Source organism: Xiphophorus maculatus, chromosome 4 (assembly GCF_002775205.1).
Source record: "Xiphophorus maculatus strain JP 163 A chromosome 4, X_maculatus-5.0-male, whole genome shotgun sequence".
Classification (NCBI taxonomy): domain Eukaryota; kingdom Metazoa; phylum Chordata; class Actinopteri; order Cyprinodontiformes; family Poeciliidae; genus Xiphophorus; species Xiphophorus maculatus.
The window spans coordinates 24,908,744-25,050,515 of NC_036446.1; the positions used below are offsets into that span (position 1 = coordinate 24,908,744).

The 141,772-nt window shown below is 39.9% G+C and overlaps 10 protein-coding genes across 14 annotated transcripts; 5 read left to right on the forward strand and 5 right to left on the reverse strand.

Annotated features, from left to right (window-relative positions):
* Window positions 1–4,507: 4,507 nt before the first annotated feature.
* On the reverse strand, window positions 4,508–17,884 carry slc30a4 (solute carrier family 30 member 4). Its single transcript, XM_014469021.2, has 8 exons — window positions 17,755–17,884; window positions 16,885–17,428; window positions 13,514–13,660; window positions 11,007–11,160; window positions 10,534–10,795; window positions 7,975–8,080; window positions 7,746–7,880; window positions 4,508–5,645 (listed from the first exon to the last, which is right to left on the reverse strand). Exons 2-8 carry the CDS (start codon window positions 17,306–17,308, stop codon window positions 5,491–5,493), a joined length of 1,383 nt encoding a protein of 460 aa, XP_014324507.1. The 5' UTR covers window positions 17,309–17,428; window positions 17,755–17,884; the 3' UTR covers window positions 4,508–5,490.
* A 597-nt stretch (window positions 17,885–18,481) lies between these two features.
* On the forward strand, window positions 18,482–24,332 carry bloc1s6 (biogenesis of lysosomal organelles complex 1 subunit 6). The gene is made up of 6 exons (XM_005799753.3): window positions 18,482–18,620; window positions 18,800–18,917; window positions 20,572–20,737; window positions 22,254–22,341; window positions 22,450–22,536; window positions 22,615–24,332. The coding sequence occupies exons 2-6, from the start codon at window positions 18,863–18,865 to the stop codon at window positions 22,732–22,734; spliced, it is 516 nt and encodes a 171-aa protein (XP_005799810.1). The 5' UTR covers window positions 18,482–18,620; window positions 18,800–18,862; the 3' UTR covers window positions 22,735–24,332.
* An 8,812-nt stretch (window positions 24,333–33,144) lies between these two features.
* Window positions 33,145–35,448, reverse strand: LOC102234091 (nicotinamide riboside kinase 2-like). The gene is made up of 8 exons (XM_005799754.2): window positions 35,178–35,448; window positions 34,686–34,776; window positions 34,433–34,481; window positions 34,019–34,208; window positions 33,868–33,939; window positions 33,670–33,776; window positions 33,501–33,592; window positions 33,145–33,425 (listed from the first exon to the last, which is right to left on the reverse strand). The coding sequence occupies exons 1-7, from the start codon at window positions 35,201–35,203 to the stop codon at window positions 33,507–33,509; spliced, it is 621 nt and encodes a 206-aa protein (XP_005799811.1). The 5' UTR covers window positions 35,204–35,448; the 3' UTR covers window positions 33,145–33,425; window positions 33,501–33,506.
* A 5,993-nt stretch (window positions 35,449–41,441) lies between these two features.
* On the forward strand, window positions 41,442–44,192 carry LOC102223114. The gene is made up of 4 exons (XM_023331920.1): window positions 41,442–41,544; window positions 41,946–42,123; window positions 42,213–42,433; window positions 42,685–44,192. The coding sequence occupies exons 1-4, from the start codon at window positions 41,446–41,448 to the stop codon at window positions 42,988–42,990; spliced, it is 804 nt and encodes a 267-aa protein (XP_023187688.1). The 5' UTR covers window positions 41,442–41,445; the 3' UTR covers window positions 42,991–44,192.
* Window positions 44,193–44,406: 214 nt separating this feature from the next.
* On the reverse strand, window positions 44,407–54,198 carry LOC102234351 (EGF-like repeat and discoidin I-like domain-containing protein 3). 2 transcript variants are annotated; one of them, XM_023332802.1, is made up of 10 exons: window positions 53,941–54,198; window positions 50,956–51,081; window positions 50,741–50,872; window positions 47,231–47,344; window positions 46,935–47,116; window positions 46,704–46,859; window positions 46,461–46,605; window positions 45,876–46,060; window positions 45,607–45,762; window positions 44,407–45,208 (listed from the first exon to the last, which is right to left on the reverse strand). In XM_023332802.1, the coding sequence occupies exons 1-10, from the start codon at window positions 54,008–54,010 to the stop codon at window positions 45,065–45,067; spliced, it is 1,410 nt and encodes a 469-aa protein (XP_023188570.1). In that variant the 5' UTR covers window positions 54,011–54,198; the 3' UTR covers window positions 44,407–45,064. The 2 variants fall into 2 exon arrangements, with proteins under 2 accessions (XP_023188570.1, XP_005799812.1); XM_005799755.3 differs by having other exon boundaries at window positions 45,876–46,078; window positions 53,941–54,194.
* A 3,037-nt stretch (window positions 54,199–57,235) lies between these two features.
* Window positions 57,236–72,789, forward strand: LOC102234606 (monoacylglycerol lipase ABHD2-A-like). Its single transcript, XM_005799756.3, has 12 exons — window positions 57,236–57,464; window positions 59,146–59,242; window positions 59,653–59,687; window positions 59,872–60,087; window positions 63,286–63,461; window positions 65,185–65,352; window positions 65,803–65,986; window positions 66,489–66,581; window positions 66,855–66,956; window positions 67,039–67,108; window positions 67,200–67,284; window positions 69,401–72,789. The coding sequence occupies exons 4-12, from the start codon at window positions 59,879–59,881 to the stop codon at window positions 69,607–69,609; spliced, it is 1,296 nt and encodes a 431-aa protein (XP_005799813.1). The 5' UTR covers window positions 57,236–57,464; window positions 59,146–59,242; window positions 59,653–59,687; window positions 59,872–59,878; the 3' UTR covers window positions 69,610–72,789.
* Window positions 72,790–73,371: 582 nt separating this feature from the next.
* Window positions 73,372–79,669, reverse strand: LOC102223374 (retinaldehyde-binding protein 1-like). Its single transcript, XM_005799796.2, has 8 exons — window positions 79,627–79,669; window positions 78,785–78,825; window positions 78,420–78,548; window positions 78,139–78,343; window positions 75,577–75,755; window positions 75,332–75,490; window positions 74,219–74,329; window positions 73,372–74,126 (listed from the first exon to the last, which is right to left on the reverse strand). Exons 2-8 carry the CDS (start codon window positions 78,791–78,793, stop codon window positions 73,980–73,982), a joined length of 939 nt encoding a protein of 312 aa, XP_005799853.1. The 5' UTR covers window positions 78,794–78,825; window positions 79,627–79,669; the 3' UTR covers window positions 73,372–73,979.
* A 3,897-nt stretch (window positions 79,670–83,566) lies between these two features.
* On the reverse strand, window positions 83,567–90,955 carry LOC102234866 (zinc transporter ZIP1-like). The gene is made up of 4 exons (XM_005799757.2): window positions 90,677–90,955; window positions 88,210–88,340; window positions 87,628–87,936; window positions 83,567–85,101 (listed from the first exon to the last, which is right to left on the reverse strand). The coding sequence occupies exons 1-4, from the start codon at window positions 90,789–90,791 to the stop codon at window positions 84,748–84,750; spliced, it is 909 nt and encodes a 302-aa protein (XP_005799814.1). The 5' UTR covers window positions 90,792–90,955; the 3' UTR covers window positions 83,567–84,747.
* Window positions 90,956–93,069: 2,114 nt separating this feature from the next.
* Window positions 93,070–97,250, forward strand: tmem208 (transmembrane protein 208). Its single transcript, XM_005799758.3, has 6 exons — window positions 93,070–93,284; window positions 94,847–94,942; window positions 96,084–96,143; window positions 96,237–96,373; window positions 96,455–96,539; window positions 96,626–97,250. The coding sequence occupies exons 1-6, from the start codon at window positions 93,279–93,281 to the stop codon at window positions 96,761–96,763; spliced, it is 522 nt and encodes a 173-aa protein (XP_005799815.1). The 5' UTR covers window positions 93,070–93,278; the 3' UTR covers window positions 96,764–97,250.
* A 16,704-nt stretch (window positions 97,251–113,954) lies between these two features.
* LOC102223630 (mothers against decapentaplegic homolog 6-like) lies at window positions 113,955–137,585 on the forward strand. Of its 4 annotated transcripts, none has more exons than XM_023332983.1 (4): window positions 113,955–115,420; window positions 117,814–117,867; window positions 118,312–118,389; window positions 136,558–137,585. In XM_023332983.1, the coding sequence occupies exons 1-4, from the start codon at window positions 114,631–114,633 to the stop codon at window positions 137,217–137,219; spliced, it is 1,584 nt and encodes a 527-aa protein (XP_023188751.1). In that variant the 5' UTR covers window positions 113,955–114,630; the 3' UTR covers window positions 137,220–137,585. The 4 variants fall into 4 exon arrangements, with proteins under 4 accessions (XP_023188751.1, XP_014324501.1, XP_023188753.1 ...); XM_014469015.2 differs by having other exon boundaries at window positions 113,955–115,360; XM_023332985.1 differs by lacking the exon at window positions 118,312–118,389.
* Window positions 137,586–141,772: the final 4,187 nt, after the last annotated feature.

A 141,772-nucleotide genomic window follows, 5' to 3' on the forward strand; every position in this document is an offset into this window, starting at 1 on the left:
AAAAAACTACTTCAAAAATAAGTTTATGCATTTAGATTTTATTCTGATAGTTTACAGTTCCTTTTAAATAACATGAAATTAACAAAGCAAATTTCTTATTACTTAAATCTAGCGAGTTGTCTGTGCACGATTCAAGTGTTAACCTCTCCATTGAAGATTGAAATATACCACCGGACCAATGTTATGTCTATTGTGACCTCTTTAAAAAATTATATTACATATATGATATGTGGATAAATCAGAGTTTTTTTCCTACTTTTAAAAGAAAATAATGCAAAAAATGTCGTTTTGCCAGCGATGTCTGTACTGCTTAGTTAGTGACAGCAACAAGGTGGGAAAGAATCAACTCTCTGACGCGTCTGAATGATTATGTTGAAAAAGTGAGAATGGCTATTTGCTCCGATTGGTTTGTTTTCAAGATCAATACCAAATACAAGAACTAAACACTGACTGTTAATTTGATTCTTCTGTCACAGATCTCCATATTTCATTCAGACGACAGTGGTTAGCAGGAAATGGTGCCAGTAAGGCAGGCTGTAAAGTAATAACCGCCACCCAGGAAGAAAAGCTAAGCAACTAATCTGCTTAGTTTATGGCTGGATGGGCAAACAGAGCTCGCATTATGTTTCAGAGAGGCAGTCCTCCCAACGCTCATATCAGAGCGAATAATCAGAAAGTGTCTGTGCTAGAAAGTGGACCTTGGCTGTGTCTGGCATCCACAGCCTGTAGTCCAGCTGGATATCCATGACGCTGAGCGGGTGTCTCATGACTTATTAAACAAAAGGAGACCATGCAAAGAGAAAAAGGTGGAGCTTTTATTTCCTGCTCTGCAACCAGGAAGTGTTTCTCCTTTTCTGATTCCACTTGCATTAGAGGTGCTGCTGTCTTAGTGTCTCCCCCACACAAATTGTCCACCTTTTTTTGCCCTGTCATGCTGCCTCATGAGTGATGGCTTTGGGTAGACAAGCTCAGACTTGCCCAGGCATCTGCATGGCTGCAAGGCTACGACGGCTCCTAAAGCGAAAACAAGCCTCAGACACAGAGAGCTTTACTGCTGTCACAGTTTCATCTATCAAGCTATGTTCGACAGACAAGTTATTTACGGAAACAATGAGACAGGAAGAGCTCGGCGCTGCAGTCGTGTGCCTTGAAATATGTGTACGTGACATTACTGCACACACACACACACACGCCCACACACACACACACACACACACACACACACGACACCACAGGTCATGTGACCAGCGAGTGAAAAACATTTACTTTAGCTGTAATTGAATATCAAACATGAAACTTCCTTTACCTCACCTGTTTGTTCACGTCATATTATTGAGCGTTATTTTGTGCCGCTCGATGGAGCCTACTCAGACAGAATAAAAGCCAGTTGTGTGTTAGACGAGGCAGAAAGGCAGAGGAGACTGTTTGAAAATTTTATAGCACTTATGTTGCCTGGAAGCTGACACTGTCTTGTCAATTATAAACTTTTTTATATATTTGAAATTTACACATTAACTTTGATTGGTGGGTAATGTTGCAGCTATCAACGGATAATTCTTTCATGTAGTCTGATGTACTCTTCAAGTATATTCATATTACTTAGAGGAATCACAAAGTTTCTCTAATTCATAGGCCTTTCGATACTTGACCACCTGCACTTGCACTGACCAGCCACACACCTTTAAAAATACGAGGTTGAAGACACTTTTTTTCCTTCAGGACTGCCTTACATTTCCATGGAACAGTATCAGCAAACCTTCCTCAGAGACCTTGGCCCTCGTTGACAGGAGAACATCAAGCCGTTGCTACAAATTTCGCCGCCACAGATCCATGATGCAAAGGTCTTGTTCTACCACTTCCCAAAGGTGCTTCATATAACTAGGACATGCTGACCTTGAAATGTCATCGTAGCAATTTCAATTGTAGCCTCGGTTTCCTGTTAAAAGCAAAGAGGTGTGGCACCTGCTGCTGAAATCCACCTGCTTCAAAGTTGACATGAGTTCAGAGATTATATTTTGCATACCTTGGTTGATGCCTCATCTCAAACCATTCTCATTCTACTGATGAAAATAATATAATCTTCTACTGCTGCTGAAAGAGGGTTTGGCATGAAAATGTATATAGTCCCACCAGTTTCTCAAATACTTAGACCAGGTCGTCTGCTGTAAACATCCATGTCGTTGAATTTCCTACCCTATACTCCACACTGATGCTCAGATTGACCTCCGTGTTTTTAGTCCCTGCCATCTGATTGGCTGATTTGTTTGTGTTAATGAGCACGTACACGTACGCCTGTTAATGAGAACAGGTGTACCTAATAAAGAGCCGGTGAATGTATATTTTATTACTCGCTCAAAGCCGATTTTGCTTCCTGCACTTAATCGCATTTCGGCTTCAAGCATTGTCATTTATAAAACCAGCACATGGGCGACCCCTAGTGTTGGAAAAATTAACCACACGTTTAAAAAAAAACAAAAAAAAAAACAATCAAATGCTTTCATCCAAACCTGATCAGATTTGCTGTAGTCACTTTTGAGTAGAATATGAGTACAATACATAAACAACCACAGTTTATACAAAATGCAGTTTTGTAAGACATTTTACAGACTTTTTATGAACATTTTTTATGGATGTAAAACAGTTCATGTCCCCTCAACCAACTAATGGTTGTGCTATCCTTTGCAATAACCGTTTAATCTCTGAGCCTCAAACTTTCAGATATGTCTTTCATTGAGGCCCACTTTTCTTAACAACATTGTTTGATATTAACCACAACCACCCACTTCTCTGGGTTGGAGGGGAGGAGGGTGTCCTGTCCCAGGTGGAGGAGTTTAAGTATCTTGGGATCTAGTTCACGAATGAGGGAAAGATGGAGTGGGAGAGATGGATTGGCACAGCGTCTGCAATGAAGTGGGTGCTGCACCGGTCTGTCGTGGTGAAGAGAGAGCTGAGTCAAAAAGCGAAGCTCTCAATTTACCGGTCGATCTAAGTTCCTGCTCTATGGTCATGACCAAAAGAACGAGGTCACGGATACAAGCGGCTTGCACTGACCAGCCACACAACTTTAAAAATACGAGTTAGAAGACACTTTTTCTTCAGTACTTACTGCCTTACATTTCCATAGAACAGTATCAGCAAACTGATACTGTTCTATGGTTTTCTCCACAGGGTGTCTGGGCTCTACCTTAGAGATAGGGTGAGAAGCTCGGTCATCCGGGAGGGACTCAGAGTAGAGCCGCTGCTCCTTCATGTCGAGAGGAGCCATTTGAGGTGGCTCGGGCATCTGGTTAGGATGCCACCTGGACGTCTCTCTGGTGAGGTGTTCCGGGCAGGACCCAACAGGAGGAGACCCAGGACACGCTGGAGAGACGATGTTTCTCAGTTGGGCTGGGAACGCCTTGGGATTCCCCCAGAGGAGCTGAAACAAGTGGCTGGGGAGAGGGAAGTCTGGGCCTCCCTGCTTAAGCTGCTACCCCCGCGACCCGACTCCGAATAAGCGGAGGGATGGATGAATGAATGGATGAATGCAGGGCCGGCCCAAGCCTCCATGGGGCCCTAAGTGAAATGTGGTTTTGGGGCCCTCTAGTTCTGGTAATAATGTGGACTGGCTGCAATCAGCAGTCTGATCATTAGATCATTCACACACCTGCTATAAACTTATTGCATCTCTGACAGTGCTGTTTACATTATATACATAATAGGATACATTTATTGGCCAACTGATTTATCAACTAGTTGATTTCTGGGCGCCAATTTCCTTAATTTTGGGGGATCGTGATCGGCCGATACTTACACATGAAGCCCATCTTATCCACTGATCTTATCTTCGTCAGCAAAGGTTTAAAATCGGCCTCTGTCCTCTTCTGCTCTGCAGTGAGAGGTTTGCCTGACAGACCGGCCCGCCAGGTCAGGTCTTCACGTTTACAGTTAACAATATTCAATTTAATTTTCTATTAGCAGCTTTACAAATCTTTTACATTACTTATTACATTACATTACCAAGGTACATGGTGACCTTCCCACTCTAATACATTTTATTTATTTAGGGATAATAGCTCTCATTGCTATTTTCTTGCTTTGTATCCCTTTCTAGATTGATAATGACTTTCTAGTTTATGTGTTCCTCAATAAATTTAGTCTGAGGTATGATGTGTAGCTTATTGAGATATTTGAGCCTACTTCATGTTGTCAAACAGGTTCTATATACATAATTTCTTATTCCTACAGGTCCGGCCTTTCTCAGGCTTGGGTGTCATCTCTGCAGACCCCACACATACAGGACACTATCTGTTCACACTTCAGCCACACAATACCGTTTGCATAAACTGGCTGTCACTGATGGATATAGATCATTTCATTTTTAATTTTTTGTGTCCTCTGCCTCTCTGTATATAAATACACATATTAAATGTGTAGATGTTAAGAGAGTGTAGAGTCAACTCCCTTGCTTGAGTGCACAAACCTGAACAATGAAGCTGATTCTGTTAGATTTGACATTCTGAAACACTTGGCTGCTGCTTTACTTTATTATAACACAGTACAACAAACACAACTGAAAACTTTATTAAACCAAAACTGTGGTCCAGGTTTTCATACTATTTTTGGGGGGAGTGGAGATTTAGGTTTCCCCCTCTTACATCGTCTCAACTCTTCAGAAAACGCCATTAATAACAAATTCAGCGCATGTCATTGCTTTTGCTCTGAACACTAAAACTGATCTGCACTTATATCCTCATGCTGTCTGTCAATGATATCAGTCTTATTGATCATTAGCACTCTTAATACTGTATAGTCAGTAAATTATTACGTTATGCAAGTGGAGCAACCATGATGTTACTTTTGAAATATTTGGAATATTCACCATTGATTTTCTTTACAGAGAGAAATCTGCCTGGTAACAGACTTCAGGTGGACACATTTGATGAGGTGTAATGTTGACAAAATAGAAATGATAAAAAAGTGAGGGGCTGGTACACAAGTCTCATAACCCATGAAAAGGTTTAGCTTGCATGCAGTGATTCCAAAATCAAATCAAAATTGCTGATTTCCACTCTATTACATTAAAATCATAGCATCCAGCTTCAACACATTAGAATAAAGAAACACCTTTTAATAACCAAACATCATTTGAAAACAAAGCAAAATACTTTAATACAAATAAAAATCACCCGTTGCAGTAGGCTTTAATGGTGAATTAAGGTCAAGTTTTCAGATTATTCTCAGCATAAGAGATCATTTTCCACCCAATGAGAGCAATGCAAGCATAGGGCATTAGGTCCCCCAGAGGCTGCAGTTCTCCTCCAATTAGAAATGTGCATCCGTTGTCATTCCACTGACTGCACTTAGGCACCGCCATTTTTCCCCGTCCTTGTCTTTATACTTCAGCTCTTGCAATGGCACCGAGCAGCGCCAACACATCCCAGCCCCTCCGTGTGCGCTCATCCCTGTCTCCACTGGAACGGACCGCGTATGTCAATGAAACAGAGACTCTCAGACGCTGGGCTGCTGACACTGTGCACAGTTCCGTACTGTCCTCTGTCTGTGACTCTGGACCTGTACCGTGCATCTGGTGAGGCCGTAGGTGTGAAGCAGCAGGTGGCGTGCCTTCGCCTGGACGTCTTCCCAGTTGTTGGCACTAGAGGGAGCTGTGAACACAGGGGTGTATATGATCACAGTTGGCTCAGATGTGGATTTTATGTTTCAAGAAAGGGATTTTAAAATAGTCCGTCTTCTGCAGAGAAAAATATCTCATACTAGATTACCAAGTTAAGTGAAAATCTTTAGAGTCCAAGAGGTTAGATAAGTCAACGTTGCATTCCAAGCTAATTATAGTTTCATTTTTGAGAACAGAGTATAAGGAGTCTCACACAGATTCATTCCCTCACTTTATTTCTAGCTTATCCAGACCAAATGACAAGAATAGTCATGCCACAGTTTGTTTTAACATATAAAAGATTTCCCTCCTAAACAACATATCTAACAATAGCTGACTCCACCGAATACCTTCGCAACAAAAACAACTGTTACCACTGGAGGTATTCTGATGAGTCAGTTGTTGTACAATAATGTTGCACAGAGAGATAAGCTGGAACAAACCAAAAGCCTGTTCTTGTTAAAGTTTCATTCTGGTCGATCCAGCATGTGCCGTCTGTACAACAAGAATCATTTTCACTCATAAGGCTGACATCTACTTGAGTAAGCAAGACGGGGCTAAAAACGTTCTGCTGCACGATGGGAGAAATAGAGCATTTACTGTCTTTTTTTTTAAGGATAATAGTGGAAAACTAAATTACTTTAAAGTTGAATCAGGATCTACCAAAGCAAGACTAGAGGATTATGAATGGTTATGTTCCCAAGTACCTCATGTACAAAGACCTGAGTGTGTTTCCAAGTCAAAAGCAGCTTGTACTTAAATCGAGAACAAAGTGAACACAGACAAATCCAGATGTATGAAATGTTGTGAATCCAAATTAATTTTCTTTTATACAGTGTCATAAAAATTTCCCCAAACTCCAAAGGTTTTCAAATTTCTGTCACACTTAAAAGATTTGAGAATATAATAGAGCATCAAACATATTTATTAGGGGGGAATATATTTTCACAAGACTGTATATCTTAACCAGAGTGGAAGTGAGGGAACACAAGACCATCCACAGCCGTACACACAGATCCAAAAGGATTGGCTTTGGTACAGCAACTCATTTACTATAATGGCCAAAGTCATTAATGCTTCGAATATTTTCTTCACCACTTTGCGTGTGCTTTAATATCCACAGCATACACATATATGTGCACTTGTAGCTGCGTACAATAAAAGTTTTCACACCATCACCAGTCAAACCAGTCAAGTTTTGTCAATAGAAACAAAATTATGAATAAGGCAGCCAGTGAGTTGGTGCAGAGATGAAGGAACAGCGCCCTCTGCCGTCCAATCTGCAGCTAATGGGAAAACTATGAAGTGTTCATCTAAAATACATTCAAATGCAAATTGTAAAGCGCTTTAAGTGTTGGAGAGTACGTGTCTTTCATCCATGAACCTGCTCGTTGTTGGATGAGACAGTGGAGGGACTTTTCATGACATGAAATAAGGAACATCAGATGGTCTGTTAATGCCTGAAGTTTACAGGGTTTTCTAAAGCAGTGTTTCCCAACCCTGGTCCTCAAGGCACACTGCCCTGCATGTTCTAGGTACTTCCTTGCTTCCGTCCAGCTGATTTCAATTGATGACTGATTAACAGGCGTTTGTTGAACTGCAATCAGTTACACTAAAGCAGGGAAACCTCTAAAACATGTAGGACAGTGTGCCTTGAGGACCAGGGTTGGGAAACACTGTTCTAAAGTGTTACATCTGATAACAGCATGTATCAGCACACTAAGCACCATTCCTGTTGTAAAGACCAAACATACGTAGTTATTAAACCAAAGGCCAAAGATAAGAACAAACTCCAGAGGCCACACTGACACATGGCACAAAGCCTTTTGTCCTTTCAGGTCACCGACACTTCATCTACTGCCAAATCAGCAACCAATCTACATCAAGCCAATAAAGGAAAAATGTTAATAAATTTACATCAGATTCTGATTATACTCAGTACATGTGCTGAGGAGATCTTTCCATTCTAGGTTACGTTTTCAATTTAAACAAAGGACTTTGATCTGGCATGCTGAAAAGTAACGTATGTTAAACTGGAGCTGAATTGTCTGAAATCTTTCCATTTCATCCCATCTTTATTGTAGATACTCACTGAGCTGCAAGTGCACCAGCGCTGCGGTCTTGTCAGCCGTCAAAGCCCAGACATTCAGCTCGTCGACAGACTGGACGTCCTCCAGCTTCAGGAGGTCCTCTTTGATTCGCTGAGTGTCCAAATGTCTGGGAACACCTGGAGGACGGGAAAATGGTCACCAGAGCTCCCGCTGTAACATATTCATAAAAGCTAACCAAAGTAAGCTCAGGGAAAATGAACCTGGACTGACCTTCCAGTACAATGACTATCGTGTCTCGAATGATGCGGACTGTGGTGAAGAGGACCAGAACTGAGAAAATGTAGGTGCAGATGGGGTCCGCCAGCTTCAGCTCCGGCTGTGAAGTCAAGACATTTGCGTTGAGTAAAATCAGTTGTTTTGCAACTCGCTGTTAGCAATCTTTACATGCAGGTAAAGCTCAGCAAGAATGTCATCAAAAACTGAATTTAAATAATTTATTAATTTAAGAAAAACTTCCTTAACATACAGTGATATAGTTGTACCGCTGGTATCTGTTAATTTTGATGATTATGGAGAATAGCAAATTAAATCCACTCAATTTTCTGAGAAACTGACATTTCTGAAAGTTTGAATGAGTGGCATTTAGGACTTTAAGAGGTTTTTAGGACTGGCGTAAATTCAAGGCCTACACAAATTACCATAAAACGATCTAAGAACTTCAAAGCTTATGTGTTACATGTTTTTTGACAAGTGCCATGCAACTCTTGGACTTAGCTTGCCGGTAATACAACAGGTTTCAAACTGATTATTGAAGAAACCTTTACTTGGTGTGAAAATCCGTTTTCCTGATACACCGATGTAAACTTTTCTGTGATAAAATACCTGGCAGAGGATGTTATAAAAACCTTATATTTATTCATTTACTAGGAATGTCAAATTCAAATTTATGTACGATTCAACATAAAAAAAATGTCTAGCCTGAACATCAAACTGAATATTTTGTTTTTCAGAAACAAAGAGACATGTTTTAAAGATGTTTTACGTCAAAGTATTAACTTTTTAATATTTTTTCATAATTCAGAACAAGGTTTTGACTGCTTGAGTTTAAAACATGGCATCAAAAATCTAATTATTATTTGTATCAAATATAAATATTAAATTATTATATCTATTATGTAGAGCAGCAAAAGCAGTGCAAAGGTCTTTTGTGACTTGAATGTCTGTTTTATTATTATTCCGAGAAACATTTGTTACTTAGCCTTAGTCATTTCTAATAATAGCTGTTTTATTGAACGTTGTTTTATAGTCATATTTATATAGGCCTCTATAAAACACTATAAAGCTCCATGTTGTTTTTCAACCCTCATGTAATGATACGGGCCAAACTGACCCATTTTAAAGTTCAAAATGTTTTAAGAATAGCTGAAAGTTTTTTTCCTGCGTGAAACTTTTTCTTTTTGTCTTAATAGGTATAATCTACATATAAAATGAAAATGGTTCATTTTACACATTAGCATCAAAATTATTTTAGCTATTTTATTCTTTAGGTTTACAAGCCATCTGATGACGAGCATGACTTGTGTGAAATGTGCAAAGTTCATTTGCACATTTCACACTGTGATGACATGTCCCTCATATGCCGTGGAGATGACAAAACTAAAGCATCTAGGTCATTTCCATCTATTAATTTTTGTGGCATTTCTGATTTTATTCATTGCGTGGTGTTTCCTATCACAACACGGTGACATTATTTGTGGGCTGTGAAGATGCACAAACATACATGCACTGTGTTTATGTTCCTGATGTCTTACTTTGTTGTTTGATTCATTTCTGGTTCAAAAACAGTAGTTGAATAAAGTTTACTTTCAATACAAATCTTCATGACTCATTGGTCTTGATTTTTAATCAGCAGGTCAATTTGACCGAGAACAGAATAGGTGTCTCCAGTTCAAATATAGAGATCACTCCTTGAAAAAAAATTCAAAATTGAATATAAAAGAAAATTTATTTTAAAAAATTATATATATATATATCAATTTCAAGATAATCATTGCTTTTTGTGTGTAGGTTTTTTTCAGTGGACATAAAAAATATAAAGTTTTTTGTTTTTTTTAGAAAAAAAACGAGTAAATTGTCATCATTGATCCTTTATCTGTGAGAAATAAAAAAAACACCAGTGCACAAATATTGACTGAAATGGTCAGTATTGGAGTTAATAATCAGATACAAAAATGTTTTGAAGAATCCTTTTTGGTTTCTGAACAACATTCGACGGGTCAAATTGATCCGGAAACATTACTGATGTTCCTCAGAAATAAACATAACATGAGGGTAAAGATTTTTTTTGGCACTAGTTGCCTTTGTTGAACAGTACATGGGAGGAGAGCGAAAAGGAAGACTGATACGAGGGGTTACATTTCATGTGGAGGTTAGGCCGTCACATTTCACATTTGCTCTGTGCATGAATCGTGCTTAATTAAACTAATGCACTAAAACCTGTTTTAGTTTACAATAAAAGCAGGAAGATGCATGCAGGCGTGGTATGACTTGTTTGGTTTTAGGTTCATCAACCACAACGCTGCTTGAATGCTGTTTGAGCAATATGTAAACAGGGACAGATGGATTAACAAAGAGGCTACAAACTAGGGCAACGCGCTGTTGCTTCATGAATGATGGATTGCACCATAATGTTGAAAACAGGCTAATTTCTGTGTGCTCAGTACTGTTACCCTAACTTTGCTATAAGAAAAGAAGTGAAAAAAATCTGCAAAAGATTTTACATTATCTGAACTATGACTTCAGGAGGAATATTGGAACTGGTGATTTCACCTTGAAGCGGACGACATAAGCAGCTATGAGCACGCCGACGCTCTGGAGGAGATCTCCCAAAGCGTGGATGAAGGCCGCTCTAACGGCGAGGCTGCCGCTGGGCCTCTGCTGACCCGAACCGGCCGGGTGTGAACCTGAGGGAGCAGCCGAACCGTGGGAATGACCATGACCATGATCATGGCCATGACCGTGACCATGACTGTGACCATGACCGTGACCATGAGAGTGGAGATGGCCGCCTTGGTTTAACAGAAAACCCATTCTGAAAAGATAAAAAGACATTAAATCACACATCTGACCAAATCACTAAAGCGCCGCAGTCAATCCTGTAGACTTCAGGTAACATTAACTTACAGATCAACACCTGAAGTCTGTGCAGTAAAGGCAGCAGCACTTTGGACTGAACTTACACATTTTTTCTGTATCTTATAGGTTTCTTTTTTTTTTTTTTTTGTAAAAATGGCCATGCTTACATAAGATTAACCGCCACCCCTACAGCTGCAGTGATGAGCATGACATCCCCGTCTATGTCAAAGTCCTGATGCACAGTCCTCAGGACGGCCTCGTACAGCAGGAAGCCCGTCAGGATGTAGATGAGCAGCACACTGAGGACCGCCGACACCACCTCTACAACAACCACACACAATCAGACGTCAGCTCAGAGACACACGCTTACTAAAACCATATTACACTTGTCTTTTAACAATGTTACAGTAACGGGTAAAAAAAAAAAAAAGCAGAAATCCAGCTGCAACTTTCTCTTGCAACTCAATCTCACACAATGACTTTTGATCTGCAACTGTACCATCCAGCTTAATTTGTACGTTTAATAATAATAATAATTTTCTAAAAATATATAAATTTTTTCTGAATTTTTCCATATTTTTCTCACGTTTCTCATCATTTTTATTTTTTCCTTCGAGGAAATTAAACAGAAAACTGCTGTTGTACCACAAAAAAAAAAAAAAAAAAAATTAATTATGGTGTAGTAATGTGAAACACATAAAAAAATCTCACCTTTACAATACTTCTGAAGAAATAATCGTGTTTTAAATTACTAAAACATTAAAAAGATATATCTGATGCAAAAACAATAAGTGCCTTATAATTTTATTTTATTTTTTTTCTGCAAGAACCGAGTTCTAAAATGAAGAAGCGATGTAATGAACTAAGATCCAGTTTAATGAGAGGCAGACAGAAAATCAAGTTGGACTCTTTTATCTTCAGCAGCTTCTTCATTTGTAGCTGCTGGTTTCATTTTCCTGTTTTGTTTAAATCGTATTGACTGTGTTAACAAAGACATAAATATAAAGGCAAGTCTTTCAAAGAAGTTTCTGAAGCATTTTCTCTCATTTTAAAATGTTTTTGTGCCTTTAAGAATTTATTTTACTGCTGACAATTGAAATTAGGAGGCTATGATTATGAGTTCGTGTGAGAAATGAATTTTTATAACTATTTTCCCAATAGGCCTGTCACGATAGCAAATTTTGCTCAATGATTAATTGTCTCAAAAATTATTGCGATTTTTACACTGATTTAATGTAAATGACGTAATAATTCATGCAATTTCCTGCCAAAGATAGATACACTTTATTTTCAAAAGAACACTTAACACTGGAGCTGATAAACAAAATAAACAAAACAACCAAAAACAAAAATAAAATGGATTCTCAGTCTCCATTAACAAAAAACTCACTTGAAAAAAAAAAACTAAACATAAAGTAAAAGTGGAAATAAATACTGCATTCAACCAAAAGATTATGAAGTCTGTATATTATGTTGCCCTTCAGTAATAATTAGATTTAAACAGAGAAGATGGGCACATCGACTACCTGATGCAATAATTCACACTACATGGTTTTTTCCCCTTACAACAATCTTAAAAAGTTGGTCTTTCTAAGATTGTGAGGTGTGTTATGGTAGATCATCGTTGCCGCTCCGATCTAAATCAGGGGTTTTTCTTCGACTGGGATCTTAAGGCAGCCTGTTGAATGTGACAGGTAGCCAATCAGAAAGCGCGGATTCCCCTCCGTGCTTTCTGAGGGGACATTATGGAGGGGAATCCCAAACAGCTGACACGGCGCAACCCGAAGTCCAGCGGACATTGGAGATGATATGTGGAAACAACATTAATGTTTATTCAACATTCAAATAATATAGAAATGACAAGAGGAGGAGTTGGAGCGAAATTGCTACTGCAGTTGATAAACCCGGTAACTTTTCAGCTGTTCTTCGTTAACGTGACATAAATAGGTTATAATGATTTTCATTCAGTCAGGACTTTACGCTGACACTAGCCACATGCACTGCAGGTAGATTGTAGTAAAGCATTGATTAATGCCTGGTTTTAAAATTAGTTCACTGGACTTGTAGCCATTATTTTGTGCCCATTGTTGGACACCACAGGGCAGGACCGAACCAATCGAACCGTTATACCTAGGATTTCTGTCGGGTAATGTGTGATCTGTCAGGTTTTGAAAATGAGCGACAATCAGCCGACAGCTTTAAGATCGTGTCTTGTGAGCTGAGCTTTACACTAAGGATATGAGGAAGGGAGGAGTCAGTGGAGAGCACCGGAGTTGAGCCTTTTTTCATTCAGTGTCATCAACAGAAAGAGAAAAAGGCCGGAAGAGACGATAATGCCGATAATTAAAATGACGTCGATAGTTTTAATTTATCGTACGATTAATTGATTTACCGTTTATCGCGATGGCCTATTTCCCAATATTAATAAAATCTTGATAGTGTTTATACAGCCCCAATCATTCAGCCAGTGTGTTGGCCTCCATATAGATGCAATAAAAGGGATTGGATTCTTATCTCCTCTGAGCACACTTGTAAATACACTTCTCCAAATGATTACTCAGCAGGAAAAGCAACATGAAATGCCACAGCGGGAACAGCTACAAAGCGAAAGTGACAGAAAAAAAAAAAAAAAAAAAAACCAAAGCAGAGCAGCTTAGCTGCCTCTGCAACTCACCAAGGCGATGTAGTCCAAAGGTGAATCTCTTGGTGGGCGGCTTGGTGGAGAGCCACAGGGCCAGCAGAGAAAACAAGATACCAATCACATCTGCTAGCAAGTGCACAGCATCAGTCATTATTGCTAAACTGTTGGACACGTAACCACCTGGGGAAAAAATGGAGGAAAATCAGAGCAATTAGAGTGAAAAATGCTTACGACTGGCCATCTAAAAATCATTTGTAAATGCTAACTTGAAACTTGGAAATCCCAGCTAACTGAGATTGGTGCTGTTCAGTGTAATGGGAAATATTTTAAAGATTTTCACACTAAACAGTGAAAATAGGGCAAAAACTAATAAAATAATGCTGAATAGATTAAATCTAACAAATGAGAAACATTGGCGATACTGTTAAATGCTAGTTAGGTTGAATTTAGTAAAGAAGCACTGGATGATAATAAGAAGGTGGTGGCCAGTAGGGGATAAAAGAAAGGATTTACACAGAGACAAGACACAATAGAAAGGAAAGGAAACATAAAGAACGAGAGGGAGAATGGACAAAAGAAGTAAGGTCAAGAAGAAAGAAGAAGAGCAAAGAAGGACAGGTAAAAGAAGATGAGGAAGAAAGGAAATAAGGTCAGAAGGGGTTAGGACTGAAGTGTTGAGGACAGAAAGGAAAGTAGAAGGACACAACAAAGGACAGCTAACGGGACAAAAGGAAATTTGAAGGAAGTATAAAAATGGAGCGAGGACAGGGAGGGAGTTCCTGCATGGGTACCTGTCAAATACACACTCTGTACTGAAGTTAAAACAAGACTGCCACTAGAATAGAATAGAATTCAACTTTATTGTCATTGCACTGTCACAAGTACAAGCAACGAGATGTAGTTTGCATCTATCCAGAAGTGCTCTATGAGATATAAATATTTATTTACGGATGTACAAGACTATGTATGTATGGACTATAAGGGGTTATAGCAAAGAGATATAGATATTGTGTATAAATATAAATATGGGATCTATATGCACAGATTATACAGATTATATAGAATATACAAGAATGTTAGGGAATGGATTATATACTGTGTGTATATAATATAATACAAGATAAATAATGGCAGATAAAATGTACAGGTTGTATGTGTGTGTGAAGAAAACAGTCCGTGATGTGTGTGTGTGTGAGGATAGTCCATGTGTTATTGTTGTATGAGAGGATAGGGGAGTACAGTCCTTATAGATTATGTTTTATGTTCAAAAGCGTGACAGTTGTGGGAAAGAAGCTGCTACTGCATGGTGAGACAATTTCAAATCTGATTTAAACAACAAATTAAAGTTCGAACTCCCGCATGAGACAGCTGTATGCTCTTCTTTCATAGAGGTTAATGTTTGATGAAGATACTGAAGGCGGCTTTCACAGCTAGTTTATTAGCTGGTGAAAAAAAAAACAAACACTAGATTAATTTCAAAGGTTGCTTACGGGAGATTTATCCCTTTAATGGTTTAGTCTTCCAGGAAGAAATCAGCATTTGACCAGCAGTAATAAATAAAAAAACTCCAGTAACTCCAGGCAGCCCCGTCATAATTACTGCATAACAGATTGATACAAATTATTTCAGCAGAGAGCAAGAAGAACAAGATAAATGTTACGGAGATAATGTTCTCTTCTTGCTGCATCTCTGCCCTCAGCCCTGTGGTTTAAAGGACATCTGTGGGCAAGGGGGAAAATATGGGGGACTCTTTAGATATTTAAAACTTTTTAGGGACACACTTGGAGACAAAGCAATATTTTTTTGCACAGTAACCAGCATTGTGTGAATATTGAAGAGTTCCAATATAATACTTTTGGTATGCTTATTATTCAGGCATTAGAAAACCCACTAGAGCCAAACATTTTCCATTTCAACCATTTAACTGCTACAACTAAAAGTTTGTGCAATCGTATCCAGTTCCCAGGAAGCCAAAATATAAATAAAAAGGAAGAATAACAGCGTTGTTTCTCTATTTTAAAAGCATCATCACAAGAGCAAAACTACTGAAATATCTAGCTTCTTGTACGCTGGTGCATTAGGCAAAAATAAAATGAATTACTGAGTGTTAAAAAAATGTAATGAACTTGACGGTCTTTGAAGTCAGAATATTTCCAGCATGTATGAAAAACTCTTCTACTTTGGCACAATTATTTAAAGGGGCAGTGTTATGTGTTTTCCAGGCACATAGTGCCATTTTATAGCACAACCAAATAACTATGTGAATTTCAGTTGTTAAAAAAGTGATATATATATATATATATATATACAGTACAGACCAAACGTTTGGACACACCTTCTAATTCAATGGGTTTTCTTTATTTTCATGACTATTTATAAGGCAAGAAATCCCACTTATTAACCTGACAGGGCAGGTTGACCTATGAAGTGAAAACTATTTCAGGTGACTACCTCTTGAAGCTCATCAAGAAAATGCAGAGTGTGTGCAAAGCAGTAATCACAGCAAAATGTTGCTACTTTGAAGAAACTAGAATATAAGGGGTATTTTCAGTTGTTTTACACTTTTTTGTTTAGTGCATATTTCCACATGTGTTATTCATAGTTTTGATGCCTTCAGTGTGAATCTACAATGTCAATAGTCATGAAAATAAAGGAAACTCATTGAATTAAAAGGTGTGTCCAAACGTTTGGTCTGTACTGTATATATATTAGCCCTTTAGCAATGTTTAGCAATGTTTAGCAATGTTTAGCAAACATCGCTAAACATTTCTACCAGCGCTGCGCTGAGAAGCTGAGCTCGTCTAATGAGCTCAGCTTCATCACCAGGTGTTTGCTAATTGCTGCTGGCTAGTCTGAAGGAGCTGAGTTGCAGAGGAAGGATTTCTCAAACACGCATGAAAGAATCAAGGCAACACTCCAGGTATGTTTTTGATGAGGGAATAACATTATAACATGATGTACAGCTCACACATGATGCCGGCTGAAGGGTTGATGGCTGCTTACATGTCACGTCCAGGCATATTAAGTCATATTATGTCTATGTAATTGGAAACAGTGAGAATAGATGATGCATCTGCTTCGCGAGGGAGTGTCTCATTTCACAGTGGGATATTTTAACTACTAAGGGATGAGTGGGAGGGGTAGGGCTTGGGGCAGCACTGGTGAATGTGATTCACAGTGGGGCCAGCTGCTACTCTTAAGGCAGTTCACTTTCAACTGGGTGCATTTTCATATCTAGAGTTTGTTTAGTTACAGAAATAAACTTGAAGGATTTGCATACAAAAAGGAGGTGGTTAAGCACGCATACAGAATTTGTTCAAGTATAAAAAGACAAAAAGATAATAATAATGTTTGGATCTTTTAGTCATTTACATTGAAAGCCACCTTCCCATTGCGGTTCTTACCTATAATTTCCCCCGTCATGAACAGCAAGTACAGTATAGCTGCAACGATGAGCCTCTTCATCACCCTCCTGTGTCTGATCCTCTCCCTCTTCTTGTTGCAGTTGTCACATGGGTCCATGTTCAAACCAGGGCTGCCCAGAGTGGACGAGGAGTCCAGCAGGGAGTCATCATCATCTTCTTCATCTCCTCCACCACCAGGCGGGACCACCACGGTGCTCACCGCCACCCCGTTTGACGGAGCCCCGGCCGAGTAGTCGGACATCTCTCCGGAGACGACCACCTTCAGCTTGTTGAACTTGGGGGCCTCGTCATCTTCCACCAGATCGTCGGAGAAGTCAAAGGGAGCCGAGTCGCTCAGGCTCCAGTCGCTGCGATCCCTCCTGAAGGCGGACCGCACCTTGCCGAAGAGCTTACCTCCTGACATGTTAAGTGATTACCGGGGCTCAGTGTGTCGATAGCTCTGTGTTTAAGTCCCTGTCCTCTTGGGCAATCATTCACATCTTTATAATGGAGCGCGATGGTAACGCTGGACGTCTACTCCGACCTGTCAACAAGGAAAGTGATGTCAAACACAGACAGAGAGGCGTTTCATGTTTGTACAACTGAGTAGTTCAAACAAACAAACTAAAAAAAAAAAAAGCAGTCGCTGTTTACTAAACTTCAATAAAAAATATATATATTTTTTAAAAATCTTCTTTGTGCCTTTAACGCCTTCACCTGAGCAGAGAAAGTTCACCTGCCCTCACAAAAGCAGCACCGGCCAAACAGTGACAAGCTAGCAAGCAGATGTTAGCTTTCCTGTCACTTTCAGACTGAAGGGCAGCTCTTGTAATGTGACAGTTTGTTAACAAACACTCGAGAAATACTTACTGGTAGAGAGTTTTCAGCAGGACCCACTTACTCCGCTGTCACGACAGTAACTGAGTAAACAACGCCAGAGCCGTGGCACCACCTTAGCTCCGCAAGGAAACACGGGGAACTTTGCTTCTGTTCGGTTGATGATAGTGGTGGGATTTCCGGCTCTTTCCTGGGATCCATATCAATTGGCTAGGTTCACCGGAAATAGTTATCTTGCAGAGTGGAATTCCCCATTAGAGGTTAGTTTCCTCACGATTGTGCTTCTTTAAAATTGCAACACAGCGCGTTTCTAGACTTTTAAGCCACTGAAAGTGTTTTTACACTTCAAGTCTGATGCTCAGAGTTCTCCAACTTCCGAAACAATTTAGGACAAATTTGCTTCCATATTGCGTAGAAAAACTACAGCTATTATTATTATTAATTATTATTATTATTATTATTATTATTATTATTATTATTATTATTATTATTATTATTATTATTATTATTCACAAATAAGATTTTTGGGGTATTTTGAACATGTTTTGCAGGGCAGGAATTTTTTTGGTTTAATTGATTTTAGGCAATGATTTCAGATGATTTCATTACCATAGATACAAAACTAGTTACACCTTTTCAGAAGAGAAAAATGAGTTAGAAAGGAAAGACCCATCACATGAGTCAGTTCCAATCGTTCCTGTAAACGAGTCGGCAAAGGGAGCCGGCTCCGTCGCGTTGGCACCTTCGGAACGTGATCACGTGATGACGCAGCGGTCACATGATGTTGTCTCATGCTACAACAAATCGAAAATATCCGGATTTGTCTTTTTTTTTTTACTGAGTGCCTAACACACAACCCAACCGAACCGACAGCTGCTGTCCAGCCGAACCCTAAACAGGTAACTCCCTGGCTAAGATAGTTTTCAGTGAAGCCTCTGGTTCAGTGATGACCAAGGATTGTCGTGTTCCTACTATTTAAAGAAGCTCAATGAGCTAGCTGCTCTTCCTCTGCACAGTCAGGAGACACTGCATTCCTCTGTGACTCATATGCAGGCGCTTAACTTGTTATTTCCATCAGATAGAGGCGTCGCATCCGACCGCTCGACGCTACTCGGTTGGCGGGTCAACCGAGTAGCTGCAGATGGAGGTAGAGGGGATGGAAGATGAAGGACCTTCGTCCCAGAATGAACTTCCAGGTACATGAATAGTGAAAACATGTCTCTGCACAATCTGTGTCTGTCCATTGTCAATCAATCAATCAATCAATCAATCAAATTTTATTTGTATAGCACATTTCAGCAGCAAGGCTTTTCAAAGTGCTTCACATCATATCAAACACAAAGCAACATAGAATCAACAATCAAAACACGACATTAAGTCAGGTTCCATCAATAAATTTGTAATTGATTACGTTTCAAATACAATCCTAAACAGGTGGGTTTTTAGTTGAGTTTGCGTCCATAAAAGGTTTACCTGTTACACTCCTACTGCTATTTTTATTCCCTCTCAGGCTCACAATCACACTGTTTAAAACGATGTAGACAGCATTTTGGATGGCCACTGCCTCTGCGCAGTGAAACACAATTGCAGCTTTATTTAAAAGCACAAAGCAGTTTGCTTGCACGAGTGGAGAGGAAAGCTTCAGGAAGACGGCGGGTATTTTGTCAGGTTTCCATGTGTTTCGTTTGTTTAAAGCAAGCACTGAGCTACATTCCACGGAAGATTACAACTACAAGAGACCTGCTTCAGAACAAACTAATACCTCTGTTGCCCAAATCCCTGCTCAGATTTGAGTTTCCTGTATTTCAGCGTCTGACATTTGCAAATAAACATTAAGTTAACCCTGATGTAGTTTGAAGGTAATAGATTTGCACTGATCTGATTGAGGCTACAGAATTGCAATGCTTTGTAAAAGTATTCAAAGTGCTCAGTTTTCTTCACATCCTTCCACATGTTTGTTTCTCTGCTCTTAACAGCTTGTGGCAAACTGTGAACAAGGATTCTTGGGACTTTCTTTCACCAAAAAACTACCTCTCTGTCTATTTTCCATTAAGATCAGACCAATTGAGTTCACCGCCAACAGCTGCTCTGTCAACAGCATCTCCCACCTGAGCTGTGGCTCTCTGAAGGTCCCCCAGAGTTACCACGGGGCAGCTGGATTTATATTAAAATCAAATCACGCACACAAGTGGAATTGATTTAATGTGTTAAGAGTAAAGAATTCTCAATAATAATAATAATAATAATGCATGCCATGCTTTTCAATTGTCCATTTGTCAAAAATATAGAACGTTATATATCGTTTCCTTCCGCTTTAGTTATACACCACTTTGTGTTGGTGCAGTACAACAAGTCATAGAGTTTGTGGTTATAAATATGGAAGTGATAAAGGAATATTTTATGCATTATATTGCAGATAAAAAAAACACCTCTCCACTTTTTGATAAAGAACAGACAAAGACAACTTTATCAGATCACACGTTCAGAACACTTGTGAATTGGTGTTATGGATCTCTTTTGTTGTGTCACGGATATGCCGCTCATGTAGAAAACGTTTCAATTGTGGTGGATAACGGAGAAGGAATCTTATTGGATAATTTTTTTTTTTTTTTTCCAAAAGAAGAACTCTAAATAAATGTTTTAAAATTGCTTTAGCATCAACTGCATAGCCTAATATTTAATTTCATAAAAAATGTGTTAAATTCTCCTGTTAAAACAAAATATTAGTAAAAGGTTTCCTTTCAGATTGTAGGAATGTCAGTGCTTTTGTGACCATCTAAAACTCACTAACTGTCTGTATGACTGTACGTCTTTATGATGATGTTTGAGCTCTCTGAACTTGCTCGACAGATCTCCGGGCAACGCAGCAGCAGCAGCAGCCGGCGGGTCTGCAAAGCTCCACGCCTGCAGAGAACGTCTGCGTGAACCAGAAAGCAGTGGACAAACTCACCGAGGGTTTCCTCTCCCACTACCTACCAGATCTACAGAACTCTAAACGAGCCCTGCAGGAGCTCACGTACGTCTCTGCATTTTCTGTGTTTCGACGTATGCGCTCCTGTTCGTAGTGCAGAGGAAAAAGTATTTGCCGCCTCACAGATTTCGTTTGTTATTTTCTTTACATATGTTTAAGTCATCCAACATTTTTAGCTAACGGGCAAAGACGACCCGAGTAAATTAAAACAACGCTTTTCAAATTCTGTCTTCATTTATTCAGGGATTGAAGCTGTCCAAAAAAAAAAAGGTGTACCTTTGGCTTTGCAACTTTTTTCTGCTACATGACACAGTAGACGCTTCTGGCTCTCGCACGTCAATACATTTGAGCCCATCCAGTCTGTTTTAAATAGAAATTGCAAGCAAGTGAGCTAAATCAGGAGCAAAAACAATCCGTTTTCATGACGCAGCAAGATTCTGCTGCTTTTATTCCTGGAAGGAAATCGAATTGAACAGGTGTCAGATGGACTAGCGTGCTCACACAGAAGAAATGAGAAAGGATGGATCAAAATTGTATTGTTAAGAGTAAAAAAAAAAAAGAAAAAAATGACCCCAAAGTGATAATTGTAGCAATGAAGCACTGCTGTAATGTGTCGAATGGCCTTCTGTGGACCTTCTGGATATTGAAGCCAAACAGAAGCTAGCCTGAGGAGTCAAAAGGGGAACAGATGTGAAAGGACAGCTAAAGAAAAATCTGTCAATGCTGCAGTGAAACAGAGCGAGAATATGCAAAACATGCTTTGATGTGCACAGCATTCAGTTGTCTTGATTGGCAATTTGCATAGATATCATGTTTCACAGGAAACAAACATGAGTCATTCAAAACATAAACAACAGGGCACATGGGTGGATCAGCTTTCTGTTATTGGTGCTTATTAGTTTCTGTGCAACGTGATGAAACTATAAATATAATATGTCACATTAAAACATGTTGATTTTCTATTCTATTTATTGCTCTAGATTTTTTCTAAAGAAAAACAAAGACTCAGTACTTTAGAGAGATCCATCTGCTGTAAATCCCCTTTTGACTCAACGCAGAAATTTTCATTTCTTCATTTTCAGCCATTTCTTGTTCTTTGGGGCTTTTTCCGCTTTAGCTGTTAATAGATGGTTTCACACTCTGAAACACGACATGTTCATGGTAGAGTCTATAATAGTTAGCTGAACACTTCCTGCTAAAGCATTCCCAAACCATGACACCTCTTACACCATGCTTTTCATTTCCCTCTAAAAGAACCTCATGGTTTGGGTTCAGTGAACTTGTCCTCGTTTCGTCGTACCCTATTTTCTGTACAGTGCAGCGGCTGATTTCAATTTATCTTTTTTTTTTTGTGACCTCCTTAAGTTGCGTGGCAGACATAGAAGTCTATTTTAATCTCACCCTACTGAACACTCTCACTAGCTCTCATCCAGTCATCAAAATTTGGCACATCTGGTCACTTTTTTATGCTTCTGCCAACTTTAATGACAAACTTCTCTTGCTTCTCCTCTGAAGGTTACATTTCTAAACGATTCTGTGTTTGTTTTCTATTTCCAACCAGACAAAATCAGCTGATACTGTTGGACACACTGGATCAAGAAGTCACCAAGTTCAGAGAGTGCAACACCTTGCTGGACCTCAACTCGCTGGTGTGTTTAGACTTCAAAAAAATATTCTCGCCTGCGTTACTCTCGCTTTGATCTTTTTCTGGACTCCGTGGATCAGAACGGAGGACTAACCCGGTCTGTCTTCTTCAGTTTACAGAAGCCAAAATTTACCAGAACAAGCTGGTGAGCATAAGAAAAGAGATGATCATGCTTCATGAAAAGACAACTAAACTAAAGGTACCTGTCGCAGCGAAACGAGATCTAAAAGGGCGTTGATGGCATGTTGGGTAAGTGTTTGGTGTTGTTGGATTTCAGAAAAGAGCCCTGAAGCTGCAGCAGCAGAAGCAGAAGGAGCTGCTGGAGAAGGAGCAGCAGCGTGAGCGGGAGCTGGAGAGGGAGAGGCAGCTTATCGCCAAACCGGCTAAAAGAACGTAGAGAACCCGACGACGTTAAAGAACCGCTCTATGGGGCTTGCATGTCTTACTCTGTTTACTACATATCTCCGATCAATGACACAAACCTGTAACCATTTTCCAAAGTGCTCATTGGATAATCGGACAGGCAGCGCGTGGTTTCAATACGTTTCAATACAGATCTTGTGAAAAACTGTTGAGGAACTTGGAGAAGCTCCTCTGCATCCTGCTTAGTCAGTTTTGCAATGGAGGGCTTTTATTTCCAAATTTATCTAGACTATATACACACCATATATGCGCATAAATTAAGTTGTTCTCATGGCAACCTGGTGACAACGTCGTGCCACTTTAAGCTGCGGTTCTCTAAAAGTGTGCTCTTAAGATTTTTGATTTTACTTTCCTCGTCATTTCCATTTTAAACGTGTTGCGGCCGACTTCCTCTTGTTCGGCCTTGTTTGTTACAGTTCCGGTTCGTTTAGACTCACTCTGAGTGTTCGGGCAGATTTAGCTGCGCATCTATTTGCTTTAGTTGTATGAAGTATCGATATAAACACTCATATGCCTGGCTTGCATAGCCTGTTCTCTAAATTTTCCCCCTTTTCTTTTAGAGACATTTGTGGATTCTTAAGTGAAAGTCCCTTCATATTCTCAAAAACCTAGAAGGAAATGAAAAGGAAATTCCTCAGGGAGATTTCTGTTATAAAATTTGTTTGGGGTGCCAACATTTAGGAGAATGGTGTTTTTTATTTCTTAATATATCGGTACATTACTGAAAGGTTGGATTTGTCAAAAAATTAAAAAAACTACATAATTGTGCTGCAATGAAACGTAGGTTTATGTTAATACTTTTACAGCTGTTTATCAGTATGGATTCATGTTTTGGCCTTTCTACATTTACTAAAAAGCCTCATTTCTATGGTATTTTGTGGAAAATATTTACACTCCCTGCTGAATTTACTGCTTCTCCAGCAGGAGAAACCATTTTGAACAGACCAGGAAGTTTAAATATAAAACGGTATTCACCGAGGTGATTGGAAAAGTTGTCCTCCGTTCAGTTCAGACCTCCTTAAATCTGCGGCGCACTTTGGAAAATGGTTTCCTTAATAAAACACTTAATGTGGTGGATAGTAAATAGAAGTAGTAAAAAGCTTGCAGAACCTTGATTTCGGTTGTTCCTGTCTGATTTAGCCAAGGACACCATAAACCAAAGACCTGAACTACGTCATCAAAATGCTGTTTGACTTCTGACGTTGCGCATGTTTGTAAAGCAGAACAAATCATCCTCTGACTCTTTGACAGATAATAATCTAGGAGAACTTCTGCATCTGCTGTGTTTTGTTAAAGTGTTGTTTAATATGCGTTGTAATTTGGGCCGTCAGCCCCGTTAGTGTTGCATGGAACAAAAGAAGTATGCTGTGTAAATCTTTTTTTCTTTCCTGCACTAATTCTGATTGCGGGTTGTGTACTATGATAATAGATGGTAAAATGTACCAAACTGTAAACGTCACTTCCAAATCTCCTTGATATATATAATTTTTTTTGTAAAGGCCTTCTATGCACTAGTTTTGTTTGAAATTCTAGGGTTTGTAGAGTTGATAATAAAAGCAACATAATCACTGGTTTGGTGAGATTTTTCTCTTATTGTTGAATAATTTACGGTGTTTGTCAATAATAGAAGTTAAATCATCAAAAATCTTTTTTCAGTTATTTGTTCTGAGAGAAGTAGCTCATGTTATAGTTTCATTAAACACAGATTGATATATTTTAAGCGTACATGTAATGAAACCCCAAAATTCAGTTTGCAGAAAATGACAGTGTTGCATACTTTAGACCGGCGTTTCCCAATTCCGGTCCTCAGGCCTCCCTGCTCTGCATTTTTTAGATGTGCCTCTATTCCAGAGCAGCTGATTCAAATGATTGCATGACCATCAAGTGCTGCAGAAACCTGTTGATCACCCATATATTCAATCCAGGTGTGTAGCAGAAGGGAAACACCTAAAACATGCAGGGCAGGGAGGCCTGAGGACCGGAATTGGGAAACGCCAAAGAACTGCACTAACTCTGTAGTTTATAGACCTAGTGGACCAACACCAGCGGATCACCCCCAATAATCACATTGTATGGAAAGTCAACGCTGGACCTCAAGCAGCTCCTTCAGACTGAGACTTTTATTTGTAAGCAGAATGAAAATTATGCTTTCGTCTGAAAATAACGTGTTAAATATAGCCGGGTCTTTTCTCCTCCGCCCAGGTAAGACACTTTTGACTGTGTTCTGGATGTGCATGTGTGATGATCCTTGAACCTCTGACTCCAGGTGAAATCTTCTTAATCTCCCCTCTTGAATTGGATTTATTTCATCATCCTTTTCCACTTTTGTGATCCATATTACTTGTGCACATTTTTTCTAGCAAACATCCGCAGTCAATTTTCCATTCACATGTTTAACTAAACAGTTTCCCCCATGGTCGTGTTTGCCATAACACAACCGAAACCTAATATTTCGGGAATATTAATTTTGCCGGTCTCAAGGAATATTTAAGTGTCTGAGAAGTTATTTTTTTGTTGTTTTTTTTAATAGGAGCTGTAATGATAATTTTAGCCCACTAGATGGCAGCAGAGAACAGCTCCCCTCATTAAACAAACGCGCTCGTTAAGCGGAAGCGAATATAGCACTGCCAGGCAACGCACGGTTATAACTTACCTTTGAGCGCTTTATCAAACTAACTTGTTTCTTATTGGGTGTTTTTTTTTTAACATGTAAACACAGGTAAAAATTGACCAGCCGCAAAACTGGAGTTTGTTGACAGAGAAAGTAGGTTACATTCCTCTCAGTCTCGGTCCTAACACCAACCCCGTGTGTGCCACACCCACTTCCCTTTCACATAAATCTCCCATTTTATCCTCAGCTACTACAGCAGGAAGTTGAGTCAAAGCCCACAAGACTCTTAACTGCCCCCGCTTGGTTTGTCTTGGACTGTAGCACAGGGTGGACATTAATGGTGAATTCTGAGGTCGGGGCAATTTGGCATCTCACTAACAAAAGGAATGAGTAAAAGACACAGATTTGAGGGTAACTTTACAAACCTTTTTTTTTATGTTGTTGAAACTAAAACATTACAGCGGTTTAGGAAACGTGAGATTTTGTGACAAAAACAATCAGTGGAAGTTAGCTACAGCTAGAGTATGTTACATGTAGAACTGCTGTGTTTTTAGTCTGTTTTATTTCAGAAATTTGGTGAATTGAGTTCATTAAATTTGGACTCTTAACATTTTGTCTAAATAACAACATGATACAATTTAAACATCACAGAAGCCAAATGAGCCCTCACCAGTCATCCAACTTGCATTGCACCAAATTTTGACATTTCTTCCCTGCCCCAGCTGGTGGTCATTGATTATTATGAAGGGAGGTTCCTATTGAAAATTTACACTAAACCTGGTGAAGTCCCTGCAGGTTCAAACACTGGGACCACCAGCGTTACCCTAGATATGGCTTTAGACGACCCAAATCTAGGCTCTTCTAAAGCCATAGAAGAGCCTAGATTTGTGGGTTCTTTGAGGTCCCTATGAACAAATATCACTGTGGTCTTGGTCAGGTCACTTCTGGCCTCAGTGTCATCTAGGATGAGCTAGAGATGGAGGTCTGATTTTTCCTCCTGGCGCTTTTACTCCAGGATAGGAATGAATCCAATCCAGAACCAATAGAGTTGTTCTGATAACTTTTGGGTCAGTCGAAATTAGAAGGTTCATAATCGGACCAAAAGAAACATTTTTTCTTCTCAATTTAAGTCTTCCTCAAACTTTCTTTACTCCTTACATTTTTCAAATAAAAGTCAATCAAAAAACAACAGTGAAATAACAGTGATTTGGAATTATTTTAATGCAACATTTGTATAAAAAAGAACAGTAAAAACAATCAGCTGGACAAAAGATTTGCTCAGTTTGGATTTAAAGCCAGCAAGATGCTTCAGTGACCTTGTGGGACTCATGTGTACCTTCCTCCTGCTCTAGTTTTGTAAATGTTTAGAGGCTGAGGAGATTCATAGCAGTAGTTTTGTAACAGAAGGATGTTTTACTTACCTTGTTTGGCAGATGACTTTCAGCTCCTAAGCAGTTTGTTTCATGATGTGCCAATGTGACATTTTGGCACCGCACTTATGTAACTGAACCACCTGAACAATAACTTGACAACCTTGCCCTTGTACTTACACAATGCGGTATGACCCAGACGAAATGGGCAAAGCCTGCAACTGCTGTTTCATGCATCTGTCCTCTCTGCACTTACTGATGCAACCCAATAACACCTTGATAATTGTCAAACAGAATCTGTTCTGTTAAACTAATCAGATTATTTCAAACGGACTCTGTTCGTCCAGCAGATGGAGGCATTAAAGCTTCTTGGGGGAGACGGCTCACAGGCACATTGTTTTCAGAGGCAAGGCCAGTGTTGTCTCTGAGCGCTTGGTAGGAGAGTTGTCTCTACTTTTAGAAAGTTACCCGTCAGGGAAAATACAGCCTCCCCTCACCAAAGCCGCAGGCGAGTCACAGAGACACGGAGCAGAAGAAACAGATGATGTTGTAGCCTTCCAGTCTGAGTAAACAGTGATTCAGATGGGTGAGGAGTGGGAGGCTGTGGTCTGCTGGAGACTGGCAGCTCCAGGCCTCTCCCAGACCCTCCACAACAGGATATGGTCCTCGGGGCCCACACTAAGAACAGATGCGTGGTATTATTATTTTGTCCAGGTTTTACTATTGGTTTGAGTGGTGGACGTTGAGCACGGTCTGTCACATGTGAAAGGTTTGGCCTGCAGTGCTGGAAAACACATCGCTGTGGTGTTTTTGTCCAAAGCGACGGTGAATTAGGTGATTTTTCCCTTCTCCACCATGCCTTATGTAACGGTTCAGATTCAGATCAGGATGAGTGGGTAGTGTGGCAATGAAGACGTTTGTAATTAGGCTTCTGTGACGCAGCAGATGGTACAGAACAGCTATTTAAACACTTCACCACGTAACCAAAGCAACTTTCCAAAGCAGTAATTTTACATTTGAATTCAGAAAGATATTTTCTCCCTCACTTACGGAATAACCGAATAACCTACAGCTATTGGAAAAACTAAACCTTGCAACTTCCATATTGATAAAGGAAGTAGCAGCCATTTGCTGTATTGATCATCAGCAAATGAGATCACATCTATATAAGAAGATGTTTTGGAAACTTGGTGATTTGGAGCGCGCCAGTGTTGATTGCATAATGGTATTGAGAAAAGGCAGCCATGAACTCAGACATGCAATTTTTTTTCTGACATCATTCTTGGGAGGGTTGTAGGAGCATTTCCAAACGACTTGAAATCCATCATTTTAAAAATTATTATTCTCAAAAAGAAAAAAAAACAAACATTTGAAATGGCTGCACATCTTCCCAGGGGTGAATTTCCTGGTATATTCATCCCAAAGTTAGACCAAGCAGTGTACATACCACATGCCCCACCCTGAAAAAAACAAGAACAACAAAGACATGCATTTTGGGCTCCAAAATCAATTGTACAATTGAGAGCAAGCGTGGCTTTTTCTGATAGGCTGCCAGATGAAAAGCTCTGCAATGAAAACAATGCCGGGCTCTGGAAAACTACAGTAGTTGTGAATTAACCACAAGACATTAAAACTGTGTTTTTATATTTTTTTAAACCAAAGTAAAAATGTAAAACCATAAGACACATTTTACATGTTTTTAACATGCAACACATTTAAATGAAAAAAAAATAAATATTGCAATGGGGCATTAAAGTCCAGAACTTGCCATAATCTAAAAAAAATGTTTTTGGTGAATTTAAGTTATATTCACCAAAGAAATTGGCTTAAATTCCAACTGGGCGGTGGCCCATGCGTATGCCACTGTCCATAAGAAAGGGCAGCGGCATAAAATGGTCACTGCCCCTTTGGAAGTCCTAAGGTTTAACTTCTTGGCTGAAGTGTTGAACCGTTGTTTCAATGTTTTCATAAAAATCTATCTTCTCGTGATGCAAGAGATTTTGAGAAGTGCAGCAAGATATCCACATAACATGATGCTGCCACCGCTCCATGGGTGGTGTTCCAACAGCATCCTGACAAGGGTTCTACCTCTTTTTAAATTTAAAAAAAACAAATTTATATTTGTTTTAGGTTGGTTCCCATGAAATGAAGTGAACCCAGCTTGTGGAAGTCCCACGTTCCCCTTTTTTTAATCTTACCTGATTTCTTTAAAACATTTTTTTATAATGCCACAGAGTAGTGTGTTAGAGAGGTGTGCCTGGGATTCCCCTCCTGCGCCCCCGTTGTTCTGTCTTCGATTATCTCGAGTGTTGTGAATTGACAGGTTTTCAAACTCATCGCATCTTCATCTTGGTTTGGCCTGATTTCATGTCAGACAGTGCAAGAACAAAATGTTGCGTGGCCTTTTAGGCAGTAAATGTAAACCTCTGCTTTCAGCGTTGATCGGTCATTGCTTTTGTGAGATACAACAGCAAATATTGTGCAGCCAAAAAGCATAAAGTGCAAAGGTGGCCCCCGTGACTGTAAGGCGCACCGCAGTTCCTCTGCTGCCAGTTCTACATGCCATTATTGCTATTTTGAATCTGAATGAATACCTTCTTTCAGAAAGTCAAGGCTGCAACAACAACAACAGCACTGCAGCGTGGCCAGTTTAATATCTAACGCCATATTGGGGCTACGCAGCGTGCTGTTGTGTCTGCGCTGCGGTCAAAATCTCCCCAGACTGTGTCCGCTCAGAATAAACACAGACGGAGTGGGTGAACCGCAGCAGATGTTTTTACTCCAGCCTCGCACAGGTGAAGTGTTGAGACCTGCTCAGCTCACTGCCAAGGAGGTTCGCAGACACTCACACTTTCAAAACAAGTCCCTGCAGAAATGTTTATTTGTCACGAAACATTTTTATGGGTGGAAAAGAAAAAAGAGGCTCCTGTAAGACTGCTGTAAAAGGGATAAATATAGGATAAACTGGTAGGCTGCAAATGAGAAGTTGTGGCTGAGTGGGTGGTTTGACCGAATAAATGAGCTCTGTCCCTGTTGTTTTCTCTGGTTGGAATTATGTTAAAGGGTACACTGGGATACTGTTAGCAGGACAGAGATATTGTTTTGAGACAGACGGCCGCAGAGTTGCAGTCACCTCTGCTGCCAGGATGGTTAGTGGTTGCAGGGCTGTGTCCTGTCTGACCTGCGTGAGGTGGAGATGTGATAATCCAAACCGTAACTGTATGGAGTTAGAGGTCTGAGGCCAGGATTTATAGGGTTGTTTAGATGCTCTATTTGAGTGAGCCGCAGCGCAGACGGTTGCTTCCTCTGCTTTTTGGATAGACTGAGGGGAAGTGCATTGCAGATGGGCGCAAATCAGACACACGCACGCCCACACACACCCCCACAGGCAGGAGGAAAGACAGCAAACAAGATCCAGTCAGGGCCAGTACTCATCACCCACAGTGTGGTGGTTGGTGTGGACCAGAAAAATGCAGGGATTGTCATTGTCCACTCATGCAAAAAAAAAAAAAAAAAAGTTCCTTTATTAAGATTTGAATTTGAGCCCAATGAGTTTCATTCTTTTTGTAAACAAGCCACTTCATAGTTTAAAAAAAAAAAGAAACATTTTCAGGCGATAATTCGTGTGCAACGTCATCAGGAAGGTAAGACAAAGTAAAAGTGAATCATCAGGTTTCCTTTTCCCCTGCAGCAGTCACTGTTATATAACTACTAATCTCATGTGCCCAAGTCTAGACTGTCAAGCTTCCACACTTCAAGTAACACCCATTTTATAATGACTTAGCTGCTGCTTGAGGAAAATTAACCCTCCACCCCATAAATGTTCAGAGGTGGTGTTAATTCTGGAGTTGGCGCTTTACAAGTAGCTATTAAGCTTTGACTTATATGAGGATGTGGCTACAAATGAAATCTAAAACAGAGCAACAAAGAGAACAACAAGATATTAGCTTGAAGCACAAATTAAAACTTGCAGCTTTAAACTTTTCTCTCTTTTTTTTTTTTTGGTTCAAGCTCCAAAAGTGCAAGTTAGGCAGATATTTTGAGCTTGGAACCAAAGCAGGCTTTCCGAGAAAGATTCACCTATTCATTACGTGTGAGGCCATTTTGATGCAAAGCAAACATGGCTGCACACTTTTTCTTTGGGTTATGTAACCCTCTAATCTTCTGATGAGATTGAGGGCACTCTTTAATCAACATTTATTTATAAAGCGTTCACCGTATCCAAAGTGTGCTTCACAGTGAAAAGAAAACAGAAGTAAACAAAACACTCACTCAAAACCGGAAGGACAATAAAGCATATATTAAAGCCAATAAAAACATGTAAGAATAAGGAAGATGCATAATCAGCACGTACAAAATGTGCTGGAAAATACTGGAAACAAATTCCAGTATTTATACCTCAATCTTGGTATTTTGACTCCAAGAGTTAAGTTGATTTTACAAGCTGCAAGAAAGCTTTGTTTTGTGTTTTTTTTTTTTTTTTACAATAAGAAGTACTTTTTTATTCCAGACCTTTTTTTTTTTTTTTAAATAAACAAGTTCTTTCCAACAATGTACTATAAATCTGATGCTTGTGCACAATTAAAAAAAGAACAATGTGAACTTTAACCGTAAAAACTAAAGCCGCAGAGTTTGAAAAACCTAATGTTTGAGTTACTGCCAAAACTTTGGGACACCAGAGGACAAAAAAAAAAGAGCCAGGATAAATTTAGAAAAACTTACGTATGAAGTAAATGCGTACCTTACGATACACAGGATAGAAATATACGGTGATTGGAATTCTGTCTAAACACAAAAGTTTTTAAGAAAAGGCCCTGGGTTGCCAAATACAAATTTCGAAATGTTTATTTATCAGCACACTGTTCCCATCATTTTTATGTGTGGTATTATCCAGAAGTTATAAATTGATAAAAATAGTTGACGGGTGGTTGATGCCTTTGTGCTTCTGGCTTTAATACAAAAGTCCAGTGTGGTTTTTGCTGCTACTGAGTTACAGTCTGTCTCAAGTCGTGCTGCCAGAGAAACCATTTCTACTGTGCTGTGGTGTGTGAATAATACAGCGCGCGCGCTTGTGTGTGCTTGTTTGTCAGACGTCCACACATGCATGCAAAAATCTGAAGACTCAAAAGACATGTCAGACGGAAAGCTCTAAAAATATCAGCTTGCTTTAAACAGCATGGGGCTAGGATAAATAGAACCTTCACTGCACTGAGGAAATGACCTCAAATATAGGCCAGCGGACGCTTTCCAACAAACAGTATGCAGACCTCTGACCCACTTCCATACATGCCTGTCTGCATTACATAATGTGTTTTCATGGCAGCACCAGGAAAGGGAAAAGTGAAATGAATTTGACTCTGAGGGACACGCCCACTGTCCACATGGTTCTAGATTTCTGTGGAAGTTCAACTTAGATTTGCAACTTAGATTACTACATACCGTTAGACATAAGTCAAGAAAATTGGTGCAGCTGGCAAAGTATAACGCAATATCCTTAAAGTTTTAACTAAAATCTTCAAATAGCATTTTGTAGCGAAAAAATAACATAAAATCTTACACTGGCTATTATGTCAACCTAGTCAAAATTATTGAAACTTGGGGCGCGACCCATGTTTGGAGGCCTTGAGTCCTCGTCGCGGGTTCGACTCCCGGACCTGACGATATTTACTGCATGTCTTCCCCCCTCTCCTTTCCTGTCAGCCTACTTTCATATAAGGGACACAAAAGACCCCCTGGAGGGGTAAAAAAAATTATTGGAACTTTTGCAGAACTAAAGGGAGTCGTGTATTTGATCGTATCCTCAGGGACTACAGGACAAAACGAGCCTTTATGGGTAACTCTGGCAAGTGCACTGTCCCTTTTGAAATAAATGAAAACTTCCACTAATCCTATTCTGCACCATTTGAAGTCCAAGTAAATGAGTTTGCAAAAAGAAAAAGAAAGGTCTAAAGCCTCAAACTGGTCAATAATATCTGATAGGATTGATATGCTATTGGCAAGTGAAGCCTCATGATGGGTATCAGTTCAAAACCAAATAACTATGGTTTGTTACCCCCAGTAGAATTTGACTAGTCAATATCAGCAGCACACACATTTTACTCATTTCTGCAATTACATAATTTTTTAATCTGCTACAAGTGCAGTCAGGGAAATATGCCCCACCCGCCTTCGCCCCCCACGTCTGAATTCGAGTGTGCTCCACTTCTAGTCACGAGGCTGACTCATGACGTCACTTATCACCCGCACCAGCTGCGGCACAGAGCGAGATACATCATGTTCTCACGGTGACCTCACTGACCTCGGACCAGGCAACTTTTAGGGGCCTCGGATGAGAAATTTTGTAATTTCAGATCTTTGAGAACAAACCGTTTCAGGTAGAAGAAGAAAAAGAAACACTACAAAGTTTTGGCAGAAGAATCATTTATTGATGCATGCAGCATAGTGCAATCATCTCTTGAACATTTCCATTATCTCTCTTAGGAGTGTAGGCGACAACAAAGCAATAAATACAAAAAGATGAAAAGTCATGCCAACATTGTATGATGTAAAACTTTGTGTATAAAAAAAAAACAAAAAAAATAATCTTGACAGTTAAAAACTGCCAGGCAAAAAATAAAATTATTAAGGCAAGACGGTCGTCTGGTTGCGCTTTGAGTACATGATTTCCTTAGCCGATCAGTTGACCTGAAACAGAACAACAAATCAGCAACTCATGTGGATTATGCGACGTCACGTCAGACAGTAAAACAATTTTGGTACCTTTGTTTAGAGAGAGTTCTGGATTTTGTTCAGGATGTCACCATAGACGACGTTGTACAGCTGCTCCTTAGTCATGGTTCCATCTAGCTGCACTGTAAAGAAACACAGACAGTATTATATACTGGCACATCCACAGGCTGTCCAATCTTTTCAATGAAACCATACTTACAGACATCAACACCTGATTCTTCCATCATTTGTGTGTGTTTCTCATACATGGGCCAGACGTGGCCGTCGAACAGGCCAGGTGGGTCAGGCACCTTGTAGTTCCTTGAGCTGCACAGATAATAAAAAATAATAATAATTCAAAACAAGCTCAAAATGATAAAGAACAGACTAAAAAACCGGTTTATGGCGGAGAACTTACCACCTCCTCTTTTTGCATTCTTCATATGGGATGGACATAAAGTAACGCTGGTTAAACACGTCAATCAAAGGCCTGCAGACACAGAAGCCAATTAGTATTTCTAAGCAAAGGTCAAGCTAATTATTTTAGGCGCATTTAGTTGAGGACTTACTGATAGGTGTAAAGCAGAAAGCCCTCCACAATAAGGATGTGAGTCTCCTCGTCCTTGCTGTGATCAGACTTCGGCATAATCTCAGTGTCCAGGGTGTTATTAACGCCATGAGACTTTTCAAACTTCACTGGATTGTCCAGCCATGCGTAGATGGTGCTCATCATGGCGTCCATGTCCAGGGCAGTGATGACTAAACAGAAAGGCAGGTGGGAAGGAAAAGAGAGGTGTATGGAAAAATAGCAGAGTGAGTAAAGCCAATATTTGAGGTTTTTAATTTTTTTTTTTTTTGTTTTGGTTCTTTTTTTTAAAAAAAAATTGCATGCAGGTTACAAATGAGACAGCGTTACAGTTTTAAGCAAAAACACACAGAAGCGCCCACAAAAAGAACACCCTTTCATAAAAACCCAGGCTTACCATCATACTGCTTAAAGCCATCTTCACCAACTTCAATCTGATCTTGGGGCTGAAACATACATTGATAAGATGTACCCAGGTACATTCTGCTAGGCCTACACTATGCTATATGGAAGTTGAATAGTTTATACTGCATCTACGAATGCAAGTGGGCAAGGATAGACAAACCATTGACTTGCGTTACTCAGACTGATCCCTTAGGTTGACTAGAAGCTACAAAAATCCAATAGGCATTTGTGGGAACGGTACTCACCTTGAAGAAGTCATCCTGGTGTACCACACAGCAGTTGGGAAGGGCCTGGATCAGCCGCTTGGTGAGGGTGGTCTTCCCTCCGTTGGTAACGCTGCGTGCGATAGAGGTGAAAATAAGACATTTATATAAAATATAGCAAAGATGTATTTTGTAAAAAATTTTTTTTAAAGAGAATCATTTGCAGTATGTTGTAAAAAATAAAGCGTCCATGTCATAGAACTTCGTAAGCAAAAGCATCCCAGGAAATGGATGAGTCAATGAAGCGGCTGAGCCATCTGTTACTTTGTTATAACAGCTAGCTTCTGTTTACAAATGAAAAGAGAACAAAAAAAATCGTGCTTAACTGTTGGGTTAGCAATATATTTCACGAAAAATACATCCAACATAAAAACGTAAGTTCAGTATTTCATCGGATGCAATGACTTCGCAGTCCCACGTGCACCGTCCTTTTAAGGCCTCGCTAGCCTAGCCTAGCTTAGCATCTTGACTCACCCGCCAATGCCGATGATGTACTTCATGATGTGGGATGGTAAAAGCTTGAGTCAGTCGTTCAGAGTCGATAAAAACCGGGTCAGCGGCACAATGATTTGACGGGAAGAAAGCTTAAAAGAGAAAGGCTGCAGCAGGAAACGTCAACTACTCGATTCCTCCATGGTACTTGAGTTTAGAGAGTAGGGTAAGAGCTGAGACGAGCTGTCACTCGGACCGCGGTCTTCCACCGAGAGAGAACCTCCTTGTTCCGTTGCTTCCACACATACTGAAAAAGGTCTCGCGATTGGATATTTAAACACTTCCAGGTTTGCCGAGTAACCAATCACGAGCGAGTGTTCTCGTAGGTCACACTGGCTCCGCCCACCAAAAAACCACAGCTCGGGTTAAGGGAGGAAAAAGAAAACGGAATAACACAAATATAGATGAATACTTTAAAAGAAAAAAAAAAAAAAGGAAAAACAATAAGCTCGTGTTTTTTTTGACATCTTAATTCTTTCTGAAGTTTTCATTTATGTTTAGTAGATGCAGAAGAGGCTTGAGGAGCTGGGAAATAAGTTAAGTGCTTTTGAAAGAGAGGAATCCAGCCAGTCTCATTAAATGCTTCTGCAATGTCTTTCCAATAAGGCAAAAACATCTATAAAGACAATGTCTTCACTGTTTTTAGAAAGAAGGAAAAATAACAGATACACAAAGTTGACAGATAGTAACAGACTGTTACTAGGAAATTGTTACACTTACTTGAACAGATTAAAGACAGCGGACACCTTCGAAATGGTCAAACCTGATATGTGTAACTACTTAAAATAAATTAAACAGAAGTTATTGAGTGTTCACAGAGTATATCAACATATACAGTCATTGGAAGAAGTACATTATTTATTTATTTATTTATTTATTTATTTATTTGTTATTTTCTGGTGTTCTTGCATCAAGTCATAATAAATGTGATTCAATTCAGTTCAAAAATACATTATTAATCCCAAATATAAATTTTACCAGATTTTTTTACCTGACAAGATAGGTCCTCTATACATCTGTACATCATCTTAATCTAAGAAAGCGCCATTTTCCATTGTAGCTTTTTCTTGTAATGACAGTGTGTATGTTTAGTGAGTTTATACCATAGAGGACAGATTGAAATAAGTATTTTTAATCTGGGAAAGACCAGATCCTTTTATTGCATCTTGACATAACCAAGAATTGAAATAACATGTGAAATATCTTATAAATTATTTTCTTATCACATCCTTTGAATGAGCATGACTTGTAAGAAGGGGATTAGAAGTGGAGATATTTTCCTTCATCATTTATTAGCTTAAATAACACCTCTTAGAATACTGTGTTTTATTTTAATGGTTGCACTTAACAATTTGCAATCAAAATGAAGACAAAGTTCACCAAGATCCCAGACTTAAAATTCATTTGATTGCCCCAAAATGAGTTAATCAAGAGGACTTTAGATGTTATAGGGTGGTAATCATGCTCCTGAATGGTCTGATTTGGTTCTGGCTGACAAATCTCAAACTAAATCTGGTGCATCACATGAGCTGACCAAAGATAAGTGAATCAGTCTGCAGTAAACGTTTCCATCATCAGTAAGTCATAAGAAGCCTTTTCTTCTAAATCACAGTCTTCTTTCTAAACCACCATGACAGGATGAATATCGTCACCTTTGCCAATGTGACTGAGTGATTCTTGGTAGTTAGAGGTCAACAAGTGGAGTTAATTCAGATTTTCATGCATATGTTAAAGATGCAAATTTACAAGGCTGCGTATTTGTCTTTCAATGAATTTGCATAGCGCCCCTGCCACTCATGCTCCCAGACGCAACTCCTTGCAGCAAGTAATTTACCATACCGTACGCTGACCTTGATTTGACAGTTTATCCAACTTCCTGGAAGACTCACATGCTTCACGTTGGTTTTATCCTTTAAGCATTACCAGCGCTTTTTCATACACGTTTACTGTGTGCATTACTATTAATATTGACAGAAAATATTAATTAATATTAATATTCCAAATTTATCTGGGTGCCATTATCAAAATCCACTGCAAGGTTTGAAAACTGTGATGTTTTTTATCACATAATTTCATTTGTAAATACAATAGACATTAAAAAGTCAATGCATGATCCATTCTACTTCTGTTTCCAACCAGATCTTGCCAGCGGAGCCTCACAAAGGCATTCAGGCTTCAAGCTTTTTCCTAGTTTGTCTTATTGCAGCCACAAGCTCCGATGTTTTCATTTGGGATTCCATGCAATTGATCAACACAAAGTAGTAAACAGTTGTGAAGTGGGAAGAAAACTATTCAAATAGTTGCAATATTTTCACAAATATCTGAAAAGTGTGGCAGTATTTAGCCTCCTTTACATTGACACTCCTAAATAAAACCCAGTGCAAACAATTATCTTCAGAAGCTGCTGACTTAGGGAACAGATTCCACATGTATGTGTTATAACCTCAGTATTAATCCAGTGTAAAGGCATAACTGTGTACTGTTCAACCAATCATCTGCTGGCAAGACTGCAAACCTACCAAGACTTGGCAAGGGGAGCCGACAAGAAGTCCTTCGAGCAGGTGGCAGCATCATGCCGTGGACTAATCAGACTCGACAAGAAGACGGATAAAACTAAATGGAGGGAAATCCTGGAAGAAGACCTTTTAGAAACTTCAAAAGATGGAAACTACGTTTTAGAAACTGGTCTGGGAACATGAAGAGCGTTTCTTTTGTGCGTCACGGTTGTTACTGCGCTAATCTAATCGGTGAGGACATGATCTCTAAATGGCTAAACTGTGACGCAACTTTACGTGAGTTTTTCCCCGTTATTGATTTTCTGTCAGCGTTGTTGTATGCAGCGATGATAATAGCTGTCCCCTCCAAACCGTCTGTGAGTAAGACGGAAGTTGGGACCACAAATGTTTTCATTCCTAGAAAACCTTGAACTTATTAAACGAAATACCAATCATTTTATTGCTGAAATCGTACTCTGGATCAAGCAGGCAACGGTTTGGAAATAATGTGTAATAAACCGCAACACGTCTTTATGAGCATCATGTACAAGATGCCAGACACAAAACAAACAAGCGTCTCTGAACACATTCCTGTTGCTGTCGTGTTTGCTTCACCGGCATGCAGCTTACTGCTCTCTCTTTTGTAAGGAAACTTCCAGTCCCATGACACAGTTTCCTGAGGTTACACCAAAATGCTGCCTATATCCTGGGGTTTACACCCTCAGCAGCCCTCAACTATGAAGACGAAGGGGCCAAATGTGGGATTCAGCTCAGCCTGTAGGATTTCTTTTTACAGTTTTGCACACTTTCATTCTGACAATCTGGAGCAGACTGAGTCTGGAGCTTAGAGGTATATTGGTTTAATTATCCCAAAAGGTTTAAAAATGTATTTCATCTCTGACTACAAAGTTGGACACCAACTCCTCTGCAATAATTTGCATGAATCAAGGTTTTCTTTTTAGAGGTAGACCACCTAAAAAATATGTACAGTATCTAAAAGGTGTGTTGTGTTGGTATTTGGTAGCCTTTTGAATGTAAAGTTTCTGAGATAAAGTTGAATTTTATTTTTATTTTTTTTTGTTTTTTACAATTTATAGCATTTTATATTTTATTTTTTATTTTTATCTGATCTACAACTACTACTCAGTGGTAGTTGTAATTGTGTCTTGTCTCTATGCTGTAACTGCGAAGTAATTTCCCTGCTGGGATGAATAAAGTACGTCTATTCTATTCTATTCTATTCTATTCTATTATCAAACAAAGCAACGCTTAATTGTTGTTTGAATTGAATCTGAAAGAAAAAGGAGAAATATGAGAGTGCGTGTTATACTGCATCCAGGGGCTTGTTCAGCAGGTTTTCTCACACAATTCCTGTTCACGTTAGCATGATACACATTTGCCTCTCTGCGTTCAGTGTGGCAAGTCTCTGTGTCACTGTGATGGACTGGTGACCAGTCCAGGATGGACACCATCCCCCAAGAAGGTAGGCAGCATACTCCATCTCCAATACGCCCAACCCTGCATGGAGTATTAAATGTAGCTTTGCAGAAACATTCATGCTTACTTAAAATGCAGACACATTTTACATTCAGTAAAAATCAGCGCAAAACATCCCCAGCGGCATGTCAAATTGTTTTGAAACACGTGAAGCATCATGCTGCAGGCTCTAATATGTCTCAGCAAAATGGATAACGCCGTGCTTGTGTTTGATAAGGAAATGATTGCACGGGATGAACATCACCAACCATGTAAGACAAAAAATGTTTTATATGTACCCATTAAGTTGTTATAGGCTATTTCGCCTTTGATCTGCTTTGTGGACTTTCATTAATTGATTTTGTAAGAGTGAAATCATACACAGTGTATATGTTTCCCATTTCTGTGTTTCCCAAGAAATTGTGTGAGTTATGGACAAACGTCCATATAAATGAGATGACACACTTATACAGTTTCAATGTCTTTCACTATCTTTTCCTTGAACTCCAGGTCCTGTGAAGCCACAAGACATTTGTCCAAAGACGTTTCCTCAGTCCTCTCTCAATGGTTTGTTAAAGCTTCATGTGAGACTTTAACAAATCTTTCTGCTCTGTGCCAACAGAGCTACGTGTTTTCCAGCTGCTGTTATATAAGATGTAACTGCTATGTTTGAGAGTGGTACAGCTCTGTGAGTAATCAGCTTTGATTTGTTTTGAAGGGACACACTTTTTTTAAACTTGAAATACCAAATTAGTGTCATGCTGGACTCGCCCTGATATAAATGCCTCATAAACTTGAGGAATTTGGCATGTTATGTAAAATTACTTCGTTATAGCCCAAATTTAGCAGACTTGAAACTTAAAAAAAAAAAAAAAAAAAGCAAACTTGTGGTTTAGGTCAATTTAATTCAGTTCAGTTTATTTCAGTGGTGCTAATTCACAACAAACATAAATGAAATCACTTTTACAAGAAAAACAGATCCACAACATAGAACTATCCAATCTAATAACATGCAGTAGATAGATTAAAATCTATTTATTCCAGCTGGACAAAACCTGGCAGTCAAATTTACTAATTATGCCCGGAGGTAAAAAGTTTTCTATGTAGGGAAATCCAGCCGACTGCATTGAGATGTTGACTAATTAAACATGAATGTAACCTTTCACTTATAAAGACTGTAGAGTTTTAAAATGGGTGAGCCATCTTGAAGATTTCTACCTGCTTTAGACTTTCTTCAGCTTCTGTTTTTGTCTAATTCTTCTCCAACATCTGACCGCCATCTGCTGGCTGCTGTGTGAGGTTTTCCTTTTTATGATCACTCTCAATGTCAGTCTAATGGAGAACACATTGTTTAAAATAAGTTTGGAGGTTTTCTAAATAAAAATTGAAGAAACATGTGCTCTTAAAGTCTATTTTACACACAAGTAGGAAGGAAATGTAATATTTAGAACGTCATGAGAGCAACATTAAAACAGCAAATGAACCCAAAATATAAGCAGCAATCAGTCAAAATCTTGTAGCTCAATGAAAGGGAGAATAAGAGAGTTTTGGAAGGATATTTACACCAAAATAGGGATCATATCAATTAAATGGACGGACCTTGGAAAACAACTATATGGATTGAATATTGAATCAAAAGGCATTAAGCAAAAGCTTTTGTACAATGACAATGAAACTACGCAACCAAATATGTTGGCAAATACAAGCACAATTTTACAGATCAGTTAAGTAGGAAATATGAACAATTTGGCAACACAGTCAGCAAAAGGTTCAATTGACAGAATTCAAAGGAGAGGTGGTGATTTCAGAAATGCTGAAATCCCCTGCAGTGTACATGAAGGGATGCAAACAAAACCTATCCAGTAGCAAGAACATACTGAGAACAAATTGATCATGTAATATTGTGGTTGTGTAACAACCAAGAAAATAAACACAAGCAGCAGTACTCCATGGAGATTTACTGATAAAGACAACATGGGGTTCTTCTTCTAAAACAATGTTCATTCCGCTTATATGGTAAATTGCTGCTTCGTGTTGGACTGGATCGTGAACGCACCACCTGCGGGCATTAACACTTTTTATTGACAGTAACCTAACACACTTACAGCTTAAATACATGCAAACAAACATACGCGCACACTGTATTCTGCTCATAAGACCAGTTAGTCATAAGAACTAAATTTGTCAAGCCTTTGCTTAATTTGTAATTTGTTCGTTTTCTAACCTGCACTCCTGGCCAGAAGGTGGCGCTACTGCGCCGTTCAGCTACTTGCCGACCAATGTTGAATGAAAAGAGGAGGAGGAGGAAGAAGAAGAAGAACAGAAGCAGACGAGGACAACAACTTTTGGAAAAGATGGAAGACACTCAACCTCGACAAGTAATGAAATATGCTTGCAGTTATAGATTTGTACCTCAAGAACAGCATGCTTCACTCCGAGTTAGCCTCAGTCAGTGGCTAGATACATATTACTCCAATAAAGATGCATTTGTACCAAGTCGTGGTCGCTTATTGTACTGCTAGCTGCTCAACGTGTTACCTAACTACTGTAAATGTGGATTGTTCGTGTCTTTCTGAAGCTTTACTGCGTTTAATTTGCGCAGACCTCTGCCTCCTAAATAACATGCGTCCATGCGTGGAGTATGGGGTTCTGTGTTTTGCCGTCCAGGCATTTCGCATTTCATTCAAGGCACTTGTGGGTCACCAGGTTTTGCTAATTGCAAATGTAGACACATAATTTTGATTTGAAGTTTTTCCGCTTTTCGTTTTCTTTTTTTAAGCTTCATGTAACCATCCAGAGAGGAATGGCCTTCCCTATTCTGGAGAAATGCATGACCTGCTGCTTCCCAGGCCTGTATCACTGTCCCTTTTGCACACCGGCCTTCTTCAAGCCTGCGAAGCGCTCCAAAGTCATGCTGCATTTAGAGTATCACCTGAAAAGAGCCTGTCATGTTGGAGGTAATCTACTTTTCTTCTTTTCAAGGGAGTAAATGAACCGATTTTACAGTACTTTATCAACACTCTCCTTTGGCTGGTCTGTTTTTCAGAGTACACAATCCATAAATGCGGACTGGACTGCGCCAAACGACCACATTACCATTGTCTGTACTGCATAGCCATGCTGGGAAGCAAGCACGATTTCAACAAACACATCGAGTTCTGCCAAGAGATGCAAAACAACCAAGACGACCCACAGGATGGAGCTTCGTTAGTCAACAGAGCCAAAATACTGACTGATGGAGAGAAAGCTGTTTCCTCATTTTTCATGGTAAGAAAACTGATGGACATTTAACCTCGTCAGCAAACGCTCCGGCAACTTCTGATTAATCTGTTGGACTCCTAAGATGTTGCATTCAATGTTTGTCAGTATCACTTCATAAAAGAAAGTGGGGGGAAAAAAGAGTAATATGAAGGATGGTTGTAGGTAATTCCTGACTACAAAAGCGAATGCTGTTTAATAAAAAGGACTCATTAGGAAATTGTTACAGTTTTTTAATTTTGGTGTGAATGTCTCTGCAGGAGACCCATGACAGCGAGAGTGAAGACATGGCTCTGGATTCTCTGAGCAGAGCGGAGCAGGAAGGGCGCAGCAGCTTGTCGGGCACGGCGATCGGCGAAGATGCTGCGGAGAAAGAGGGAACGTTTGGTCAGCTGGCCGTGACCAAACGGGACAAAATGTTGCAAGTGAACTTGGAGAAACCTCAGGACTGTGACGAGTTCTACTTCATGAACCTGGTGAAAATGTTCAAAAAGTTGAGTCCCGCAAAGAAGACCGAGGTCAGGATGAAAATCGAGAGGGTTCTGTTTGAAGCAGAGTTCGTGTAGAAGTTTGACGTCGTTGATCTCGAGAATAAGACATGAGTTAGCTTCATCACTGCACATGATTGGAGTTATTGGATCTGTTATACTGGATATTTTTGCTCCTAACAGTGTTTTTTTATTGGCCCAGGCTACTCCCTCCTAAACATTTTGCTGTCAAAAAACCAGTTAGTCACTGGAGTACTTGCTGAGGTTCATTTTGGTAGCAAAACCTGCAAAATTTCCCCAGTCAAGGCAAAAACTCTTAACTACTTCCATGTGCAAACACTTTACGGCACTACATATGCTGCCAAAGCGAGATTTGCATTTCACAGCCTTTTCAAATTTTATATCACTTTAGGCCTATGAAAACATCAAGATTGTAATGCTTCGAATGGGAATAACTTCAAAATACACAAGGGCTTCGAAACCTGGCAGCATCAAGGGTGGAGGGAGATTTTCTTACACTAAGCACCTCTTTGCACTGCAAAGCAGTTAGAGATCATTCCTTTTTTTTCCAAGTGTAAAATGTCACATTGTGAGAGGTGAAAGCTGTCATAACAGGAGATATAAGTCCTGTACTGTTCACTGCAGAGAGATGGTCCTTAATTGAATATTTGTTCACCAGAGACTGAAGATTGACCCTCAGATACTCAGTTGCAGGACAAATCTATTACTGCTGTTCTTTTAACGGCTGCACCAGTTATTATCAAGCAGCTGTTTGTCCAATCTGAATGTTTCTCATTTAAAGTAACTTCCTATCATGACTCAACTCAGACCATGTTTAATGTTTTTATGTTGAACGGTAACCTTAGGTGTTTCTCTGTGTCACTGCTGCGTGTCAAAGATTGTATTGACTTAAAAAAGGTTAAACAATGGATTTATTCATGATTCTAAAAATCTTTTCATACCATAAAGATGTGTGAATTTATTTTTTACGTTTCATTTAATGTTTGTTTTTTTTTTTTTAGATTTGTATATATAGATTTGCTTTTTTTTTTGGAATTGCCTTACAAAATTAGAAAAATCTGCAGAACATCAAGTCTAACTCTTTATACACATATATATAGGGGTGATTAACTTTCTGCACAGTGAAACGTGCATTAAACACATGCAGGACTGACTTAATTTCTGTTAAGATTAGTTCATTTTGAGGTTGGTTTTGAGGCAATGAATGTAAAAGAAGATACAAGTGAAACTCCTAAAATAAATGGCTAACTTTCACTTGGCTACCGTGGTTTCAGAGTTGCTTTTTGGTGATGAGCCCCTTACACTGCGGAGATCCTAAGGAACTAGCCTCCACCACTCCATGGTGTTTTACTCTGGATCCCCTTCTTGACGCATCGCAATTCATTATCCCCAGGAAGGAATTGGATTCTTCAAATTGCCAGGCAATGACAGTCTGGTGACACATTTCAAAACACATGCACAGCACACACTGAAGAGATTTTGTTGTACATTTATTAACAGTCTTAGTTCCAGGCCAACAAGGAGTTAAAAAAAATAACAAAACTGAACAATATTTTTTTGTTGTCTTTGAATATTTTCAATATATTTCATGTTTGTTGTACAAATCAAATTAAAGCAGTGACAAACAGAAAATTATGTAAATGACATAAAAACCATCAATTGCGAAACCAGTCCAGCTATCTAATGTTGGATATTCTCTTTTTCTGGGGCAAAAATACCAAAATAATACTCGCACTGTGTTTCACAAGTCCTCACATATTTTTGCAAGTTTTGCATAAGTCGGAGATCGCCAAAATGGAGCCTAGCATTTGTTCTCTGGATACTGTTAAAAACCATGTTAAATCCTTTCAGGCTGTAAATTACCCAAATGAAAGACATTTATATATATATACATATACTTATATATATACACAGTCCATAGCTATTAAAATTAGAACTAATCAAATAAGTGCTTTGTAATTCATCAAAGGCTGGAATGACAATTAATGTAGCCATGTAAACATAAAAAAGTCACTAATGAGAAAGTGCTACAAGTGTTAATGTCCAAACTACTCGGGAGACGTTGTCTCCGCAGAGCGTCAAGATGAGATCCACGTTCCGAGAAAGAAATGGACGAGGAAAGATCAGCGGTTTAGTCATCGCAGCCCAGCAGCTCCATGCGTAGAGTGATGCGCTCGTGCCATTCCCAGGGAACGACTCGGACGTACTGAGCGTAGAACGGCGGCTCGAACACGTTCTTCTTGTGAGTGTTGTTGTCGATGTTTCCCTGGAAAATCTGCAGATAAGAGTTCAAACCGAACTTTTAAGCATGAAGCCAAAATAACTGCTCAGGTGTTGAGGTAAACACTTGAGGCAGCCTAAGTATTATGATCAACCTGAAACAGAAGTTTCATAAAAGTTAAATACTTATCAGACTGAGAAGCAACGTCTGTCTAAATTCACAACCAGAGAGGTGTTTTGGAAGACAAGATTGAAATTCAGAAATCAGAAAAGAACACCTATAATATTTATCTAAATTTAACTATATTTACAGTCATAGCAATAATTAAAAAGCTCAAAGCAGCTGAAACAGTATGCTTTTTCCCTATTTCTATATACATATTTGCCAGAGGTGCCAATATTAATTTACAGAACAAAAAGGAAAAACATTTCAAGTATTTTTGCATGTCTGACCTGATCACTGCCGGTGTTTCCGTCTTTAACGATACTCCAAGACTCTCCATCATTGCTGTAAGCAACTTTAAACTCTGAAACAAACTGCACCACCCCAAAGTCCTTCGCACCCTGAGTGATGATGCCTGTGAGCTGTTTTGTGTTACCGAGATCCACCTAAGGAGCGAGCAGAAGAAAAAAGAAAACACAGTAAGATTTTTCCGATTAAACTGGATTCAAAGACACCGATCATCAATCCAACATCGATCGCTGGATTTTTTTTATTTTACCTGGATCCACTCGGAGCGATTGTTTTGAGCGGGAGACCAGGCGTTCGTCTTCCCCGCCTTGTCGAGCCGGGCGAACTGAGGGTGCCACGTGAAGGTATCGATCCCCCACGTGCGGTAAGTGCTAGAGGCTGAAAGCTGATCATCTGAGATGAGTCGAGATTTCATTCCCAGGGGCTCGGAGCAACCTGCCGTGTTTGAATAAACTGTGAATCCAAAGCAAAACGAAAAGAAAGAAAAAGAAAGTGGGGTTGGGAAAACAAAGTGAAAGAGCAGAAAAGAGAGGGAAGAGAAAGTGAATACACCCAGAAGAAAAGAAGAATCAACTTTATCCAGCTTTTAAAAGACCCGCCGCAGATGATTTCAACCAATTTGACACCATGCCGTTATTTTTAAAAAAGCAGCAATCAAAAGAGGTAAAGAGAGAGTAGCAAAACATCATTCAGGTAATGAAAAGAACAAAATTACTAAAACTCGTTTACATTAACTCTGTTTTCCCGGAAAGCAGTTTTACACCATCTTCAAAGGGCCACATTTTACAAAGCAGATCAAATTATTGAAATATGTAGCCGTTTCCTGCTTGTTTACCATTTAACTCACAGCCCACCAGCTCCATGCGCAGGGTGCAGGCCTTGCGACAGACGACGGGGACGATGCGTATGTACTGCGCCACGATAGGAGGGTCAAAAAGGTTGGTCTTAGTGCTGTCGTTGTCAACATTCCCCACAAAAACCTGCAGCCCACAAACACAAGGAGGAATAGAAAGAATTGAGTTCACTGAAGGAAATGAGAAATGAAAGGTAGTTTTGTTAAACAAAGTCACCACCTGACCTTGTCTCTTCGCATGCCGTCTCCTTTGTAAGTGACGTAGCTGATTCCATCCAGGCTGCTGGCCACTTTGTAGGCCTTGATGTACTCTGCCGCGCCCAGGCGGCTGGCTCCCTGGGTGATGATGCCCGTCAGACGCATCTTCTTCTGCATGTTAATCTGAAGACAAAACAGTGATTACACTGAAGGCTCATTGTCTCATGCCTAAAAGCCTGCACCTTCGCTTGTCTCAACCTCAATCCAGGGGTTCCTGTCATGGCTGGCTGACGTCCAGGCATTAACAATGCCTTGGTTGTTGAGTCGGGCCAACTCGGGGCCCCAGCGCTGCAAACCCAGAACACCATAGTGCACAGAGGACGCAGAGATCTGGGACTCCGCAATGGCACCTCCTTCCATACCCAGCAGGGTAATACAACCTAGGATGAAAACATCAACTTAGCTTCACAAATTATATTTCTCTTCCTCAAAGCTTTATGCTTGATTAATTTTTTTTTTTTTTTTTATGCAGAAAGTGTAACTGGTGAGCATACGTAGCTGGCACTGCTTCCCGACATACGGTGATGGGCATTGGCAGGTGTAGTCCCCGTCGAGATCCCGACAGGTTCCTCCATTTCTACAGGGATCTTTGGCACAGTCATTCACATCTGGGGGGAAAAAACACAGCAAGAAAATATTCAACACAGAAAAACTGTGATAATTGTCAGAGATCTGATGCAGTGAGTTGTTAGGACACATCATCATCATCATCCCCCATAATTACAACTGGAATAAGTGATGTCGGGAGTCATTTCCAAAACTAACATGAAAGTAAATTGGTAAATGAGATGTTTAGGGGCTTTGAACCATCACACAGGAGTTCAGCCCCAGCTGAAACACAACATGTCTGTGGTTACATCCTGTGCAGTGCACCCTAATCTCCACAAGATGGCACTCTTACACGGCAAATAAGGCAACCAGAGGAGCAATGACGCCATGAAACTCTCTGTAGACACTTCATTATGGTGGCGCTGGAGGCTGTTGTTTACATCTTCTTCTTACCCGGTGGTGGGTAAACAAACAGGTGTTCTGGTCACATGTTTCAGGAAAGCAGCTCACAGGTCAGAACAACCCAAACAACCCTTGCTACAGACAGATGGGTCAGTGGCACACATGAGTGACTTCAGCCAAGACAGAAAGATTACGCTGACCTGGAAGCCTGAATGTCTGGACTGAGAACCCAGTCCAACCGAACCAGGTCGTTGTACCTCTTGTTGTTCACAAATGGATCTACTCCAAACTAAAACGACCCGCTGAATCACAGTCTACTGAATCTTTTAAATGATGCATGAAGGCATGTTTTATGAAGGTAAAGTTACTGTCTGCTTATGCTTCATGTCTTGAACTCTACTTCTATTGGTTGTTTATGCCGACCAAGGTTGGCAAGTAATTCTCACAAAAAGATATGTGAGTAACTGTGGTTGTTGGATCATTGGCTGAACTTGAGTCTTCCAACAGCACAAAACGCTAACTATTATTTTTGTTTTGATCATTTCCTAGTAACAGTAGTCATGGCAATGGAACAATAAACAATGCGTGAAGTACAAAGAGCTGGAACTGTTTATTTTCTTACTGTAAAAATGTATCCTAAGGCAAACCCCCCCACCCCCCCCAACAATGACAACAAAAAAACTGTGTAGTAAGAAATTGAAAAGGTTTATTCAACTGTTATTAATTCAAGCTGGAGAAATCCAGTCTGTTCTCTACAACATTGTCCAGCCTTTACTTTAAAGTTGATTGGTTATTAATAAACCCTACATTCTGTATGAGTCTTAATTTCTAGATGAATCAACACTGGAACTCACAAGATTGGGCTAATGTGGCCAATTAAACAGTGCGAAGACAGATGTTATCTTTAAAATAAAATTCCTTTGCTGAAAAAGTGAAAAGTATGTGGCAGTAACACTGCAAATTTGACATTTCTTTTTATCGCCATGGGGCAGTTCATTTGATCCTACGGGTTGGATGTTAACCAGGATGTAAAACTGCAAAGTCCTGGTCAACGTGTTTTGTAGCTCAGTGTGGTATTCTGGGAGAGCCCTGCAGAGGATAGTGAGGGGAGCTGAGGTCATCAGAGTGTCCCTGCCCTCTGTCTAGATCTATTTCAAAGAAACCTCGTCAGACACTCCTCACAACCCATCTACAAACTTTCTGAACCACTGCCAGGCAAATGTTACAGCAACACCAGAAAATAACAACTGTTTCTTCTATGCTCTTACTTATGCAATAGAATAAAAGTCCAATGACATATTTTATTCATGTTGCTGGCAAAGGTCTACCAATATGAAAACTTAATATTAACTGTAACTGCCCCCATTCACTGAGGATGGAGGATTTCAGAGGATTTCAAACTAAAGCAGACAACATGTTGATGTAATGTCAGGTGACTGTTTTGGTCTTATTCCTGTAAATGCTAAGAGGATTGGTCACAATTTAGAAACAAATACGTGAGTAGCTGCGACATCACTGGCTCAGGGCAGCTTACATGTATTACAAATGATCTGGGTGAGAAACAGACACCAAAATAGGTTAGCGTATGGTGCCTATTTATATCCCTTAAACCTATTCACGTTTCATTACAACAACACACCCTGGCAAGACCTTTAGGGTGTATTTCCCACAGGTTTGTACATCTAGTGTCTGACATTTCTGCCTGCTGCTCTTTCCAAAATAGCTCCAGATGAATTAGACTGAATGGGAGGCTATTCCAATAAACTGTACTATTGCAGCTCTGACTGTATGTTCAGGGTTGTTACTCTGCTCAAACTGAATCTCCCTCAACTCATTTGCAGCCTCTAACAAATGTACTTCTATTACTGTTCTGTATTTAGCTACATCCTTCTTCCCTGACCCTGCAGAAAAACCAATAAACACACCATGCTGAAGCCTTTACCATGTTATATGATGTGTTTAGATTGTTCTTTTACTTTAAAGCTTTGAGTGCTGTTTTGAATGATAGCTAGGGGAAAAGGGTTATTATTTTTATTTTCTTTTAGGAGTTCAACAGTCTTGCCCCACTCTGCCATAAAGTCCAGATTCATGGAAAACATGACTAACAGTTTTTCCTCTGCAGACTCTCCCAACTGAGCTGCGGATCCCTGCAGCTGCTTTCATCGTTATTATTTAACCTTTTTCTGGGTATTAGAATAAAGCGGATTACACTAAAAATGACCAAAAATGCTTAAGTTTCAAGTCCACGCTATGATTTTATCTATTCAGGTTAGATGGGACAGGTTTGACCAGTTCAAACAACAACGTTGCTTTGCAATCTCTTCGGTCAGACGAGCAGCCATTGTTGGTCAGATAGTGGGCTTTGTGGGAGGCTCATTCACTAAAGTATCTCATCAGTAAAGCAACAGAACCTCTGGAAAAAAATAAAGTATAAATAGTTCTACAGTTTTGAGTATTTTCTTGAGTTTTTCCTTCATGTGTTTTCCAAGTATCCCTTTTTTTGGCAAAAATAAAACACCTGTTTCTACTGTAATTGCATGCCAAGATGGTAATTGAAATTCTTCATGTGTTTGGGTCAAGCTTCAGCACAAATAGATGAAGTGTTGACCCTGAGAGGAGGACATCTGAATGCTAAGAGACTTAGAGTGGGCTTTCACTGATTAGCCAAACAAAAACACCACAGATTCCACTGAATGAGACCCTTTCATGCATCTCCTGAGCAGGCACATCTCTTTCACTGCTGACGTTGTGCTAGCACTCCGTGAAGATCTCATTGAACGCCAACGTGCAGCCTTCGTTTCATACTGCACCATTTTTTTTTTTTACACCAAAAGTTAATATTCATTTCACTTGCATAAGAAGTTTTTCTTTTTTTTATTACAAATGCTGTTCAGTGTTTTCCTAAAAAAAAAAAAAGAGGTTCCATGCCAGTACCAGGTAGTTAAAAAAAGAAACCCTTCAATTACCGGTATCTTAAATGAAAGCAAAAACCAACTCTGGAGTTGTAATGCCGATCTAAAGTAGCGAGCAAAGGAAAGGCAGCTGCAACTTACTAATCTGGCAGTGCGCTCCTTCAAAGCCGGGCTGGCACCTGCAGATGTATTCGTTGAAAACATCCCCTCGTCTGGTCGGAGCGATGACCTCGCAGGAGCCGTCGTTCCTACACGGGTTAGGACTGCACGGTCCTGGAGGAAGTAGAACGGGCAAAATCTCTCAAGTCTTTTGCCACACATATCTTCATGAGCAGAACTTGCCTTCTCTACTCTACCTGTCTCCGTCAGGTTACAGGTGTCCCCACCAAAGCCGTCGGCACAGATGCAGATGAAAGGATCCTCTCCTACTCCCGTCACGCACGTCGCTCCATTGTGGCAGGCGTTCACCTCGCAGTAGTCGCCTGAACTCGAGAAGGGGAACGGACAATCTGAGGATTAGTGCTGACAGAGAAAACATTTAGCAAACGATGATAAAGTAAAAAATGACAACATGTGCTGCTGCGAGTTTCTAGTTTTGGTGCATTTATTAAAGAGAAACAAATGTGACGTTTTACGACTTAATACTATAATTCTACTGCTTGCATGATGTTCTTGCTTTGAAGTTGCTATCTTCTAAGTTTGCTGTAACTTGTCCGCATAACCACAACAACAACAACAACAACAACAACAAAAAGCCTCAGGACCAGAACTTTGAATGCTAAGAAATTGTGTCTGACTCACTTAATAATACAGAAACATCTCAAATAAGCCACAAGTGTTTCTATTCTTAGAAATACTTTTTAAGCAACCTCACCTGATCTCAAATTGGCCAAAAGGGGAAAATTTGGCCATCGTCACATCCATGACGATGGATTGAGTAAAAGTTTTGACGTGCCAATTCTGATCGCAGCCCATTATGGTTAATTTATGTGAAACGCATAATGAAAGAGGACAATAAAAAAAGCACTGATAACATAATTTTCAACCTTTCTGTCATGGGGAGTGTTTAATTAAATACTATTAGCAGAGGCAACACAATGCCATGTGCAACAGAACAGTCACTGCAAAACAGGGTTATGCTGTTTTTTAAAACTAAAAGCAAAATGATTACAGAGTTGAAATCTTCAGCTGATTTCTGTCATCAGGCAATTTCTCGATTCATCTCTACATTTTTTTAACCTGTAAGTGTTTTGATTCTGACATCCTTTCACTGAAGTTCAGACTAAGTAATATACAAACAGTCAGAAACGTCTTTAGTCACAAAGTTTGTGCACACACACAGACACACACGCGCGCCTACACACAAGGAATTTGACTTGCAGTGATTGGTCACTTCATTTATATTTCCTTGAAATTACAAAACTGATACACAAACAAGGTTGTCCTGATCTGTGGCCTGATGTGCTTTTTGTTTTTGTTTTTTTGCAAAAAAAAAAAACAGTGGATGTGATTTTTCCGCTATTATGAAAAAATTGCATGTGCGCACTAAAAAGGCAAGAAAAACATTTCAAAGCTCGACACTCTGACAGAGTCTACAAGACACCCACAAAATGTGTAGACAGGTAAGGATAAATAATCATAACTTTTAAATATTTGTAAATACTTTAGTTCGCCACTGTGAACCCGTCAGAGACAACCGACTATGTTTATCCTCAGGATTAGGATCTAGTGGGATTAGTTGGGTTGGAGGAAGCATGCCGTTCTTCCAGGACTCTGAGCAGTTACACAACATTTCAGTGCAGCGGCTCAGGAGAAGCTGAGGATACACCTGTACAACATGTGGCTGACGAGCAAGTGTGCATTTGAGAACATGACGGCGAAAGAGGTCAATTCTTCGAGTAAGCCAAAGCACGCGGTGGCCGCAAAGCTGACTAGCACATTGTAATCCCTTCAGGTCAGCGGCACATCCGCAGGCTGGCCAGAAGTTAGGCGAGTGGACAGCTGGCGCCTGCTTGTTGCAGACAGGAGCACATATGGTGTTATTTCCTGCACAACCTCCAACACCAGAAAGCAGTCACAGAAACGTAAACACTACAAAATAAAATAGAAAAACAGGAAACATATTTTGGTTTGCGCATATCTTTGCCAATGGAAAGTGTCTTGGGTCACTCTTTATTTGTTTCTATTTAGCATACAAACGGTTAGATGTTCTTTCTAATGCTACTTCTGCAGTGCTCTTCAGGGTTTTTCTTGAACTTCTTTGGCTGCTGAATACAACAAATACCAATGTTGAACCTACACAACACCTTATCAATGGGCCGATTTAAATTAGACCTTCAAAATGCTTTGTTATTATCACATAAGGGAAATGTGTCCCCATTCTAACACCAAAAACAACACAGTTTGACAAAATAAAGCTGATTAGCGGAAACCTTTAACGTGTTGGTGCCATCTTTATGCTGTCGACATGACTTTGAGACCTCTCTTACTGTCAGATAGTTTTGTTTGTGTTTGGTCTACTCCATTTGTTCTCTTTCATGATTCATTGAAACCATACTGATCAATATGTCATTATGTTCAGATGTAGGGACTGGGCAAAAAAAAAAAAAAGAGTTTAAAGAAAAACCTCTCAATGTCAAAATAACAACAAAAAACTGAAGAAATACTTATTGTGGGCTTTTCTTGAAAGATCACAAGTTTAGTAGCAGAATGTGCAGACATAGGGGGATGACTCAATGTTTGCACAGCATTGTGTAGCCTGCAGTGTAATGCAACTGGCGCATAATACAAATCACGCATAATCCAGTGCAAGCCTTTATTTAACTAACCGGTTTCTTACAGAAAAAAAGAAAAGAAAAAAACCTCTGCACAAAATAGACCATAGTAATAACAGTGGCGCTTGTAATAACAGAGTTAAGTCACATTTAATGATCCTTCTTTCATGACAATAATAACCTGGTAGCTAAAGGAAGGATTTAACTTGTGTATCAATTATAATCTAGTCACATTCAGCAAAACAACTGAAAAAACGATTGTTTCTCATTCATTAATTCCATATACTAGTACCTTGGCTTATAGGCTACAAAACAGGAAGCAAACAGACTCATAAGCCGATTTTTAATTATCATCATTTTTACTCTACTGTATTTAAAAAATTACATCTCAACGGGAAAAGGAGAACATGTTACCATGGGGGGAAAAGAGCTCTGATGGAGTCTACATTTAGTTGCAGAAAGGTTCCTATGAGCCAACACCCAAAAGTTATAAAATCTTACGAGAAGTTTTGAAGACAGTAAATCTGATGTGAGACGTGCCGTTTCAGATTTATAGAGAAGACTTACCTCTGGCTGAACAAAGCAGCAGAAGGAAGGATCCTAAAGCCGCTGTAGTTATATTACCTGTAACTTTCATAATTGTTTTTCCCCCCCTTACTATGTTTGTTCCGAGTTTTGTTGGGTCACAGCTGCGCGTCACCCTGAATTCAACAAGCGCTGCTTTAAAGTGCTGTCGGAAATATCAGCATTCGGACGGACTAGCCACTCCAGAGAGAGAGAGAGAGCTGGGATCTTTTTGCTGATTGGCTAATTCCCGATAGAGTTGACGTCATTGCGACGTTGCACTGGGAGCTTGGAAGACGATGTTTTGCTAATTATTTTCAACGTTATTTCTGTTTAAGAAATTCTTAAAAAAAAAAAAAAGGGGGAATCCTAAAGAATGACAGAATAATTTCTCTGCAACATGTGATTATAAATTGCAATCACTGACATCATACTGACCCCCTTCACAGGTACATATTAATAATGGGGTTTTTTTTAAGAATGTGAGTTTAAAGATGAATGTGGCTTCGGTGCATTGTAACATTTATTTATGAAAATGGTGGACCTTCCACTGTTTCTTTCAGGTTTCCATTCAGATCCATCAAAGCGTAATGGGCAGCATCTGGATTAAAACGGACACCTCTGTTCTCATCCTTTACCCTCAGCAGAGAGCAGTCTCCTCTGACGGTCACTTAGGGGAAACCTGATCTTACCTTCTCAGTTTGAGACTGGGTTGAAACTTGAATTTTGATCAAACTTTCATTGAAATGACATACTTAATCACTACTTAGCAACAGAACAGTACAGAGTTAAAAACTGAGCCAATTCTTTTATTGCATTACTGCTTAGAAATAAAATTTGCGGCAAAAAATGTTTAAACTACACATATTTAGAAAATGTATTTTTTTTGTGTGTGTTCTCTTGACATAATAGGGGTGCAATTATTACAAAAATGATATAAGAAATGTATGAAAGAAGAAAAAAAAATCAAATGAAAAAAATGTGGTAGTTCTAAAATGATACATATTTAATTTCTTAATGAAAAAAAACATATTTAAGCTTTCAAAGTAAACATAAAACAAATATACATCTGTTTGAGTCCTAAGGGTCATATGAGTGAGTTTTTTTCTAGGGACACGCTGGAGAGTAAGAGTAAGTTTTCTCGATTCACTCATAATCTGCTACATGCTTTGATAAATATAACTTGCAACCAAAAATACACCCATGGTAATTTTAAGTTAATAAGGATTCTTTCTTTTTTTTACATTTATAAAAAGTGACTTGCCCAAAAAGAGATCTGAATTAAAATGGAGGTCTATAAAACTGGTTGTACTTTAAAACATGCACAACTCTATATCCCTGGTTTGTGAAATTACTTAACTACAAAGACTTTAAAAAATCCACATGCCAAGTTTAAATGGGTATGGAATTGTTTGTTTATGCCTATGGAAACACACACATGACACAAAATGGCAAATGGATATGACATGGAGGAATTGGGAAACTAAACCACTTTTTTCCTAATGGTTTCATGACTTTTCAACATCATTCACACACTGGCTTTGTCTTCTGTACCCACGTGTCACGATGGCAGTAGGGTTTTGGTTTTAGCGTGTATCCCAGAGGGCTAATGCCCCCAAAGACTATTCCTCTGAGACCTGTGCGTGAGTAGCACACATAGGCATTAGAAAGTCAGACGAATCGTCAGAAAGTGTACTAATAAATTATCATTCACCATCCCCGCCACCAACCTCCACACTTGTGGAAAATTTTGAAAAAGGGAAACAGTGAAGTACTTCCACCTAATCCCTGTGGGAAAACTCAGCTTTTGAGTGTTGCCAACAGAGCTGGAATAGAACAGAACCCAGCCTGTATTATTTCTAAGGCCTCTTCTTTCTTTAGTCAGGAGCACTAATTAGATGACTGCTAAAAAAAATCCATCCCAAAAATGCACTTGTATTTAAATCAGCTGGAAACAGAATAAGTAAACATAATCTTTAAATTAAGTAAAACTGTGCAAGTAGTACTTATTGACATTTTATATGTGCAGAGCCCTTAGCAAAATTTGATCTAGGAGCCGGGTTCTGGTTGAGACCGCACCCACCAGCTCAAACTCATTTATTGACATTTATTTGCAGGATAAGAGAGGATTGAATGAGACTGGAACACTGACATCAGAAGAAATCACTAAATTATCTACATTAAAATAAATAACTATCAAATGTTTCCCCCAAATTGCATCTATTTGTTTTAAAAGTATGCATTTTGAGATGTGTATTTTGGATGTGACGTTATGTGCTCAGGCTAGCCTTAATTAACCTACCTGAGGTCATTTATTGCTTGGTCTGTCATATGAATCATAGACAATGCAGCATTCCCACTGATTCGGAGCAAATCACCAATAATAAATTGTCCATTAGAATGCCAATTAATCCGGCATGCAGTAATGCCAATTAAGATTTTCCAACTGATTGTTGATGGGTTTATTTTATTTATTTATTTATTATTATTATTATTATTATTATTATTATTATTATTATTATTATTATTATTATTATTATTATTATTTAAAATGTCAATGAGAACAGATTTTTCAGAATTTATACTCCTTGCTGGGAAATTTATGTGTTATGTTCTTTTAGAAAAAAAAGTTGCTGATTCAATAAAAATAAAGTAAAATCTGAAACTTAAACTTCAACGTAAGCCACTTGTTCAACTCTGTCGCCATCATGTGGATGTTATGTCGAAGTTGCAACACTGACTTCTGTCAAATAAATAGACTTATTCCCCAAAATAAATATTAAGATGTTATATGATCTCAAAAATACACACAATTAAATTAAATAATAAAAAAAAGCAACATTAAACCTTATACAACTACAATACCGTGAGTGAAAAATAATAACCAAAGTAACATTTTGACGTTGCCGTGTAAGATGTACAGTGAAATCTACTCTAAACACCCACTGAGGACTCGCTCTTAATGTCACATTAACAAGAGTAACTGATAATAAACGCTACATATGCAAATTAGGCGAAGGTGCAAACTTATGTAACGGCGTCAAAACTCACGTTTCCCACACGTGCTGCAAATTGTATCGCACGTTTATCAAACGCAAAGAAAAAAATACTCGAAACACGAATTTAGATATTTTACCTTTAGCAGCAGCAGCATTTGTTACAGAAGAAATCCTTGCCAGCCTCTGACAAACTGACAAAAGTAACTCCAGTGTTTAGAAGGTATCTTTAAAAACCCGTAACATCAGTTGTGTTACGTCACCTGTACGCGTGAGCCAATGAGAGCTCGGATATGCAAATGAGCAGATTGTTCTAGGAAGTGGGCTGTCAGAGCTGTGGCGTTACGCTACTTCAGCTGGCGTGTCTAGCCCTGTTTTTCTTTTACCGTTTTGTTCTCCTTTCACCAGTGGGCATGGTACGCATCAGACTGCTGTGCTTCAGACACCACAAGCATATAAGAAGGCCGCTGACGGTTTAACAGCCTGCCGCCATAAGCAGCGAGGAGTCAACCCATTTCCCCCCCAGCGGAGGTGAGTGAAACAGAGGATGCTTTTGCTCCTGGTGGACTGCTAAGTGAGGCTGCTGTGTTTAACCTTTCATTATAAAACTTGATCATAGTCGGGATTTGTACCGTTAATTGCTGTGCACACGTTAAAACTACGGTTTAAGGAAAATGTAGAGCGGATCGGGCCGCGGTCACTAAGGGTGTGAAGTTGCTACGGGGGAAAAAACAAATACTTGGTGTGGTTGGGAAGCTAACACAACAGCATGGCTGGAAGGTGCAGCTAGACTTACTTATTTTCAACAAATTACTGATTTGCAGTTCTGTTAACTTTCTAACATATCTGCCGTGGTGTATGGATGATTAATGGGAAACCTGCTGGGTGATCCCACTATCAGAGTCGTGACAAACGAGGAAGAGCCGAGCAAAGAGCAGCTTCTCAGAAGCTGATGCAAAGTGCAATTTACGACTCATTAAACTTTATAACCCACACCACTTGTTCTTATTTTCTTATTAATTTATTTGTGTTTTATTATCCTCTAAAGCTGCTCTCCCTCTTCTCCCATTCAAATACTTCTTACATTTTTATGTAGCTGTTCCTCTATTCTTAAATATTTATTAATTAATTGGAATCTCTAAATAACTCCAAATAGTGTATGGCGTAATACAAATAGAATGCATAATAAGAAGTAAGCCATGAAAATCAAGATTGATTTATTATCAATATGAAAATACAACAATGTCACAACAAGCTCATCATGCATGCTCCAGTTAGACCTTTACTGGCCAGCACTGGTTTCTGGTGTTCCCTGAGGTCTGGCTTTTGTTCTTAAAGTTTTAAGGAATATAATCTCCAATGGGGGAAAATTTACTGCAGGTCCTTGGAGAGAGGTTGTAGTTTTCAGTATAACAGAAAGTTAAGGAATCGGTGAGGGGATTGCAAACTCCTTCCCATTTCTGTTTCAGTAAATTCAAATAAATAATAAAAAGTTCAGTGGGTTAATGCCTTTAATGATCAGAAATAGTGGCAGGCCTTGTTGAGATTCCCTTTTAAGGAATAAAAAACAATAAGTTTTTTCAGAATTTAATCTGCTGATTACCGATCAGAGAGTGTCATGGCCATGTCTGATATCACGCTGAGTGATTGTTGCATTTTGACAAGTTGTAGCTGTGTTAAATCTAATTGAAATTGATTCAGAACAGACATACTTTCAAAAATCGAGATTTAAAAATAGAGCATTCTTGTGCTTACTGTTGCCATATTACAGGTAAAACATATTATGGGTAATATTATCCTAAAATAAAAAAGGTGTCAAGTAAGGAAATCACTGTGGTAATGAATTTGAATGTACCTGAATTATTATCACTGAAAAAAAATGGAAATAAACTGTAAAGCAGTTTCTTAGTTTAGGTTTTCATGTGGTTATTTAATTAAACAAATTTCGTATTGGTTATGGTTATGGTTAATTCTGGCACCACCAGTGATTAGAGCTGAGTGTAAACCCATTACCTCTACGAGACCAAGGCTGACTGAGGTTATGTGAAGTGTTGTATGTAAGAAATGGGTTTAAGCTGACGTTGCTGCTCAAAAATGCACAAAATAAATACCATTAAATGGATCAAAAGTCAGAATGAACTTTGGCGTTTCTTGATTTTGCATAGGAGTTATTTATTTGTTTAGAAATAATTGAAATGAGTTTTCTTCCTAGGTATGACCGCATCACTGTGAGTTGAAGGGACGTCGACTCTTCAAACTTTTTCAACCTCCAAGTCAAATTTCACTGGAGAGAAATTTTAGTGTAAACTGTAAGTAAAGTAACTTTTTTCAGCATTGAATTTTTTTGTCCTCTTACTAAATTACTCTCAGCAACAATGATAGTGACTGCCAGTTCCTGTCACTGGTTTGTGTGCTGCACCGCAACTTCCTTCTCTTCTGTGGTATTTTTGTACTTTTTGCAGTTCCTGTTGTTTTCTTTTCCTATAAACAGCTCAGATGACTGTTTATACTTTGATCGTGTATTAAGGTAAACCACACAGGACGTTGGTGTCAATCTTCTGTCTTTGTGCTGCATGTTTTTTGGGCAGGGGGTTTGCCAAGTAGAGCCAGCTCCTTTGTCTTCTCTGTGACTAGTTGACGTTTTGGTGGAGATTAATGTAATCATAGTTGATTACTAAATCTTATCTTACTGAGATACCCTCACTGTGTTTTCTTGTAGATCTTTTCCTGACCGGCACAAGCACTTGTATCAAGGTTAGTCTGAGATAATTAACACATGTTTGATGGATTTCTTTTCTTAATCTTATCTCTAATTGATTCACTATAAGCTCCAGCCTCACTAGTAGATCATTTACTGTGTACGCAAATGACCTTCTTGCTGGATTTTACGCTACAGAGAATGATAAGCGTCATACATGCCTCCGTTTTGGTTTTTCAGCGTAATCATGAGCGCCCACGAGTCGGACCTGCACACCATCTCCCCGGAGATGCCGGCCATGTTTGACGGTGTGAAGCTGGCGGCCGTTGCCACGGTGCTCTACATCATCGTCCGCTGCTTGAATCTGAAGAGTTCCACCGCAGCACCGGACCTCACCTACCAGGACACGGCACTCAACCGCTTCCTGCTCAAGTCCTGCTCTCAGCTGTCCAAAGAGTGAGTGTTTTGAGTCGGTCAATGTGGGCGTTTCCAGGGAAACGGTGCTGCTTTTTGGCGATCTGGCGGTGTGGCGTAGGTAGCACTTTGCGTGGCGCCTGTCCCAACCATGTCTATGCTGCCTGTCTGCACCAGAGATGTTGCTCCAACATTATTTAATTTAAAGCATTGGGCCATGTTTTGGGGTTAATTCTGATAGTATATTGGGTTCATAAATAGACCAGCTCAATGCACTGTGTAGACATTTAAATTTATGACAAACTAAACTTATCTGATGCAAAGCGTTGGTCCGAGGAAATGTTTCTGCTCTTCCAGCAGACCTGGAATTTATTAAAAGCTTAACTTTCCATTGCTCAAATAAAACAAAATTTCTCTTCCTAACTTATTCCATCTGAATTTGCCCTGCTTTTTTAAAGCTCAGTGGGAACTTTGGCATCAACAAGGGGATCCTCTTTAAGCACACAGGAGTATCTGCTTATATAACCGACTGTTGCTCAGCTCTTTGCCGTTCTGCTATGGGGTCAGTGAGTCATAAGGCATCAGCATTGTTTACACTTGAGTCCAGTCTGTTATCATTTCCTCCTGAATGGCCATATTTTGCCTGAAACACAGTCTGTAGGTCCTTTGTTCAGAGAGTTTGCCAGTATCCTGAAACTTGTCCTTCTGGTTTATGTTACAAAGTCCCGTTTCTGTCTCATAATGCCCGTCCGTGTTGTTGTGTAACAGATCGATTCCCCAGAGAGAGGAATGAAGGGGTGATGTAAGGTTAACAGAGTCATCAGGATTTTTGTTTGCCTCTGTTTGAGAATGTATTTATCCAGACACACAATACAAATAATTATTTTATTAACTGCTGTGAGTTTTTCCTAAAGACTTTAAGGAATATTTGTTTTGTCTGATGCCTCACGGTGAGGAATAATTTATTTGAATTGGGGGATATCAACGATTTTGCAGATGGTTTTGTCTTTGACATTAAAGCAAAAATGTTGTCTAACGCAGCTAAAAGTGCACCTACAAGTTGTTGAATTAAAAAAAGGAAATGAACTTACTAGTTCCTTAGAGAAATCATGTGTACTAGTTTCACAATATAGCCATCATTGCAAGATCAATGTGTACAGGAGCACAAATGCAATATTTAGTAGGATATAATATTTCAAGTAACATTAATTAACTCTCTCCTTGCAAATAAATAATATATTCGGTCAGTCGGATAGACTCTCGCTGGCCTTGATGCCCATACCTGATATACAGCTGAATTGAATTTCCTTAAGCTCATGGAAAGTGTTTGTGAAATTATAGTGGAAACGTAAGAGAGGAGGTATTAAAACACACGTAATCACAAAACATATCATCATAGCAGCATTTATACTACATTTATACGTTGCTTTCTTTCCTAATATTACCTGAATGTTATTGAAGGTAAAAAAAAATATTCTGTAATTCAAGTCTTTCCTCTTTGATGTTTCTTTTTTCTTTTGTTTTTACTGAATTGGGGAAGTTTGCCTCTTGCTTAGCTTCAGATGTTTGTCTCCCAAAACCACAGTGACATATCTGTTACCCAACAGCTGTGAAGGACACTGGCTCATTCTCTGTATGTGAAGGTGACTCGTTCGGTTCTAGGAGGCCCATGCATCGAAACAGACTGATTCAGTCGGTCCTTCCTTTAAACTGAAAAATAGCCTTTCAATCTGGGCAGCTTGAGTCACAACGGGTTCATATCTGTGTTATTTCCACATTCCACACAGAATGTTTTCTACTGGTAATCTCTGCTAATCTGACTGCACATCTCTCTGTCAACGGGAGGGCAAACGAGGTCGTCTGTCCGTCCACAGTCTAGCTCAGAATCTTTCGGAAAGTGAAGATAATCTTTAACTGCAGTTGCAGAGCATTGGTGGCAGTAATTACATTATCAGCAGGCTGGGAGTGGTCCTGTCTTATGCAACATCTTTTCTGGGCCGAGTTATTGTCACAGTCAGAGTGGAACAAGTACAAGGTGGAAGGGCTTGTGTAACTGCTGATCTTACCAAACCCTTCACGCCATGCAGCCACCTGAGTTATGGTGGATATGCTGTATGCATTTTGACCAAAGTGCAGCGCTACTTTACCTTCACAGTGCTGTAACTCTATGCCTCGTCTCATCGCCTCTCAGATTGCTAACTGGCCTCTGTGACATTCAGAGCATCCGTTATGGACTTTTTGTGACAGATTAAGTGAGAACAGATCGCTTTTGACTCTTGTAGCAGATTGTCTGCAAGCAATTGTTTCCAAACGGATATGAATCTGTCTTTGATTAAACTTTTGAGACATTAAGGACCTGTTGGATAAATGGTTTTACATCAAATGATTAATACATAACATGTATAGCTGCATTAACATCATAATGATATGTTTCAAGTGTTTTTTCCTACTTAATTTGATGAATTTGGCTTATAGCTAATGGAAACTCCAAATTCAATTTCTCAACTACAGCATCAATTACACCAGGTTTGTGTTTCCTTTTAAAATAATATTAAATTAAATCTTATGTTATGTAAGGGTCTGCTCCACCATGGAAAAGACTGACGACAGTCATGCAGCAGGTGGTCACTGACTGAAAGTTGAGTGGAAGAACAAAAATGTGGTAGAAAATTAAACTGTTCTATTCAACAATTTGGGATAGATTCATTTGACATGTATCACTAAATCTAGTGTGCAATAAATATGAATACTTTGACTTCCTTTTTAAAAAAAAAAATACTGATATAAATCCTCTAATTTTATTGAAATTTATTGAGTTGTATGCTAAAGCGAACAGTGATTTGATAGCTAAAAGGGAAACATCTTTAAGGACTGAATGTGAAAATTGTAATAATTTTTGAAGTTGGAGTAAGATGGTGATTCATGAATATACACAAAACGCTAAAAGTAGTGTTATGTAAGTGTTTCACTCCTACAATAACACCTACGTGAGTGCCATTTAGCATGCCAAACACAACATAGCATAACATGGCAACAAACTAACATGAAACATGGATGATTGGCTTCAACAGCTGTCTGTAAGACTCTGCAATAGGAAAATGACTTGGGATCTTTTTTGAGGTTCATGTCTGTCATTACCCAGCATGCTGTCTTCTTGCTTCATTTGCAGCACATTAGGGAGGGCTCATGTTTCCATATCAGATCAAATTGTCCACTGTTTGTTGTTTTTTTTTTTTTCAGGTACATCCCGCCATTGCTGTGGGGTAAAAGCGGTCACCTCCAAACGGCGCTGTATGGTAAACTGGGTCGGGTGAGCTCGCCTCACCCTTGTGGAATCAGGAAGTATTTGCCCATGCAGGATGGAGCCACGGCAACCTTTGACCTCTTTGAGCCTCTGGGGGACCATCAAACAGGAGGTGATGCATTATCATCAAGATCTGATTTTAGGAAATAATATTTTTAAGTTTTTTTTTATCGATATTTGGCAAGAAAAAATAGGTGAACTCTTGAATTTGTTTGGGTGGGATTTTCTATAATAATTCAACATACAATGTGATTTTTTTTATAATTTATTTCTCAATGAGAGAAAAATACAGTGGTAATCCGAAATACTGATTATGACTTGTTAATGCTGAACACAGCCAAAGGGTTGATGCTACCAAGTCAACCTTTGGATGTAATAAATAGTTTATCCTCCCTTAGCAAAGATTATCACAAGCAAATACTTGTTGTAGCTGCAGATCAGAGATGTTCCTGGTTAGGCCTGTCACGGTAACAGTGTTTTTCTGGACGATAAATTGTGCCAGTAGTTATTGTGATAAACGAAAAATAATGTTGTTTTGAGACTATTTTCAAGTAATATAATGGTAATGGCATAATAATGCAAGAACGCCACATTCTCAAAGATCAATAAACTTTAAATTCGAATGACCATTTGACACTGGAGCTGGTAGACCTTTTAAATATCCAAAATAAATACACAAAACTACAACAATTAAAATTACACACACACTTTCTTGCATGCTCCAATGATTTATTTTAAATTAAACAGTGCCACAGTCACCTACTTTTTCTTGATTATAATTTGGGGTGCACCGATTGCAGTTTTCTGGCCAATCACAATCTTTAAAAAGACAGAACTTCCTATTTTGATTTTGGCCAATCCTCTACTTTTTTTTGTCTGAGAAGTCATTAAATATAACAACAAAGTCACAAAGTTGATAACAGTGGGTTGAAGTGGGATGCGAAGGTAAATAAGATTGATTTCACTTGTATCGGCCAATTACCCAAAATTAAGGAAATCATGGTAGATTTATCGGTACACCCCTAATTTTAAGCTTATTTGATGCTGGCACATGACAATGACACAAGAAAAGCTCAGAAATTTTACCTCATGCCAACGAACTGCAATCACATCTGTTTAAACTGTAATTCTACTGCTGCTACTTCTGTCTAGTTTTTTCATGCCACACCTATTGAGTGTTTGTCTATCCTGGACGATGGAACTGCACTGATCTTCCTGAGGTTTACCCTGTTTTGTTGTTCCTTTCAAAGTTACTCCTTAATTACAACTAGAGTGGTCAGCCCAACTGGGACAAAGACTTGCGTTGAGGAAATGTTGTAAATTATTTGAAGTATTGTGTTGTGGATAACTTGTAGTAACTTGTAGACTCCATCTAAGAAGAAGAAAACAAAACGATCTTGACGTGTGATACTAAGAACAATGAGATAAACTTATTTTATCAGAACCCACTCATGCAAATTGGATTTTCCTTCAGGGTTTTGAGTGTTATTCATCTTTAAATCCAACATAATCTCACTTTGATGAAGGCCGTGTTAATGGTGGCTTTGTTTCTTTGAGGGATTCATGTGCACCACGTCAATTTTCTGAGATTTCTCAGATACTACTAGGTATTTGTGAAAGTTTCTTCTTCATTTGGTCTAAATGTTATAGTCATTTGAAATAAAAGCTGTATTTGACAAACCAACCATACACTTGGACTGGCTGCAGAGTTTTGCTCTACTGATTTACAGTGATGACCTTTTGCTTGGAGGGCGCCACACTCTCCTTTCTTTTCATTGCTTACATTTCTCTCACTTGCACATATCTTTCTTCGACCCGTTTACCCATTTCACCAGACGACATCACCATGGTGATATGCCCTGGTATTGGTAACCATAGCGAGAAGCACTACATCCGGACCTTCGTGGACTACGCCCAGAAAGACGGATACAGGTGTGCCGTGCTGAACCACCTGGGTGCTCTTCCCAACATCGAGCTCACGTCTCCACGCATGTTCACTTATGGTGAGAACGAAGAGCTTCTTACAGTCTACTTATTTGTGATGTTAAACCCTGAGAGGAATCAGATTTTCTATTTTTTATTGTTTGGTCTTAACCACTCCTCTTATTTTGGGTCAGAAATTAAATTCTGAAGAACAATAACATTGCTTTATCATTTTTAGTCCTTTCTCATATCAAAGACTTGTTCGTATTTAGATATGTGCTACACTTCATGCCATTATTGGTACATTATTTGAAGCTAAAACATGTAACTCAAGAGCAGTATGTGAAAAAAGAAATAGATTCCTGCAAGTGCAGAAATAGAAATTAAATACATTTGTTCAGAGAATATAAGTGTGGTACCTTGAGCTAAGGGCACCTTGAGCTAGAAGTGCTGAGCAGAAAATAATGTGGTTCGCTGCTGAAGCGTGGCCGCATTTATTGATCAGTAACTCTATAGTCGCTCTCTTCCAGGGTGCACTTGGGAGTTTGCAGCAATGGTTGGCTACATTAAGAGGGCATATCCTCAGACCCAGCTGATCGTTGTGGGCTTCAGTCTGGGTGGGAACATCGTTTGCAAGTTCCTGGGTGAGAACAGGGTGAACCAGGAGCGAGTGCTGTGCTGCGTGAGCGTCTGTCAGGGCTACAGCGCTCTCAGGTGGGTCTCAGTCCTCTTGTCTGCTGACTAAATGAATTGTTTCATCAAAGCCATTTTGAAACACCAGTACTTCCACATTCCCAGGTCCAGGATGATTTCAAGAATAACACAGAAGCTTGCATAATATAGTCACATGTGCAGGCATGTAGTCAGCTGTTTAATCTGTCAAATCTCCGATCATCATCATGATCATCATAATTAGTACATTCTTTCATCCTGAAGTTCATCTCTGACACGTTTCTTGACTTGAGCTGTTTCTGTGGTCAACCATGCACACCAAAAGAACCACAGAACCGGAACAGTTCATGCTCTGCAGTTTCAGCTGCTTTTAGTGTGGATGGGTTCAGTGTTATCAAAACATACACTGTGAATATGCTCTAAGTACTGAGGACGCTGGGTATTTGTTCTTTGTGTGCTCACGTCTTGAAAAAGGACGTTTACATTTATTATTTTTCAATGCCTCTTCAGACCTAATTGCTACATATTTCTCATTTTCTCTTAGGGCTCAGGAAACATTCCTACAGTGGGATCAGTTCAGACGGTTCTACAATTTCCTCATGGCAGACAACATGAAGAAAATTATCCTGTCACACAGGTGTGGTAGCTGCAGTATATTCACTTTTCTCTGTACTGAAAAGTTATTTGCTGGTAATCTCATACCAGCAAATAACTGGTACTGTGTTGTTATGACATGAACTATTTAAGGTTTGTGCCTTTTTAAAACTCTGGTTAAGCCTTTTGGATACAACTCATTGTAATAATGCCAATTCCTAGTGGATGTGATTTAGAAATTTGATAGTAAGTAGAAGTACAAAATATATCCATCTTGACTCGCAATGAAATTGTTTTTTCACCTTTTAAACTACAGGCACAGTCTGTTTGGGGAAAGCTTACTGAAAAAGTTTGAAGCAGATCTCAATCGACTGTACATAGCAACATCCCTCACGCAGATTGACGACAACATCATGAGGTGTGGATAACAGCTTACTTCCTGTTCAGGGACGTTACTGGGTGTCTTGTTGTGACGCTCGTTTCTTTTCGTGTTTCAACAGAAAGTTCCACGGCTACAGCTCTCTCAAAGAGTACTATGAAAAGGAGAGCTGTGTACATTATATCCACAATGTAAGAACCGCTCCAGTAATTCCCTGATTTTCCCTTCTGTCTGTTTTTGTATTTGTGTTTTATGTGTGGAAATTTGTGCTATAACCTACAGGTGGATGTGCCACTGCTGCTGGTAAACGCTGCAGACGATCCTCTGGTTCATGACTCGCTGCTTGCTATCCCTCGCACATTAGCAGGTAACTTTCAGCTAACTATAGTCCACTACAACATAAGCTAAAGTCCATGAAGACATGGATGAACGGCCATGGATGTTCTGAATCTATTGGGTTGAGTTCTCACCTTAAACTGATTTAAAAACACCTTTATGATAAATTAAAGTAGAGACTGAGACAATTTTTCTCGTCCAACATCACTATCACTTACATACGGTACTGAACTTTGTGAAAAGCCTTCTTAAAAGAGTTGAAGTCGTTACGGCTGCAAGTCATCCAGTCAAGTAAATATATCTTCTATAATTGGTCTCAGTTACACTGGCAATGTGGAATATTGAAATCGATATAATAATTCATTATCTGCAGACAAATTATTTTCATTTCTAAGTACAAATTAGATTAGACCTTTCTCTAGTTAAGCAGTTGCGTGCTGAGGTTTATTTGGTAGCTCCAGACGAACAAATCATGGCAGTATCAAGGTGAACGACGGCGAAGTCACAAAGTGTGGCACTATGTTGTCCTCAAGCCATTTTAAATTCACAGAACGTGTTGGGCCTGTCTGACAGACGGCTGCTGTTGATTCCTTAAATAAGTTTTTAAAGAAACATTTTTGCAGCTCCACATTTGTTGGGAGGGCCAGGGTGGAGCATCCAGTCTAAGTAATGGTTTCTGATGTGTAGTCATTCTTGACGTAAAGACTGACTGGCTGTACTTTCCATCAACTTTCATTTTGTTTAGTCTGTTCTATATTTACCATTACCAAATTCTTGAGTATTTTAGAAATGGAAAATTCTCCATGCAGGAGTCCTGACATGGACTCCTGCATTTACCGAGAGGAGTTGCTCTTTAAACTCAGAGGCAAGTGGAATATCTGGTGTTTGCCCATAGATGTGAAAGTGTTTCTGACTCACAGCTAGCGGGTAGAGGTTGACCAGCAATACTGGTCGGGAACAACATGCCCATATGTTCAGTTCTTCTTTTTTTAAAACCGTGAGCTGTTCTCCAGAGCATGTTGTACCCACCTGTGACGCGGTGTCTGGTGAGCCGGTGTGTTGAAGGTCTTGGAGAGAGCGTGTGTTTGTCCACGAGTCGCTCAGCAACTGTCACGCTGAGTGGTGAAAGCCCAGTGGGATCTTAATCACTATTCATCCACAGCATGCTACCCCACTAACCCAGATAAGGTCAGAAGAATGAAAGAAAACCAGTCCAGCTCTTTTCATGAGACCACTCTGGCCGGTTGTCAACAGCTGCATCTCTCTGCAACTAACAGAAAGAGATTAATGGTTGTTTCAGAGTGTGCATAAGGGATACTTTAAATATATGTCTGAACATATAAAGCTAGCATGAAAACACTGTTTGGTATTGATAGAATGTAATAAAATCGAAATAACCACCTTAGGAGAAACTCCCTCTTTATGGAGAGCAACCTGCCACTAACATTTACATCATTTACCCCAAATTGTGAACATATCAAGAATAACCTTGATGGATTCATGGATTCTTATTAGAAAAAGACAAACACACAAACTTCTATGTGAGAAGCATGTACTTTTAAGATGTCTTCCATTTAAAACGCTAGTCTTACAATGGGATTATTCATGACAGAGTTTCTATCTAAGTCTTATGCAGAAGAGGACATTTTATTAATTTATTCCATTTTAAACGTTTAGTTGTAGAGTACCCTAACCTTTCTGTGTACTTGTATTAATTTGCTTAGTCCAATTTTTTATTTACTATCAAATGACTTCAATAAACTTGATTTAGTAATGTCAATAAACACCCTGCTCTTGTTAAAAAAAAAAAAAAAAAATCTACAGAAGTCTACACAACACAACTCTTGACCCATTTGTTTGTTGAAGATGGACAGGTAGAGGTGTCCAATGGTGTATTGTGAAAACCAAACAAACGTCCGAAATCGACAGCCTGCGAGACCTGTTAGTCAAGGCAAACCTTCTTAGCTGGTTTATTTAAAAAATTGCTTCAAGACAAAAAGTGTGCTGGCTGTTCTGTAATACAATTTCTATTCAAGCTGAACACAGGGCAAACATGGCTGCGCTTTCAGTCAGAGACATAGAATCGTCCCCGATGGTGGTGATGAAACACGTAGAGGTCTTAACGTCTTCTCTGTGTCGTCCTCTAGCAAAGAAGCCGAACGTGATCTTCGCCCTGACGCTTCACGGAGGCCACCTGGGCTTCTTCGAGGGCGACGTGCTTTTCCCTCAGCCCCTCACCTGGATGGACAAAGTGATCGTGGGCTACGCCAACGCCATGTGCCAGTGGGAGAAACAGAAAGCGCCCTGCCAAGCCACCCACCTCACCGGGAGCTCCTGCGTAGAGGCAAAAGCCTAAGCCTCTGTAACTCTCTCTCTCTTTCTCATTCTTGATTTAAACATCTCACACTTTGCAGCGCCACGGTTCCAACACGGCACTGAGGAGACACTTTAAACTGCTCTTTGTCTCTGCCTTCTCCTCTGGTGCTACTCACCACTTCCAGACACACACACACGCCTTTTACACCCATTTGAACCCACCATCACCTTACATGGTGTGGACAACAATAACAACCACAGAAAAAGAAACAAACTGCCTTCACTTCAGAGCTGGAACCTTTTGTCACTCTCCATACAAACAGCGGTGACGCTCGGGTTAATGGATGCATAGACCAAATATAATAAAAGATCAAAGTTTAGCTGACTTTAATTGGAAAGAAATGCCAGTATGACATAGGTGGGGGGTTTTAACCAATGAGAAACAAGCACATAAGAAGTCATAGAAAGTAAGGTCAGTGCGACTGCCGGTGCCTATTTACTGCACCCATAAGAAGCTCACTGCTTATCACCGCCAAGCCCATAGAGCCTAGTCTGCTGTATTTGTAGTGTGTGTGAGCTGGGAGATGTTAAGAGTACATCTGCATGTGTCTGGGTCACCAATGATGGGACGTAGAGTCTTTTTTGTTTTAAGCAAATTATCCTTTCATGGGCTGTTGTTTTTTTTTTCCGATGACCTATTGTTTGTTGCGCAGTAGAAAAAAAAAAAAAAATAGAATTACCCTGGGATTTTTCTGCATCACTTGCAGCTCATAACAGCCTCCGGCTGCTCATGTTTGTTGTTTAAAATCGAACTTTAGCGTTTTCTCTGCAAACATGACCGGGAGCAAACCACAAGATGAGAAGAAACCCACATTCCCTCACGCACATTCTACCACTTTAATTCAGTGTACTTTGCACCCCGAATGCCACGATGTTTTGCGGATGTGTGAGTATTGCGTTTAGTAACGGTTTAGCTGTCCTTTGACAAATATGAAGAGTTAAAGGGATGATAACAGGCGGTTACATGACTCACTTTGCTCCCCAGAAAGTGTCTCTTGAGCCCTCTTACTTCCTGTTACCTTTGATCAGCTGCAGGTTCAGCAGTCGGACTTGGTCCTCTGATTACGACCAAACGATGTAGAAAAACACAAACTGATCCAATGAGGTGCAGAAGTTTTGTTGTTGTTTTTTGTTTGTTTTTTTTACTTCTGTGAGCTGTGAGGTTTGGTGAGTAGGAGGGCTAAAGATACCCAGGCTGAACCAACCTTTTACTTTATTGGATTGCGATTGCCCTGTATGTATATTCAGGTGAAGGAGGCTGCTTGTCAGAAGGAAAATAGCTTTCAGTTCTTTTTGAGTATTTTTTTTTTCTTTCAGCCGACGTATTTAAGAGCTTATTGTATTTATTTATGTTTTCTTTCCACCACCATACTGTGTTTAAAGTGTTGGAAGCGCCACAGCACGATGTCAAAATCAAATTGTAAGTGCTGGGACGTGTGGATCTGTCACAACCAGGATCTGTGTTCAAAGTTAACACAAACCTTGTTGTAAGGGCTCAGGAAGCTTCTGTCAGCGCTTCATCCAGACTGGGAACCCTGTGGTTGAAAAGCTGCTGCTGAACACTGTGACGATGAGACACATGGGTGGTTTGAAATGATGATGTGAATGACAACAGTGCCTTTTGTTAAGCTGTAAGAATCAAAACCGGTCCATGCCGAACTTCATTTTATTTACTCAGGTAAACTAACTGAGCTGCTAGAATAACACGTATGGTTAAAAAAAAAAGTTTATATTTTGAGCCTTTAACTTTTTAATTCTCTGTAGACAGTGTGTAGTTTAGCTTTTTCTCTTCATTGCTTTAATAGTCTTGACTAAAATTGGCTGTGATTAAGCGCTAAGCTCATCTGTAAGTCTATACATTTCCACAAAGTATATATACTCAGAACAGATGTTATAAATTCCAGATAGTAATCTCACCACTATGATGATCAGACCCAACTTTCAGTGAGGAGAAAATTGAAAGAGAGATTGACCAGAATCGGAACGTATTCAACTAGACAAATCTCCAATATCTTTACTTTTTCTAATGTGTACTCAGCCACATCAGTTGTTCTTCGCCTCTAATGGCACTGTTGCCATCTGCTGTCAGGGAGATGTAACTACAACTCCCAGACTTTCATACCTGTCGTCTTCTCATCCACCCACAGTCTTGCTGCATGGTTTCACCTGTCCACAGCTCTCGTTTCTTACTAAGCAGACGTTATTTTGGGGTTCTTCAGGCTCACTGAAGGGTCGTCACCAGCACTAACCCAGATTCTGCACTAAAAGCCATTTGGTATTCTTTTTAAGGCCTCTCTCCAACTTTGCACAAAACTACATGCTTGGATGTATTATTTAGATCTTTTTGTGTATATTATTTTTCTTGTTTTGTATTTTGTATTTCCATTTTGTCACTTTTTCTTTTGTTAGTTGCTTGGTAAACGCAGCAGAGTTTGCGTCTTGTGTAAATGGGAGAATACTGTGTCATTTCAATACCTCTGATCGTCAATTACCAAAAATTTAAGAACAGAAAAAGGTGAATTAGATGGACTTTATTATTTTTTTTAAAGGGACCAGTAATATAAATATCATGGCAATAACCAGTCAGGGATGTTTTTTTCTTTTTTTGACACTATTGAGATTTTAAAAGGGGCAAAACTATTATACCAAACATGCCGTACACATCGGGGTAATTTTGTAATAAGTTGTGAAATCTAAAAAGTTCTGATGTAAGATATTTATCCTAACGCCAGTGCTTCAGGAGTCAGGATTCTGCACTCATATTTACTTGCTTGCAAACAAACACATCATTTATCCCCGATTGCTTTAAATATATAAAAACACAAACAATCGCTAGGCTGTATGATGGTTGCTCATTGTGTTCCTTTAAACACTTTTCCTTTCTTTCTTTATTAAAAAGTCAGTCAGCCTAAAACACATGGGTAAAAACATACAGGTATCTTTATGCAGCTTTAATTTAGTTTTTTTTTTTTTGAGTATGGTATAAGTAGTGTGGTGACAGCTTGAAGGGACCTGCACAGTCACACAACACGGTGTACTCTAAGACTGGACACTGGCTATTTTGTTTTGGTTTTTTAAAAAGAAAACCAGTGGAGTGTGTGATCTAATTGTGAGGAAACATGGTTATTGTGTTCTTAAATAAATTATTTTCTCAAATGAAGAAAGATTCTCCTTTCATTTTGTTTCCTCAGCATATTGTGTGAAATGAGGTCTAACACACTTAGCTTAATGTTTCAGAAAGAAGAAAATAAAAAACCCTAAGTCTGAGGAAAGTGGATCAAAGGACTGAGAAATAATTAAACCATGAGGTTTTTATAAAGCAGTGATCATTCATTGAAAAAAGTATTTTCAGAGTTGAATAATTGAGTTACTGATATGATTAATTGTGGAATGGTATAATTTATTACAGTGCTAATGAGAGCTATGGTTATCTTCTGTAAAAAAAGAGTAAAACTGTATTAAGCTTCACAAATATTTCTTTCTAAGAGCATAAAAAAAGTCCAGGAATTTGATTTTGAATTCCAGGAAACTAAACTCATTCAGATTCCACTTATCGTATCTTTAGGAGAAACGTATGCATTTCTGTATTTACTACATTTAGTAGAAGTACAGTAGTTCCAGTCAAAAAACTCATGGTAGAAATTTAGCCTGAGGTGACGCATGGGGAAGAAAAGTGGCTCATTAATGTGGGTGAGGATAGACTAAACATGGTTAATGGCAAAATAATAAAGAAAAAAAACTCTTTTGGTGTAAACTGGGTTTATTGCTACACTCAAGTTAAATGAAATATGAGGTTAGCAGATTTAAACAACCTAACATTTACAGAACTACTGACGTGTCTTGGAGCAAATATTTTTTTTCCAGCTCAATGCAAGAAAAAACAACAGAGGAGGAAAGAAGTTTGCTTAAGTGAAAACATGGCTGCTGATAAATGGAAATTTTCTGAAGGCACCACACTGATCTAAGGCAAATCCACTCCCTTGTTATTAGGAATAATATTCATAAAGTCCAACTGATTATTGTAAAGCACAAAAATCTGAAAGACGGCAACTTCTGCACTCAGGATTCATTTTACCCAGGGTTAGCCTTATGCATCTGACATTTAAGGCAGACAAAATCAAACCAAATTTATCTGATTGTTTGAACCATAACGCCACCATGCAGCGTTCCTTCCCCCACTCAACAACATATAATATCGGTGCCTTGCAGTATAAACAAAACGTAGGAATTATTCTCTATGATATCTAGGCGTCATTTCCCCTCTATTTATACATTAATCTTATCTGCAGACTGACCTCTGCTCCTTTTATGCTCTCATATGCTTCAGTTAAAAAACGTGGGAATGTTCTTTCAGAGAGCAGTGTCTTCGGAGCCAAAGAGTTGGGTTGCGATGCCTTGATAGTCGGCCACTGGGGCTTTTCCATCGAAATCTGACGGCAGGATGTCTGCATCAAATTCTTTAAAGTAGCCTTCCAGCTCTTCACCGTGAACAAAGACCTGTGGAGCATCAAGGGAAGTATTAAACAATCCTTAAACGAATTTAGTAAACCCACTGAATAAAGAGCAGGTTTGTGTGTCTTTGTTCGTACCCTTTCCAGCAGCTTGGCCTTCATGAAGGGTTTGACCACGTTGTAGGTCGTGGTGAAGTACCAGGGCTGGTGGATAACATGGACTGCCTTGAAGCGCGCAGGAAAGGAGTCCTGCAGAGAAACGCACAACGCAGGCAGACAGCTGACACACAGCTTTCAGGTCAAACTCTACGATGGCTTCGGCCCTTTAAAGGCTGACAGCAGCAGTCAAAGAGCAATATAGGCTTTGAAAATCATGCTTCTTATTGGATGGTTTGCACAAAATACCCAAATAAAAATAAACAGTATTATTTACTAATAACTTACATCTAAGACAAAATGTCAGTGCCTAATTGAAATGTACTTATTTCAGTAAATGTAAATGTAATTGAACTTAAAAAATGAAAAAAGTAATTAAATCATGAAAATCCACCAAAAACAAGTGACCTGCATCTCCAGAGTTTCTCATTGATATTCATATTTTCACCACATTTATTGACATTTGATATTTTTTCCACTGTATTTGAGAATGTTGCTTTATTTTACTCAACCAACTCATTTTGTTTCACTCCCACCCAAGTGATAATGCTGCAGATACTCATTTTCTTTGGTTCCACATTTGGCGAGACTAAATATCTTCAATGTTAGAATGTAAAAAAAAAAAAAAAAAAAGCCTCTCTCCCTTATGATGCATTGTTGATTTTTTTTTTTACAAGATACAAGTGTTTGTGATTTCCTACCAGATTGTAAACAGATACATATTTAGCTGCTAAATATGTCATTCTGGTAAATAAATGAGACATTTACGCTCTGATATGTGATTTCTCCCTTTGCAGAGATCTTACATGAAATGTTCAAGGACTGTAGGGGATTTCTTTTGTTCTTGGGAACAAAAGGTTGTTGTCAATCAGCGTGCGGCTGGAAGTATTTAGTATAAACCATCTTTTTTATTATTTCTAATATTTTGGAATTTGAACTCAAAGACTATTTTTGCTACTTGCTTCTTGTGGTACTTAAATTCTCCACCAGAGGGCCTCTTGGCTAAAGAGGGACATAAATTAGAAGCATGTGAATAAAAAGAGACACTTTTTTGTTCCATAGGATCATTCCTCCCCCCTCTAGGTGTGTTCTGACCTGCAGCATGTCCACCATCTTTTTGAGCTCAGCGGTCTTTATTCCCGAGGCATGCTGCATGGTGAAGCCTTTAAAGTTCTCAATCAGGACAAATCCGTTGATCTGAGTCTCCTCATTTTCAAGCAGCTTCTCCAGGATCACGCAATATGCTCTCAGCACCTGCAACACATTGCAAAGAGTTTGCTTCAAGCTCCTGAGTTCTTGCAGGAGGTTCCTGTGAGAGGGAGGTGTGTCCATGCAGCCACCTCATCAAAGGTGATCTCCTCCAGGTCCCAGCTGTCGATGTTGAAGAGCAGAACCACATGGCCATATTTGTCTCTGCTGGGCAGAACCACTGGGTAGCCTGCCTCGATGGTGCTGCGGACCGCCTCGGGGGTGAGGTTCTCAAACAACTCGGGATAATCCTTCCTGAAGCGCACATAGCCTGGAGGAGACACCCAGCACAGAAAGTACGGACCAAAGGTTTTCACCCCTGCTGCATCCTTATGTGTTTTATTTATTTATTAAATAAATGATCTTTTATAGAACTCTGACTGCCAAATTTTTAAAAAAAAAATTTGGCTTTTGAACTAATATACACCCTTTTTGTGCCATTGACTTCCATTCCATATAATTCTTTGTTTCCGGCTTCAAAATGCATTTTCAGCGGCACAAACATGCAGACGGAGTATAGATTACTTCACAAGTCATAGACAAAGCCTTCCAGGAAATAAATGACTAATTTCAACCCAAAATGGAAAAGAGAACTTGCAATAATGATAAATCAGCAATTCATAGTGTGCAGCCTGGACACTACTTGCACAATAAAACTGACAAAAAAAAAAGCTATTTTTTTTTAACTTTTGGTGCTTAGAACCTGACACAAAAACAATACTGTCTCATAGCCAATACTGTTTTTTATTGAGGCACCAATTATCAACAGAAATCTATTTGTTTAGGTAACTAAGCCTGCAGAGAAAGCTCGCTGTTCACAACTTGCTCTCATCCAAACAAACCCCAATTGTTCACTAATGTGATTTTGTGTTTCTTTCATTTCTATGTGTTGTTTTGGGGTAGAAGTCTTAAAACCTGTGGCTAAACTAAAACAAAATTATAAAAATGTGATCATAGAAAGGATTGCACAGTGGAAGAGTCTGAGTGTGTTTTTAAGTGCATGGATCTGAACCAGAGGGCGTCCTCCTGTCGAATCAAAGTGTCTTCTGCTTTATCATCTTGTCTGATCTCCAACATTTCCCGCTCAGCTCAGGCACGCCGCGGTTCCCAGCACATCACTGAGGGCCAGCAAGCAGAATCAACTTGTTGTCCAATTTGGACACAAAGGAGGGCTTTGTCAGGGGACCCAACTAATGAATATGTGACCCACTGTTTGAGAAAGGCATAAAACGAGGAAACAAAAGACAGACTTAATTACTGAAGCTTTTGAAAGTTACATGCGGGAGCTGAACTAAATCATATACAGCTGAATCCAGTTATTTACATCCACTGTAGATAGAGAAATACAACATTTTTTTCTTTTCTTACTTTTGGAAAAGTTCTGTCTAATTAGCTGGTTTATTACGTTCTTCAAATTCAGAAGTTGCACCCAACTTAAATCGAGGTCGTGTGAAGTTATCATTGGTAATCATACACTATGTATTACTACTAGCTTTTTTGAAAAGTGAGTACATACTGGGAGTGGTGGGAAGCTAACTGGACAGTCATGCATTGCTTCAATCTGCATCATCTACTTCTTTCGTTGATCGACTGATGGTGAGCCTATATATGGATAATTTCCAAACAACACTGAGACCGTGCACTCGAATATACTTATTTCACTGCTGATGCAAAATCCAAGGGTTTACTCTGTTCTTTGCAGCACTAGGGGGCACTGCTGAGTCTGAGGAGTGAATCAACCGGAAGATTCAACCATCGTATCTTTACGTAGGAACGCAGATGTCGTTCAGCCGAACCAAAAGGCAGGAAATGTAACAACGGCCTGTTTGAGCGGCATTAAATAGTTAAAGTCAGATAAAGAACAAAACATTTGTCTGTCTTTCCACTACGGATTTTATAATTACCTCACAGATCCTCATATTTTCAAAACCTGAACTAACCCTTTGACCTTTTGGCTAATTTTTTGAGATGCCGCTTCACTTTTTTCACATAATAGTCTTTTATCATAGCATCATCTATTTTGTGAAGTGCACTAGACCCAAAACCCTGGCACCACATTACGCTTCCACTTCTGTATTTCGCAGTCAGGATGCTAGACCAGCAAAACACAGAACACGAGTTCAAAAATTCTTATTTTTTATTTTTCCCCGAGTGTGTTTGCAAACTGAATTTAGTCTTTTTAGAGGAATGGCCTCCTTCTTTCAGCCCGTCTCCACACAGAGCTGATTTCTCTGTGTTAAGATGGCTTCAGCCACCGTCTTCACACTGGATGAGATACTAGATTAGATATATCCGGAATTCAAACAAACAAACAAACATGAATTTTTAAGGTCCACAATGTTTTCCTTTAATGATTTCTTTGGATTTTTGACGAAAGCGAGATGCGCGTACAGGTTTGGCTTAATTTAGCTTCAATGCTGTGAAATAAAGTCAGAAGTTTCCAAAATCGCTTATCTTTAAAGATATAATAACGTAAGAGTGCACAAACTTCTGACTTTGAAGAAAGCCTGGAAAATGTCTCTCTTTATCCTATGTTTTATAAGAAAAAGTTCAGTCTGATGTAATGTGAGACAGTGAAGAAAGAGAGCTATGGCTTTTGCTTTCAACCACTGCAGCGAATAGCCCAGCAGATTGTTGCTGTCTCCGTCTCTCACCCTTCATGAGCTCATGGGCTCTGGTGACGTCAAACTTTCGTGCTCGGAGGAAGCGGACCAGCAGCGAGTCCGGTTTGTCCCCGAAGCGGTCCAGCACCAGTTTGGCCAGGTCGTCTCCCTCTGACGCCCTCTCCTTCATCATGAGCCGCAGATCTTTCAGGGATGACCCTCGTCTTTCATTCGTCTCATGCAGCTCATCCTTCGCCTTAAAAAAATAAAACAACACTCAAAATGTAATTTTTAAAAAAAATAAATCAGCAGCCTCACTTCAGATGTTTTACCTTTTGGACAGTGTGGCCAGGAAGTTTGTGGCACGGCCCAAACACCGGCCCGTGGTCCTTCACTGTCAGGTGCTCCAGCTTTGACCTCATGGCCTGCTCCTCCTCGGACACCATACGGAAAGTTCCAGTCTGCACCAACAAGAGTCTGCTGCTTTAGATTAACACCTTCGGATTAAAACCAACAGCGACTACTCAAACTAGACCACCCTAAGCTGAAGAACATCTGTGGGGTCCATTTCACACAAGCAGCAGCAAGCACGAGGAGTCAGACGTTCAAAAAGAAATGCTTTTCAAACGTTGAACAGAGCCTGGTTATTGGTAAAGACAAGCAGCAGTACTGAGGCGTGTAAAGTAGTTAAACTTACAGCAGCCATGGTCGCAGCGTCTCACAGCGCCAACACTGTCACTGCAAAAAACAGAAGAATAGGCAGAGACAGAGTCAGAGTCCGAAGCTTTTCTTTTCTTTAAAAAAAAACAAAAATTGGTCACAGATGAATCAATCTCCTCACTGATCCACCCCAGAACCAAAGACTAAACTCTACGACAACACAAACAGATGAAGCAAAATGTTTTCTTAGAGAATGTTTTTAACTCAACAACACACTTTCGAATGACTTGGCAACACAAAACATTTCTTTCATGGATATTCAGAAATATTAGTCTTGGCTCTAGCGAATCTTAACTGTACACATTTGAACAAAGATCCATAATTTATTCTGTTTTTCCCTGTGGATTGATGAATAAATGGATGTTTTAATTTTTTTAAAAGAGTAAAAAACTCAGTAATACACCTTTATTATAAAATACATACAACTGTGACTATGGTGGCACCTGTGTTGTTTAAGGTTGATAAAAGATGATTAAAGTCATCTTAAAAAACACATATATATTCTGTACAGCTGAAACCAGGATCTTTACAATAATGCTCCGCATCGCCTCTCCTTTCACACGTATTTCTATAGTTTTTAAATATCATTGCAACCTCAAGTATCAAACAAATATGAATTGCAAATAAATTACATATTTATTTCCTAGGAGAAGCCCCGCCTGCCTTTTTCAGACATTAAATTTGCGTAGAAGTATTCCTTTTTTTTTTTTATCAATAAATAACATTAAACAACTCTTTTGCAACATTTGTCTGTATCTGCTGATCTGCTTTAGTCTGTTGTTTTACAAAAAAAAAATAAAGAAATCTGAGCAGCCTTACCTTGTGCAAACAGGATGAGAATCCCACAGAGAGTGGCAGAGGACAGGAGCAGGGAGAGGACGGCCAGAGGGGTGGGAGTTCCTGAAAACGCCACTTAGAGACGGATTAATCTGGACAGATTACAGCGAGTAGCTAATCAATATGATGCAGCCCGAGAAGGAGAAGATGCTGGGTTATGATTTGAATTTCTACCACTTTCCAATCTTTCAATTTGTTTGTACTCATTTGTTTGCCACCTTTTTTGTTTTACTATTACTTTATTTTGTAATTTTCTAATCTGATTCTTATTTCCCCAGATGATCTGTAAACCGTCTATAGTTTTGCTTTCTTGCTGCTATTTTGTCACTCTGTGGTTTTTAGTCCCTTACTTTTTGCTTGCTTATTCCAATTTTACATGACATACCGTTATTTAAGTGTTTTAATTTTGAAAACACAGAATAAAGGCGAGAATAAAGCACAAAACTGCATACTTAGACACAATGTCTACAAAGACGGTACAATCTGATGACAAGATTCTCATTTCATTCCAGGACAAGGGATTTTACAGACACCATCCACCTACAGAGTTTAAAATAAAAAATATTCAGCAGACACCAAGAAAACATACACTGTTGTGCTCACATGGCCCAGGTTAAATTAGTCAGATATTTGAAAAAATATTATATTTTGTGTTTATTTTATTACAATTTTGTGCTTTATCCATAGGACCCTCTTCTCAAGAATCACTCGAATATGTCTATACAACTGAGCACATTGGTTTAGTTCAACATGATTTATACATTGACTGTAACACTTCCTCCTAAGCATCATATAAAATGTGTTGTTTTTTTTCTCTCTCTCCACCGTGTAAGTCTGGAAGCCAACCAGCACATGTGATGCGAAGCCCGGGTTCTGTCTCAACTCTTCTGGGCCCGTTTGGCCGTCATGTGAACAAGATGACCCACTATGCAGAAATTATGCTTTTAATTTCCCATAAAGCATTTCTGTGCACATTCCTTGCAGTCCTTCTCAGATGTGGGAAGGGGTAACAGGGGGCAGCTCTTGTTTTCTGTCCCAGATTATGGATTACTTTCCCATGATCGCACAGCATCAGACTCCCTGGCCTCTGAAGTACCAGCCGCTAGCCGCAGCAACAAGGATTTAAAAAATTACTCACTTTGGGAGTTTTAGTTTGCAGTAGACCTTTTCTGTTTTCAGCTGAAAATAACTTTCACTGACTCTTGTAATCTTCATGCTACCAAGTCAAATTTGACTTGGGAAATATTTTTCATTGAGTTTGGTCAAACCTTTACCTATATTACAGTAAATTTTAATGATATCCTTGTGTTTTATCTAAAGTCATCCAACCAGAAAATAAAAACTTAGCTTCTATATTTGTCTTGCTACTTTTGTTTTGCCCACTAGGTGTCCTCGCACTTCATCCCCTGACTCAGTCTTTCAGTTTACTCTTTTCTGTGCTGTTGGTTGTTTTCAAAGTCTTTTTATAGTCAGAAATACTTCATAGACAAACACAATTGTTCAAATTTTGCACATTGCAATTGATTTTTGTATTCTCCCCTACAAGAACAAAAAGCTGCTCCATAGGGAGAAAAAAAACCCTATTTGCACATGACTTTTAAAGTCAAGAGAAAAACAACATTTGGTCAGACTCTGAACAACATGGGTTTTCAAAAACATGTTCCCTTTGCCTTTTAGGGCTTCCGTAGTGCAACATGTTCTGCACTACGGAACAGGCGTATATTGACTGAAATTAATCAAGACCCGCTAAAATCACCGTATTTTAAACAGACTGTTAAATGATAATCTGCTTTTAGCCTAATTAAAGGTAGAACAGAGTTAAACCTGCAGTGAAATTGCATCTCTTCATTAGTAAAGATGGATTCTTTGGAGATTTAATTCCCAGTTTTCATCAAATCAAATCAAATCAAATTTTATTTGTATAGCACATTTCAGCAGCAAGGCATTTCAAAGTGCTTCACATCATATCAAACACAGCAACACAAAGCAACATAGAATCAACAATCAAAACGTGACATTAAGTCAAGTTCCATCAATAAATTTGTAATTGATTACATTTCAAATACAATCCTAAACAGGTGGGTTTTTAGTCGAGATTTAAAGGAAGTCAGTGTTTCAGCTGTTTTACAGTTTTCTGGAAGTTTGTTCCAAATTTGTGGTGCATAGATGCTGAAAGCTGCTTCTCCTTGTTTGGTTCTGGTTCTGGGGATGCAGAGCCGACCAGAACCGGAAGACCTGGGAGGCCTGGAGGGTTGATACAACAACAGCAGATCTTTGATGTATTGTGGTGCTAAGCCGTTCAGTGATTTATAAACTAACAACAATATTTTAAAGTCTATTCTTTGAGCTACAGGGAGCCAGTGGAGGGACTTTAAAACTGGTGTTATTCATGTCAGAGCAAAGACTGACATTTATAAAATGAAGAAATGTGTCCCATTAAAATTAGTTTCATCAGTCTCCGTTGATGTTTTTTTTTGTCTCTTCTCACAACATAATGTACAGTAACATAGTAAAGATTGCCACAGCAACATGTGGCACAACATGTCAACACTAGCAGGAAGCAACGTGTTTCAGCTCTGAGAGCAATATGTGAGAATACAATCAAGTCCTGTCGCTGAGACGAGGTTAATGAGCGGGACAAACAAATGAAGCGCCTATCCCCCACCACAGCTGAGCGCTCCATCGTCCAGCTCTACACACTGAGGACTCTGTCTTGTCAAACTGGCACATTTACTGTGCTTTTGTCCCCCTACAAGCATTCCTCATTAGTGGATGTTTATGGATGACCTCCTATTACCTCTCAGCAGAGAGCAGGGGTTAACAAGGTCTCCAAACGCCACATCAGACACGTCTTCCCCATCTGGGATACAGCTCTGGTCCTGGAATGATGAATCTTCTGGATGTTATACAGTACATCATCTGAAGACTCACACACAGACCTGTGTGGATGCAATAAACCCATGTTTATTTTGATCAAACTGTTAAGGATGAAAAGGGAGGTAAATTAAATCTCCAAAACTCACTGAGCAAAAAGTGGCATCTACCTTGAGAAGCATTTTGAAATGTGCTATATATATATATATATATATATATATATATATATATATATATATATATACATTGTGTAGCACATGAAATTGACATTGAATGGTCTATATGTCTCCATAACTATTGTTATCTCAATTATTTCCTACTGTCCCAAACATAAATGTGCAAAACAACTCTACATAACACCAATGGGTCTTTAACTGGAACTGTATTTCTCTGTCATGCAACCGTTTTGGAGTCCATGGCATTATGAACCCCTAAAAAAAAACAACTAGTTGTTCAATGTCTTCCAGCAGGTCCAGAACATAAGTTTCAATAAACACAGAAATGGTTCACCAGACACAAAATTAACCAGTGTGGATAAGTGTGGAGTTTACACTTTATCAAGATTGTTATCTTTAAGAGCTTTTGTGTTGATAAACCAATAAAAAAAATGAGCTCCTATTTGTGGTCAAAAGAACAACAAAAAAATTGGCCCCATAAGTCCAAAAAGGTCTGATTTTTTTTTTTTACTGTATGTGTCGTTTATATTGTTGAATGTTTGCGAACTGCTTTAAAAACATAAGAGGTCAAAATACTTATTAGAAGCTGAATATGCAAACCACTTAAAATAACATAACTGACATAATTCAGTCGGGTATATGTGATGCATTTTTCTTAAAAGGAAAGAAATTTAGTCAGACAAGCAACAGCCCCACCTGGTGGCCGCAGTAATCATTTAGTTGACCAAACCGGTCCATTCAAACCTTGAGAAAAGAAAAATGCAGGTAAATCAAGCTGCATTTTCATCGAAGACGTCCAAACAAAATCAAAACTATATTAATATTAGTGAAATATAACAACTAAAGTATGAAAAAAATACACTTTGTACCACTTTTAGTGTCATAATCTCTTTACTTTGATCAGGGTTATAAATCCTTTAAAAGATGAACAACGATAAGGCACAATCTCAGTTAAACAGGCAGTCATACACAGTCTTTGTTTTTAACAGGTTTTCACACTACAAAGCAAAAGAAGAGTCAAACTGATAATTGGTCAACAAAAAGCAGGAGTGAAAACTGTGGACGCCATTTATTTGAAATATAATAAGTAAAAAAAAAATAAAAATAAAAATAACAGTCTGCAGGTTTAGGTGGCATCAACATTTCTGCAGACAGATTTCTGTCGTGTGCATATTCACCACAATGAGGAAACAATCAGAAACATGACTAACTAAAATAGGGAATATGGTGACAGATTGTCGCTAGAGGCTTTTACTTCTCGGTCAGTAAACAAGTATTGCTCAACATTAAGGCTTCACATCGTGATCTGCAAATATTTAAAGCTCGTCTAGTCTTGCAAAAAATGGAAACTCTCACTTTTTAAGCAGGTTTTTCTGTGTGAATTTTAGAATCATGGAATTATTAAGAAAAACAGTCGGTGCAAAAACGATACTAAGGTTTGGTAAAAGTCATAAAAGGCTTGCATTTAGAGGACATTTTTAAGGCGGAGAGTGACCCAAGGAGAAACAAGGAGTGCAACTTAAAAAAACCCAACAACATAACAACAAACAGTGCAGTTCAAACTGGGAGCCGTCAAACTTCCTCTTTGACTTGGAGAGAAAACGTAAACATTTCACATACTGTATGGAGAATCACTGAGACGCTTGATTCATGACATCCCTGACTTCAAACGCTGTCCTTTGTTTCCAGCTGTTTAACACTGCAAAAGAGTCAATTTGATGCAGGTCTGAAGCCTTAAAAAAAAATAGAAGAAAAAAGCAATAAACCGACTTGTGTTCTCTTTATCGCAGGCGTGCAAGTGGTTTCTCTGTAGGTAAAATCATCTTAAAACGACATATAAACATCATCTGATCTCCTTCACCATAAACATTCAACAGTACATTTATCGCATTACGAGCATGTTGTGAAAGTTGTTACATCTTTAAAATGTCCAGAGTTCAGTGTAACAATATTGCGGCAATAGTTGTTTAAAAATGCAGAGAGTCTCTGAGATAAAGTGACCAACGGGCTTGTGGAAAGCGAGAGTCAGAGGCACGAAGCGCAGAAGCTCGGCTCAGCCTAGGAACGTCAGGGCGGCCATGATGGTGAAGCCCAGCAGGATGAAGAACACCTTGAGCACCTGGTTCCCGGCCGAGTTGAGCTCGTGCGGCAAGATTTCCATGAAGGTGATGTAGATGAAGGTCCCTGCGGCGAGCCCCTCCAGGATGGCCTGGATCAGAGCGCTGGCCGCCAGCTGCGCCTCCATCACGCTGATGCCGATGCCGATGCCCAGGGGTGACATCAGGGCGAACACGCCGATGTACGCGGCGATCCAAATCGGCTGAACGGCGCTCTGCACCAGCTTCACGGACAGGCTGAACACTATGATGCTCTTGTGGACCAGAATGGCGATGCAGATCTCCATCACCTGCAAAACCAAGAAAAGTTCTGGTCATTTCTGTACCTTTGCATCAGTGGTGAGCTTAAGCAAAACTGTTAGGGATTCTTGTAATGTGGTGGAAACCCTGGAAGGCACTTTGGCACATTCCAGGCATCCAAATAGTTTTGCATAAGGTGTTTTGCATTACAGCTAAGTTGCAAATACAGAGCCCTCTGCACTTCTCAGCACCTCGGGTAAATATGTGCAAATTGCGAGAATGATGATGGCTAACACCTACAGGCGATATTGGAGAAGAGGGGGGAAAGAAACACGCAGATGTATCGAGAACAGAGTTGTGACAAAAACTCATGGAAAGCGACACATTTTCCAGACTCAAATGCCTAAATTTTACCGACAACTTGTAGAATCTTCTGGATGTTTGAGAACAGAGTCTTTTGTTTTCACAGCACAGGGGTAGTCCAGTCGTTCAAAGACTTTTAGCTTCCACAAAACAACTGGTGAAGAGATGCATGACCCCTAGTGCGAGTTTGATTATGCAAGAATTTAAAGAAGGGAACAAAACAAGCACAAATACGTAAAGAGCCAAGTCACACAGGTTAAAAAACAGCTATCCCCGATACTGACCAAATGCATGTCCGCTTCTGAATTTGAGGAAAGTTACACAAAAAGAAAATCTAAAAAATGTCCAGCATATTTTCTGGAACTAGCAAACAGAAACAATTTTAGTAACTATAACTAAGTTAGAACAACAAAAGTTTGGTCTGATTTAACACAAATGTGTTTATGTATTTTTATTCAGAATATTTGATTTCAACTGTAAAGTGAACAACGAGGTCTGAAATTTTTATCTGCACATATTTATCCAGACCAGCACAACTGGAATAGTGTGATAGGAAAACATAGCAACAAGCAAGAGATGGAAAACTACCCAACACTGTTTATCAAGCTGCTCCACACATGATGCTTTGTTCATTTATGCAACTAAATGCACACTGCAGACAGGTAATAAAAAAAAAAAAATCTTTTATTGCAGCAGCATAAACTCACACTAAAAAATTCCAAATAAATCTAACCTTTAACTTATTTTCAGTGAGAAGAAAACTTCTGTGTTCAGCTTTCAACCAATTATTGGCACAATTATTGACCGACCCATTGCTGTCGATGCTCTGTACAAACCTCCTTTGACCAAAAAAGCAATATTTTGTCTTCTCCTTTAACGTTTCACAAGGGCTGAGCATACAGAAAAAGGGATCTTTGACCATTCCTCCTAACGTTATCTCTCTAGATGGTCCAGAGTCCTTGGCTCTTTCCACAGGTTTTCTCTTCAGCTCACACACTACATAAGAATCAGGCCTAAAGACACTGGCCATCAGAGGAGGTGAGCAATTTATCTGATGATTTAGTCATATGCTGTAAACCAGTTTATGATTTAAGACGTGATGAAGACCTAATTTCAAACTTGCGGTAGAGCCCACCATGTTTTCTTCAAAATCTCCATGTACCTTAAAAGATTCTGCAATGCCACTAACTCAAGCGTTCTCTTGACAAAATATGTCGGCAGGAACTATTGTTCTGAGTGGAGATTTGGGCAAGTTAAGGTGAGCTTGCTTGTGTTAACTTTCCCGCTTATTGCTTCCCTTCAGCGGCATGTTCTCAATTTTGGCTTTTCCTATTTTGAAGAGCGAGTAAAAAAAAAAAAAATATAGAGGACAACATCATGTCATAGTTATACCCCAGAGACAGGGCTGCACAATATATGGCAAATCTATCATTATAGCACCATCACTGCACACAAAACACATATTGTGAAGAACTGCCTGCTTATGCTCAGACGTATAGGGAGTTATGGATTACTAATTCACTGATATGGATCAGTTTAATAGAGGAAATCAGTAATGAACACAATGCTTCAGTTTGGTAGCTTGTCAGCAGGGCCAGCCCAAGGTTACATAGGGCTGTGAGGAGAACTGGATTTGGGGCCCATCGTCATGTTCAGGACATCAACACCAACAGTGTTTCAGCAAAAATGTGGTGGTATCTGGGGATGGGGGCGGAGCTTAAAGCAGTCAAGGATAATTGGTTGTTATTTTCTGAGATGTGATTATGGGCAAACTGAAGCTCAAATAGAAAACTTCAGTTTGTGAAGTGTACAAAATAAACTTTACAAATTCTTTAAAATATTAAAATCTTTTAATTTACTGATGCTGAAACCATCAAAGTCTGGTCTGGGGTCCCTGAGCAGTGGGTTAGTTTGTGTTGCCTTGGGCCGGCTCTGGTTATCCACAAACTAAAACCTGAGCATTGAGGCAATTCCAGTCTTGTCATGTCACTGCGATCTACTGCCATTCAGTGCGTTGTCAAGCTTTAAACTGAAAGTTTCCACTAAGTATATCTCACTTTTCTGTAGGTGTGATTCCAAATTTGACTGGAAAAGCTTTGTCATTTTTTTTTCTAACAACAAAAGTAAAAGCTCTGTAATGCTGTAAACAGAAAGCAATACAAAGCAACATGACACCTTAAGAGGAAGAAGAAGAACCCTCTCCGTTTTCTCACCTTAGAGTCGGTGCTCTGCAGGCCAATAGCAAGCCCCTCAAAAACCGAATGGAGCGAGAGGGAGAGGAAAAGCATGAAGGAGCGAAAGGGGGAGTGAGCCTGGAAGTCGACGTGGACGTGGTGGCCGCTGTTCTCCAGGTCGGGCGCCGTCACGGCCACGCTGTGGCTGTGGCCGTTCTCTGACAGCAGCGGCGCCCTCTCGCCGTGGTGAGCTCCTCTCGACTGACGGAAGCTCAGGACCATTTTCTCCAGGATGAGGACCGTGAAGAAACCCGCAGCCATGATGAACTCTGGCAGGGGGAAGCTGGTCTGTGGAAGATCGATGCAGAGGTCAGAGGATCAGGCTGGTGAAGTCAGGCAAAACTGTTTTTGTGACAACTTGGTTAATAATGACAAAAAAAACAAACAAACCCTAATTTATTCAAACCTTTCACTTACTAAAGTGTTCACTCACCTTATAAAACAGACACATATTTACTCGTTTTGTAAAGTTTTGGATCTAGCATTTGAAATTGCAACAGTAAATATACATAAAAATTTGAAATAATTGTTACTCCTGGTCCTGGTTTAATTGGGACACACCTCCAACTTCTGAGCATCCATCTCTGCGCTGATGTCCGACAGGTAATCCGGGACGATGTCGAGCAAACATGCTGCCAGGAAAACACCGCCGGCAAAGCAGCTGATTAGGCTCAGAACGGTCCGGTGAGCTTCTGCGAATGCAAAGAAGACGTCTCGTAAGCTTGAGGATTGAACAGGACAACAGAAATCTGCGGGCGTATCCTGTCGTACAGCGGATATGAGATAATGTCACATGTGCAACTATTAAAAGATGGCGGTTGGGTGTGTAAATTAAAAAAAAAAAAAAAAGAACACAATAAACCGTTTCCTTTCTGTGTTGTTATTAAGTGTTGATATGTATTTAAAAAAAAAAAAAAAGAGTTCCAATAAGCTGGGTGCATACATGTTCACACCCTTAAGCTGCTTTGCCGAGTCAGCATTCAGGCTTACTATATACAAGACTCCATGGCTGGTTTTTGAAACTGATCCCTATGTTTTAATTTTTGGTTTAATTTTTTCTTTTACAAAGAATCATCCAATTGATTATTTTTTTTTTATTTTGGGAGAAACTCCTGGAGAAGACAGCAGTGCAATGGTTCCTTGTTAAAAACACATCGAGTTGAAACAAACAACATAAAACAGTCTGGTTGAAAGAAGTAGCAATGTAGAGTTGAAACCAGATATTTACATACACCGAATAAAAACACACACACACACACACACTTTTTTCCCTCAGTGTCTGAAATTTAATCAGACTAAGCTTTTCTTGTTTTAACTTTGTTAGAACTACATTCCTATTTGCTAAGTGCCAGAAAACGTAGCGAGACCCATTTATTAGTGATTAAAAAAAATCACTGTAGCTTTCCTCAAATTCAAAAGTTCAATAGAAATAATCCTGGTGATTCTAACTAAGCTAAAACAAAGAAAGTATGTTTGTGCCTTTATTCGGTGAATGCACAGCAGCAGTGATATCACACACACACTCATTTTGTACCAATATTGCCCTTTAGTCTATTTTTTTAAACCACACTTGGTAGAATGCATCCCCATGTCACCCTCTCTGTGTTTCCTGTGCCAAGGAACTCATGTTTGATTCAACCAACCAACATTATGGCTCAGTTGTCTTGCAATCAGAAGGTTGTGAGTTCAATTCCAGCTTCGTCCACAACTTGTCAAAGTGCCCTAGGGCAAGGCACTTGGCCCCAATTTGCCTACTGATCTGTTTCAGTGCTAGAAGGGCAGCTGGCTGAATGAGGATTTGAGTTGGTTGTCCCAAAAAATATGTAAGTAAATAAAATGAAGCAAATGCTGCAACTAAATTAAAAATATATATTTGTGTGACAAGGTGAACACCGATGCAGAGAGCAGATTCTTTCAGTCTTTTCTCCTCAAGCCGGTTTGTTTGCTGCTCGGCTGAATTGTACGTGATAAATTTGACGTTAAAAGGCAGGAAAAGATTAAAAGTATTTGTCATGATCTATCATTTTTGCACAGATGTACAGTGTACAGTTTGTGTTTGTGAATAAATGCAACAGCTGGCAGTTAAATTAATTTAAAAAAAATTAATGTTTAATCCCAAACAGGAAGTACCTAAAGAAATTCTGAGTATCTTGTGATCATAGCCAACAGTAGAGGTCCAGATGACTCACACCCAGATGTTCCAGCGCACACGGATGTAATGGAGAGAAATGATACTTTCACTTCCATATGAGAAGGTTCGCCATCCTTTTGGCTCGATTTGAGTCTTTAGCAACAAATAAAATGTAATCATGTGATGAGGAGGTTCTGAGCTTCAGGCTTCATCCTCATCAGGTGATTCCTACCAGGGCTGAGAGGGAAGATGGAGGACTGAGATAGTTTTTTTTTTTTTTTTAAATCCCCACAATCAATACCAAACTCATTAAATCGTTACCACTGAAAAACGCCAGGAAGAGGTGCATTGTTGATTGAGCAAGTTCAAAGGTCGATTCTCGTTCTGTTCATCATTGCCTTAATTCTGCTCTTTAATCTCTGAATCAAACACACCCCTTGTCAGAGGAAATAAACTCATCAGTGGCCGATTACCTTTGCAACACGAGGCGGAAGTCAAAACATGTGACACAAAACGAATCGCGTTCCAGGATGAGCGCAATGATTCATCAGAGGTGGAGCGGTTCCCCCCCACCCCCCCACGGAATTTCATTCAATTGTTTTTAAATTTAAGCTTCACCTCTTTTCCAGCCGATACCTCTAAATAGTAATAAAAAGTTGAGATGCTGGAAATAAACATTACCCTCCGTCTTGCCTATCGGCGTTAGCGTTGTAGAAAAAAATGGGTAAATTAATAACAATAAAATGTGTTTTTAAGGCATCAGGAGCGGCGATTAGCTGAGATATGAGAGCAATGTCTTCTTAAAGCCGCCGATATATATTTTAAATGAAGCTTTCCTCACTAAACACAAATAAACAGTTAAAACAGCACATTAAATTAAAAATGCAGAGCACACACCTGTTCCGTTTGTGTCTCTGAACCATTTGACTTTAGCGGGGATGAATCCAAACAGAAGCGTCAGGAGCAACAAGCCGATCAAAGCTCCGATTTTCACCTGCAGCAGATACTCCATGGTCAGGACGAGCTTTCACAGTGGGAGTCAGGAGTGGGGCAGAAACTGTACAAACATCGGAGTGTCTATCAAGCCATAAAACAGGCTGATAACATCGCGGTCCGATGAGGAGCGACCCACTGAAGCAAAACAGCCGTAGTGTTGTTATTTAGAAACTGAGCCTGCTGCTGGTACGGTGGCCGAAGGCGACCAATGCATGCGGTTTCGAGAAAGATGAGCCGTCATGTGGCTTTGATTAGATGAGATTTTATCGTGGTGTAGATAAGCTGTTTTGATTCGGTATTAAGGGTCACAGTTACTTTTTAACACATTTAAATCTTGAAAATGTTTTCTGTTAACTGGGTCGTGACATGCAGACTTCTGCAGTAAGTTGTTTTTGACTTACTACAGTATGTTGCATTGTGTTTCTGTGTTTGTAATGATGTAAAGCACTTTGAAATGCCTTGCTGCTGAAATGTGCTATACAAATAAAATTTGATTGATTGATTGATTGATTACCGCAAACATAAGATTGTATTAGGATTGCTTACACGCTGAAAAATTATGAAAAAACCTCCCCAAAACAAACAAATAAAAATCCACAATTAGTAAGACAATCTGACCAGTTATAAGCCTAAACCAGCATCACTTGTTACAGTAAATTTCAAAAATACTAAACATATGAATTCAAACAGAACATTTCGCTACAATGAATTAATTTTTTTACACTTATGAACTCTTTTCTTTTTGTTGCTGTTCATTTTACACCAGATATAACAAGATGCAAACCTTCCAAAAGTTCCACGTTTGACTTTTCAGTGCACAAAATATGTTTTCAAAAGTTTTAGGCATATATGAGATGGGACTTAAAATATACATATCTTTTTTGTCAGAAGTGTTTTTGGTGTTGGAACTTTTCCTCAGACTTCCTTATGGAGTGATTTTGGTAGGAAGGCCACTCCTGAGACTGTTTGATGTTTTTGTCTACATGTGGATAATATTTGGAATAAACCAAAACACTTTGGTTCATTCCCAAGGCCTGAGAAACAGTCTTGTTACATGATAGATGTCAATGACTTTGTAACTCATTGGGACATAATGTGTTGCTTTTGAGATCATTCAAACTACTTCATGTCTCCAGTCAGGTTCTGTTTAAAATGGCTTATTGATTCTACAGGTCTGCTTTTGATCAAACACCTCTCGTTATCTTTCTATGAAATGCATTTAATCAGTTCATTTGTGATTTTACAAAGTAGTGCATTACTTTATCACATAGGACCAGATTGTGCCTATTACACTGATTAAAGGTCCCAGAAAAAAAAAATGAAGTTCTTAGTAGAACTTTGAGAAACAATACTGAAAATTACTGTATTTCTTTAAAGTAAAATATAAACACGTCCAGACTCAGAAAAAAAATTTCTGTGTAACTAGCGATTCAGAAGTTCTGGTTTCACTTCAAATTGTTTAAAATAAACTTGCATTCTGCTGCATTATTAATGCAGACCTGTTATACAGTATCAACAGATTAAACAATCCAAACAGTAACAAACTACATTTTCCATCTGTGGCTAAACTTGGTATCTTTCACAACAATAAACAAAAAGCATTCTCTATTATGCTGTGCAGAAGTAAAATAGTTCCCGGTAATCAAAAGCAAAAGTAATCACACCCCAAGAAGTCCTATTAGTGTTTTTAGCAGTCGGCTGTAAATCATGACACAGCAAACACAGGAATGTGTTCTGCTTAGATAAACCTAAACTGAACGTTTGACCTATACATTCAAAGTTATGTGGAGTAGAAAACTAACACAACTACATCAACTGAAACGCAACCCCCACTGTGAAACCCTGTGGAGACAGCAGCATGCTGTGTGGATCATTTTCTTTATTAAGGCCAGAAACCTCTTCAGAGCAACATGTTAGAAGCTGTAAGAAACTAGTTTAGAGGTTCGCCTTCCAGCAGCACAATGGCACTAAACACACAGCCAGAGGAACAATTAAATAGTTTAGATAAAAGCGCCTTCACGTGTTAGAATGGCCAAAAGTCCAGACCAGAGTCCAACTGAGAATCTTAAAGTTGATGCTCACAGATACTCTCCACCTAATCTGACTGACCTCTCCAAAACAGAAATTAAGAAAAAGACTCTGTTTGAAAAAAAAAAAAAGTGAAAGCCCCTTGAAGTGCACAGTGTTAAAGCGGTTCAAAAGACATAAATTGCTCTCCCTCCTCCATCACTGACAAATACACCTTCCGATCAGCAGGTGGCAGCATCACTTCATGTTCTCATAGCCGCACTCGCCTCTTGCAACGACATATTCATGCGCCGGAAATGTTTCCTTCTCCGAAGCCCTGAGTGCTGATGTGTTTCTAAGGGATTTTACTCGACAGAAACCTCAGGGTTTGACTATTTTATGCCGGTAGAATAGCGAGGAGAAGCGGCGGCCGGAGCGAGGTCCATGACAGAGACGACGCGGTGGAGGAGATCCTCAGCAGAGACGAGCAGAGGGAATGGCGGTGAGGGACGCAGACAGTTTGATCTGAAAGCAGTGACTGAAGCTGGGACCGTGGATCATATCCGCATGAACTCACTGTAGTCACTATAGTTAGTCCTTCTGACACAACGAAAGCATCGCTGGCGACGGAAACGTCATAACAGAACGTTTTAGTTTCTTTTTCAGGTTCAGCCCAGAACAGGAAGTTCTGTGTCTGGCTCAGGAAACAGTTCGCTTTTGGTGCCCATTCAAGTCTTTCCACGTTTTTTTTAAAAATCATTTTAATTTTTGGTTGTTTTTTTTTTTTTTTACAAACAACCCATTTAAGATCTATTTAGACTTTTAAAAAGGCATCTAAATGTAAACACGAACCAGTTTTTTTATCCGTTTTTTTATGATATCAAAAATGCAAATTTAAATGTTATTCCTTGTTACTCCTGATACTCTCTCCACTTGTTCCCTTAGAGCACAGGCGTCAAACTCCAGACCTCAAGGGCCGCAGTCCTGCAACTTTTAGATGTGCCTCTGCTGCACCACACCTGAATATAATAATTAGGTCATTAGCAAGGCTCTGGAGGACTTGAGGTAATTAAGCCATTTCGTTCCAGTGTTTTGTGCCTGTGGCACATCTAAAAACTGCAGGACAGCGACCCTTGAGGACTGGAGGTTGACACCTCTGCCTTACTGCGCCAATTAGGATTACACACAGGTTTCAGTCTTTTTGCTGATCAGGAGAGCTCTGAAGGTTACTGCAATATAAATGCATGGCACACTCACTTTTCAGATTTCTATTTGCAAAAAAGAAAGAAAGATCTTGTATAATTTTCATTCTCTGTTAGTCTGTCACATAAAATTAAGTAAAAATAAATTGAAGTTTGTGTTTGTAAAGTGACAAAATGTGAAATCATGTAAGACACTGTAGACTTTGGTTTGCAGAAGGTGTCATTGGGCTGTTAAGATTATTCACACATTTAAATCAGCTGGTTTGGAGCAGAGACGCATCTGAAAAGTCCAGGAAAGTGTTCATTCATGACCACTATCACCTTCTTGTGCTGTAGGATAAAACACACAATGTAGATCATGCTGTGAGTGCACTGAGGCTCTGTGCCAAAAGAAATCCTTTAAGTTGTATGTTTGCAGCAACAAAATAACTCTGAGTTATTTAGGTGGAAACTTTCAAAATCTGATGACAGGCCGCTTTGATAAATGTTCATTACTATTCAGTCATTGAGTTAATTGATTCTGTAAAATGAAGAACATAATGTGATTTCTTTTTTTTTACAATTCAAAGGTTTTTTTAGAACATGATTTAATGGACAACCACTAATTTAAATGTAAGGAAATACATTTAAATTAGTATTAATTTAATGTATTTAAATTAAATGCAACTCTGAAAAGCTTCAGTTCAAATAATGCTGAAAGAGAAATCGGTGGAGAAAACAGCGTTTCCTTCAGAAAGCAGGAAGTCTGTGATTAAAGCGATTATTTTGCATTTGTTGTTTGTTAAGATGGATTGACTTTGTTTTGTTCAGATTGGGAGCTGCTGCTCATTGCTCACCAAGCTCTCTGTGTTTTCTCCTGAAGCCCAAAGGTAAAGTTGGAACAAAAGGAAAGAAGCAGATCTATGAGGAGAACGAGGCGACGCTCAAGTTCTACACCAGAGTCATCCTGGGAGCCAATGTAAGACGGACGCACACATTCATTTTGGCCTTACTTCGGAAAAGATTTTATTAATTGATGCCATTTTTAGACTTGGCTTTGTTTTGCAATTGTCAAAAAAAAAACAGGTGGATTATTAGTGTCGCAATCAAAGTTCAGATCGATTCAAGACTCCTTTCATACTCTTTTTTTTTTTTTACAAGCCAAAACATAAGTTAGGTAATAAAATAAATAAATCAGTTTTGGCAAAAATGACTTATGCCATTATATTGGGAAGGTGACAGTATGAAAAACTAGCTGATGTTAGTCAAACTGCACGTTTGAAGAAACGAGATGGTTAAAGCTCCTTTAGTTTTCTGTTGGTGTTCTTTTTTTTTGCGCCAGGAAATATTTCCGAATGAGAAAAAAAGGGTAGAAACTAGAAGGCTTCTCTCTGCCTGCTGAGCGGCAGTGCACAGCAACAGGTAGGGTAGAAGCAGTTCGATGTTAGTGTGTGCTCCGTACAGCCAGAGAAGACCCCGATCACATTCTGGCATCTTATTAAAAAACTGTTTAAGCCAGAAGATTGCTATGAGAAAATATTCGTGGTATCCTCTGGTGCTGTTATCTCAGTGCCTAAATTAAAGGAGCAATTTTCCTGGGTTAGATAAAAATGGGTTCAAAACTCTCTGTTTGGGGGACCTTCAGGTTCAATGTGATATGTAAGGTTTTTCCAGATCACAAAAATACTAAAAAGAAATAAAAGAGAAAAAAAATCTGTTTTAATTCTGATAATTAAGTTGATTCCTGTTAAGTCTGTTGCAGTTTTCTACAAGATAATAGTTTTTTCTATCCATTATATAAAACACTTGTTGCACTAATCTAAACAATAAAAGATAATTTCCAGTTCATCACGTGACTGGGTTTCTTACTTTTGAATACCTGTAAGTGGAAAAGTCGGCTTTGAAGCAGAAATTGACAATAATTATTTGAGGACAGTGAATGGTTACATATGAAGTTCCTCGCATTGATTGGATGACTCATTTACGAATCATGGCGACGATCACACATTCTGCCCTATCAGAGGTCTTCAATAGAAAACTATCACTACATGTTTAATGAGAACAAAAACATTGCTCAGTTTTTGACAAGTTCCCCACAACTAATCAGATTTTCTTTGCAGGCAATATATGCCGCTGTGAATTTTTTAGTTTTCTACAGTTCCTCCACCTTTTGGACCTGGGTGAGTTAATTCAAGCTTCTCCTAAACTGTCAGAGCACATCTTGTCATATTTCGTGGGCCTGAACTTGTCACACCCACACACGCTTCCCGAAGCTGCTGCTGCTGTTCGCGCTCGCCGTGTACGTTGGGAGCTACCGCTCCATGTCGGCCATGGCCAAGCCTGCGTTTGCTGAGGACGGGAGTCTGCTGGATGGAGGAATAGACCTAAACATGGAGCAGGGAATGGCAGAGTAAGTTTGATTTAATATAGTAGATAAATTACAGTGTTGGTGTTTGTGAGATGATCATTTCTGCTGTTGTTTTTGTTTTAGGCACCTAAAAGATGTAATCTTGCTCACTGCCATCGTTCAAGTACTCAGCACCCTCTCTGCTTATTTCTGGTACTTTTGGTTGCTGGTAAGAACATTTTCCAGAAGATGTCTAGACAATTCTTACCATTTCTGATGCTTTATTCCCTGATAACATCTTTGTGTGCGTTCCAGGCCCCTGCTCGGGCTCTTCACCTGCTTTGGGTGAACTTTTTGGGCCCCTGGTTTATGGCGGAAAACCCCTCAGCACCAGAGGAGGTGAATGAGAAAAAGCAGAGAAGGCAAGAGCGCAGACAGGCGAAGCGGTTCTGATGCTGCGGAGCGGACTGGGCAGTATTTTTATACACACACACAATCTAATATACAGAAAGCGGGGAACTCGTAAGTTATTCAGGAAGACATATTTTTGTTATTATGTTAAACCCAGTTGAAATCTGATACAGTGGAATCTTGTTTTCCGTGTTTGTTTTCTTTCCGCTTTCTCCCGTAATCACATTTTCTCCCTAAATTATGAAATGAAATGTTCCCTATTTAGATGATGCCTCCGTCCAAATCGCATTTGTCTTCATGAAAAGATTTACGAGTTTAGCTCTTGCAGAATGCTTTCATGCCACCACCCCCTGCTGATCTTATTTTTTTTGTTCCACACAAAAAAACTTTTGTAATGTCATGTTTTTGATTTTAGTTTTCTTTTTTTTTTTTAAAGTCCTTTGTAACAATCTATGTATTGTCACAAAATCAAACTCTAAAGCCTTAATAAGAGAATGGGAACAACTTTGCAATAAAAGGTGTCCATGTGTGTTTGTGAGGTTTTTATGACAGAAACGCTGCTTTCCGGCAAAACGCAAAGATGAAGTAAAACTGCAGCGGCTTTTTTTTTTTTTTAATGTTTCTCTAAAAAGGTTAAAATTGTTTTTAGTCAAAGAGTTCTCCAACACGAGTTCACATATTTCAGACAATATTTATGAATAAACACAATAGCCCATAAGCAAAGTTATTAAATCCTAAAAACAAGAAAAAGTGTTTTCATTCCAGTGTGTACATATAAAGGACACTTTTTCTTTTAGATAAACTAGAGGAACTATTATTCTTGTACATATACGCATTTCCTATTTCATATAAATTTGTTGCTTAGAAACCGAATCTACAAAAGCTTTTCAGTGACCAGTACATCCAGTTCTTTGAAGAGATTATGGTCAAACCTGAGGCAGGAGCAACACACCCAACCATCCACCTCAATGTGGTTCAATAAAATAGATTTTCCCTCTTTTGTATGATAATCTCCTCTTTGAAGAGTTCAAATATATTGTACAATAACAAAAGGTAAAACAAAAGCGCACCTCTTTTAGTTCTAGTTTTTTTCTGAAGTTCCTTAAGTTCCATAAATGCAGCTGGAAAAGTACACAAATAAGTTCCACAATCATGTTCTCTGTTAAGCAAAAATGAAGTGCAAACAGAAGAAAATAACTACTTTTTGCACATAACCAGACTCCGTCAGTTCTCAGCATCCTTGTGGAGGAGATTTTACTCCACTTTTCTTTACAATGAGTCGCTGAGGTTTTCAAACTTTTCATTTTTCCAAAGTTCCCTGAATGTCCCACAGCAGGATTCCCGTCTGCTTTACGTTTAAATGGCGAATCTTTACGCCGTCCTGCGTCAGATTAGCTGCTGTGCTTGGGGTTCGTTGTCATGTTAACGAGCCGCCCGCCCAGGTTGAGCCTTCGGCCAGATGGCGTAACCTTTGACCCCATAGAACATAAAGGTATTCAGTGGAGTTCATGCCTGACTCAGTGACCACTGACCATGAAATATACTCTGATGGCTAATTGACAACATTTGATTTGAAATGGGGCCGCACCTCACACGCACTGCTTCTTTGTGCGACGTCATGGAGAAATAAAAACAAACCAGCCACGGTGTCGAAGAGAGGATTGTGGAGCTCCTTCGGTCGGGTTTTATCCTGGATTACAATTTCCAGATGTCTATCGTGTGAACTGTGATAATCAACATCGAAGCAAAGCAACAAGATCATGAGAAGATGGTGGTTTTACCAACAAGGACTGAAAGACCACTCAGAGAGGAAGAAGCAAGTACTCCAAAACAAGCCAGGTTCCACTTTGCTAGTGGGGACAAATCCTTTGGTTTGACAAAAAGTTGGCAGGATCATGTCGTGTGGTTATTTTGCTAAAGGAAGGGTTGGTGCATGAAGAAAATCCTGAGATACTGAAGCAACATATCAGCCGGGAACAGGAAGCTTAGCCGCAGTTGGGTCTTCAAAACTGACAATCACCCAAAACATACTGCCAAGTTAGATGTTAAGTTACTTAAAGACAACAAAATTAATGTTTCAGTTCTCAGTCTGATGGAGAAAAAAAAAAACACGCAAAAAAAACCTTGAGGCAGAGCTGAAAGTGAACCCACAAACCTGACCCAGTTGCACCAGTTCTTTCAGCGAAAATGGGCCAAAATTTCAGGAAATGAACACGAGAAGAAATCATGCAGCTTACAAAGCAATTCTGTACAACCACTAATGAATGGTATGTAAACTTCTGAATCTGAAGGAAGTTAAACATTCTCTTAAAAAAAATTCTCTCATTATTTAGACATTTAGGAGGTAATGTCGGCAATGTAACCTAACCCGAGCAGGAAAGAGTTTCTCTGGTTTAATGTGGGAAAGCCAGAAAACAAAAAAAGGTTATGTTTGTACAGTTTGTGCAAATATCAGGTTTCAGTTGTAGCTATTAATAAACATCAATTACGATTCATAAATTCAGTTTTGTTGAAGTGCGAGGCCGGGGGAAATGGTTTCGGATTGCCTGAGAATCTCCTCTGATTGTTCTCAGCTGCGGCTCTGTTAGGTTGGAGAGATTTTTGGTTTTCAGTACAGCGTGACGCGATTTGATTTATTCTCAAAAAAAAAAAATCTTCTGCTGATTGTACGTCAATAGTCGAATCAGCAATAATCTCCCACTTGCCATTAAGCTTGAAGCGCTGCGGCCTCCTGAATGAGCAGACAGCTTTAGTGGGTTTTCCACGCGGCGTGCAGGCAAACACTGTCAGAAATGATTATTAATTGGAGCGTCACGTTAATGGCAGTAGCTGCAACACTTCAAAACATAAGTCAATACTCAGCGGCTCTTGAAACTGCTCGCCCATTTAGGATTAGTCGCTGGGACTGACAGATAAATGCGCAGATGACAGCCTAATCCCTAAATACTGAAGAAATGTTAAACCTCTCAGTGCAGCTTCCGTTTTCGCCCAGTGACTTTAGCCTTATCCTCGAGGCAAAGTGCTGTCTAGTAGGCTCCTCTGAGTTGCTCTGTGTATCCACTGTTGACAAAGTGAATTGAGTGATTAAGCCGCAGCTCCAAAGAGAGCCAGTGGGCCGGTAAAGCTCCGGTCTACTCCCAATAAAACTGCAAATTTGCTCAACAAGCTAAAACCTGCTGTGTATTTTTTTTTTTTTGCGCCGAGTCTCTGTCACGGTGTGAGGACAAAACGAAAACCTTTGCTTTTATCTAGTGCAGAAATCTAAGCAGATCCCCTTTCTACTAACTCTATACATTTACGCCCATATTCCCTAAAGAGCTCCCAAAATGCCTTCTCCTTGTTTTCCTGCGTCTTTCCCTCCTTCGTCCCAGCCTTGCGGTCCTATACTGTCTCTATTATAGGGTTATAAACAAAGTAACCAAAATTAGAGCAGGTCTGCATCCAGTTGTCAGGGCCAATCCCAGATGTGGGCTTTGAGATGGACCATGCTGCAGTGTAATTTAGACCTGGGGCCACTCACTTGCATGTAACCCCCCCACCCCCCTCCCCCCTCCCTGCACACACAAAACCCCCCGCATATGTTCTCCGTGTTCAGGAAAAGCATGTGCAGCAATGTTGCTGTTTATGTCAACTGCCCTCCGAAGTATTTCTTAAAATAATGCGCTTCACGGAGAAATCTCCCTGTTGCTTCCAGCTTAAGAGTGCGAGGGCGAGGTCTTTGTTTACAGTGGCAATAAAACCCGGTTCATCATGACAACATGAAATGAGGGAGTTGGAGTTGCATTCCTTTTTCCCTGCTTAGTGTGCGAAGCTTGGGGAGAAAAAAAACCCCAACAACAGAGTTTTAGGTTTGACTTTATAAGTAAAAATGAATGCGGGCATATTGAGAATCATCTGGGCTGAGATTAAAAGAAGATACTTGGAACAATTGAAATAGATTTCTTTGTCTGGGTCCAACAAAGCGCAAATATTCCCTTTGCGAATCCCCTTGGACTTTGTTGAGTCAGACAAAACAGGAAATTGGAGGGCATTTGGGAGACAGTCGAGCCTTTGACCTTTGAACTCCCAGCACTCCCAGTCTTTGAAGTCCAGAGGGAGAATCATAAGCAATTACATGCAACGCCGAGAGTGTTCTCTTGAGTGTTCGGCCCGTGCTGTGTAAACAGAATCGGAGCATCTCAGAGTGTGTTTGGAAGAGCCGTGGGTGCACTCCATCATCTGGACTCTGTTTCGGGCCTTGTTTTGTCTAAAGCGACCCACACACTGCGCGCCGTTTGGGTCGTAGTGAAGCGGCACTTGTGCACAAACCGGTGTCTTCGATTCAAGAGAGCCCTTTAAAGACCAAAACCCAGCAGATGGGGATCCACTTCTCCTCACTATTTCTAGAATCGCCATCATCCGGCTCAAAGATGACACCGGCCTGCCAGCGTTCACAGCTCTGGCCGGAGCCTTAAAAGGAAGCTGTCAAGAATTCCTGCAGCATTTGACTCCTGAGTGTGGGTGGGTGAGTGTGTGTGCGCCTGCTTGTTTAACTCTTGTATAGAGAACGTGCATCTGTTTGCAGTCACTCTGTGGCAACCTGCCTCCTTGTGAGAAAGAAAAACAAAAAAACTGAACGAGCCTCTTAAGTTTTAAGGTGAGAGCTTTGTTTAGAGAGACGCAGGTAATTTTTATGGCCACAGTTATGTCTGGAGGGAATTTACTGAAGTCAGCGTAATGTCCTGTGAAGTGATGGTGGCAAACGCTCCACCCTCTTAGGGATTAGGGGATTGTCACCTCTGCTAAATGTCTCACTTCGTCCCGCTGCCAGGCTGTCACCTGCTCCTGCTTGTCACCACCGCACAACTGAATGCAGATCAATAAAACCACAAAACGACACTTTTGAACCTCAACATGCATGCCACAGTTAAACACCAGGCGCTGCCTTTAGCCTTTCGAAATCATAAATTCTTCTGTAAATATGGAACCGCGGCATGCATAATGATGAGTTTAATGTTGGCGTGTAAACACCTAGTTGAAAACGATCTATTTCTGTTTAAGTGCTGCTGGTTAAAATGTCTGCTACTGTCCGAGTGAGGCAAATATGAGGTGACGCAATCCCAAAAGGCCGTAAAGGTGTAAATCATATCTAGTGCATCTTTTATGTTTCATAGTGAGCTAAAAATGAATAGATTACACTCTTTGAGAAAGTTCGCCAAGTTTGTTATTAGCTAGTTTGGTTTCTTTGAGCCATCTTTCATAGAGATAAAAGTGATAAGCAACTTAAAATAAACTACAGTTGGCAGAGTCAGGGTTAACTTAAACACGTACTTCCTATTATAATGTAGATGAAATTGTGGCCAATATAATTGGAATTTTTGTTCAGAAATAGTGAAAACTTTTCTTTACAAGTGGATGTTAGTAGCTTAGTAACTATTACAAATGTGCAAAAGTCTTTGTGGATATTCGGCTGAAAAAAAGCAAAATTCCACTGAACAAGAAATGAAATTAAAATCACGATTATTCACGCTCTAAGTCATTAAAAATAATGGCAGCGACTAGTTTCTGATGTAGGCGCTCAGGTGGATAGGACCGCCTCCGGCAGCGACAGATGTAAGCAATACTTTTGAATGACAGAACTTTTTATGAACTGTGGGATGCTGTGAGAGCCCTGGTGGAGCCAGCCTCGCATTGTCCAAAAACAAACAAAAAAAAAGACTATCGTCCTCCGACTACTTCCTGTTGTCTCCTTTGTAGTTTTTACCAGTAGTAACATCCGGCCGTTGATCACATGACTCGGGTGATGCAAAAAAAGTGTTACAAATTCAATTTTCTATTTCGACACAGATGGAAAACATCTCATTCATCTAACAAATTTTGTCGAAAAAAAGTTCTTTCAAAGTTAGCATGTTTCCGTTAAGCAAATGTATTTCTGTGAGTTCAATTTGTGCAATTTTAGGTTCGATGGAAACGCAACTAATGAATTCAAAGTCTGCAGCATATAGTAAGTGTTTACATAAATATTGATCCAATTTAAAGTGACTGATCAAATTAAAACAGAGATCATCAGTATTCCTGCTGCAATTACAACATGAGGGCAAAAAAAAAAAAAACACTCCCAGAACCTAACAAGAAAAAGATTACAGAAAAGTATCAGTCAGGAGTAGGGAACAAAAAATGGTTCTCCACTCACAGGACATCACAGAAATTTGAGCTAAATCCATCATTAAGAAATGGAACCGGCCTGCACAAAAAAGCATTGTGATCGCCACTTAAACACGTACAACCACTTGAAGAGACCACATGTAGCAGCTGTTGTCCTGGTTCTTCATCAGACATCTGCATGGGAAAGTGACACACTGCTGCAAAAAGCTAACCTGATGGGACAAGAATGTAACTTTTTTGTCCGTCAGACAGCACGTTTGGAAAACACTGAGCACTGCTTAATTAAGACGGTGGCATCCTCATGGTATGAGGATTTTATATACGAGTGCAGGAACTATCCAGTGACTTTCAGATGCATCCCTGCTTCTACATATTACAATTAAAAAGCTGGGCTCCTTCAGATTGAGGTTGAATTTAGGAATTTCTTTCTGCAAGTCAACCGCACCACTGTGCCGCCTACCAGAGAATTAGAACTTTATTTGACTCATATTAGCGATCTTTGCATCACTTCATCCGTCTTCTGCTGTTCCCTTCTCACTTTTTAAATCGTCCACTGATTTGATGCAAAATAGAACTTGTCCTCGATCAGGAAATGATTTAGTTTCAAAAGCCACACAGCAATCCTCCCTCCAATCATTTGTTTTTATTTGTGTGTGTGTGTTTTACTTTGTAGCTGTTTGAAGTTTCATTGGGCAAAAAAAATAATAAAAGTGAGTCAGTGGATGACTGCAGGCTTCAGTAGTGCGAGTGGCGCCAGAGCCTGCATGACTCCCACTGAGCCAGGATCAGTGACGGACAGTCTCCATCGCAGCGGGTTCCCTTCCTCTTCCTTTGTTTTCGACCCGCTTCCTTCCACGTTTTCTTCAGTTCTGCTCCCCCCCATTGAAGTCTAAACAAACTACAATGCTGTGAAAGTAAACAAATGCACAAATATCATGTCACACAACGTTGGCACTCACCCAACTGGGACCCAGTTTATGAGGACCCTAAAGGGCGCATGATTCTGATACATTCCCAGGAAGGGAAAACATGACACGGGGATATGGTGTATGAATGTGGGACGTGACTGTGATACAGTAAAATAGGTGTGTGTGTGTGTGTGTGTTTCTTTAATTGAGTTAGCAAAATCAGAGTCTGTGCTTCATCCGAGAGATGATAACTTTATGTAACTGTGATTGTTATAAAACATTAGAATTAGATGTTTATTTTAGGTCTATGAATGTCATATTTTAAATCTTGAGCGAAAACAGCTTTCAGAATATTTGTCTGACTAATTATTCACAAAGTGAATTTTTGAGATTTATTTATATTTTTAGTTTTTTTATTCCTTTACCAGATAAGATCACGTAAAAGTGACATACAGCAAATCAAAACCAATAAAGCCCAAACTGCAAGAACATAAATATACAGTCTGATTCAAAATAACATAATTAAAAATAAAATACAATATAAAACAACAAATTAAACATTACTTGTATGTTCATGTTATTTTTGTAGATTTGCCAAATAAACAGAAAGACAGCAGTAAAGCGGTATTGGACGGAGTAAATACATCAACTTGTATTTTCTGGAATGTCGGCTTTGTCTGTGTTTCCAAGCTGCTTTTGCGTTTGCCTTGCTGTTTGCTTTCATTCACAACACACCCAAATATGGGCAATAGACAAACAAGAGAAGATAGCAGGAAGTGGCATGCAACACAGCTCATCAGGAGGCCCCATCTGCACACAGCCAAGCAAACATGTTTTCCAGCAGCGTCTCCAACGATCGACTTGATAAGGGAGGCTATCGTTGAGCTTCACAATGTCCATTAAGTCTAACAGGATATACAATCAAGAGGAATCTAGCAAATAATCTCCACTGGATGAGTTCAGTAGAGAAATCTGATCCTTCCGATGATAATAATTTCCTGATGGAACATGAGCAAGTCATTTTAATGCTCTGTGTGAAAACAAAACAATAAGTCTGCATCGCATGCCGTCGCATGCGACAGACTTTATCACGAACATCCCAAATGTTTTCAGTCAGAATCAAATGCCGAGTTGACTCAGCATCAAGCAGTCAGCTGCATGTCAATGAGTCCTTGAACGCGTCTTTATGTAATAAGAGTTTCCAAATTTGTGCCCCGTGATCGCGCTTTTCCACCATTCGAACCCTCCCATCCCCACCCACCTCATGCTATTACAGCACATGTATAATGGAAGTGTAGATTAATGGTTAATTTCCAGGAAACTTGTGTGTTCTGTCGCAAAGTGCTTTCCATTAATTAGGGACTCTGTTTCTCAGAACCGAGTGCAGCGAGGAGACGAGTGATTAATGACCCAACTAGTGCAGTCAGCAGCCCATTCAGACCCAGTGGCGAGTGCAAGAGTCAAAGCAGCAAAGACAGAGCAAGAAAAATAAATAATGTGGGCACCGGCAAAAAAAAAAAAAAAACGGTATGGGATTTCATTGAAAGGTTAGACGGGTTCAGTTTCAAAGCCAAGAGAGGTTTGATGTGTCTCCTCTGGTGCCAGAGTCCAGCAGACGTTGATATCTGTGTTAAGAGCAGAGAAATGTTATCGAGGAAACTTCAGGGCCTTGACTTTCACTTTACACAGGTGAGAAGTTTGTTCAGTTGAAGGTAAATAGCCTCTTAATGAGAGGCTTTCAACTTGATGAAGATCAGCACCCTTACATCTACTTTGTTATTGTATGGAAAGGTCATACAACACCGTACCTCCAGGTGGATATTAGTTTACATGAGCATACATTTTCAACATAATTTTCCCTCTTGAGTAACAATGTGTCTTGTTTTTATTTTATTTTGTTTAATTTTTTGCTACTATTTTGGCATCGGTTTGCTGTTTTATTGAAGAAACTATGAAAATGTGATAATTTAGCTGCGATGACATTTCTTATGTCATCGCTTATCCTGAGCTAGAATGCTCAGCGTTTTCAGTTCCAGCAGAGCTGATAATCAATCTGGAGTATCTGAACCTTTGGGTTAAGCTCATTCACTGGCGCAGTGTGAAGCCATCACCATTAGAGTTCAGATACACTGAAGGACTAGGACACCTGTTGGAAAAAGAAAAGCTACGATACCGCTGGAGCAGAAATTAGTTATCAAGAATATGCAGCCATATATTCTATAAAAAGTAAGATGGTATCAGCAGAAAGAGAAAAGAGAGAGGGGATGTTTGGGGTTAAATGCCTGTATGACTGAATGTGAAAACTGGAATGCACTTCTCCAGTTATTCACCATTTTTCTGCATTTACAGTCATTGCACAGATTAGACTAGAGTGGTGGACCGAACCAAACTTTTTGCAGTTCTTGGACTCGATTGATGCTTTTAAAAGGCAACTTAAGATATTTGCTTTTGAACAAACATTTTAGGCTCTCTGGAATCTGGGCAGCTATAATTTTATGTTGTTTTGATGAATCTCTTAAACGTCTTTCGTTTTATTGCTTTTTTTTTTTTTTCTCTGAAGCACTTTGTGATTGCTGCCTGGATATATAAATAAAATGAACTTGCTTGCTAAGTGAAATATTAGTTAGTGTATATTGTGTTAAATATGTAAATGCAGACTTTAGCTCTGCTAAAATGTCAATATAGTTATAACTTATAAAATGTATTATTTTTCACAGACTAGTAAAGCACTGAAATGATTTAAACCCACTGAAGAACACATTTTTAACACATTGGTCCAAATCACACGTTCTCCTCCAACAGTCAAGGGACTGCAGATGTGAATGAGCTTTTGCTATAAACTGGTACAGCGCATCAAATGGTGACATTTATGTTTGAGTTGGACAATTGTCCCTTTTTGAATAATGTTTATCATCATGCTCTGCAGCAGCCCTGTGCTGCTTCTATTCTCTGCAGAACGAGGAAAAAAAAAAAAAAAAGAAAATTAAGACTCACTCGACGAAGCAACGTTTTACCGCTCTTATCTGACAAAAGTGAGTCGGTATAGTCATCTGCTGCTGTAGCCCATCTGCCTCCAGTATTCCCATGTTGTGCATTCTGAGATACAATCCTGCATACCTCGGTTGCAATGAGTGTTTATTTAAAATGCGGTTGCCCTTCTAACGTTTTAAACGCCTCTGACATTCAGCAATATGCTATTTACCTCTTTTTCCTATTTTGTATAATTCTCAGTGAACGATAAAAATGTTCGTAAATACCAGCAGGTCAGTGGTTTCTGAAATACTCAGACCACATCTGTCACAAACAACCATGTTCAAAGTCACCTAAATCCTCTGATGCTCTCGGTGAATCTAAAAAGTGTGTTCACCACTTTTAGATGCCTAAAGACCCTGAATTGCTGCCACAGGCTGATTTGCTATATGCATTAACTAGCAAATTATCAGGTATGATAAAGTAGACAGTCTTTATATGCTAATTTACTATATTCCAGTGGGGTTTTTTTCCAAGCCTGTGCCTTTTATTTAAATGCTGGCTAGTCCCTTTTAGCTGGGAAGAGGCAGAGAGAGATAAATGAGGTAGCTGGGTAATGTCAGTGACTGTTGGCAGTGATTGTGTGCAGGGATTCCTACAGACATCAGATTAAGAGGGCAGCCTGGCCTGACTCCAAAGGTCTGGTCCGGCATTATCTCCAGCACCCCGGACTGTTTTCATAACGGGGCCTCCCAGTCTCTCCAGTGCTGCTCTGTAAGTGGCTGGGAGTGGGCAGCTGGAGTTTGTGCGGGCCTGAATGTTTATGTATGCATGCATGCGTGTGTGAGAGCAGAATAAACTGCCGCCTTGGCGGGGCAGCACGCTGTCTGCCATGTCTCTGGTGCAGCAGAGCCATTAGGGAGCGATGAAGCCGATGACATGTAGTTCCTGTGACGGGCCGCCATGGACCCAGACTCCTCTGCTGGAGCTGCTGCTACTGCCGCCGCCGGTTCTGGGAGCCCACAGGTCTGCCGCTGGACAGACACAGAGACGCAGGGACGGCGTTTATTTTGGGAGGTGGTTTGGTGCCGGACACCCTGTCTACTCTCCCACCAACCTTTAACACCACCGCCGCCGACACACCTCTTCCCACGCTCTTAACAATCACACACCGACAAAAGCAACCACCATGCTTTTATTTTGCTAATGCTGTCAAAGTAATGGCTACTGATGGTCTGGGTCAGATTATTTTAAAGACTCCGATTTTTGTGTCCTCATTGTCAACAACTGAGAAAGCCCACTCACACGTCACCATGGCACCGTCCACCGTTCAAAAACATCTACATCCTTAAGATCCTGTCAAAGTTGTGTAAAAAAAAAAAAAGTCGTAATATGTTGTGACCTAAAGGCTTTTTTCCCCGTCTTCTTAACAAAGCCCTTATCTGCATTACCACTCCAAACTTAATTATGGGCAGTTTATAAACTTTTACTGAGACTTTAACTTTGATCAGATGAAGCTGACATTGAGTTTTACAGGAGCAAAACTCCAGAGGGGTTCAGTATAAAACAAAGGATGAAGGTGTGGGGAAGTATGCCTCTCTCACTGGTAAGTGTGGTGGGAAATCTCTGCTGCTGTGGGAATTGTTTCTTTTCCAAACACCCAGAGCTTACACGAATGCATGAACGTCCAAAAAAATGCCATAAGACTTAAAATAACAAAAGACGCTTTCAGCAGATTACTAATCCAGAGCATATTTCCATCAACAAGTCAAATAATCAATCTTCTTCAATCCCCCTCCAGGATTCATACTCGGGACTATTTTCCTGCAAAGTAGCTGTGTTCAACTTCTTTGGGGTTTGTCACGTCACATTTATTTTGTTCTGTTTTTCTTTTTTTACGACATTAATATATAGCTCCGCTTCACAAAGAGCGGTGCTCATTACGACCACTTTTATAACAACATTTCTAATTTACGACACATTGGCCTTTTTTTTTTTAAAAAGGAGCGGACAACTTGTGCTCTGAATGCGAATCCAGGAAGCAGTCGTTGCTGCCAATGCTGTTATTTTTAATTGTACCACAGGGTAATCGGTCATACTTCGTATCAGAAAAGTGTGAGAAAATAGAGCATTATGTTGTCTTTTTGGTATTTTTTGGTAGCTATAATCCCAGTTTGATAAATCATATTGCCATGCTTTCTGTTTCGCAACGTGCTTTGTCATAAAATAGTTCACAACCTTTTGCTGCTTTGTTCATTGAGTAAAATACAGTCATATTTGCTCCAATGAGGCTCGTTTGTCAAAACAAAAGTGCCTTTTAAAAATAACTTTTAAACAGGTACTACATTTTTGATCTCATATAGCTGTAAGGGTAAAATCATCACTGGCTTGAAATCATCACTGTGTTTCTTTCATCTGTATAATGGGTCTCACTTACTGAAAATAAACTTCATGAAAAAGGCGAGGGATCAATTTGGAACCACACAGGAGGACCGAATCTCAAAGGTAGCCATGGTAACACATGGTGCCATCACCACTTATGCACAACTGGTTTTGGTTCTGGACAAAACTCTCCAAAACCTGGAAGAGCTGAAGGAGAACTGGCTGGACGAGTGGGCCACATCTCTCCTTTATTGTCCTATTAGGCTCTTTGGATTGCTTTGTGTGTGAATTATGCAAAATAAATAAATTTGCTTTGCCAGTTGGGCTCCAAGTTATTCATACCTCCAGTTGATTTAGACTCAAGTTTATTTCCTTTCAACTATCTGTTTATATTAACATTTTATTTAAAAATGGCAGATTGAAAATTATTCATATAATCCTCAGTCAGCAGAAAACTTCACTGGCATCGTAACTGACTTTTAGCATGTTCCCATTGATATTTTGACTATTTATTTTTGGAGATTAGCTTCACAAATTATCTATCAGATTTAAATCAGGAATCTGACTGTGTCACTCCAAGATGTTAATGTTGCTTCCCGTCTGAATAAGCATGTTAAAAGATTACTTTAAACCTGAATACTTTTGCGCTAACTCTACGCTTGTGCCCAAAATAACAAAAGTGAGAAAGCTCTTCCTCCCCCGTATGGACATATGGATGGTAATCTATATTTTGTAAGGATTAACTCTCACAAATACTGAATTCCTTGGTGTATTAATACATTTTGAGACCTATAAATGAAATTTCTGGTGTCCGCTCTGACCTCAGCGTGATCTCTGTAGACACTGAAACACGCAGCTCTGGAGAAAGCTCGTCCCACACGCTTCTCCTTTGCCTCTCTGCATCTCAGCATCTGATTGAGTTACACGGGGGAGCACATTTTGAACAGGTGCCCAGTGAAGCCACACTCTCCAACACACCCTCTCCCATTGTAACTTGACCCTCCCTCCCACAGCCCTGGAACCTCACATAGTCGCAAATCGCACACAGCACGTATGCATGATATGGAGTAAAGGCTTTTGACACGAGGTCTAGATGGTCTCCCCTGTCCACACATGCTGACCCCCAACCTTCTCCGCCGGTCGGAGGCTGGTGGAGAAGATCTGTGGGAGCAGTCATGTTGGCACAGAAACACGCCGTGAACTTGCTGGTTGAAATCCTATAACCCCCAGTTTAAATCCAGGCTTCTTATCCTTACCATTAGCAGCAATCTGAGGTCGAGAGTCCGACACAGGAACTTCTCAACATGTGCAGAAGGGGGGACCGAGGACTGGACCTCCTAACCTGTGACACCAGACGACTCACTTTAGCAGATTCCTCGTGTGACGGCATCGAATAAGTGCTGATGATGTCACATTTTTAAATTATTGCATTATTGAGCACATCAAAAAAAAAAAATTCTGGATGAACTTTCCCTTTAAAGCTTGCAATAAAACATTGTATTTGTTGTGTTTTATATATATATATAAAAAAAGCTCTCATCTTGTTTTTTTTTATTATCTATTTCTTCTTTTTTCTTTTTTTTTTATTTGCACAGCAGCTGGAAACCGGTCTCAGCAAGAAGGACTTTGGTTTGAATCCCAGGCTCGGGTCTTTTAGCATGGAGTTTGCATGTTTTAATCTCTTCATGTTAAATAAAAGATATTACTTAATATTTAAGCATTTAGTCATTATTTCAGCTTGACTCATTAAGAACTGTTCGGATCGTTTCCATAGCAACGATCAGAAGCAAGACCTTGCCCCAGAAGTCCAGTGAGCTCACTGACGAGGTCATAGATGACATCATGTACATCCAGAGACCTATGGAGGGGCAGAGGCTCAAATTTAAAAAAGGGGCACATTGAACAAAAACTCCATACAACAACACAGCAACAACCCATATTAATCAAGAATCTAATTGGATCCTACTATATCATTGCCATCATGCGGGTAAATGCAAAGCATATAGTCTATATTTTCCCCATCAGGTATAAAGTTTCTGTTTCTGCTGCTGACAGTCCTGGAGGGCTGAGCTGATCTGAGACTGTAGCTGTTAAACAGACCAGAGGAGAGAAGGTCAAAGGTTATAAAGTTATGAAATAAGCAAAATTGCTGCCATTTTACTAATGAAGCCCTAATAATATCTATTTAACCTCTAGGACAACCTGGCTGCAGACTGATTTATAGATCAAAAACACTCAAAGCGGTTAACTCTATATAATAGTTTGATGTTAAACCTCTGAGATCTAGAATTATAAGACTGAGATATCAAGGCAAAGAAAACTCAGTAGCTGCTGGTAGGGGCCATTCAGGGGCCTCCAGACATTCAGGGGCCCCTAGAAATGGTTTAATTGTAACACAGACCATAGATCTAAACCTGTAGCATCATTTATAGAGAATGACAATGTTATTAAATTTTATTTAATACATTCAGCTGAGAAAAATAAATAGTACATTTAGGATTTAATTAGGACGTTTACTTTGTAAAAGTTTAAAGAATCATCTTGATAGTTTGATTGTTGTGTTACCATGGCTACAATATGGTGTAATCTTTGTGTTTGAATTGGGTTTGTTCACAACTGCATCACAGCAAATAACCAATAATCAGTGATTGATTTTAAACTCTGCCAATAAACCTGGTCTCCCTCTCACAGATTCACCTTATCTACAGTATATTTAGGTTAGGTTAGGTTAAACTTTATTAATCCCATAGGGAAATTGAGGTTTTCTGTTGCTCACACATTAATTTACATCCACACAGCATTAAAATCGTACAGCTGGAGACATCCATAAAAGATACAAGAATATAATAAATAAATACATTACCACTAAAAAGAGGTCTAGTAAAAGTGCTTAAATATGTTAAAATACTAGTTAACCTGTCTCCCTCCCTTCCCCCTCCCAGCATGTTAGCGATGCTGAGGTTCTTAGTAGGACGGGTTCCGGAGGGAGGGGGGTTCTGTCTAAGGCCCCATATTACCTTGGGCCGGCCCTGGAGGAACAGCTGCTGCGATGCGCATCTCTGAAATCTACCTGGAATCCACCTGGAAGCTACCTGGAAGCTACCTGGAATCCCCCGGTGGCCCCTGTCAGTCCCCCGATGCTTTGGGGACATTTTGATTCATTTCATTGTGGCATGTTTGGCTTTTTGCTGCGGTTCTAATTATTGCTACAGTTTTTTCCTCTGATGTTTATTTTGTGAACTCTAAATGCTCTGGGCCGAATCTTCCTTTAACACTTGAGGTTCTGCAGTAACTTCCATTTACAGCCGCGAACCTCCAGCCCAGATCCAGTCAGCAGCGGCTTTAACCCGCCTGGTAGAAACGTTAAGGAGAAGCAGAGCGAACAGACAGCAGGTGGTACCGGGTGGTACCGGGTGGTACCGGGGCTTTGATCTGCGTTGCGACTCGCGGTGACAGTCGGTACCGTGTCTTATATCAGGATGTCTGATATAAAGACAGATATTCTTTATCTAAATATACACCTGTTTATAATTACACATTATAAATTTGAATGCATGCATTCAAATGCGTTTGCTTACAGTTTTCTTGAGTTCTCTAGGGATTTGATGTGATATTTAGCTGCCGAGCACTTCCACGGTGAGCTCAGCAGAGCGGGATGTTGCGTCTTTAAGAGTTAAGAAACTTGAAACCGTGTTTGCGCAACAATCAGAGCAGCTCCGAGCCGCCAAAGTGTCTAGACTGGCACATGATGGCGGGAATCAACCAATGGCTCCAGAGCTTTCCTCTGGGGCCCGGAGAGAGAGAGACAGAGAGAGAGTCAAAGCAGACAGAGACACACGGAAGTCACGGTGGCTGGAGTTCCAAAGTAAAAGCACGATGTTCGTGTTTTTTCGCTATACCCGAGAAGGAAATTGAAAATGACTGATCTCCTAATGTTCATGCTTAACACGTGACTTGTAGGAAGCAATTGTCAGGACAAATTGAATGACGGTGGCAAACTAATTAGAGCACTACATTTTGTCATTGTCTGTCTCTGCTTGAAATGAGACCTTTTTATTAATTTCTAGGTCAATGTGAAAGGGATGAGTTGTAATCCAAAAATCAAGGTCAAATAATATTTCCTAGGGTTACCTCTACTCCCTCAAGCACCAATATCAATGACTAGCCTGACTGCAAATGCACAACAACCCTAATAGTACAACCCATATAGTTACTTAAAGTTTGTACAAACTGATCTGATTTTGGGTACTTATGGTGCCCAAATGGTTTTACTTGTATTTATTTTTTTACTTTTGATGTTTAGTTGTTTGTATTTAGTTCCAGCACAGGATGTCCGGGCCCAATTATTAGTAACTCTTCGCCCTCAGCACAGCCCTTATGGGGCCCATATAGACTTATCTACTTGACGCATCAGTCAAAGATATATTTGACTTACATATTTGTCACAAGTGGGCCACTCTGTCCCTTAGAACATCTTAGAGGCAAAGAATAAAGGTTAAGGTGAAATGAGAAATGTATATTATAAAGGGAAATATATTTAAATTTCTACTAGCTCTTCTCTATTTTCTTTTCTTTTTTTTTAGTTTGTTGTTTCAGTGGATTATGTGGTAAATCTATTAGAAAGGGGGGGGGGGAACCCGAAATATTTTTGATAATTGTTCTTTAAACCGCTTTACTTTGAAAATAAAATCGAGAGAACTTGCCTTCATTCCGTCTGGCTTGATTACTGGCTATGCGCAGCAGCACGTTTGCTTGTGCTCGAGCGTTTTTTTGTGTTTGTGTGTGTGTGTGTCCTTGAGTGTGTGTGCACGCGCGCGCGCGTGTGTGCATGTGTCTACGTCCGAAAAAGACTTGCAGGGGAGTGGAGAGTGGAGTAATTCCAGCTCTCTTAGAACCAACTTCTCTGCACGGAACCCGTCCGGTAGTTTGGCACCGGAGTGCCCGGACGTCTCTGCGGTGTCCCGGGACAGTGGCAAAGAAGTTGCGGCGTCCGGCGACTTTTAGGAACGGGATTTCCAGGGCTGTGAGGATTTGTTTAAGGAGTGAAGGAGGAGAGCTTTTTTATTTATTTATTTTTATTTTTTTGCAACTCAATGCAAAGCTCTAGAAAACTTTGGGTGCTTGTTTCTGAAGGTGTTTGTTACTGATGTAAACTGATGCTGTCTGACTATGTTTTGCGGACTGTGCGCTAGATCACCGGAGAGTTGGAGAGTTGAAGGTTTTGTCGGGCGGCTGGCGAAAGTTTTGGCTTAATTGGATCGGCGACAGCAGTTGACTGTGCAGTGACTGTGTGTGAGCCTTCTTCGGAAAGCCGACGATGTTCAGCGTCTGAGTTGAACTTTCGGATGCTGCAGGAGAGCAGGGAAACCGCGACCACCGGCTGCGCAAGTGGTGCGCACCGTGCTCCAACTCCCAGTCTTTGGAAGCAAACGTAAATCGATGCGGCATCCCCAGAGAGGCGGACGGGACCGACGGGACTCATCCAAAACTGTCTAGGTTTGTCGTATGTTCAAGTCGAAACGCTCCGGTCTTGTTCGGCGACTCTGGAGAAGCCGTCTGGTCACCGAGAGCGACGGGCGGGATGGAGGCAGACGAGGCGAGGCGGGACGGCACGGTCACTCGGGAAGGCTCCACAGACACGAGCAGAGGTCGGTGACACGCAGTGACGCGGCGCCGGGACTCTCCGCAGAGGCTGGAGACATGACGGAGACCATTGAGAGGGACGAAGAGGAGCAATCCGACGACGACCGGGGTGTCATGTGCGTCGCGGGGCGCAGGAGCCCCTTGCCGGAGCAGGAGGGCGACGGGAGGACTGTGACGTGCTGTTTGTTTGGGGAGTGGGATCTTAGACCACGGAGCTCCTACTGGGCCCTGAGGAAAGACGCGGGGATCCCCTGCCAGTGTGCACCCAGGCGCACCGGGCTAGAGGAGGACTTAGCGAGTACCGCTCACGCTTTTTTGAAAAGACTCAAAGACAGATCTCTTGATGCTCTGGTGAAGGCTGTGGAGACCAAAGGAGGGGTGCCAGGCGAGTGCGTCGCCGTGCCGAGAACCGAGCTGCGGCTCGGCGGACACCACGTCTCCCCCCAGTATCTGTTGTGTCGGCTGTTTCGCTGGAGCGACTTGCCGCTGTCAGCCCGACTCAAGGCGCTGTGCCACTGCCAGAGCTTCGGCTCCGGAGACGGCGCAAAGGTGTGCTGCAACCCCTATCACTACAGCCGGCTGTGCGGGCCAGGTGAGGAGGACACCAAAACTGGGGGAGGTGTATTCACATGGTGGGGGCAGGGGAGAGGGGGTAAGTGGATCAAAAAGACAGGTTGCACATGATCAAACAGCAGCAAACATATTCGGGCATCACGGATCAGAGAGGTCTCCGTGAGTCGCCCCGCAGGTGCAATTCTAGGTGGAGGTCCTGGTTTAAAAAAAAGAAAGAAAATAAAGTTGATTGTGAAAGGGGTTTCACAAATTTAATTATACTTTAATCCACTTGAAGACTGATGATGACTCAGAGTATAAACGATTGCATGAATTAAATGGGTATTTCCAACAAATGAGCTTTGTTTGCCTGCGGCCTGCAGGAGTTATTGTTTGAAGTGTCAGTCAAGAGAGAAAAATAATAATAATCGAGTTATTGCCAGCGAATGTTTCTAAAGGGTTTTAATCCAATCAGGTTGTTGATTTAAACAAAGAAAAAAGTCAGAAGTTACACTTTCTCTTATGTTTTATTGCTTTCCGTATAATTATAATAATAATAAAAACAACTTTTAATCTCTCAGCTTTTACTTGGGCTCCTCTGGACATCCCAAACACATTTCTAAACAACTTTTTTCCCTTTTCCTTTTTTTGAAAAACTTTGCCTCCTTCCTACACAGTCCCAGTGCTCGCTCTCAGGTTGCACTTCGGCTCTTTTTGCTTTGACAAGGAGGTCCTCCTCTTGTTATTTAGGTGAAGGAGTGCCGATAATATACAGTTTGCATAGCCCTGGCGCCAGACTGACTCGCTGGGTATCTGACAGACTGAGGACTCCAGCAATTACTGGCTCTACTCTTAAAGGGGCCGCAGCCACAAACCCAGGTCCACTTTGTACTGAAGGGACTCTCCCAGCAACAGCAGCTATTTTACTTATGATTTCCGAGCTTCCTTTGAGAGAGTCTGAATGGTATAGAAATGTTAGCTGTGCTGTAGTAAAAGAGATAAATGCAGGAAAAGCACAGCAATAAAGGCGATGAATCTTGTCTGGTTAAAAACAATAAGACATATAACAGATTTTGATGTTTAATAGGAAAAAACAAATAGAATATGAAAGACTTGCTTTTAGCATATAGGGTTGAAGACATAAAACTCAGCTGGCTACCTTAGTCATTTTCAAGTACCACAATCTTGAAAATGTGTAAGCTGGTGATGGTCGTTTGGTCCTTTTGCAGTTCTGGTTGTTTTGCACAACAGATCATTTAAAGTAATTTTCTATACTGTTATCTTTGCCTGCTGTTAGGAAGTGCAGTCATATGATTCCAGTAAGTCGTACCTACCAGCATTTCACAAGGGTCGACACGGGCCTAAACGGAAATTTGAACCCTAATAAGTTGGAATCGAATGTAATGCAATTGTAATATGCAATAATCATATACAAACAAATTAAATTATTGATGAGATATGAACATTTTATGGCAATTCATCCATTATTCATGGACCAAAAATACACTCCTCTGCCTTGGTTTAAGTATGGGCCCTAATCGTTCTTTACGCATATTGAAGTAGAAAGAAATGAAAGTAAGTAAGTAGGAATGTAGTAAGGATGTGAATCGGCAGAGGGGCAAACTGACCTGCAGTCTTTAAAATGTTGGACTTTTCAGTTTGCTGTGGCATATCATGAAAGCAAAAGAAAAACGAAGAAGAAGCTGGAAAAAAAAATCCTAGCTGTTGGTTCTGCTTGACTTGTTGGAGGATATTGTTTATTTGTGCGTTTTAGTTTTGCTCTCAGTATCTCAGCTGTTGATACTGTAGTGTTTGAAGTTGAGAAATACAGGGGGCACAAAAGTCCCTAAAAGCCCTGATAGAGAGTGTGAAAGTACGGTTTTCCACCAAGCAAAACAAGAAAATCTAATATGGCCGCCTTTGAGATAAAGCTCAGTAAAAGCTGCAGTAATAAGTTGTCATAGCTTAAAAAAACCTTTCGCACAAACAGCATCATACTACTTTATCTACTGAACATGTTCCTGTAGTGCTTTGAGGCACTTAAAGCTGAAATGTATGTTGTTATTAACTTACATTGCTAATAGCAGTTAGCTTGGTTGCTAAGATTATTTGTCTAGAAGCAGTCATCCAAGTCCAGAAGTGTATTTGCTCTGTTGAATCTGGTTCAGTTCGGTTTGTGCTGGGAGCTTTACTAATTTTCCTTTTTTTGAATAGTTTGCTTAAGAAAAAGATCAGTGTGCTTGAATTGCTCGTGTTTTTTGTGTAAGTGCTCATTAGCTCTTCTTCACAGTTCACTTCTTTGCTTCAGCTATCCAAATAATTAAACCGAAATTTCCTTTAAGTACCACTAAATATTCAAGTTATACACAATTTCACCGCTGAAATGGTTGGGCAGCTACACTGCTGACCTCTTCTTCACCGTAAATGAATACATTTTTACTTCTATTTTACAGTGTCTGTGTACCATAACTCCATTTTTTGTTGTGCTTTCAGAATCACCTCCTCCTCCATATTCTCAGTCCCGTTCAGACGAACACAAGCTACTGGGTAAGTTTGGTGAAAATGGCCTACCACACAGCAAACTGGTGAACTAGCAGCAACGTGTTGTCACCGCCATATTTGTAGTGTGGAAACACGGATTACTGTTGAAAAGCTGCTGCCGTTGAAAGTGACACCCAGTTATTAAGAGGAGAGACGGTTTGAGCAAGAATAGTGTGCTCTCCGGGAAACTCTCGGCGCAATCCCACAGAGGGCTAAACTTAAAATATGTAAATTAGCTCAATGTTTGGGAATCTGTGATATCTTACCACACATACCTGCATTGTTTCTTAATTTATTTTTGTCACTGCGGACAAAAAAAAAATCTATTTCCAGGGGAGCGTTTACCTCCTGGCACTTTTTTCCTCTTAAAAATGTTACAGGAAAGAAAAATAATGTGGATCTCATGTTTCTTTTGTGTTTTTTTTTTTTTTTTTTTTGTAAACACAACAGACTCAGCTCTGTCTTACACTGAAACTGCAGCCCCCCTCCTTCCCAGTCCGCCCCACATTATGCCAAGAGACTACACAGGTGAGTCACCTGCATTTTTTTCCCCCCACAGAAGTATTTAGACGCATTTGGTCAGAGGGGATGTTTTCGATGCCAAAAGTTACATCTTTGCTGAGGTTTTCCTCACAGTGCGGCAAAGAAAAGTTTCTGTTGTGTTGCAAAAGGCAGATGCACACACTCATTAATGCAAACGTACATAACATGCCCCCTTCCTGGATGTTTGCACAAGGGGGTAAATTATATTTACTGGCGTTATCGTGTTGTGCTCCCCCCCCCCCATCTTCAAAGGCTGCGGGGACAACCCAAAAGGCCCACTGCATAAAGCTCCTATTGTGAGAGTGGCATGGAGGGCTTGGTGGGGGTCTTGGGGTCTCACTATCTAGATGCCGCAGCAGTGTAGCATTTCTCTCTCTCTCTCCTTCCTCGTCTATGCTTTCTCCACGGCAAAATATTTCACCGGGACGAAGCTGCAACAAGATCCCCGTGCATACTCCCAATCCCTTTTGCCTCTCTAGCCACCCATCCCCCCCTTTCCCTCTTTCTTCCCTCAAATCCCTTCATTCCTCTCTGCAATTGAGCAGTGGAAAGAGGCTGGCACTTTGGGGGCGGGATGAGAGGGGGGAGCCGAGCCGCTCTGATGAGGCGGCGGTGTAGAGTTTTGTGTGCGAGAGTATATGTGGAAAGAAGATGGGTGGGTGGGTAGCTGAGGACTGAGTTGGGACAGGAAACAGCCCCCTCTAGATGATGAAACTGGAGCTTTATTTGTTTACTTGCTGGGGTCGGGTGGAGAGGTCCTTGTAGCGTTAGAAGAAACCCACAAACCCACTCAATCAAGCCTCCCTGGGCTCACTTGTGGACGGTGTTGAAAGGTGAATGGGCACCTAGAAAGCCTGCGCAGTGTCGTCACGGCATGGCGCGGCCGTCTGAAGGACAGTCAGAGGGAGGTCTTTTCACTTGGTTAGGCATAGAAGTTCATACGTTAAAAGTTGATTTTTTTCTGCATCAACAGTTTTGTTGGGGGTGTTTCTGCATGAAAAATACATTGAGATTCAACGCCTCTAATAAGATGTACATTTTTAAGTTTTAACTTAAATGCTGTACAGTCTGGACAAGTTTTAAATCACTCCCAATTTATTTATGGTTTCCTTTTAAGCAGCAATGCGTTCTAAAAGTGGCCATGACTAAGTGTCCTCTAAACTTTAGAAGTTTTTTTGTTTTTTATTTTTTACCTGTAGATGTCTGTGGCAGCTTGTAGCGCAGAGCACCCATGAACACAGAAGAAGAAGTGAACTAAATGACTATCTGCCAAAAATGAACAGTGTGCACATGGTGTGTCTTTAAGAGTTAGGACAAATAGTCATGCAAAAGCTTGAAACAGGACCTGAGCGTTGCATCATTCTTCAGCTGATCTTGCAAAAGTTTCAGCTACTACGTCTTGGTGAATCATGTTGTTAATGCTAAAGCCATATTTGTTTTTAAAAGTTAGTTGAAATATTAGGTTATTTTTCACATATCTAGCTAAATAAATGTAAGATGTTTGTCTGTTGCTTGCTGCTGGTAGTAAAGAACCAAAATACATTATTTAAAATCTACTTTTTTCTAGACTGTCTGATCGTGCAAAGCCGAGAGATATTACCGGTTTATCCATTGAGTTTTTCCACTTTGCCAGTTCATAATGTCTTTTCACACCCATGCATTGCCTTTGAACTTTAGTTTCATAAGAATGAACAAATCATTTCATAATGTGCATGTAGCCAACGTGTTTTTATAAGCTTATTTTTTTTGTTGTACTTAAGTATTTTTATGAATTATCAAGAAGAAAATAATTGGAATTGTTTTGCATATTTTCTTCTGAGGACTTTATCTTCCATCCAATTCAGATTCATTTGGATTTCCATTTGGGCCATTAAACTCTTTGGAAATTCGGAAGATTGTGACTAAACAAAACAAATCTTCTGTTTGTGGAGGCTGTGTTTTGGAGTAATTAAACCACATTTTCTTACAGCAGACCATTGCAGCTCATAAAAATGTCTTAGTATCACTTGGTTGTTAGAACTGATATGAAACGTCCGACTGGTGGGTGCAAATTTACACATAGTCATCATAAGTTGTGTATAAAGTGACTAAAACCACAAAAGTAGCGTGAAATGACCAGAACCCGTTAACGCTAAATTGTAAAGGGCTTGTACTTGTGTAGCGCTTTATCAAGTTCAGAGGACTCCAAAGTGCTTTAGACTATGTTCAGTCATTCACCCATTCACACACACATTCACACACACATTCACTCGCTGATGGTAGCAAGCTACGGGATTGTAGGCACAGTTGTCCTGCGGCAGCCTGACAGAAGCGACTGCAACAACAACATAAAATTGAGCAACAATTTAAGACATTCAGTCTTGAACAGCCTCACCTTGTTGATGTCCGAGGTACGTTTAAATAAAAAAGGAAAAGTGGGAATACACTGAAAGCAGCCCTAAATCTGTACCGTCAAAATGAACAAGTCCAGCATCAGATTGTGATTTTAAGATTTCTTCAAATGGATTAGTAGGAAAAGGCACAACCCCACCAGGATGTTGAATTTAAAATGGCTATAAATTATGTTTTAGACAAGACATGGTGCTTGTATTACGTCTGTCTCTGCGTGTGGGGGTGCGTGTGTGTGTGTGTGTGTGGTCTTTGAACCGCTGACCCCCACACCAGAATACTGGAGCCGAGAACCAGAAATCAAGCCAAGAGTGTAAGTAGGAGTGAGACTTAGGTAAACAGAGGGAGCCAAGAAATCTTCATGTGTCTTTTGTTGTTCCCTTTGACAGGCTGTATGAATCTTATTAGGAGCCAGAGCCGGTCAAATAACAGGAAATACACTGAATGCGCAGCACAAACCAACATGCATGGAAGAGATGACTGTCGCTATTTTAACAAAAGCCTTAATCTCAGACAGATGCTTCGAGAGAGTTACTGAATCTTTTATTGTGGAGGTAATCCTCATGTGTGTCACCTTAAGTCTCCGATATTTTCTTAGAACAAAAACAAGCTCTGAATAAGCGCTGTGGCACCTCGGCATCAGTTTTATACCTTTAAAATCAGCCAGCTTAGCCTTAAAAAGAGGCACAGCAGGGTGTGGTTCATACATACCTTTGCCCTTGCCTCCTTTATCGTTCGATCAGTTAGCATTCCCTTTATACCACAGGCCTGCTATGACAAGGGAAAAATTGGAAGTTTAGTATGTTCATATCTGCGTGCGACTCCCAGCAAAATGCGTGATTCAGTTGCTTATTTTCAGTTTATGTGCGAGTATGTGTGTTTGTGTGACGGGGGAGAGACGGCGAGGAATTTCTGTGTAACATGGTGATAAGATCGTCTGTTTGTGCTCACATAGGGGCCCTATCCTAACAAAACCCTCACACACACTCTCACACACGTTCTCCCATCACGCAATGAGCTGGGTGGGATGAATGGAGGAGCTTTTTTACCTTCAAGGTGGACGTCTAGGCGAGAGCCGCTTGTCTTCTGGGCGTTGGGCTGTGTTTAAAAAGGCTTCTGTTGCCGTTTCTCAAATTACAATGCCTGTCTCCCGTATTTAAATTTAGTGTCTCTTTTGATGTGGTATGCAAATTACTGAAATGAGGGATGAAAATGGTTGGACTCACAATAATCTCAAGCATTGCTCGTGAAATTGTTCCATTTGGCACGACTGTTAGTGAGAAAGGTGAATATGGTTCATAGCAAATGCCAAATGTTATGTCAAAAAGAAAATAAAACTCATCTATGATGTTTAGTGCAGTGGCTCACATTAATCAGAGAGTAATGAAGTGTCATAAATAAGCCATTTCCATTACTACTGTAATTTATTATTAGTAGGGTTGACATGTTAAATTCATCTGATACTAAATCAAGATAACTTTTTTCCTCTTTGATGTAAAATTGAGCCCAACTTTCTCAATATAAGTGCCACATAAATGCACATCCATCCATCCATTCATTATCTAACATGTTTATCCTTGTGGAGTATCAATTAGGCTAGTCATTTACCCTTCTTTTGCATGAAGATATACAAGACAAGGTGAAAAGTATGTTTTGTTGGCGATACTCTAAATATTAGGCATTTCACTAACAAGTTTACAGCTTGAGGTTGTGTAAAAAAGTAGTTTATTATCGCCTTTATCACCTCCTTCTAAGTGTAAGTCAGCCATGTTGGCTGTTGAAGTTGGAACTTGTGAGCAGGATTGTGATTAGATAAGTCACTTGGAATGTGAGGTGATGCCTGTGTATAGTTATGATAAGTAAATGGTACAGAAATAACTCCCTGGAACACATTATTTACTTCTATGTAAGAAGATTTACTAGTTCTGCCACCTATATCAGTGTATAATCTCTTTCTCTGCTTTGTATACATGGACAAACACTGGATTCATTGTAACATTACCATTACACAAGGAAATATAAAGCATAGCAAGTTTCTAACCAAGACAACATCCTGCAGCAGCTAGCTGTTCAGCAGTGCTAACGCTAGCTTGCAAATTGGAGCAAGTGGGAAATAGGATTCATCTTTGTTGTTTTATCGTACATAGTGTTACTATAAACAATTTATTGGTTTTTTTATCTCCATTTATAAACATAAAAAGATTTATTTTATGTTATTGAGGTATTTTTTTAAACTTTTGAAGTTGTTTTTTTGCTGTTGCATTTAGCAAAGTTTCAATCACAAGGTGGTAGCCTAAAAGTCCTCTGTGTTTAGTGCTTCCAGTGCGTCAAATCCAGTGGGACCAATCCACAAAATGCTGCACTTGCATCCGTATCCGGCCAAAAAACCCACAGGTTTCTGTGTGGGGTTCCTCAGAAATATCTTATTAAGACCTTAAAGAAAGACCGGACTCGATTTTCTTCCTTTAACTAGTTCAGTGTTAGCTATGTCCTATGTATGCAGCGTTTTTTGCCCATTGGTTGCATTTATTGACATAATACAAGTTAAATGACTCAGGCAAAGGTCTGTAGACTTTAAAGCACACTGTCAAGTTAAGATTTGGAGAGGTTTCTTTTATATGTTGTGGAGTCAGCCTTGGCCGTGATCCACTTTGAAATATAAAATTAACATTTTTGGGCCATCCTTCTGTCTAATGATCCAATCCACGTGTTGAAGAAATGAAAAATAATATTTACAACACTGTATTTATGAGTGCAGAATAACATCACATTTTTAATATTTTAATTGCACAGGCTACAGATGTAAACAGAAATAAATCATTGCATCTACATGGGATGAGTTTTTCAAAGCGGTCTACAACCTAAAAGAGAAATGTGAAGTCTGACATCTTCCCCCCTGTCCTCATAAGCTTCAGACTGATCCACCTTCAGGTTTGCCATCAGGTTTGGGTTGTTCAACATGTGGAAACAAGTAAAGCTATGATACTTAGAGGACATTAGTGTGGCCTGGATGAACCGAGGTGAGGCTGGAGCGCTGCTCCCAGTCTGCCCTCGGTAATCATATTTTGGGGGCTTGTTTGCTTTAGCAGAGCGAGGTATCAGCCAAACATCCTGTCTCGAAGCCCTGTCTGCACTCACTGCAGCATTAACCCCATGAATTGGGCCTTTGACTGATGTGGCACGGCCCAGGAATGTTGGGAAATGGGGAAGGTGGGATTAGGAGTGGGGCCTTGAAGTGAAAGAGGTGTGGTAGGGGGGTACCTGGGGGTCTGACTCTGGAGAGTGACATCAGATATATGTATGAACATACTGCATTAACTCTTAAGAAACACACTAAACTGCACTGACATTCCTGGTCGAGGGCGGGTTTGGGAGTTTGACTGAAGCTGAGCTGCGCTCAAGAGTTTGGTTCAGTAAGTGTGAAGCTCTCCGGGTCAGTGAAGGTGAACGTAGTTAAACAAGGTTCTGTAAATTATCTACTGAGGCTTGTGATTTAAAAAAAAATGGCTGACAGAACTTTAAGACACATTAAAGGAAATCTGATTAAAGAGTAATTCAGGATCTTAAGACGTAGAAGGGAATCAACGTGTTAGTGTTTCCATGGAGAATCGTTTGTCGATGAACCTCCAAACTGTTTTCTGGCAGGCGTACAACACTTGGTCTTATGCCTGACTGAGACACATTAGGCTATGGAATTTAACAACAAGCACTGGCCCATTAACCATTTGCCATTTCCTCAAATATTTTCCATCACTGTACTTTTACTCTAAAGGAAGGACAAACACAACCGAGGATGCGGCACACAAGTTGCTCCAAAATCAGCAATGTCGCATTTTCCTCACCAACAGTTATATACAGTATATACAGCCAAACATCAAGATTTTGATTTCATTAGCATGGTAAAAAGGTTAACTATACTAACCTTTTAATAGTTGTGCTTAGGCACTGCCAACACTTTATCAGAGCCCTGTTCGCATTCCTGTATGAGGGAATTTGGCAACACGTGATTTTTTGTCTGCTGCGTTTCCCTTCACATCCAGAAAACATTACTTTTTACAGTTTCCAAAGTGAAGTTTATTTTCAAATATCCTTTTTTAATTTGTTCGTGTGAACCGAACACCCTCTTCCACACATGTCCACTGTGTTCTTGCTTGCTAGGAAACATAATAACAGTTTTAAGAGATACTCAACTTTCTTTTTACGTCTTGCCAGATTTGATCTATTAAATATCAATTTTGAGAATAATATTGTGAACTGTTAAGTGGAAAACAAGAAGCAAATCCTTGGGGAAACTCATTACCTACGCTCTGCGTCTTCCCCTACTACTTATTTTTCTAATATGAAGATTCTCAGATGAAGTGTGTGAAACGTCCAATGATTTTGCGACAAATCACATAATTCAGTCATTCATTTTTGCTACTCGATCGCAAAGGACTCAGTACTCAAGATTAAAATGGTTGTTATTGTCCTCAAGTCTAAAAATACTTCAATTTGGGTTTGGATTCAAATTTTTCTGAGAGACGAAGAAGGCGAAGGTGGACATAAGTGTTTGCTTTAAATTTAACATTATAAATGTAAAACCAGGCATTTATAAGGTTAATATTTTAGTTACCTCATTCTAATTATTTTGGCATGTGTATCCACATTCTCCCCCTGGAGTTGCACTGTGTGGTAAATGTTAACATTGTAAAAGACTGTTTTAAATGCAATGCTTGGTCACATTCACACTGTGCATGACAATAAGGCATTTTGCTGCCACTTTATTGGGTACACCTGTTTATTGCTTCATTCCACAAGCGGTGAACTCGCCAAACGCATGACAGCAACTCAGTGTATTTAGGCATCAAATTCGGGTAAACAAAACCAGCTCAAGTTCAATTCCAGGATTAGAACAGGAAAGAAAATGGATTTAGGAGACTGTTTACATCGGTTGGTTGTTGGTGCCAGACGGGCTGGTCTGAGGATTTTACAAAATATTGATCTACTAGGATATTCACACACAACCATCTTGGGTTTTCAGAAAATGGTCCAAAACAGAGAAAATATCCGGTGAGCAACAGTTGTGTGGATAATTAGTTTGTTAACGTCAGAGGTCAGAGAAGAATGGGGAGACTCGATGGAGGTTGAAAGACAACAGTGACACAAATAACTTGCTTCAGCCAAGGCACGTGGAATGTCAACCTTCAGCAAACAACACAAACCTTGGAGCAGAAGACCAGCAAACACAGTTTAGTCAATAACAATCTGGGAAAATGTTGCATGGTTTGATGAGTCTTGATTTCAGGTCAGAAGATCAGAATCAGGCATAAGAAACAGGGAAGAATTGAGGCGTCCTACAATGACCCAAACGGTTCTGGTTGGTGGCGGTGGTGTGATGGTCTGGGGTATATTTAGCTCCTAAGTACCAGTTGAGCATAATTTAACATGTTGCTTACCATTTTCATAAGCACAGTGTACCACAGTCAATGATCCATAAAAGGTCATTTCTTTTTTTTGTGCTTCCTTTTTCTTAGCTTCCTTTACTTGTGACAATACTGCTCTCATTACTGGATAAACATTAAAATAAACATTCAAATCGATCCATAGATGGCAGCATCCGTTGTTACTTCTGCGAACGGAGCGCTGCTGTGTGACGTTGAAGTTCTTCTGCGCTTGCGGGTCACTTTGGCGTCGTAAACTGCTCAAACAGAAGTCTCACTGTGGTCTAATTCAATCAGTCGTATGAATGACCATGAAAAATAAATGGGTTTAAGCAAGAAATTGAAATTGAGCATCAAGTCCTGCTATGTGATTGACGCCTAAGGCCTGGATCAAGAAGGGCTACAACTGTGACATTAACAAAAAATTGATAGAATAAGCCTTAATCATGTTTAATGTACCTACCTCATCATGCCACTGATCAGGTTAGTTTATCATTTCCAAATTTCTCTGGCAACCATTGAATGGGTTGGGGTGGTGTCATCATTCTCTAAATTGAGTCACTTAAGTCATTTGGCTATTGGAGAGATTTACACAGATAAATCTCATGTCTTTTTCTTGTACCTCTGGCAGTAACCACGATGTTTAAAGTTTGAGATCTTTCAAACTGGATGGTAAATCAAGTGCCGTTCAGTCACAGCTCGGTCACCTTTCTACAAGTTTGAACGTGATGAACAGTTTGCATGACAAAGAGGTCTTATCTGTTTCTTATTGCAAATGTTTTATTGCAGTCACAGTGTTGAGTATGGTTGATTTTAACAAGGACAAACATATCCACAGACTTCTGCAGCCTTAGATGTCCAGTCAGAGAGCAAACAGAGGAGAGGTTGCAGCGTCATCACTGATTATGATGGGAGCTTAGTCAATGTTCTTCTCTCCTTTACCTTGAGATGCTATACAATTCTTACAATAGGAAGAAGAACGGATAGAAAGTAAACAAGCTTCTCTCTATTTTGCTCTGCTGTCTACAGTTGTTCTGAAAGCAAAAAATATGCCAAAATGTGGGCCGGCACAAGCGTTAATACATGTGGTTCCGATTTTTCCAGCACTGAAAACAGAGCACGAATGTTATTCGGTCAAACACAGTGAGATTGCAATCAGAACTTCCCCAGAAATGTGATAATGCTACCCACTCAGACAAGACGCCAGCATTATCAGATTCCTTTACATCAATGAAAAGCAGGGCAAGTCAGAGGAAGAGGAGTATGGTACTATTGCTATTTGATTCCTCGTGTTTTTGCCTCTACTACTACTCTAATACTGTAAAATGTGAATGGATCAAGCCATTTGAAGTTGTAATGCCGATTAAATTTTATAGCATTTATCTCCATTGAGGAAAACAGATTTAGTTGCATTTCACCCTAATACTTCCATCGCACTATTGCATGTCTGTTCAATGGCATAGGAAGACACGATGTCCGACAGGAATCAGCGTTCACAGCATCAACTCACAATGCATCTATCTCTGTTTTCACAGTCTGATCATGACTTTTGGGACAAAGTTTATGAATACTGCAGCTTATGCAAACACATGTAGTCTGATTAGACGCTACTAGGACTTCTATAATGCAGCAGGTATCCAATAATAATATTACTTCACCCTCTACACAGTGTCAATGCATCACTTACCTCGGCATGCTGGATACCTAAAACTCAAAATGAAACTCACAAGATGGCCAACCATCTGATTCACTGGTCTAATTATTATTAGAACATGTGACATTTCTGGTGATCTTTCAGTATGGAAAAATAACTAAAACGTGACAGTGACATCTCAGCAAAAATATTATTATAAAGGCAGAAAAAAAAAACCCAGAAGAAATTCCACACATTTGATGCTAGCGGAAGGACACCATTCAAAGTTGGAGCACATTGAAACCGACGCGCTTGCTTCAAAGTCGTGACAGCGTTCGATGTTTCACCGAGCCCCCCCTTTATTTTATTTTCAATACATCGGAAGATGGGAAACGCTGTGACAGCAGCCCGAGATCAAAAAAGAAAAACAGGCTTTTATTGTTAATTCACAGCAGGAAATACAACATTCAGCACACTCTGTGTTTGTCTTGTACTGACCTATTTATTGCCATGTTCTCTTATTTAAGTCCAGTTTTCTATTAGTTTGACCTGTTTTCGTTTTATTTCTTCTGATCAGCACATTTGCCATATGAAGCACAGAATATTTATTGCTGCTGTCAGCTGCCCACTCTCCTTTGCTGCCTTCGCCTCTCTTGTCCTCCCTCTTTACGTCTCTGTGAGTCGCATTTCTCCTCCCTCTCCCTGGGTCCATGTTGTCAGGCAATCACCATTTAAAATAAGGTTTAAATTACAGGACTGGCTGTGGCTTTCCCTCAGAGTTTTTGCCAACTCGCAATTTGGCTTTTAATGGAAGCCTGCCATGCTGCAGAACCTAAAGATTCTTTGCAGATGTCGACAGACTCTGAGTTTATAAACCCCCCTAACCTCCTGCTCCCCCCGCCCCCCCCAAAAAAATCTATGAATGCAGCAAAGCATTTGAGCAAAAAGGTTAATGACCTTTTTATCACCGCTTCGGAACTTATTCGTCTAAAAAGCACATTAACAGTTTTTAGTCCTCTTAAAGACATCTCAAAAGGTCAAATGTTTGCTTTAGGGCCGGTTGTAAAAACATGTTTAAAAGTTCGTTCTGACCTGTGTCTCCTGGCGTCTCCTGGCATTGCGCCTTGCGTCTTTCAGTCCGCGCTCGTGCACCACCGGATCGTTTATCCAAATAACGTTTGCGGAGGAATTTCATAATTCGTCATTCACAGCGGAACAAATGCATGTAGTCCACCAATAAATGAGTGTAATTATGTTGTGAGGAGTGAAGGCCATATAGTGGGACCACGTGAGGCTCAATGAGAGACTTGTCAACTTGACCCTTGTGACTCTCGGAGCGGGGGGGAGGAAGTGTTGAGGAAAAGGGCCTGTCCAGGAATGTGTTGGGAGGGGAGACTTGTCAACTAGCAGGCTCTCCCCTAGTCTCAGTCAGCAATCGGGTCTCTACAAATCATCCTTCTTACACTTCTGTTGCGCAAAATCAATACTACATTCGTAGATTCTCCGCATGCACCTTAAGAACTGCTGATTCTCAACAGGAACAGTCATGTCTCTGGATTAAATGAGTAGGCGTCCCGTGTTTAGCATGTTTGCATATGCAACAGAAGAACAAATGACACGAGTTTGCAGAATTAATCTCCAAAGTACCACCTGACTTTGGATGTGATGGATGTCGATAAACATGACATGACAGCAGGGTTGTCAAGGATGCAGTTGTGCATGCGTTCAAGCCGCGGCATTCCTTCAGGGCGAGTTGTTTGAAGTCGCAGCAGAAACGCAGGAAGCTTGTCACTTTCTCTCTTCCTTCTGGAGGAGCTTTCTGCTTCTAAGATCTGCCCAGGAATTTCACAGCGACTTTCCCTGCAGCTCGGCCGCCTTCCAGGCTCAGGGAACTCGTCCGACTCGCCGTGTATTTCTGAGAGCAGAAACGTCATTAGTTGCATTCAGTTCCATTACTAGGCCCACTTTGCAATGAAAAGCAAGAGAGTGGAGTGGGGGGGCGGCGGCTGGGAAGCAAGCGTGCAAGAATGTGCGTGTGCGTTGGTGCGTGTGAGAGCCTGGGTTGTGCTCGACTGTAAAGGCCTCGTCTGGCGATAAGGCAGCTCGCTGATGGCAGAGATAGTCGAGACGCCAGCTTAAATGTGGCTTGCTGGTTTGAAGTTGCCCTCTAATGATAGTTGTCTCAAACAACACAGAATCTACCATTTCTCTCCAGGCAGGGGAGAGTTTTTCTCTCTCCCTTTTTCGTTATGTTTTTCCACTCTTTGAGTTTTCCACAGCAAACGCGACACATTGGATGATAACAAAACATCTCGACTCCTGACAATGGTCAGTGGCTAAATCCTATCCTTCGCTCCTGTACCCCCCCATCTCCCTCGCACGCCCCTTCTTTCTCCCCTTCTCCCACTTCTTTCAGCACAGTGGAAGAGTCTAATAACTGGAGGGGAATCTAATCCTTGGCACTGGATGAAAGACGAGGGTCTCCCTCCCTCCCTCTCTTTCTCACAGTCTCTTTCTCTCTTCATTTTTTCCGTGGATGCTGGTTATGCTTGGCAGGTTCTCTCTCCCTCTTTCACCCGGTCCACCTCTTCTTTTTTTTTCTCCCTTTTTCCCCCCTCCTCTTTTTCTCCTGTTTTCCTCCCAGACTCTCTACCTCTATTGGTTGGTGACATGATGAAGAAATTCAGATAGAAAGCAGCAGGTCAAACAAATGAGTAAGTTCAACGTTTAGTTTTCAAAATTCAAAATATTTGACCACATGTGTCAAACTCGAGGTGTGAGGGCCAGATGCGGCACGCCATAGGTTCTTATGTGGGCCTCTAAACTTTAGCAGGACACCTAAATAGAACAATTGTGTTTATCACTCAAATGAAATCGGTTTTTGTATCATTGTGAAATGATTAATACTAATTAATTTAAATAAGAATGCAGATATAGATGTTTAATAATATTCTAAGAGTTTGTTAATGAGCTTCATCAGTGCATTCTGGCACAAACGTTTTTTAAGAACATTAATGATCATGATAAGGCCAAAAATGAAAATGAGTTTGACAGTGTTGCAGATGGATCTCACATCACTGAGTGTAGAAATAAACACATAAATCCTTTTGAAGATTAACCATGTTGACATGATTTCAAAACCTCCGTCCGTCAGGGATTGCTGCTTTAATAAGACCTTATGATGAGGTGCCAGTGAGAAAGTCGGAGAAAACCAAGTTTTCTTCAGCCGGATTTAGTGTTAAGTAGCCGTCTCCCCTCCCACACCTGTTGCTGAGAGCGCTCAGTCAACTGCTTGTAGACAAGGAAATATTTAGTTTAAAAGCAAACACAGGCACAAAGTACATTTTCTAGAAATATTTTTGGTCACGGAAAACACCCACCCTTATTTATGCCGTTGTTGCTCAATGGAACAACAGTATAATGCAGTATTTTCACTTCAACCTATTAGAGGCGATAGTGGGCTGGTCACTGAGAAGAGGAGAAGGAAAATTAAGCATTTTCCTACTCGGAAGTGAGTTCATGAGTTTTGCTGTCCTGCAGGCTGACCAGATGGTTAAAAAATATATATATAATATATATATATATATATATACAATATATATATTATATTGGCTTTTGAATTAGTCGAACTGTAGATGTCATCATTTTATACAGACATGGGCGACCCTGAGCCAATAAGTGTTCATTCACAAAGCAATTGGGTTAAATTATATAATCTGTGGACCGTTGTAAAGTAGACTGTGGCCGATCTAAATAGTTCATATGGTTGTGTATTTTTTATATTCTATCATCAGCAACATACAAAAACGTGTTCACCGATATGTAAAAAAAGAAAAACGTGTATTACAAATTTTGATTTGCATTACATAAACCCGTGTTTGCCTTGGAGACTTCATGCTGCATTAACCAAGTTGAATTTCTCATAACTCAAATGTTTTTCTTTGAGTTATTGAACAAAATTGCTTATAATTAAAAACAAAACTTGCTTAACGATCAAAGTTTTAACCCAAACTATATTTAATGTCTTTTGTACCAATGGATTTGGTGTAGAAGTATAATCAGGTCGGTAAAGCATGCATCAGACTATCAAAGTAGAAAACTCTTCCAAATGACAAATAAGACTTTTTTATTACTTAAACTGCATTGTACCATTAGTTTTACATACAGTAGACAGTTTTTTAGGTCATTTCGCCTGAGCAGCACGTAGCCCTTAGATGTGGAACCAGAGCTCCACAAGTACCATGATACTCTCTGGATCACATCTTCTCATCTTCATGTCCCATCCTTGTGTTGTTTTCTTGGTCTCAGTATACCACAGACTCTTTAAATTGAGACAGAACTCATCATTGTAGGTAATAGCAGTGGAGTGTTATATATAGAGCGCAGAGATTACCCTGTTGTTATTTTGGAAGCACTGCCTGCATCGTACTCAATTAAAATGTTGTGGAAAACGGGACTCACCACTGACTCCTGTGGGAAGCTCAACACATGCCGACTTTGGTCTTATTAAAACCACATAAAACTGGAAGACGTAGTCTCTTAATGCTTTGAATTAACCGTGAATTAAATAAAAAAAAAAGACCATTTTGTAAAGCTAACCTCTTTTCATTTTCAGTTTTTGCACACAGTAGAAAAATGCTAAAGCAACTATTTTTACTCTGCCTGTTCATTTGTGATCCTTGTGGAAGAAATGTGAGGAAATCAAGGAGGAAAGGTGAGCGTTCGCGATGTTTGAAGTCCAGATTTCAAGTGTCTGCGTGGAACCGGCAGGAGACTGACTGTCTGTCTTGTGAACTTCGGATGCTAGCGTCTCTAACCTCTAAAGTCTTCTCAGTCCTTTTAAGTAGATGACTGTTGTTCAGTGTTATAGTCATTTTATATATTTAATTAACCCTATTTGTTTGTGTGAAGCCGGTGTGAAGCGCAGTGGACGCCTCAGTGAGATTGGCACTAAGAGACAGCGATTTTGAAGTGAAATAACAAAGGCTACTTATCTAATTGGTAAACAGAGCTCTTAAATAGTGGTCGGCCTAAATGCTTGCAGGACGCTGTAATTGCTGCCAGCCCTGTTGTGCAGATGCAGGCGTGCACGCTCACAGCACAGTCACCCACGGCTTTCTTTTTTTCTTTTTTTTCCGCCTCTCCTCTCCCCTCTGCCCCGGCCCCACCTCGACTTCCTCCACTCAAACATAAATACGCTGATAACCTCAGGTCTGAACCCCTCTTTAAAAATTCCATTGAAGAAGTCGCTTGCCCCTCCCGCCTGCTGTTCCTCTCTCCCTCCCTCGCCGTTCTCACACGAGCTTGTCATACCTTTAGTTGGATGATAGCCAGGCTGAGCGTGATGACACTGAGGCCGGTGCCAGAAACATTAAGCATGTCTTGCTGTTCTTCTGGGGTTGTCAAACACTGATGCACATCATGATTTAGAGCTTTGAACTTCTCACCGTAGAAGACCGAGAGAAGCTTTGTGCCCCTTTTAATTTCTTCATGCTTTTCTTTTTTAAATGCAAAAGGTGTTTCCAAGCTCTTAAAGCTCGTTTTAATACATTTCCAGGCTTTCTGAAAGGTTTACTTTGGACTTGAATGCTTTTCTTAGATTCATTTCCTGTTCTATTGTGCTTAAAACATGATCAAAGTGAATGAAAATAGCAACCAGCGAACATCGAACAGGACCTGAGTGATGCATGTTTCTTCTTACCAAACAAAAACAAAATTATCCACCAAACTATCAATGGTTTCAAAAAAACTCTGAGAAACACAAGACTTCATTTATTTTTTGTTCGTGACTTTAATCCTGCAGCTTTGAAGTCCCAAATGGCTCCCTCACCTGAGGCACGGCATTTGCAAAACGAGATATTTAGCTTGTTATCGAGTCATAAACTGAAAAATTAGGTAAAAACTCTTGAATTGTTTCACATGTCAGGGTCTAATTGTTGACTTCCTGTTGAAGCATGCATCTTTAAAAAAAAAAAAAAAAAAAGCTTTAAAAAATCAGTTTGTTCTCTGTTTTCTTTGGGCATTAATTTGATCATGAGCTCATAAAGTCTCCCTGTGTTTCCCCAGACATGTTTGTGTTGCCTTATTACAGGGAAGAGCGCGGCTTGTAAAAGTGTGTGTGAGTCCTTGTGTGTGTGTGGGGGTGGGTGTGGGTGTGTGAGAGAGCTGCTAGCTGAGCAGCCTGCTCTCTTGTTGGAGAGCTGTAAAACCTCCAGACTGCAGGAGTTGCCAGCCTGGAATTCACTAATGACACACGTGGGCCTCAGATGAGAAGAGCAATTTTTTGCGCGGGGTGTTTGTGTGTTTGCACTGGTGCCGTTTGAATCAGAAGGCTCGGCCTGTACGAGAGTGTGTGTGCGTGGGGAAGGGGTGTGTGTGTGTGAGAGAGAGAGAGCGACCCCTTGTCTCCCAGCGATCACCCCCACAAGAGCCCCTACGTTTTACGCTCAGACCTGCTGAAACGAACCCAGTCCCGTCTCGGTCCCGGTTTCACCTAAAAGCAGCGCGTTAATGAGAGAGCAGCCATCATCTGGCTCTTCGCGGGTGAAGAGGGGGTGTTATGTGAAAGGAATGGGGCCACAGGCACATGGGTCTTTAAATCCTCTGTGTCAATAGAGTCTCTGGAGCAAAATAATGGCATCACTCTGTGTGGGAGTTAATGTGAGCTGATAGCATGAGGGCCGGGGGGTCAGGGGTTCATGGGCTTATGCTAGGTTGACAGAGAGCTGAATGCTTTCGACCCCCCAACTTTCCTCTTCTGCCGCTCTAAATCTCCTCTTTTACCTCTGGACCCGAGGAAGGCTTGTGGAGGGTGATGGTGAGGGATGTCAGAGGAGGAGATGGGGGACGATGGAGGGGAAACCTGCTTTTTCAAATCGAGACAGACAGGTTACAAATTGAAGTGAAACGTTTGACTGAGCGCAAAAGAAAACCGCGTGTCTTTGACCTTCCAGCTCTCAGTTGGTCTGTTGTTCAAAATTTTGCCATATGGGTTTTGCAGAGGAGAAAGATCATTGGCCAAGACGGACCTAATTATGGCGATCAGTTTGTGGACTTTTGTGTTAAGTACACAAAAGTTTTTCTTGTTTCTAATAATAAGAAGAATCTCCTGAATCCCTGCACACATACATATATTAGTCTATTAGAAAAAAGGCAGATCCTAATTTGGAACATAATTAATTAATCAAGATATAGTTAATTACATCTGAAGGAAAGGAAACTGCTGATGGAAAACAAACCTCAGGAAATTACCTGCTTTGAAAATGAATCAGTTGTTCTGCCCCCGTTATGTCGCCCCCTTAAGGTCATGATAAATACTGCAGATTGAAAGGACGTTTGAGATCTAGAAACTAGATTCATCATTGAATTACACAATATCTCAGTGTTGGAATGTCTGGAATGTGCAGATCTGGATTAGTATTGAAAATAAAAGTTTCAGTATGGAAATATTTGGGAATTTTCTGGCTTTATTACATGGTATTAAAAGTGTTTTTAATATTGACATATATACAAACATGTTTTATGTCAAACCTAATAATCATCAATAGAGACAATAAATAAATACATGGAAATTCAAAAATCTAAAGCTTAGATCCACCTGCAAACCTGTGGTTTTGCTACCAAACAGAGCAATGAAAAGACAGGATTTTTATTTTTTGTTCACAAATTAGGTAAAGAATTTGCTTTAGCGTAATATAATAGGTCTGTTATATGTTTTAAATATCTAAGTTAATATAAGAACACCAAACATGGCTTTGCCATATTGTTGAAATCGAAGGTTACATCAGCATGTCATGATTTCCACAAAGAGTAATCAGAAAGTAAAAAGCCAACTGGATTTAATTTCCCTTTGGGATCAATAAAGAATTTTTGAATTTTAGTTTTAAATTTGGATTTTGTGCTTTAATATTGCTAAAGAACAGCGACAGAAAAAATATGAAATTTTGAAAAGATGTGTATAAAGTTTGATTACGGCCAAGCTGGTAAAGACATTGCAGCGGATATTGCTTCATATTTAGGTTTCTATATATGACGTGATATAAAAAGCTGAGAACTATCAGCTCAGCCTCACTGGGAACCTGTGAAAGCTCTGTAGTGTGGCGTTTCTTTTTTACATTAAAATGTTCATTTTAGAATCAATAATTGAGCAATTTTACATTTTTTAAATTTTGTCTGAGGGAAGGATTAGGAATTTATTTCGGTTAAACATCTACACAGAACTTCATTTTTTCAAGAATATATTCTTGCCTATTTGTTGTGTGAAATTAACAACTTATAAGATAAAAGCATGTTTTGATTTTATGTTTTTCTTCATGCTGCTTTTTGTTTAAATATTTTGATCCGTGGGCTCTGCTACCTTTAGAGAAGTGTCTCCACTTCAATGAATGAATGAATTCATGCAGAACTCGGCATGCAGACAAAGTAATGAAATTCATTTGGGTTGCGGTGAACCAGCTCTACAAGCTGCAGGACACCGGCCCCTGAGAGCTGAATTTGGGGGCCACTGTTTTAAGTGACCTATATCTTTCACTCTTTATAACAAATGGGTTCTCGTATTCCTCACGATTCAAAACAAATGAGCAGAGTGTGTTACATTTTCTATATGCACACACACATGCACCAACTTTGCTACCGAAGCTTTACCAGTGAAACCTCTGCTACAGTGACCTGCTGATGCCTATGTTCTCTCTCCCATCTCTGTTTTCCCATCAGACACTGGTACCTCCATCGGCTCCTCCACCTACGGCGGACACCGCTCTCACTGGTGCAGCGTCGCCTACTGGGAGCAGCGGACCCGCGTCGGCCGCCTGTACCCGGCCTACGAGCCCTCACTCAATATCTTCTACGACCTACCTCAGGGCACGGGCCTCTGCCTCGGCCAGCTCCATGCCAACGCCTACCACAGCCGCCGCGAGGACCCGGGCAGCCACGCCGCATCGGACCCTTACCGGCACCACAGCCACGGAAGAGGTGGAAGATCGGGAGGGAACGGCGGCAGTGGTGGCGGCGGCAACGTACAACAGATTCGCAGTAAAATCGGTTTCGGCATCGTGCTGAGCCGCGAGGCCGACGGCGTGTGGGTCTACAACCGCAGCCAGCACCCAGTGTTCGTCCACTCGCCCACTCTGGACCTGCCGAGCGCTCGTGGGCTGAGCGTGAGGAGGGTGATGCCTGGTTTCTCCCTCAAGGTGTTTGACTATGAGTGTTCTAGCTGGATGACGGAGCACGGCGTGAAGCCAGAGACTCAGGAAGGGCCCTGGGACCCCCACAGCATCCGGATCAGTTTCGCTAAGGGTTGGGGCCCCTGCTACTCCAGACAGTTCATCACCTCCTGCCCCTGCTGGCTGGAGGTGCTGCTCAACACCCACAGATAGCACACCGACACACAGGAAGCCACCGGACTCACTACCCCAATTGTAATCTACCTAGATTTAATATAAATTTATATATTATATAAAATATATTTTACATGTAAATACTTGAGTCATTTTTACGATGCAATTATTTATGTTTAGTGTAATGTGTATATTGTCAACATACACTAAAATAAAAAGGAACAAGAATATGCACTTTGATTCTATATATGCATTACAGCCTTTCAGTGTCTTGTTTTTTCAAACCTAAACTGTAAAAGTAACAAACTTGGCTTATGTTCTCAATATTTTTCAATTCCATTAAAATATTTGCATCACACAAACACACACACACACAATGTCAATAAAGTATTTGTAATAAATGAATGCGTCTGTGGTGGTTCAAAAGTTTTAACTGAGCTAAAATATCCCATATTATATTATATTATATTATATTATATTATATTATATTATATTATATTATATTATATTATATTATATTATATTATATTATATTATATTATATTATATTATATTATAGTTCAAAAACCTTGAGCCAAGCCTAAAACAACTGCTATGTTGTTATTATGAAGTGATAATTACCTCAGCTCATTTCACTCATTTCATATTTCAGTTAACTTAATTGAAGGTCACAACCAAGTATCTAAAAGTTTTTATATTACTACTTAGTGGCTTTCTTTTCACATGTCAAAGAGTTATGTTTTACTTTTTTCCTCCAAAAGCAAACAATTTCAGACTAAAAGATTTGCAGATTTTGTAATAGATCAGATATTTCGATGTTATTTCCCTCTCACTTTGTAAATTTGAACTCCTGCTGTTGGATTAGAAAACACATCTGGCTGGAAGTGGTTGTCACCCCCAACCCCCAGAAGCACTTTACATTGATTTAATGTAATTGAGGAAGAGAAAAAGTCCCAATCCTGCCAGAGTTCAACAGAGAGACTCGATGCAAGCCATCGGTGTGTCTGCACTTAACGTAGACTTTTAAAAAAACTGAAATAAAAACGCGTTTTGTTCTCAATTCCTTAGTTGGATCAATAAAGTAACTCAACTGACAGACAGAAAATTATACTGAAGTATTTAAGTGATTACCAAAGAGCCACTAAAAGAGCACTTCCCTTTCAGCTGATGGCTCTCTCAGGTCCTTGTTTCTGATTTTTACTGCATTTCTTTCTGATTCCTTAAAGAAACCACCTCGAGATACACCAGGCGTTTTTTTCTGATGTGGACAGCTTTGTGAACTTGACACTTCTTTTTTCGTGCACTTACACACTTTCCTCATCCTTTTTTTCAGGCATGCACTGCACAATCTGCGAGCATCGTCAGAAATAGGGACTGGGTAGGAAACTACTATGAAAGCAATCAAAGGAGCAAAGAAAAACACAAAGACCTCTGGAAAGCCTGGAGAAATATTGATCATAAACACCTTAAAGTAATACAAGGAAGCTTGACTCTTAAGTAGCAAAGCATTAATAAATTATTATTTCCTCAAAGGCTTAAAACGGGGAGAAATGCAGCTTTGCATTTTTGTTCAACTTGGGACGAACACATCATGGCAATATTTTAAGCATCATACATGTAAAGAAGAAACATTTCCCCTTATGATCTCGCTGCACATGTCCTCTGTTAGCATACCAACCCCCAAAAACTACCAGACTCCTTCGATGTTGTTTTTTTTAAAACATACCGGGGAAAAAAAATAGGTTATCTGGTTCAATCAGTTCTAACCACCGTGCAGCTTACTGTCACTACACACACATGCAAAGCAAAATGAAAGAATGCAAACTCATTTACTGTGTGGATTTATAAAGCAAAGCCACATCATGAAAAGCTTTACAGGGCTGCTAACAAATCCCAAAATGCTTTTGTTTTAACGAGGACCTTCAGGCACGGCCGTGATGTGTTGCACATAGGAATTTTACAGTTAAGCTAAAATGTTAGCAGACATTTTGGGCTCTTTAGCACAAGAGCAACGTGCATGTTTCATTCTGCTAGAAGGAAAAGAACAAACACTGTTCTTCTTACGTTGCGTTCTATTTAAAATCTTTTTCGAAATCTATAATCAAGCTTTAACTATCATCTTGGCTTTAAAAGCAGTAGTGGCGATGGAAAACAGTGAAAGGAAGGCGTCTCGGTGCCAGTGGTAAGGAAATAAAGCGCATAACTAAGAGATTACACAACAAACCACAGCATGGCGCTCAGGCGCGTACCCGCTGCAGCAGAAAGCTTTCTGTTCATAGCCCGATGGCATCCTGACAACACAATCATTTATGGAAACTCGCATTTGAGCAGAAAGAACGAGATTAAAAAGGTAATGTAAGCAGGAAAAGGAAAGAAAACTCAGGACATGAGTCCAAGGAGAAAAGGAGCTGTAAGGCTTCCTGGGTTCAAGCAGTCAGACATTTTTTTGTTTTGACCCTGAATCTCTGCGGGCTCCCTGCTCCAACCTGTAATTAGCCTCAGCCTAAAAAGCTACGAGAGTTTGATTACAAACTTGCAGCACTCCTGAGGAAAACTAATTAAGCATTTCAGTGTTCAAAAATCTTTCCAGGGGCTACCATATACTTACATTCAGAGCTTAAAATAGGGCTGCCGGCGAGGAACAGAGGCTAATTCAACGAATAAGCATCGACTTTGATTTAGACTCTTATTTGCATAGCTAGATTTAATCTTTTCAAAGGTTTCTGGGGCATTCCCATACCCCCACTCACTGAAGAAAATTCCAATGTATATTTCAATCCAGTCTCCTCTTTGCTCTTCCAGGAAAAGTGTGGGATTTGTGGTTTGGATACAGTAAAAGGATTCAGCGGAGGGGCCTGGGGTGGGTGAGCGGCCGCTGGCAGGACTTGTCTAGAACTTACCGCGTTTCCATGCCACCCTGTTTTCTTTTCACCTGGGTCCCTTTTTCGATCCTAATTGTGTTTTTTTTCTTTTGCTTTATTCGGATTTACGGTCACGGAGGAGAAGAAATGGATCCCAGGCTCCGAGCGGTGGAGAAGGCTCTCTGGCTCTTGTCCTGGGCGCTGCGGTGGCTGCCGACCTCACAGTGACCTTAAGGAAAACTGCTTAATCCTGCCACTGGCTCTTGAACTCCACCCCTTCACTGTATAATTATCCCTACACAGCTTATGGCATTGTAATTATCTTAATGAGCGTACGAGACTTTTAAAGTTAATGGAAAACCATTTTGTGTGTTTTTTTGTCACAAATAAGGTGAGTTATTGCTCTGAAGTGGCCATTTTAATCAATAATGATTAGCTTGTGTTTTTCTGGCGCTAATTTTCACCTTCATGTGGAGTGGTTTATATCCTGTGGGCTGAGGCCACCACAACGGTCTGCAAATTAAAGAGAGTGTGATGCGGGCTTTCCCCTTATTTTCGGTGTTAAATTATAATTTGTGCGTCGAAACGTTCTAAGAGGAGTCACGTTTTCAAGCAGTGCTTGTTATTTTCTATCTAATTTTCCTGTTTTTCCTCCATTACCCATGAAAAATCACCACACATCACCAGTCCATCCTGTTTGCAACCTTTTAGGTGCACAGGCAGGCCAGAGTCAACAGCCGTGGGACGTCGGCAGGTCGTAAGTCCGTGCAGGTCATCACAAAGACACACGAGTCAGCACTGGTAAGTGTAATTTGGAGTCAAGATGCCTTCAGTTCAAAGGAGGAGAACCGCACAGCGTCACCTTCCTAAAATAACGGCACAGGTCATTTTTGGCCAAAAGATGATTTGGGCAAAAGAAATGACATGGTCCATTATTTTAGAAAGGTGAGTATATGCTTTTGACTAAAACACTAGATGAATGTCTTGATTACAAGATGGAAATATTGTCTTACAGGGACAAAAATAAGCTAAATTGCTGGTCAACCAGCAGGTGATTTCTGGTATTTTTCTGTCATGTCAAACGTTACTTTACAACATTGTATCCCAATACAAAACAATATGATATGATACAATATGCCGTGCACGTATAAAATATTAAATAAGACATATAATGCAACTTGATTAATGATAATACATCAAAACACATATCAATCCAATGGTTAGGGTTGTGATGAGGTCTCGTGCCACGAGATCTTAAAATTTCTGGTTCGTCATGAAAGGGTCTGGAAACATTTAGCTGCTATAATCAGTTTGACTTTACTAGGAGACGTGAGCTTTGAGGACAACCCAGCTGCGTTTAAATAGTTTCTATGGCCACTCCGTCCGTACCCAGTAGAAACTATAGGCGGCAGGAGAGTCACAGATGACTCAAATTTAGACATGCCCTGCAACTAACATGAGTACTATCCATAGGCACCTGCCGAACCGCCACAGCCACACCACTGAAAGATTAAAAAAAATAAAAATAAATAAAAAAGTGGAAGAAGTACAGCAATTATAAGATGTTTTTGCTGTGGCTTACCTGGTGTATTACCTCGTGGCTCTCCGTTGACCTTTCTGCCCAAGCTGGTTTCAGTGTATCACTGGTCATGCAGCACATCTCCATTTGCAATGACTGACCAATAATGCCAGATTGTTGTACACTAGCTTGGACATTTCCATCACAAACTC

Coding starts and splice junctions, on each gene's coding strand:
- slc30a4 (XM_014469021.2), bottom strand. CDS start 17,308: ATGTCAGGAGGTAAGCTCTTCGGCAAGGTGCGGTCCGCCTTCAGGAGG. Junction 11,161..13,513: donor CTTTGGACTACATCGCCTTG/GTGAGTTGCAGA, acceptor TGGTTGTTGTAG/AGGTGGTGTCGGCGGTCCTC. Junction 5,646..7,745: donor GCTGGTGCACTTGCAGCTCA/GTGAGTATCTAC, acceptor CTGTGTTCACAG/CTCCCTCTAGTGCCAACAAC.
- bloc1s6 (XM_005799753.3), top strand. CDS start 18,863: ATGGAGGTAGAGGGGATGGAAGATGAAGGACCTTCGTCCCAGAATGAA. Junction 18,918..20,571: donor GTCCCAGAATGAACTTCCAG/GTACATGAATAG, acceptor CTTGCTCGACAG/ATCTCCGGGCAACGCAGCAG. Junction 22,537..22,614: donor AAAAGACAACTAAACTAAAG/GTACCTGTCGCA, acceptor GTTGGATTTCAG/AAAAGAGCCCTGAAGCTGCA.
- LOC102234091 (XM_005799754.2), bottom strand. CDS start 35,203: ATGAAGTACATCATCGGCATTGGCGG. Junction 34,209..34,432: donor TGGCTTTAAGCAGTATGATG/GTAAGCCTGGGT, acceptor CTTTCTGTTTAG/TCATCACTGCCCTGGACATG. Junction 33,777..33,867: donor GAATGCAAAAAGAGGAGGTG/GTAAGTTCTCCG, acceptor TTATCTGTGCAG/CTCAAGGAACTACAAGGTGC.
- LOC102223114 (XM_023331920.1), top strand. CDS start 41,446: ATGTTGAATGAAAAGAGGAGGAGGAGGAAGAAGAAGAAGAACAGAAGC. Junction 41,545..41,945: donor AAGACACTCAACCTCGACAA/GTAATGAAATAT, acceptor TCTTTTTTTAAG/CTTCATGTAACCATCCAGAG. Junction 42,434..42,684: donor CTGTTTCCTCATTTTTCATG/GTAAGAAAACTG, acceptor ATGTCTCTGCAG/GAGACCCATGACAGCGAGAG.
- LOC102234351 (XM_005799755.3), bottom strand. CDS start 54,010: ATGAAAGTTACAGGTAATATAACTACAGCGGCTTTAGGATCCTTCCTT. Junction 45,763..45,875: donor ATCGCTCCGAGTGGATCCAG/GTAAAATAAAAA, acceptor CTCGCTCCTTAG/GTGGATCTCGGTAACACAAA. Junction 45,209..45,606: donor GAAACACCGGCAGTGATCAG/GTCAGACATGCA, acceptor TCTTATCTGCAG/ATTTTCCAGGGAAACATCGA.
- LOC102234606 (XM_005799756.3), top strand. CDS start 59,879: ATGAGCGCCCACGAGTCGGACCTGCACACCATCTCCCCGGAGATGCCG. Junction 65,987..66,488: donor CAGGGCTACAGCGCTCTCAG/GTGGGTCTCAGT, acceptor ATTTTCTCTTAG/GGCTCAGGAAACATTCCTAC. Junction 67,285..69,400: donor TATCCCTCGCACATTAGCAG/GTAACTTTCAGC, acceptor GTCGTCCTCTAG/CAAAGAAGCCGAACGTGATC.
- LOC102223374 (XM_005799796.2), bottom strand. Junction 78,344..78,419: donor CTGGCCACACTGTCCAAAAG/GTAAAACATCTG, acceptor TATTTTTTTAAG/GCGAAGGATGAGCTGCATGA. Junction 75,491..75,576: donor AGGAGATCACCTTTGATGAG/GTGGCTGCATGG, acceptor AATGTGTTGCAG/GTGCTGAGAGCATATTGCGT.
- LOC102234866 (XM_005799757.2), bottom strand. CDS start 90,791: ATGGAGTATCTGCTGCAGGTGAAAATCGGAGCTTTGATCGGCTTGTTG. Junction 88,341..90,676: donor CAGAGACACAAACGGAACAG/GTGTGTGCTCTG, acceptor TTGCATTCGCAG/AAGCTCACCGGACCGTTCTG. Junction 87,937..88,209: donor TGGATGCTCAGAAGTTGGAG/GTGTGTCCCAAT, acceptor GATCTTCCACAG/ACCAGCTTCCCCCTGCCAGA.
- tmem208 (XM_005799758.3), top strand. Junction 94,943..96,083: donor GAGTCATCCTGGGAGCCAAT/GTAAGACGGACG, acceptor TTTTCTTTGCAG/GCAATATATGCCGCTGTGAA. Junction 96,144..96,236: donor CCTCCACCTTTTGGACCTGG/GTGAGTTAATTC, acceptor CGCTTCCCGAAG/CTGCTGCTGCTGTTCGCGCT.
- LOC102223630 (XM_023332983.1), top strand. CDS start 114,631: ATGTTCAAGTCGAAACGCTCCGGTCTTGTTCGGCGACTCTGGAGAAGC. Junction 115,421..117,813: donor GTGGGGGCAGGGGAGAGGGG/GTAAGTGGATCA, acceptor TTGTGCTTTCAG/AATCACCTCCTCCTCCATAT. Junction 118,390..136,557: donor TATGCCAAGAGACTACACAG/GTGAGTCACCTG, acceptor TTTTCCCATCAG/ACACTGGTACCTCCATCGGC.